General features: G+C 34.2%; 3 protein-coding genes and 1 pseudogene across 5 annotated transcripts in view; 3 read left to right on the top strand and 1 right to left on the bottom strand.

Annotated features, from left to right (window-relative positions):
* The window catches only part of Gnpda2 (glucosamine-6-phosphate deaminase 2), a 23,838-nt gene extending 20,470 nt beyond the window's left edge, over nt 1-3,368 (top strand). Inside the window, exon 7 of the mRNA XM_027941420.3 lies at nt 2,602-3,368. Within this exon, the coding sequence (XP_027797221.1) occupies nt 2,602-2,663 (62 nt within the window). The 3' untranslated portion in view covers nt 2,664-3,368. The remainder of the gene's footprint in view (nt 1-2,601) is intronic.
* A 2,138-nt stretch (nt 3,369-5,506) lies between these two features.
* Nucleotides 5,507-24,441, bottom strand: Guf1 (GTP binding elongation factor GUF1). 3 transcript variants are annotated; one of them, XM_071614257.1, is made up of 17 exons: nt 24,376-24,441; nt 22,376-22,487; nt 22,074-22,222; nt 21,721-21,801; nt 20,201-20,278; nt 19,379-19,462; nt 17,792-17,856; nt 17,131-17,334; nt 15,680-15,819; nt 14,410-14,533; nt 13,925-14,057; nt 12,305-12,448; nt 11,201-11,334; nt 9,204-9,305; nt 8,330-8,449; nt 6,568-6,604; nt 5,507-5,768 (listed from the first exon to the last, which is right to left on the bottom strand). In XM_071614257.1, the coding sequence occupies exons 2-17, from the start codon at nt 22,473-22,475 to the stop codon at nt 5,631-5,633; spliced, it is 1,833 nt and encodes a 610-aa protein (XP_071470358.1). In that variant the 5' UTR covers nt 22,476-22,487; nt 24,376-24,441; the 3' UTR covers nt 5,507-5,630. The 3 variants fall into 3 exon arrangements, with proteins under 3 accessions (XP_071470358.1, XP_027796064.2, XP_027796071.2); XM_027940263.3 differs by lacking the exon at nt 24,376-24,441 and adding an exon at nt 24,038-24,367; XM_027940270.2 differs by lacking the exons at nt 21,721-21,801; nt 22,074-22,222; nt 22,376-22,487; nt 24,376-24,441 and having other exon boundaries at nt 19,379-19,458.
* Nucleotides 24,442-24,496: 55 nt separating this feature from the next.
* On the top strand, nt 24,497-46,509 carry Yipf7 (Yip1 domain family member 7). The gene is made up of 3 exons (XM_027935895.2): nt 24,497-24,857; nt 40,074-40,190; nt 46,323-46,509. The coding sequence occupies exons 1-3, from the start codon at nt 24,847-24,849 to the stop codon at nt 46,507-46,509; spliced, it is 315 nt and encodes a 104-aa protein (XP_027791696.2). The 5' UTR covers nt 24,497-24,846.
* Nucleotides 46,510-54,862: 8,353 nt separating this feature from the next.
* Nucleotides 54,863-104,822, top strand: LOC114094499 (EKC/KEOPS complex subunit TPRKB-like; annotated as a pseudogene).
* The last annotated feature ends 15,361 nt before the right edge of the window (nt 104,823-120,183 follow it).

Raw genomic sequence — 120,183 nt, 5'->3', positions numbered from 1 at the left:
CCACTCTGTTATACTACCTCCCAGAAGAGGAATAAACTGTGAATATAGTATCATCTAAATCAAAGATATATTTGTGTGCTTTTCCCCACACTATAATCATTGCTTCCAGGAAAAATATAAGCATAAGTTAGATAATTTAAACTAGAGGAGAAGGAGGTATTTATGTATGTTTAGTTCTTTTAGTGTTATATAAATTCCAAGTTCTTCTGAAACATGTTAAAGTGTAAACTGTTCATGAGAGGATATTTGCATTACCTGAAGAGTACCTTGTATTTTCTACTTTGGAGCTGTATATATTTCTAAAGAGGTTTCAGAATATCAGTGTATGTCAAAAAAGTAGAATTTAGATCTTATTCTGGGCCATATATAAGCCTTACTTTGCAGTTAAGTATTTTGATTTAGAGTAGAGTTAATTAAATACTCAAGAGTGTGCACATATTTCAAATGTAGTTTTATGTATTTGGCATATTCTCACTGAGTTACTATTATATCCCATCAGAAAACTGGAGGATACTATTCTGGGTGTTGTTGCCTATAGTTCTTCAAATTCCATTTACAATACTACCTTTTCTTCTGTCTTCACTAAAAAATGTTAACAGAGTTCTAATTATTTAGTAAAGGTTCTAATTATTTAGTTCCTGAAAAAGATCTAGGTTAACTAAATTCCAAACAGTAACAATTATTACTAAATGGAAGCTTATTTCATATGTACCTTTTGAAAGATACAGGTTAATCACAAGAAAAGTTTAATACTTGGGCATTTTATTCATATAAAGCTTTTTGGTATTGCTTTTTAATTAGAACTTATTTATCTTTGAGTTAGTGTATTTTATAACATTATTTATGGTGATGAATTTTTTTTTTCTGTTGTGTCCCTTTTAGGGGCCACCCCTATAGCCTGACAGAGGTAAAAGTTACTTTGTAAATAAATTGATATTTAGATACTATGACATATAACATTATGACATACAAAATGTCATTTAAATACAAATTATTAATAATTTTGTATCAAGAATTTACTTATTTCTGTTTATGACTTAAGTGCCAGTTATTATTTCTTTTTATGGAATTTCTTAATGTAGAAATTTGTCAGTTTTTACCTTATTTCATAGTAAATTATTAAAGATTAGCTAGAAAGCAATTAATAGAATTTTCAAATTAATTTCTAGTTTGAAAACAGCCTTATGTATAAAAGCTATTTTCAGTGTGTAGTTAAAAAAAAATAAAAAACTTTATAAAGTATTTGGGTTTTTAATGTTTATCTTGATGTTTTAAAGCCACAACTTAAATGTATTCTACCCATCATCAAAGTTGTTAGCAAATATAGAAAATTATTCTGTACAGGATGATCCTCTACGAAATGATTCATCTTCTAAATTACATAACTGAAATTATTCTTCCCTGTCTTACTGAAATTGGACCTTTGAAGTGCTGAATCAGCCTTTAAGTAGGCTGTTGAGAAGTTAACTTTCTTTTACTTTCAGTAGCAGTAGAAAATGGGATATTTCCTCCTTTCAGAATCTCCTTTGAAGACTTCTCCTAGGTTTTTTTTTTTTTTCCCCTACAGGAACTCCTCTCAGGGTTCTTTGCTTATACCCTAGAAGTGGGTCTCCCTCACACTTTGTATTTTAGGGTGCTTTGTTCAGCCTCCCTGACAAGAACATTTCCTTACTTACCCTATCTCCCCAAACTAAAAATCCCATTTTCTTTGGAAACCAAGTTCCAAGTGCTTTTCCCCAGCCTCTGTGTTTACAGTGACCTGGAAAATTTAAATGATTTCTAAAGTATAAAATAATCAGTTAACTGATTCTGTCAAAAGACAATCTTCTTAGAACTATTTCTTTTCAAAGAAATATAGTACTTATGCCTTTAGACATTAATAACTAAAAGATGCTACTTCTCAAGAAGCTTTAATATGTAAGAACCATTCGCAAGCATATTACAAAATGAAATTTAAACTCTGCTTAAATTTAGAATCTAAATTTCTACAGTAACTTAGCGTTTAATATAGGCATCTTCTGAACTGGTTTAGGAAACCTTTCTCAATATGTAATGGTTAATATGTAATCAACCCTTTTCATAAACACAAATATTTATGGAGTAGAAAACAATTTGCCAGTTGTATGCATATGGTAATATGTTGAAGGACTAAAGCTATCCTACTGTAATAGTTCTCAGCTCCTCTCTGGAGTCTAGTAAAAGAACTACCAGAAGATCAAAGTCAATAAAAGCTTTTAAATGTAATTAGAATGTATTAATAAACAAATTGTATTCAAATTTGGTATCCTGACATAGAAATGCTCTGAAGAACTGCTCCTACTTCTGGCTACTTTCAAAGTACCTGTATACATTCTAAATCTACATCGTTTCATCGATAATTATAAATTGATATTTGCTAGGTAGTTTAACATTTTGAAACATTTTTTAGTTTTTCAATAAACTTGATTTTTGTATCAGATGGGAACAAAAATACTTATATCTTATAAATCTTTTGCTTGCTAAAGTAAATGAGAGTTCAAAATTAACTAAAACGCTTGCTAAAGTAAATGAGAGTTCAAAATTAACTAAAACAAAACTAGAATTGTGCTTTTTTTCTTTAAGGTTTAATGCATGTGCACAATAAACTTGTGGACCCACTACACAGTATGAAAGAAGGAAATTGAAGGAGATTGAAGCAAAATTCTGCTTGAAAGAAAACTTTTTTATTAGATGAATTATCAGCTATGCAATATGATAAAATTGGAAATTTTGAAGATTGTAATTTTTAAAATCTAATATGTTATACATTCCATATTTAAAATGCCTCTTTTACACTAGGATTTAGGAAATGTAGTCTTTTAAAATTGGTTGGCTATTTTATTATACAGTACAGTAGCTACATAGCCACCTATAAAACAGCATAGAAATGAAATATCTGCCTGTTTAATTTTAGAATGATTAAGTTTTTAAAAAAAGATTGTGAACATCAGGTACCATTTGGGACATGATTAGTGAAATGGATTTTTATTTAATTACAAGAAGACACTCCAAGTCTTTCATCAACAACTGTCATGGAAAACCTTTACTTTTGGAATGCTCTTTTTCTGTGCATTACACACATGCTTTTCTGCATGTGGTTGCCTTAGTCATTTTCCTGCGGTAGCGCCTGTGGACATTAATAAAAGTCCTGCTATATATTGTTGGCAAAGAACACTTGAAGAGATGACAGTGCCTAAATGTTTAGTTTACAACCTTTTGGAAAGTGGTTAAATGCATGCTTTTGCTTACCTTCTTATACAGCACTTTTTTTACAGATATGCTTATTTTTATTTAATGACTTGGGTTCATGCCCTTAATAATAGTATCTTGAAAATTATGAGCTTTATACCTAGGTACACACTTAAGGAAATTCTTTTGAAGAATATTTTCTGATTATTGTTAAACTTCACAAATGATTAGCTTTATTCCTTATTAAAAATGTCTAAAATTATAATGTGAAATATATATAAAAGGAATTGCTGTAAACTATTTTAGAGTGACATAACTTTGCATAAGTGCAAATTAAATATATTTTCTATTTTTACTTCAAATAAAACTTATAATAAATAATTTATCTAAATTTTATTTCCAGAAGTGAAATAAATACTTGCATTTGGGAGATTCCAGCAACTAACAGTATCTGTGAGCCTACATTTCCTTTTGGTTTGTTACCATCATACAATTACAGATAGACAATACCTTTACCTGTAGTTTCTCAGTATTCCATTGGAAGTTAAAGACAAAACGCTCCCTGTCCTGTTGATGTTTCACATTTTATAAGCCCATGTTATAGAAGCCTTATTTATGTCTGCTTGTCTCTGCGATTGAAATGTACTTACACTCCTTAAAATATTTAGCAAATAAACTAAAAATGAAATAAAAATAAAACTGTTAGTGTAAAATAATGCTGCCTTATTTTAATTATAGATCATGTTTTTAATAGCTTTATATATATTTAACTATCCAGTAAATCAGTAGTGTCTTATACTAATAGTTCTAGTAGTTACTTTGAACTACCCTAACTACTTTAGGTCATATGATGCCATAATGAAAAGGCCAACATTGTCTGTTTTTGTGTACCATTCACAGGTATTTCTGTGCTTTAAAGGTCTAAAAGAATTATTTTTTCATTACAGCCACAGTTAGGAGGCTAATTTAAGTATGTGTCCTCTAACTGTTCAGCAAATTGCTCTCTGGCCACAGTAATTCCCTAACTCAGAAGGTGTGATTCTCTTAAGTAAAGAATTTAAAGCCTTTTGAATACATTTCACAAGAAAAAGTTAAGTAGTCTTTGAAGAAACCATTGTCTGAATCCCAGCTATGTCAAAAACTGACTGTGAGCAATAAGTGTCAACTTCTTCCTCTCCTTTACAAACTGAATAAAAGAGAACTCAGTACAGTGGCTGACACACAACAAACTTAATAAGTGGTGCCATTTTAATACTCATTGTAGAAATCTTACTTATGTTAGGTCACTTTCCAAAATTTTTTTGAAGAGTGACTGACTACAGAATAAAATTTGACCATATAAAACAAGCACAAATATTAAATGGTAGATACATAGTGCATATTATGTGCCAGGTGCAACTTATGACTCCTTTGCAACAATGAAAGAATAGAACATTTTGTTCTGAAACCATATTAATTGTTTCTTCATTTCATATATTCTGCCATTTTAATTTAAGTCCCACTATCTTAATTTATAATTATCTCATAATGTAACAATATAAAATTCATCATTGATAGTCTTAATCTGAAAAGACATTTTCCTCATTCAAGTAGAAGACAAAAACCAATGGCTACATCATTTGCTATGATACATTCTGCATGCTGTCAGTGATTATTAATGAATGAATGTGGAACTAAAGAGCTTTGAATTAATATAGCTGTTTATTGGCTCTGTGATCTCAGGAATGAAAATTAAATAATTGTTAAGCTGTAATTCATAACAGCTGCTAATACCAAACACTTATCATACTGCATGAATTCTGAATGTCAGAAATAAGAGACTGCCTCTGCTTTAATTTTAATTTAGATGTACATTATGACATGTTGGTTTGTAATGAGATGGTTTGTAAACTGTATGAACATCAAAAGATAAAGCAGATGCCAAGACACTGTTATTTGACTTTACTTTGTTTAATAAGTGATTCATATGTAGTAATTCATACATATCAGATAAACTGATCCATCTAACGTTTTGACACTTAAGGTGGATTTTGGAAATTCTTTCACTTAAGCTACATGGAATATTAAATATGGGACCTTGCAGTGAGAGAGAAAAACATGCATGAAAACATAACAGTTAAAATTCACTATGCTTTACTACATTGTGCACTCTTCTGAGTATTTAAAATATATTATCTCATTTAACCTGTACAGCCTGTGGAGGTATGCTCCACTTATGACCTCACCTTTACTAAATGACCTAACCTTTACTATGACCTAACTTTTACTAAACAAACTTGAAAACCCTGAAACTAATAAGGAAACTTATTTATTTTCATTTTATTATTGTAAGTTACTATAAAGAAAAAAACACACAGGTTTTAACTTGTTGAAGTTCTTTACACAGTTTATAATTTACTGAAGTTCCTTATGTTTTCCATGAGTTATTTATTAGTTTGTGTTTTTAGAACTTTTATAAAAGCATCTTTAGGAACCTCAATGTTGCCAATTTTCCTCATCCGTTTTTTTCCTTCTGCTTGTCTCTTCAAAAGTTTCATCTTTCGGGTAATATCACCACCATACTGAAAAATATTTTGAAAAATTGTAAGTCCAAAAAACTTCACAAAATAATAATCCTATAGTTACACAGAGACCACAATAGAATCATAACATTCTTATGAAATTACTGTCCATGAGGTAGACATACGCAAAGTTACCTCTCTAATCTTGCTGGCAGACACTCATTAAACTATCTTTTCAAACAATGATAAAAGGTTTAGTTATTTTGGATGGATATGAAGATTCCCCACAGAAACAGTACTACAGTTATTTATAGCATGTTAGAGTTATCAGTCTCATTACCAATTCAACTCAAGGCTTGTAATTTTAAATGATATATAGTCCAATATAGAAAGTCTTACTCACATAGACAAAAATGTGCCAAAAACTATACTGAGCATTTAGAAAGAATCATTTAGTTCTCATAATAATTGAGTTAATAACTGAGATACAGAAAACTTTGGCAAAACAAGAGAGGTGGATCTCAATTCTCAATCTTACCACTGTAAAAGCCGTGGTCTTCAGAATCTTTCATCATATATTAGACCATAAAAATGTTATCAAATGTACCCTTAGTGTGTGTATGTGTGTGTATACATATATATGGAAAGTCTTATGAATAAGATGAAAAAATGTTTATGAATGTAATCAAACTAATTACTATGATCAATCTAAAATTTACCTCTTTAAAAAGGAAAGCTGAAGATTAAAATAAAGGACATTTATAAAAACCAACATGAAAACCAATATATTTTTACCCCTTTTGACTTAAAACCCACAAAATAGAAATACTACAAAATAGAATATACACTAGATACGTACACATTTTGCCAAAACATTTTTCCTATAGGGTTTCACACTGTAAAAGAGGAAATTATGTTTAAGTACACATTTCCACTATACTTTTAAAAAGTACTTTTAAACAATTTCTCCTTAATAAAATATTTTAATGATAATGCTATTAAGTATATAAAACTACTGTAAGCAAATAAATAGTAGCTCAAGTGCCTTGTATTTTCATACAGTTAGCATAAAACAGCAAATAAATTCAACATGATTATCAACCAGTATTTTATTAAGAAAAGAAGGCCAAGCTGTGGTAGTTAGGCTTGATTACTCAAACTTCATCTTAATGTAAGAGTTATATTATTTATGGCTCAACCTAGTAATACTGCTACTACTTAAAACAAAGTGGATTATTATTAGTATTGAATGTGGGTGGAACAGTTAGGAAGATAAACTAGGAAGACATTACAAGATTTAGGCTTTTATGCTGGGGTTGTGGCTCAGTGGTACAGAGCTTTTATAAAACCTATCCTAATTTGAATATATCTATATCATAGATTAATAATCTATTACTGTAGTGTGTGAGAAATTTCCAGGTCACTCTAATTTTTAAAAATAGTCTTCCTGCAAAGAATTTTTTTATTTAGTTTTCATATAGTATCAGAATACCCACAATGATTGAAAAAAGGTATTAAAATCTCTATATAACTATGAAAAAAAACCCCAAAACTCCCTTTTACAGATATTCATTAAGATACAGACCTCTATTTTTCAAGAATAAAAAAAAAAAACTGATTATGCAAATTACTACAGATCACATTAAACATTCAAATATTTAGGATAGGTAAATAATTACATATTTTTCTGTTTCAGAGACAAAGCATACACTGTTGGCAAAACCATACGTGTTGGCAGAACCTTAACACAATCATTGAATGATCATTTACTATTTTCCTGATGTTCTGTGGTTATCAACTATATTCTGCCTAGTCTGTTTTCATGAAACAAAAATAACTGAAGCAAAACAGTTTTACAAAATGAAATTCATTCCAAGAATAGACATAAAATTTATCTCAAATCTATATAAAGATGTTGGCTTTGGTTAAGCTAGAATTAAATAGCAATTTACAACTTTTCGTAACTACAGAGGTATTTCTGATTCCCCAGAAGTAATTAGGATCAATAAAAAAAGGAAGTGTACTCTGAGACTTCCTGCAGTTAGGAATATTTCCTATCAGCTGATTCAGTTCTGACTTATTACTATCTTGTGGAAAACACTAGTTTGCTACAGAAATGAAGGCATTTCTCATCTATTATAACCCACATATGAGGTTCCTAACCTACAGTCCAAAGCCTAATATGATATTCACATTCCTTTCTGATTTAGAACCTCCCTACTTCTGGGGAAGTGGTATTACATGCTTCAGGTAAAAGATACTTATTTTATCTTTTAGTTTCAGTTTTCTATTACTTATAAACTACCTGAATTGGTTGAGTCTATCTAGATAAAACCTTAAGGAAATTCCTCTCCAAGGAAATACAATATAGTCATTCAATGGAAATAAATGGAAATTTTTTCAAACTCATATCCGTAAAAAACATTCCTGATGGAGTTATGTAAGTAATTCAAAGAAAAAGTCACCACTTAAACCACTGGAACTGAGTCAGCTATCATACTGTTTCTACAAGTAGGAATAAAACTTAGGCCAATAGTAAGTTAAAATTTCCAATATTCTTCAGTTTTCTAGGTATATCAATTCTAAAACCAGCCTGGAAACAGAAATGAATTTCAACTCACGTTTCTCTTGCAACAATTTTACTTCCAATAGCAGCTTGAATTGCTATCTCAAACAATTGCCTGGGAAGAGTATCCTTTAGACGTTCACATATGGTTTTGCCAACAGTGTGTGCTTTGTCTCTGAAACAGAAAAATATATAACTATTTACATATCCTAAATAAGAATGTTTAATGTATCTATAGGCATTTGTATAATTAATTTAACAGTGATTTTTTTTAGAGGAGGTTCAAGTGGAACTTATTTATCATAAACATCTCTCTCTGAATCATGAATAACTTTTTAAATAACATTAATGTTAGAAAATTTAGAAACACATTAGAAAATAAAAAAACATCCTTGATGCCCCTTCTCTCTTCCACAGAAAACCAGTTAACATTTTTAAGATATATCCTTTTGATATTTATTGTAGTTAGATCATAGTGTACGTTTTACCATCCTCATTTTCTGTCACTAAATACTAATTTACAATATAATTTAATGAGTTGAAATATGGTTATGGGTTTGCCATAATTTAACCAGTGTGCCAGTTCATAATTTCATTATTATAATTTTATGAATGCTAAAACCTTTTTGTTTTCTTAAAACCACCATTATAAAGTTTAAAAAACATTTACTTTCACATGGTAAAGGCTTTCTTTCCATGACACTATTTTATTGGCTATAATTCTATACTGCCTTTATATTTTTAGTAATCTGGAAAGAAGTATGAGAAACAATAGAGGGATATAACCAGTAGACTGAAAACTATTTTAATTATCATTAAAAATTTTTTAAATGTAGCTGTTGGAATAAAAATGAGTGATTAATAACTAAAGAAAAATGCATCAAAAGTGATTATTTTCACATTTCATGATTAGTTTCTACTCAACTTACTTGTGTACGATAGTTACTAGCTCCTCTACAATATTTCCATTCAGTAGAATATCCATTTTTACAAGTTCTGCAGTCTGATAGCCTGCATCTTCATAATCAAAGCTAACAAGAAAAAAAAGTCCAAATGACATATATCCCAGGAGATTAATTTTTCTTATTTCTTTCATTACTCACTCCCCTATAACAAAATCTAGCTTGCCATCAAAATATTACAAATATTACATATACAGTGAGTTTAAATGTCCACAATAAGGAATAAACTTTATGAAATAAGGGATGAAAAACAACAGGTGTATGTCCAGAAGGTGAAGGAAAAGAAAATGGTTAAACTAGATTAGAACAATAGATCACAAAAGACAAGTCATTTCCTCCCCAATGTTCCCAGCAGCTGGTGGGCTCTGTTCAGTACCATATATTAATGGGTCATTCTCAAGATATATTAGTTGAGTTTCTGTTTAGTTTTCTATTACCAATGACAATCCTGTTTAAATAAGTGCTGTTGCATTGACAAACAGCCATTAGTACATGAAACTTTTGGATTTCCTATATGATTACAGGAAACACATCTGGAACTCCAAAAAGATACTGTGCTTGGGGTTGAAGTTTGAGAGAAAATAGCTGTTTGGTTTGGCATTACATCCTCATTATGACCATGCTGTAGTAGATTTTTGACACTCAACATGAAACTAATTTTTCCTGATCTCAATCCATGGGAGGTCGATGGCTTTATAGAACGCTACGAACTATAAAGAATTTCTGTTAAGTGTGGAAATGACATTCATCTTGAACATGAGAATCACCTTAATGTTAGAAGTTTGAGTATTTTAGTTTTATGTAGCTCAAAATTTGAAATGTATTTTAAGTTTCCAAGCTAAAAGATTTTTTAATACAGAAAGTATTACCCAAAGGCAAACTACAGTTGATAGACTTTTGTTTAAAATGTTTAAAAACAAATATATCTACTAATAATCCTTTTAACTGTAGTAATTTTTGAACCTGCCACTTTAATTCATTTTATTTTAAATTTTATTACCACTTACATGCTCAAAGTCTTGTCTAAAAGACATACAAGAAAAATAAAATGGATGACAAATCAGAAAAACTAAGTTGTCTATATAATCAAACATAAGACTTCTTTAGTAAAAAGAGTTACTCTATATGCTGACCCTCTTCACCTGAAAAAAATAAGTTAAATTTCCAGGTTATTACAGAAGTTGAAACACTGGAATTTTTCTTTCAGTGTTAATTTTAATATTCATGTCTTGTGTGTTTTTTATAGATCTGAATGTTTATTTTCCCACTGTTTCTCTATTGTGTTTCATATTTCCTTTAAATTCTACTACACACTACCCTGTAATGTAAGACCTTAAGGATACTGACATAATACAGACTTAATTGCCCCAACAAAAAAAGAATGCCAGAATACTAGATATCCAGTTCCTTATTTATTATTTAATATTAACTTTCAACTCTTACTTTGTCTGGGCTGTGTTCCTATACATACAGTTTTTTATGATGTAAAACACTTATTCTTAGGAAAACCAAGTTATTTATTCATAAACACAGGTGAACCCCTAGCATTTTAAATAGAATGAATATGTACTTCTGTTTTTCATGTGTAAATAGATGTGCCTGGGACCACGGAACATACAAATACATTTCAAAGTATAGCTGAAGTCACAGTAGCTTTTTAACATGTACAATTCTTTAAAAAGACAGAAGGAATATAATTCTTTTCATAAAGAAGGTGCTAAGTTGTTTTTTTTTTCTATTAAAAGTAGAGTTACAATTTGATCAAAAGAATTTTTTTGTCATAAGCAAATTATAAGTATTCTCTACCACCACCTCAGTGTTAGAACTACAAGATTCCAAGCCTTTCCAACCTTAGACTTCTATTTTCAACTATATTCGAGCGTTGAAATTACTAAGTGGGTGGCATATTCTTGTCAGTATTTCAAAAAGTTAACAAACATTTGAGATTGCCATATATTTTTTACCTAGCATATCCAGAAGACAGGGATTTCAAGGAGTCATAAAAATCTACCACAATTTCATTCAAAGGGAAAAGATACTTAAGCATAACTCTACTTTGATCAATAAACATCATATTTTGCTGAACTGCTCTTCGAGCCTAAAAAAAAAAAGAAAAAAATGTATTTAAGTAAAACCTAGACAAATACTGGTCTTAAACTGGTGCATACAGATATCAACTACCAAGTTACAAATCCTAATAATAAAGAATGGAAAAAATGAAGAAATAATTCTCTAATGGCCTAGTAAAAATTTAGAAGCATTATTTTTTAATACAAGAACTTTTTTGTATTTCAATTACATTATGCTTGCTAGCAAAGCTTTTAATCCTTTGTGTTTATCTAACAGTTTTATCTTTTTTAAATTACACATTTTTATTACATTGAGCAATAAATCACATGTAACTACAAAAGGCAAAGTCCTAATTTCTTTTCTTTTTTTTTTACAAATTGGGTCCAGAGGAATTAAGCAACAGATCGTAATTACAATGTAGTTTGTGGTACAGAAATAAAATTCAGGTCTTCTAGTCACCATTTGACACACTTTACACTATGTGTCAATATTCCAAATACTTTGTGTCAATATTCCAAATATGTAGATTTGATGAATTTCATTATACCCCATTTGTGGAGTAGGTATTATTACAATAAAAAAGGCAAGAATTATAAAGCAAAATGGGGAATACTTCTAATCTAGGGTCCCTGAAGTTTTATAATTATCTTTCAAATGATATTCAAATCCTCTTTCAAATGATATTGAAGTCCTTAAAGGGCTAAAAGGAATCATACTTTTAGCCAGTTCAGAATGCATATTAAATTTATTTCCTTTGGGCTAAAAATATCAATAAGTTACCAGATGATCAAAAACACTGATTGTTTTTCTTACTTGAAAATAGAATTTAAAAGCATATGCATCTTTATACTTGTATAGATACAGACAGAGCTATATATATGAAAATCTCATTAAACTCAATTTTCTCAACAGAAATAAATCTTTCAAAGCCTAGGTTGGGAACTACTGTTTCAGAGGATTAAATTCTACTTTTGTATTAAATAGTTTTTCATTTCTACCTGACAAAGCATCATTATTTTTCCAGTGTATTCATCTGGTGTGATAATGGTACCCAAAACAATTGGCTCCAAATATTCTGTTACTTTTGGCTTATCAGGGAATTGTGCAGGGTTGATGATTGTGATTTCTTTTTGTCTGTATTCCTAAAATTTAGAAAAATCAACAAGAAAAAAATACTAATGTAATAATTACCACATTTCTTTTAAAAGCAAACCTTTTACCTTATAGCATACTCTAGAATTTATTTTATTAAACTTTTTGCCACTAATAAGAACATATAAGAATTCCTAAAGCTTAGAATATTATCTTAACATGCTTTTTCTTTAACTAATATCCACAATATATGAAAGCACCATATACTATAAGACAGCCACATCAATGTTTATAGTAGCTCAATTCACAACAGGCAAGCTATGGAACTAACCTAGGTGCCCTTCAACAGATGAATGGGTAAAGAAAATGTAGTATATATACACAATGCAGTATTACCCAGCCATGAAGAAGAATGAAATTATGGCATTGGCTGGTAAATGGATGGAACCAGAGTATATCATGCTAAATTAAATAAGTCAGACCCAAAAAGTCAAAGGTTGAATGTTTTTGCTGATATGAGGAAGCTAGTCCAAAATAAGGTGGTTAAAAGGAGTTAGGGGGAAAAAGGAAGAAAGTGGGAGAATTCTATCAAAATAGAAGAAAGATCAGTAGACTAGATGAAGGGGATTGAGTGGGAGGGAGGGACAACAAAATGAGAGAAGTACAGTGGAATGAATCTGACCCAACTTTCATATGTCCATATATAAATATAAGCACAGTGAATTCTCACTATCAAGTACATCCACAAGACATAACAAAAAAAGAAAACAAAAAACACTGTGTGTAAATATCAGAAAGATCAGTAAAGGGAAGGGAACAATGGGAGGGTGGAGGGGAAGAAATGGGGAAATACTGGAGGAATTAGGCTGAATTACATTTCATGCTTTAATTGTGTCAAAACGAATCCTAATGTTATATATAACTAAAGAGAATTAAGAAGAACAAAATTCAAAACCCCTTCAGTAATAATCATTTAACATTACTAAAACAATTGTTAATAAATATTTCAATTATTGACTTACTACACTTTACATTTCATGGGCTATTAAAAAGTATATGTGTCAATTTGACCCTTTTAAGGTATTAGTTTACTAAGTTAATTTTGTTGGAAAATATAGATTCCAAAGTTAATGGTTACTTAAAATTAATAAATTGCTGTTTGGATGGAAAATAACATTGTCTCCATCATTAACTTGAAATTTAAAGTTTCCATGCCCACAAGAATGAATGCTTTACTTTTTAATAAAATAAATTACGTATGACCAAAATTATATTTTTCATCTTTGTCCTATATTTAGAACAGTATTTTCATTATTTATTCTAATTTTTACTATCAGTAATAGACTAGCTTTGATAATATAGAGGTCAAATTAAGAAAAAAATGCATAAATTATTACACTAATCAATCAATAGTTTATTAATAGCTACTCAGCTACTTCTTACTAAGAATTTCCTCTTACATTCTTCATACACAATTTAGTTTTCCCTTTTATGCTGATGTGAAACAATATGAAACATTATAGTACCTTTATTAATTTTGCTGATGAAAGAACAGCTTTATATGGAACAGTAGGTGTTGTCAAAATAACAGCAGCATTATATTCTTGCTCTAGTCGTTGGTTGAAAACTTCCATATGCAAAAGTCCAAGAAATCCCAACCTTGAGGACAAAAAAGCCATACTTTGAATTGTTTATATCCTGGGGGCTCTATTAGCTTTGATGAACATGTTACTTCAGGGGAGAAGTGGACCAAGAGTCATTCAAACAACTCACATCATAATTAAATGCTAATATAATTTATTAAATAAGATTCAAATCCTCCATTGCAAATCTAAAATTATCATAAAACTTATTCATAAAACATGAATCCACAGTGTAAAATAGGCTGACATAAGGTTTAACTTTACTATATTAATATAAACTTATCTTTAGAAATATTTCAAGAGCAATACACCATCTAAACTACGCTTTCCTTTCAAAAATGCAACTCTACTACATGAATGAATCTTACCTCCAGCCAGCACCCAGAGCAAGGCTGCTATCCCGATGCACTGTCACACTGGAGTCATTTAAAGTCAATTTTTCTATAGCACTCTTCAAGTTATTATATTCAGATTGGTCTACTGGGTACATTCCTGGTGACACAAGAAGTTTTAATTATCACAAGATAAGCTGCCTATAAACCAAACAATATGTGGTATTCTCCAGTCCAAAAGTAACCAATTAGCTTTTACATTACTTTAGTGTATTCTATTGACTAAAATACTGGTTTACTCAAAATTTATCAATATTAAGTTAAACTGGTTGCAAAATTCATTAGCTTTAAGGAATACAAAAATGGATTCACATTCCAGTGTTTTTATGCTTTTACAGAAGTATGAGGGAAGAAAAACAAGAAGGAACCATGGAAATTTAGGCCTACAGGAAAAAAAATTGAACATTTACTATATAGTTACATCTCTATTACTAGAGAAGAAATAAGAGTGGAAATGAAAACTACAAAGAACTTTTAATTCTATATGGTCCATTCTCTATTAAATCCAAAGACAATTTTTTTTTTTAGGAATTTACTAACAAATACTATGGGAGTGTACTGATTCATCAAATTCTCTTTTGTCTCACAACTATGAATACCACACCTTGCAAGTTGCCAATATCCAAATGGCTGGCTGCTTAAATGTGGGGATAACCGAAGTTCGTAATTCCCAATGAGACAGTCTATAGGGAGAAAACCAATTGGTACTCTGTGTAGAATAACTTGATGATCTTTGATCTGGTCTTTTCTAAAATATCTTAATATACCACATAATAGTAAACGGTTCTGAAGTTATATTCTTAAAGTCACACTGTATTCTGTGTCACGTTTACACTGGTACAACATTAAAGAAAACCCAGTTAAGTAAGAGGAGAATATTCAGTAAATATACTGATAATCAGAAACAAAAACATCCTAATTAGAAAAACATTTCAGATATAAAAATGAACTCCCTAGAGAAATGAAAATAATATCCTATAAACCAGCTTTTTTCATATGCATTTATTTTCTTAAGGAGTCCTAAATGAACTCCCAGAAAAACTTCATCTCATATATGAAATTACCAACTTATGTGTCAATAGCATGCACACATAAAAAATGAAACGACAAGAATATCCTGACATTAACAGTCATTTAGAATAACCAGAATCTGTCTTTATCCTCTGTGATTTTTCTTTCACTAAAGGGTCAGACTTTTAGTTGAAAAAATTTTGGCCCTTGACCTTTGAATTTGTGAGCTCCTCACCTGCAAATACCATTGGTTTCGCTGATTTAAACCCAGGCAAGGGCTCCACTGGATGATTATGTAAATACAATGTATCTCCTATTTGCGCTTCAGTGACATCTTTCATCCCAGCAATCAGATAGCCCACCTGTCCTGCATATCTAAATAAAATTATTATATGCAAATATACTGCTTTAACATCTCAATTGCATACTACAGTTGTACAGCTTTCCCAAGAAACTATCACATACTTTCCAAACAAAACTTGATCAAACCACAAATAAGTGCTACATATCAATTTTAAACCTCTGGGGCTTATCCGCAAAAGACCAAAAAACCAAAAACACCATGTCTCAGCCATTACCACAAAAACCCCTGCAGAAGCCTAAAACTTCTTCATAAGTCTGCACAACTTTTACAAATTAAACAACAGCTTCTAAATTATAAACACAGTATAACTGGTTTCACTGTACACAAGCATGATATACTAATCATCTATTTTATTAATAAAAATGTTACAAATGTTCTTCAATAAACAAAAAAGTAAATTTTAAGCAGAAAAATGTGAGCTTTCAACAAATCTGACAACTATCTGATATTTGTGTTGTAGGAAAAGAGCACATTCTAAGATGTCAGAGTTTTACCTTAGTTTAGAAAAGAAATCCCTATGTAAACTAATTTATATGTAGAATGAAGTATGAGAACCTTAAGTGAAGATGCAATAATATTCATATTTGGCACAATAGAAGCTGATTTTAGATTTAAGTAAAATTAAAATACACAGAATTTCTGACTCAAGGTAATTAGTAATATACTGCTTTTCTAAGCATACAATATTGAACCTTCAAATGTGGTCTATGCAAACATCTGGCACAATACCCTAACTTTTTACAGATGAAGAAACAGTACCCAAGAAACCTCAAACTATGTACATAAAGTCATGTCCCATATCTAACACAGAGCAGGCACTCTAGTTGTAACTCAGGTCTGTTTTTCTAAAGCACACTACCTTTCTAATCCCACTCCCCAAGGATTTTAGTTAATCAAGGTTTTATTGTGAATTTCACACTAAAGAAAAGAATGCAAAGTTCTATACTATCTTTATATTAGAAAATCTAGTTGTAATGAACTTAAATGTCCAAAAAAATTTTCTCAACATGGATATGGGTGAAAAAAACTAACTCTTTAATTATTCCACTGAACATATCAATATAGGACCCAATCTACTATATCATTAAATCAGTTGTGACTAGTCAAGAATAAACATATATTGATTATACTTTATATCCATAAATGTTCCTACCATTCTTCATACATGAGACCCTTCTGCAGCATTCACTGTATAGTTGCATTAAATAATCAGGTACTTTTTTAAGATACAAAGTGGAGATCATTGTAAGCTCACCAAGGTGAGAAAGGGGCAGAAATATAAATATATACAAACATTTTAGCTACTATTACAGATTACTTACAATTTATGAGTTGACTTCTCATTAGGATTCAAAACTCCAACTTCATTAACTTCATATGTCTTTTGATTATGTGCAGACACAATTTTATTTCCTTTGGAAACCACACCATCAAATAATGCTACATTGGCTATCACACCCCTATACTGGTCGAAGGTGGAGTCAAATACCAAAGCTCGCAGGGGATTTTTGCGATGCACTTTAGGGCTATTAAATACAAGTAAAAATATATATACCAAATTAAAATCTTAATAAAAACACCTATTTTCAACTTGGGTATTATGTTTAATGTACTCTTGTTCTTGAGAAAGGGTTGATACCTAACAGCCAAAATAAAAGAATCTTTCTGTAAAATATGTATGTCAGATTGAATTCAACTTTGAATAAATTGCAATATTTATTTGTTAATATATTTGTTCATTATAAAGCAAAAAAGAATTGTCAATGAAATTATTTCATGGTTGTTAAGAAGAGATCCCTACCACCCCTGTTCTCTTCCTTTTACTCTACTGTATATGCTTAAGTATATTACTAAAAACAAAGGTTTATTCTCATTCGCTACAAGTGTATTTGCATATCTACGATTTTAAAAAAAAATCAAACTGATGGTCTTTGAACTATTACATATTAAGTGAACAGTATAAAAACAGCAAAAAATACTTACGGGGGTATTCTTTCAATAACTGCTTGAAGAACACTTTCAACATTTGTTCCAAGTTTAGCAGAAATCTAAAAATATACAGGAAAAAAAGAAAAAGCATTTAAAATTAAGGATATATTTTTCTATTCTGATGACTTAAGCTTTATATTCAGAAGAAATTCTAATAATTATCAATTAGTTTCAATATAGCAAAAGGAAAATCACATTTGTATGCTGACAAATACCTTTTTTCATTACAGTTAGGAGGTTCCATGGTTCCAAGATTGAATTATAAGAGCATTTTTAGCATGCTGTTGAGAAAGTAATGGACTAAGAATTGAAAAAGTCCAAGAGTAACAATCATGATAGGCACGGTAGCTAGGAAGGCTGAGGCAGAAGGATCATGAGTCCAAAGCCAACCTCAGCAAAAGGAAGGCACTTAACAACTTAGTCAGACACTGTCTCTAAATTAAATACAAAATTGCACAGGGGATGTGGCTCAGTAGTGGATTGCTCCTGAATTTAATCCCCAATACTCAAGAAAAACAGAGTAACAATCATGTGTCTGCATGGAATGTAGGACTTTCACTAATACCTATTTTCTTGAAATTCAGCTTTCATATCTGAAATAAGAAATGATTATTCATATTCAGCCTAAATCTCAAGAATGATCAATATATGTGGATGGCATGCAACTATAAAGCCCATTACTCTTTTATTGTTCTCACACTGAAAAAACAATGTAAGACTTAAACACTATGAGTTCTTTGTCATCATCAGTGTAAGAACTTTCTCTGAAATATTGAAACCCATTTCCTGAACACTACCTCTTCCCCTTCAAACTCATTCTACTGACATTTCATTGCAGTTATTAGTGAAATGCATTGCATTATGACTTTTTGTATGCCATTTTACCCCTTTGGAAATACTGTCTTTGCAGAGAAGTTAGCACTACTGATATTTTGGGCAAGAAATTCTTTATTTTGGAGGCTATCCTATGCATTTAGGATACATGCCAGTTGTACCCCACCCCCAAAATAAATGATATAAGTAAAATGTTGCTACTTTATTCCGTTGTATGCATTTGTCTATTGTGTATAGGATAAAAATAATATCACTAGAAATTTGCTCTTTCAAAAACCAAGTAAGAGGAAAATATTATATTGCTGCAATGACATACTTTTCTACCATGCAGCATAGCTATGGTTGTGGCTACTTAATAAGCAAACTATCCTTTGAAAGGTAAGTAAAAATTCAAAAATATGAAATTAGTTGGAACCTGGTCTGCAAAGACAGTATTTCCAAAGAGGTAAAATGGCATACAAGAAGTCATACTGGAATGCGTTTCAAAAGGCCTGTTTTTGTCCTGATACACTGGCTAACTACAACCTATGATCTAAGGAACATGATAAAAATCTTTGAGCCTTGGTTCCTTTAAACACAGAAATGAGTCTGTGTGTCCTAATAATATAAAATGGGTTCCTTGTGAGAATCAAATGAAATAACAAAGACATTGTACAATGTCAGATGCTCAAATACCATAAAATTCACGTAAGCCATTTACCTGAGATTTTTAAAAGTAAAATCCATCTTCAAAAAATGATATTTTACCTTAATACATTCATCACTTGGAATATCAAATACTTTTTCAATTTGTTTTTCAACCATATCAGGATCAGCATTCTTCAGATCTATCTTAAAAATAAAATCCACCACATTAGCATAATAAAAACAAAATATATATTAACAGTACTTAGAGATAGCTAAAGGCTTACTGCTATAACCTAACTAACCTCTCTGTTTTTATTTGAAAAAATTTAAATAATTTACATGTAGATAATATAATTTTAACAAGTATGACTACAAAATATACAAGTCAGGCAGCACAACATGCAAAGAAATAGTTCAGTGCAGAAGAGTTCAGTAATCACATCAATTAGCACCATGTGAATGGATTTTCAAAGTTAAATATAAAGTGTGATAAAAAGCTGTCTTATCTATAGGCAGACTTACTTCTATTAAACTCTAATATCAAGGAATATAATGCAATGAAATATGAAACTGTGATTTATACAGAGAGCTCAGTTTATCACTGAACTGTTTCATGGGCTATACTGTTTTCTCATAATCATAAGCCTCTTTGCTTTTCCTATGTGCAGTCTGTATATTTTTGTCTGCTTGCATACCATTTCTACAGAAATGGCCTTCTCACACTACATGCAATTTAGAGGAACTCCATTCTCAGCTTTGTGCAAAGGCCTAGGAGTTTGACTTGTAATTCTATCCCATGCAACTCAAAGAGGTCAATCCCACCAATACATGGAATAAGTGGCTAGATAGCCCTCATATAAAATCCTGCACCTGACATTTAAACAGTAAATAAACTTTTCAAAAGTAAAATAATAAATAGCTTTGTTGTCTTATTATAATTACCTTGTTTATAACTGGAATTACTGTTAACTGTGCTTCAAAGGCAAGAAAGAAATTTGCTACAGTTTGGGCTTGAATACCCTGGAAATATAAAGACATGAGAGTCTGAGATGACGATTCTACCATCACAAAATTTATATTCAAAACCATATGGTATTCAAACCATCATCCTCATCAAAACAGATTTTCCATCACCCAAATAATAAACAAAATGCCAAATATCTGCCTGCTATAGTTTGGGCCCTGAATTCCCCAAAAGCCCATGTATTAAAGGTATTATCTCTAGGGTTGCATTATTAGGAGGTGGGGCCTACAGGAGACCGTTAGGTCATTGGCACATGCCCTTTAAGATAACTGTAGGATAGTAACCCCTTCCTCCTCTTTTTGCTTCCAGGCTGACAAGGTGGGTAGTTTTGCTTTGCAACATACCATTACCATGATATGCTGCACTGTCAGTGGCTCAAAGTAATGGGTCAATCAGTGACGGACAGGAGACTCCAAAACAGCCAAAATAAACCTCTATATAAGCTAATTATCTCAGGCATTTCAATATAATGACAAGTAGCTGACCAATACTGCCCTTCCTACTTTGCTCTCTAGCTTATGTGTTTGGGGTTAAAATAAAGATCACTCATGGTAAGGGAATAGTTTAAACAAAATAGACATTCTACAAAGATTAACACAGGGAGCCTCAAGCAGAGATTTTTACACAGCAAATTTGATAACCCACACTTCCATACACCTGGCTCATTCCCTGTGATAATTTCTTTCAGTTCAAGAAACATTAATTGGAGGTCCTTCATGTGCCAAGAATTGTGCCAGGTATTAGAGACACAAAGATGAAAAATGGATCCTCAAGGACTTCAAAACCTACTACAGAATACAATCATGTGATGCAGTTCATAAAGCCTAGTACTATGTAAGTAAGGTGGAGATTTACTGTTCTTGGCAGAATCAAGACACACAATACAACAATAATAAAACCTGAATTTTTAATTCAGACTTTGTGAAAAACTGAGATACATGAAAGGCTTAAACTTTAGTATATTTCTTATATAGGTATTTCACGAATTTTATACCACAAAAAAAAAAAAAATTGGCAACATTCTAAACTATTGCCTTAACCCTAAGACATTCTAACACTTTCTAAATTATTGCCTTAAAAATCACCTAAAAACTAAAGATTTTTAAACTCTACTAAAAACTGATATGGACTGCTAAAGTTGGTGGAGGAGGTTTTCATAGGATGCACTGATAATAGGACAACCTTCATGCTGCAACAAAAAATACAATCTTTTGAATACTTCAATCAGCTTTAAAAACTTAACAAATTATTCAATCCCACAGAATGCCTTCCTTAATGTAATAAAACCTCAAGTTAACAGCATCAAAGCATATGATTTTGAAAAACACAATCTATTTCTTTATTCAAACAGAAAAATTCTGTTTCCATAATACATTTTAAGGAAAACATCTTGAAACAACCAAATAGACATATCATTATATAAAATGAAAAATCCTACCTCATTTGCATCAACGACCAGTAAAACACCCTGGCAAGCAGAAAGTGACCTGGATACTTCATAACTAAAATCAACATGGCCCTAAAAAACAAAAATATTCATACCTTTAAATGTTAGCTACAGTTATTCCAGGAAGGGGCATTATGGCAAATCTACTGACACTGATAAAAAGTTGTTAAACATAGGTTTACTTTTTTTTCTTTATTTAATTGTACTTTTGAAAGAGGTTACACTAAAACAAAAACATTGAGGAAAAAAAGATATTTAAAATTCAGTTCAAAAAAATTAAAACAATGTTTGTGTTATTAATAAAAGGTTTTTCATAATACATGCAAAGTTATTAATATACTTACTGGTGTATCAATGAGATTTAAAAGGTACTGCTTTCCTTGAAAACTGTAAAAGAGAGATGCTGTCTGTGCTTTAACAGTGATTCCTCTTTCTCGTTCCACTTGCAATTTATCAAGAACTTGCTTATTATTCTTTGTTTTATCAATTGTTCCTACAAACAGAAACATTTAATTGGTATTTCTCTGGACTTTAAAAAAGAAAATACTATACACAAAATTAAAAATAAAATTTAACATGGTAAAAGTGGATTGATTCCCAATAACTCACTGCAGTCGATTAAGCATATGATATAAAATGAAAATACCTGTTAGTTCTAGAAGCCTGTCAGCTAGTGTACTTTTGCCATGATCCACATGTGCAATGATACTAAAATTTCTAATATCTTCAACAAGAAATTTAGACATGTCAGGTTTTTCCTAGAATGGGGAAAGAAATCACATGTAGGAGTATGAAATTTTCCTTATATGAAACAAATATACTAATTCAAAACATTTTCTTGCTCTTCAATTTTATTTCTAGTATTTATAGTGTTTACATATAATTATTCTGACTACAGATATATGACTGAGCTCATAACACAACATATCACAAGAAGACTCATCAAACACAACATTTTCATAGTCAAAGATGATCAATCAGGTAAATAAAAATCCCTTAATGCTTCCACCACTTCTGGGGCCAATGAGGAACTGAATTTATTTCCATGATTGCAGAATACAAGACATCTGGAACTTCTCAACAGTCTTGAGTATGCAGATTATCTAGCAGAAGTTCTTAAGGCAAAGGAGCTCAGAAAAGCTGAAAGAAAGAATTCTCTGCTCCTAGCACACATGAAATCATAAATCAGGTTTATTTAAAAATCTGTGTTCCTAATAAAGCCTGCAACATTTTAATTTAGATATTTTGTTACTTTGAAAATTTCCTGAAGAAATTTTTTTTTTTTTTAAATTGTGAGAACAAAAACCAGGGCTTATCATTACATTTTTAAATGTTTAAAAATTAAACTCCTGCTTTCTAATACACACATTTTGAACTTTTTACTTCAGCACATCAGAAACTGCTAAAAACTGGCATTCAAGTAAAATATTCATTTTGTGCACTCTATTTTTCCAGTCAATATTTCATAATCAATAAACAGCACGAAATTATAAAATTCACCTTTATGTTTTTGTATTTATAACTGCCGCAATCCAAAGGAGACAAAAGTACAATTATACTTAATTGCGTAAAAATATAAAACTAAATCTGATATTTCCACAGTAGATGTTTCCCTCATTTGAGTCAAAGGTACTGCACTATTTTTAAGAACTTTTAATTGTAATATATATATACACACACACACACACCCCACAGGGATTTTAGAATAGGCCAAAGTTGACTAATCACACAGACCTTACTTTCTACTAACTCATAACTTGCATTCAATATTTCACTTTTCTGCCTAATCTTTTCACAGCTATCATATAGTGCAGTTACTACAGTTACTGAAATCCCACGTTCTCCAACCACAATAGTCAAAACTGCAGGTTGTTTGGCTGAAATAAAATGGAATAATAAAAAGAAGCTAAGACATAGCCAATACTTCTCTTCGTCTTGCATTTCAGCTCTTTGTACTGCATCACACAACCCCCGCAAATAGCCACTGGACCTTTAATTGGTATTATCACTGAACAAATGAAGAAGCAGAGCCAAATGTCTCAAATGCAAAAAAAAAAAAAAAAAAAAAAAATTAGCAGGTTCCTTGGGAGGATTTTAGAATTAAACTGAGAAAGTTAAATGACTGGCTCAAGGTCACACTGGCAGCAGTGGAAAGGCGTGCAGCCTGCAGGCGCTCCACGCTCTCCGCCTCCCTTGCAGGAATCGGAATATGGGCTCACAGCCAGTTCCAGGAATCCCAGTACGTTTCCAAGATCGCATGTGGGGGCTGGGGGGGAGGGGCACTCTCCAACATTTTAAAAGGTCTCACCGGAGACTTAGAGGCCGTCACCTTGAGCTCTGCGGAGCTGTAGAGCCTGTCTGTGGTCCAGGAATTCGTAGCAGCCCTAACAGTCGGGGCTGACGGGTCCCTGGACAGCCCGGGTCGCGCGGCCCCAGTGGCCCGCGGTTTAAGCACCAGTCCCCGCCACCAGCCCCGGCCGGCTAGGGCCCACATGCCCTAGGAGGAGGCCTCAAGAGAGGGCCCTGGGAGGAGACGGCGCCATAGCTAGAGGCTTCGTTTATTCCAAATCGCCGCCTCTAGAGCGGGTGGCCAGGCCAGGACCCCGGCTGCCGACACACAAGGAACCACTGCACTACCCTACACACCAAGTGCCCATCGCTCCTGCGGGTGCGCGGACACAGCACCTCTAGTCCACGCCCGCACGCCCCGCGACGTCCTGACGTCAGTGCGTCTCTGCGCTGAGAAGGGAAGAGGTCACGTGAGTGAAAGCCAATCCTCTTTTTGAGTACTGGGGCGCCAGGGCACTGTAGTAGACGTTGCCTTGCGGTGTGCAGTAAGCCCAGTGCCGGTTGTCTCTCTTCTTCCCCACGACGGCCCCCGGCCCCCGGCCCCCGTGGAGTCTGACCTTTTAGGTCCCCGAGCCACCTCGGGAATTCCAGATGGACGATCACTCTAGAGCTCGCTGGTGGGGAGTGGTGGAGCTGCTGAGGCACCAGGAGCCCGAGTCCCGAGCCTGATGTGCGGGTCTCTTCAGCCCTCCCTAGGTGTCGTTGAGGACCCCAGGTTTAGGTCGTGGAACCTAAAGATGCTAATTTGGGGAACTTGCTTCCTACCTAATGGCAGAATGGTAATGGGAATTTTAAAATCTGGAAGTCGAACTGTATTTCCTGAGTAGTCATTTATTGCACTAATATTCTGAGAGGAAACAGGCTGATTGCAATGGTGAATCTAGGAAAGTTTTGGCAAGCAGTGAAAGTGGAGAAAGATCCCACTGTCTCCATTATCTTCAAGTTGCCGCTTCATCAGTTGTTTACCTTACATGGAGCACAGGGCTTTGGAGAAGGCAGAATGGGGGACAAAGAGCTGATGAGACCTGCAGGGTATCATGACTGTCTCCCAGTATTTCTCTTGGGTTTTTCTGTAAGTATCCAGAGTTTGGTGCAAATAAGAAAGATAACAGGTGTGTTCACCATTGTGATTCACCATTCACTTGGAAACTCACCATTGTTATTGAAATCTTCAATATTGTTTACGAAACTTTCCCCCCCTTAATTTGGGGGAAATTAAGGCTTTTAGGATCAAAATGTTCTTACAGCCTGTTTGCTCACGAAACTATTGAGTTAAAAGTGGTTCTTGGGCTGGAGTTGTGGCTCAGTGGCAGAGCGCTTGCCTTGCACATGTGAGGCACTGGGTTAAATTCTCAGCACCATGTAAAAACAAATAAGCAAAATAAAGATATTGTGTCCATCCTTTACTTAAAAAAAAAGAGAGAGTGGTTCTGGACACAGGACTAATTCTGTTGATAGAAATAACTATCTTGAAATGCATTGAGCATAATACTTTGTCAATGTTGCCCTGACTTTAATGATTTGAATATTATCCTGTCAAAAAGGAAGCTTAACACCAGTTAATGTGATAAGCACAGGTTTTAAATAGTAACATACTACTGCAATAGGAAACACAGTCCAGAGTGAACAAAATGCACTCTGGACAGAGATGACTGTACATTTTAAAGGAATCTGAGGTACAACTGGACTTGAGCAGAGTCAATGGAGTGGAAAGTAATAAAAGAGTGTGAGGGAGGTCCATGGAAAACCCATCTGGGTTTGTTAACTGGTGGTAATATTTTAAAATTCTAACCTAATGCTTGCCACTTGCCCCGTTTTAATCAAAAGGATCATACCCTGAGTTGAATCTCATTTTTTCTTCCTCTGTATGATCCAAGTGTCTTTTTTTCTGCGGGGGTTGGGGGGTAGTACTACTGGAACTTGACCTATGAGATACATTCCCAGTCCTATTTTGTATTTTGTTTATAGAGACAAGGTCTCACTGAATTGCTTAAAGCCTCTCTTTTGCTGAGGCTGACTTTTAACTCCTGATCCTCCTGCCTGGGCCTCCTAAATCGGAGTGCCTGGCTGATTCAGTGTCTTTAATTCCACATCTGTTTCTCACCTACATTTACTTGGTATTTCCATAAGTATTAGTCTCACACTTTTAGCACTGCAGTATCTTACAAAGCTAACATGTCCAGCCTACAACTGAAAAATAGATTCATTAGAAAAATACTGAGCACCACCATGTCAAATAATGTACTGGTTGAGGAAACTCAGAGAAATTTAGCAAATTGTTTGAAAATGTATAATGGGTGCTGTGGTTTTGATATGGTTTAATGTGTCCTCGAAAGATTCATATTCCAGAAGCTTTGTTTGTAATATAACAGTATTGAAATGGTGGGATCTTTAATAAGAGTTGATTAGACCATGGGGCATCACCTTCAGAATGGATTAATGTAGTTATCCCAAGAATGGATTAGTTGCCATGAGTACAGTTTATTGTAAAAGAGCAAATCTGTTTCCTGCTTACTCACACATGACCTTTCTTGAATGCACTCCTGCAGTGTGATGTTAGCCACAAAGGTCTGACTAAAAGCCCTTGTCAGCACTTCCTCTTATACCTCAAGAACTGTGAGTTAAGTAAACCTCTTTTACTTAGAAAGTACTCAGCCTTAGGTAATTCATTATTGCAACACAAAATGGACTGATACAATAGGTAAATGGGAAAATCTACATTTGAATCCAGATTGTTAGAAATCAAGGCTCATCTCTCTGAAATATTTTTAGCAGCGCACGTTTATTTTTCTGAGAATCTTCTGTGCATTGAAAGATAAGTAGTTGCCCATCCCCAGGAAAATAACTGGAGCCTAATCGTGTAGAGGGATTGACAAGAGCATCATCACATTTTCTCTATTCCTAGCCCTATTTTAGAGGGCTTACAGAGCCCTCTAGTGTAGGCATCTTATTATTTCCGTTGCACAGATAGCTAAGAAAAATGTGGCCCAGGCATTTTAAATAACTGGATAATCACACAGTGATAAAGCAGGACTATGAACCCAAGCAGTTTGGCTCTAGAACCTACATCCTAGACCATTCCATTAGTTTCCATTCTGTTGAGCAAGGAAACAAATGGGTACAATCATAAGACATTGACTAAGAGTTGACAGAGAATCATGGTCAAAATTGAGGCCTGTGATATTTTGAGGCAAGGATTTCTGAAGAACTCATTTAATTTTTCTTTTTTTTAATACTGTGGGTTGAACTAAAGGGCTCTCAACCACTGTGCCATATTTCCAGCCCTATCTTTTGTATTTAATTTAGAGACAGGATTTCACTGAGTTGTTTAGTGCCTCGCTTTTGGTGAGGCTTTGAATTCATGATCCCCCTGCCTTAGCCTCCCAAGCCTCTGGAATTATAGGCATGTGCCATCATGCTGGCTTCATTTAATTTTAAAAATCATAAATCATGGCCCATTTCACCCAAAGAACCGATGTATATTAGGGAGAGATTCCATTCTTATATAATCAATGCAAAACTTTTTTTTATTTATGTTTTTATACAATAATGATGTTTTTGCTGGGACTGTCATAACAAAATACCACAAACTGAGTGGCTCAAATAACAAGTATATTTTCTCATGGTTCCAGAGGCTGGAAATACAAGGTGAAGGTGTCTGCACAGTTGGTGTCTTCTGAAACCTCTTTTCTTGGCTTGTAGCTCTCCACTTTTATGCTGTGTCCTCACATGGTCTTCCCTCTATATGTTTCTGTGCCCTAACTTCCTCTTCTCATGAGGACACCAGTCATATTTGATTAGGGCCAATGTCAATGCCCACATTTTAACTTAATTACCTCTTCAAAGACCGCCATCGTCAAACAGTCATATTCTGAGGTACTACAGGCTCAGGCTTCAACATATGCACCTTAGCACTGGAAACACAATTTAGCCCATAACAAAGGGAATGATAAATTAAAACATATAAATGACAATTTTATGACTACTAATTTCTGTTTCAAGATTATTGGTATTGTGGAGCATCTCTAGCTCTAGCAATACCATTGAGTTTTTACAATAACATCACTATAGTTGTTAAAAGCATGTAACAATCTCAAGGCATATTCGTGCAGTGTTAAAGGATCGCTGGTGCTTCTATTACACACATAAAATGGTGCCATCATGTGTCTACAGTGTAAATTACAACTTAGAATTCATTTTTTTTAAAGCTGGTTTTTAAATTTTCTATTGTTTTCTTTTAGGTTTTTCTTTTTTTTAATTTTGAAAATATATTGGGATTTTTCCAACTGTTTTATATCACAAATAGAAAGTATTTGGTGAAGAGGAGGAGAAAATAACTTGAATTTTATATGGAAAACAGAGTCATTCTATGAAGAACCTTAGAATTACAACATCATCCTGTGCAGAAGCCATTTGGGGAAGCTTTCTTTGACATTGTATAAAATTTATTTAATAAGAAAATGAAGTGATGAAAAAGAGAAAAAAAGGATTTTCTATTTTAATAATCTAGGTGAGACACAGCAAAGTTCTGGATAAATCAATGACTTAAAAAATGAGAAGTGGAAATTAATAGACATTTTGAAGACAAATAACAAGGTTAATTTGATATGGAAAGAGGGAGGAGTCCAGGAAAACTGAATTTTTCTTTTAGCATTGATAGATTGGATAATAGCATTGCTATTTAACAGAATGTAAAATTTAAATATTCACATTAATATCCAGTAAGGGGAAAAGTGCAGGGCTACAGTTTGGGAAGCCATCTGTAAAAAGATAACAAAAACTGTGATGTTGGGTGACTTTTTGAAGTCAGAGCATAGAAAATTAAATTTTTGATAGGAGAGAAAGTCAACATACTCCATAGTATCCTTTTGTGAAATGGAAGATTATATGGGTATACATTTACATTTTTCAAAATTTTCCTCTAAGCATCTATACTTGGGTTCTCCAGAGAAATATAATCAACAGCCACTTTATTATTCAAGCCATTTTATACACCATTGCTAGAGTAAAGTTCCTAAAGCAGAAGCGTAAATGTATTATATTTCTTGATTACACTGGGTTCTCATACATTCAGGACTCATTTATATAAGATATAGATACACACACATATATATATCCATATAGACAGATATTGAAAATGAAAATTTTAAGTAAGTGGCTCACACAGTATTAGAGCCAGCAAATACAAGGTTTATAGCCCAGGCTGATAGGCTGAAAATTCAGATAAGAGTTGATGTTGTATCTTAAATCCAAAATCTGCAGGGAAATTCAGGCAGGATGTCTATTTTGTGATGCTGAGGCAGAATTCCTTCTTAATCTCTTTCACAGGACTTATAGTAGTCAAGGAGAAGAAACCAGGCTGCACCTCCAATAATTTGCTTACAGATATTTTCAGCTGAATACCCAAGTTCAATGCACTCAATAGAACACAATTCAGCTAAATTTTCTGCCACTTAATAGCACTGATTTGATGATCTTTTCTCCAGTTTCTAATAACATGCTCCTCACTTTGGCCTGACATCACCAGAAGCATCTTTACATTTTTGCAACAATTCTCTTCCTGACAATGTGTATTATCTAAGATGACAGAAACTTTCTCTACACCTCTCCTCTTTCTGAACCCTCCCGCAACAGACTCCTTTGACATCTAATTTTCTACCAACAATCTCTAGGAAAAGCTAAACATTTTCTTTTCTGTAACTCAAAACTCTTACAGTCTCTCCGTGTTACCTAATTCTAAAGAAACTTCCACATTTTCAGATATTTGTTATTTCCTTCCTGTTACCAAAATCCATATTAGTTTTCTGGGTTTGTCATAACAAAATGAAGGTTTAACTAACATAAATTTATTGACTCACGAGTTCTGGAGGCTGGAAGTCTGTAATCAAGGTTTCAGCAATGTTAGTTCTTTCTGAGAATGGGCAGGGAGAGTTTGTTCCATTCCTCTCCACTATCTGTTGGTGATTTGCTGGAAATCTTTGGCATTCCTTGGCTTGTAGCTGCATCACTCCAATCTCTGCCTTCATCGCATGGTATGTTTCCAGTGTCAGTCACCACCATCTTTTCCTCTCTGCATGGCTGTGTCCAAAATTTCTCTTTTCATAATAACATCAATAATATTGGGTTAGGACTAATCATAATGGCCTCATTTTAACTTGGTTACCTCTGTAAAAGTCCTATATACACATAAGTCACATTCTGGAGTACTGGGGATTATGATTTTATCATTTCATTTGGGAGAGACATAACTCATTGCATAAAATTAATGAAGAGCTGACCTCCAGCCCAGCTAATGTCAACAACCTTCTCTATAAATCTTGATAGTGGTTAATAACCTGAATGGACCTCATCTTTCTGAAATTGAAAAATGAATCAAACCAAGAATTTGCATTGAAATCTATAGTGATTTGTGAACTTATCTTAAAATTAATCTTAGTCCAAAGAATTTTTAATAGGAACCACTTTTAAAGTATTTAGGTTCAAGTGAAAATATTACAAGCCCACAAATATCAATAAAAACTTGTGGTACATCTTTTTCAGATAACCACAGAAATATATCTTGCCCAACATGCTCTCTGCATAACCTGACCACACACCCACCATATTAGTTTTCTGTTGTTATGGAACTAACTGCCATGGATATAGTACCTAATAGACTACAAATTAGTAGGGAAAAGTCCAGCATGGCTCAGCTGGATTCTCTGCATAGTATTCCATAAGGCTGAATTCCAGGATATGGACCTTTTTAAATCTACTTCCAGGTTCATTTGGGTTGCTGGCTGCTATAGTTTGAATATGATTTTTTGTCCTCCAAGGGTCCATTGTGGTTAAAGGCTTGTTCCCTGTGGTGGTGCTATTGGGAGGAGGTACAACCTTTGGTAGGTACAGCCTCATGGACCTCCAGGTCTTCAGGAGGTTGTCCTTGAAAGGGATAGGGACTCGGAATCATATCTCTTTCTTTTTTTCCTCGCTTGAGATATAATGACCTGCTTGCTCCTGTACACACTCCCACCATTGTTATCTACTGTGATGTGATGTACCATCGCCATAAGATGAGCTGATGCAGGTGTCATGCACTTGAAACTCCCAACCCATGAACTAAGTAAACATTTTCTCTTTACTAAGTTTATTGCCTTGGGTATTTTGTTGTAGTGGGGAAAAAAAAAAAACCTAACTAAAACCCTGGCAGAATTCCATTCCATTGGAAACAGTGATTCCCATTTCCTTGTTGGCTATCTGTTGGGAGGAGCTCTCATGTCCTAAAGGCTATCCATATTCCTTGATACATAGTCCTCTCCATCTTCAAGCCAACTATGGAACATCAAATGTCCTTTGTGCTTTGTATCTCTGACTTCTTCCTCTGTCTCTAACCAGAGAAAACTCTGCTTTAAAAAAACTTGCATATTAGGTTAAAGTCAATTGACTAGTGATGTTAATTTTATCCTCTTTGCTAAGATGATACACATTAATTGTAAGTGACCAGGTCTTCAGATGATTCCCATCATCAGCCTGTGAGCTACCATGGATTTTTCCAAGCTTGGGCAAGTTAAATAACTTACCCACATTCATACATATAGCTTATAGCAAAATGGCATTTAAACACTGTCTTGCAAATTTCAAAATTAATTCATTGAACAGTTATTTAAACTTCTAATTTGAGTTTTAAAGGATGAGTCTCATGTTCAGTCTGAACATGAAATGGGGGATGGTATTCCACATGGAAGTTCCTATGTAAGCAAATGCATAACATGTGCAGGGCACGGCAGACTCTTCTAGATTACAAGAAGTTTTGCAAGAAATGAAGTTGGAAAACGAATTAGGAGATGGCCATGTGAATAGGAGCTTGGATTTCATGTTGCTAGTAACCGTACCCACTGCAAGGTTAAAGAGATTTTAAGCAGGAAGCAGCAGAGTAAATTTATGTTTCATGTAGATCATTTTAAAAGCTGCCTGGTGACAAGAAATAAACTAGTTCCAAGATATAACAATGACAGCCAACACAGGGACAGTGATAGTGCAGCTAAAGAACTGAATTTAATTAGAAGGTAAAATTAAACTGCCTTTAAAAGGATATGGAGTGTCAAAGAGGCAGTTACCAAACATACAAAGGCATAGGAAAATAAAAAAGAGGCTCTCCTAGTTCACGTGTTAAATGTAACAACTAGCCTCTGATTTCTATTCATGACAGCCATCAGCTATTGTCTAAAAAAGTAAGTAGTACTAGAAGATAAGAGGCAGAATTGTGTTTTGTTTTCTACTTTTGAGACTCCTGTGGCAGTTAGGTGAAGATTAATTCAACCACTTTCTAGCTTCATGAGATATTATTCTAAAACCAAAATCTAGAATACATCATGCTAAGAGAAATAAGCCTTATTTAGAAAGTCAATAGTCATATATTTTCTCTTATATGTGTAAGCTAGAGATAAAACAGAAAAAGGAGAGATCTCATGAAAATAGAAGGGAGACCAGTAAAGTAGAGGGTGGAGATTAGGGAAAGGGAGAAGAGGAGAGAAAGAACAGGTACAAGGAATGAAATAGTACAAATCATTCTGTGTGGAGGTAAGAATACATCATTCTGAAGTTACTGTAATATTAAATTGCAATTCATCAGTAAAAATATTTTAAAAGACCAAAGGTGATTATTCACATATTCTTCAGTGACTCTTATGATTCTTAAATTTAGCAATAATTGAAAGTTCTTTCTTTTGATGTTTGGGGTGTGCAAAACCTATTTGATGCTCCAGTTTAATGAAATGCTTTCCATTCACCATATTACACACTGGTGACTAAGCTATTCTTTTCATGAATCAGATAACTTACATAAACCCACAACAATGCCAGACAATGGATGTGCTTTTTGGATGGTCATATATTTGGAAACAAATGTCTTCACTAATAAACCTCTCAAAGCTCTATTTTCTTCAGGAAGCTATGTCAGGGAACATGTATATTTCACTAAAGATTAGTACTTCATTGGAACTTTTGATGAATTTTTGCTAATATTTAATTTTATATGGATTTTAATACATGTTTGATTCTGGCCAAATCCTTAGCTAGAATGGCCCCCAAAGTGGCAAGAATGGAATTCCCATAAAGAGAGTACCCCCAAACTATTCCCAGATAGGGGCCAGTCGAGATTCCAAAGAAAGAAACACTATACTCCAGGATGATCACTTCAAAGCATTTATTAGAAAACTTATTGCAGAGTGCAGCATATCCTTGGTTGGACATTGAGAAGGGATGCTCTGACTAGGTGTTCCCAAGGAGAGGTATTTTTGTTTGGAGTTTATAAGAGGGATTAAGGATTTGGCTCAGGACTGGAGCTATTTTGCTATGTTTTGGACAATAACCTAACTGGCCTTTATCAATGCCTGGGAATGTTCAGGGATTGGGTTTAAGCCTGATGGAGAAAGCATGTAGCTGGCTGGTGACAGAGTGATCAACACACTCTATGTTTCTCAGTAAGGACAAGAGCAAAAGCAAGGGGACCTTGGGGAACACTGCAATGTGTGATTTTTATCCGATAATCCCTTGGCTCTGCCTAACTATATTTTAGTGTATTCCTATATTTATGTACTTAAAAATAAATGCTGTAAAGAGAATGGGAGAGGGGAGGGAGGATGGAAGGGAAAAGGAGGAGGGAGAGAAGGAGGAATCATGAACTGAAATCAATTTCCATGTATATATGATTTTCTTGGGATGAACCCAACTACTATGTATGACCATAAACTTAAAAAAAATGTATGTTGTAACCAATTGAAATGTTGTGTTTTTAGTTTTTTTTTTTTTTTTTTTTTTTTTTTCAAATTCTGGGAGAAAGTATCAGTTCTCACAGCCAATGAAAACAAGCTTTTCTGAGATGAGGATTTAGATCTACTACTGGTACTAAGGAATAAGTCATTCTGATCCAAACCACATGGCTCTTAGACAATGTCAGCAATGTTCTCCAAAGGAAACACAGTGCTGGCAGGAAATGATAAGGCAAGTTGGATGTTGAGTAGTAACAAATATCCATTACTAGGATAAAAGGACTCATAAGTAGTCTTGGAGAATACATTTTTAAGTTCTCAAATGCCAAGGAATATGAATCTTTATTTCTTGAGGGAATTACTTTTCTTGTGGCTTCATTTGTCTTATTAAAAAATTACTTTAAGGGCTGGGAGCGTAACTCAGTGATATAGTGCTTGCCTAGCAAGTGTGAGGTACTGTGTTCACTCCCCAGCACTGAAATAAACAAAAACAAACAAAAAAGTTCCCCTAAATCTCTTTAGCATATACTTCTTACAGGTTTTACTTTTTCGCTTCTCTGACATGTTTTGCTTTTTATGTGAATCATTATTTATATAATGCTGTTTAATTTTTCTTCTTCTATTTCCTCTAATTTATATTATTAGTTTTAGACTTATTCAACACCTCACATTAGTATTAATTTACGTGAAAGTGAGCTACCCCTGGGAGCATCATTTCCCTTAGGCTTATGTTTTCCTTGTCAGTTGTAAAACTTACTTATTTTTTATCCCATGAAGGGAATTGTCACATCTGAATAAATAATATCAGAAATAAACATTTATAAATTGTACTAAGAATGTGAGGAAAATAAATGTCAAAAAAAACCCTGGAGGCTTTATGCAAAAGAAATACTGTAGCTTGCCTTCCATTTCACCATGTAATACAATGTTTTTGCAGAAATGTTGGCAGCACATGAACAGCTTTGCTTCACAAGTAAGTCTCCCATCAAAAGCTTCTGCCAGGGCCTGGATTGTGGTAAAGAGCTTGCCTATCATGTGTGAGGCATTGGTTTTGATCCCCGGAACCACATAAAAATAAACAAATAAAATAAAGGAAGATATTATGTTCGCCTACAACTAAAAAATATATGTGTTAAAAAAAAAAAAAAAAGCTTCCACCAGGGTCACAAGAATATAACACTTTTTCCCAGATGCAGTTGTGTTCACCTGTAATTCCAGAGTTGGTGTTCACCTGTAATCCCAGCAACTCTGAAGCCTGAGCATTATGGTTTCAATGTATGGTATTCCCAAAAAAGCTCATGTGTGAGACAATGCAAGAAAGCTGAGAGGTTAAATGATTGGGTTGTGACAGCTCCAAACTAATCAGTGCATAAATCCCTTGTTAGGGATTAACTGGGTTGTAACTATAGGCAGGTAGGGTGTGGCTAATAGAGGTAGGTCAACAGGAGCATTTCTTTGGCTACGTATTTTTCCCTGAAGAGTGGAGTTCGCTCTCTCTGCTTCCTGATGCCATGTCCTGACCAGTTTTACTCCACCACGATCTTCCACCATGATGTTCTGCTTCATCTTGGCCCAGAGCAATGGAGCCAGCTGTCTATGGACTGAGACCTCTGAAACTGAACTCCAAATAAACTTTTCCTCCTATAATTGTCCTGGTCATGTTGTTTTGGTCCCAGCGGGAGAGGGGAGGGGAAGCTGAATAAAACTCTAAGGGAAGATGATCACAGATACTGGGCCAGCTTTGACAACTTAACAAGATCTTGTCACAAAATAAAATAGGATAAGACTGCGGATGTAAATCAGAGGTAGAATGCTTCTGGTAAAATACTTCTGCTTTGATTCCCAACTCCATGTCCTTACAGTAGGGTTGATAGCTGCTCTTCTATTTAGCAAAAGATGAATCTCTGTCATCTCAGGAATTTTCTTCCTTTCATATGAATGGGCTGTTGTTGGCCATGATGGAAAAATCATTTTTCTACTACAAATGCATCATTCTTATCAAGAATTTTCCCCTAGATGCTGATAACAGATTGACCCTTAATCATTAGTTTTTCAGATTTTGGTGTATTTGTCTCTTTCTAAACCCTCGTAGGTTATTTTTCTGGAAATTGTGAGAAAACATTCTAGCTTTGTAGATTTTAAAGCAGATTTTTTTAATTAAATAAAATTAAATTATATTTAAAATTTTTGTTTCTCTGAAAATTTTTGTTTCTCTATACACTTCTTTCCAGGGAGTGAAAATATAAAGACTACAAAGCAGAGAGTTTTCCTTGAAAGAGCACCCTTATATCAAGACACTTGAAATTAAAGCTGTAAGCTAAGTAGTTGTGTTTCTCATACTTAAAGGAAATAGAGCTGTTGTTTTATCAAATAGAATATGAAATAGAGTCAATCTGTTATTAAAATCTAGAAGAAAATTATTGATAAGAATGATGCATTTGCAGTAGGAAAAATGTTTTTTCCATCATGGCCAACAACAGCCCATGCATACTAACAATAATATTGAAATATGTACTCTATCTTACTGTTTTCCTCAATCTACCATAACCACTTTCACTCACTGATAAGAATAAAATTAAAATCGGACTTGAAATACCTTGAAAAAATTGTAATAATGATAAAACCCCAAAGATTATGAAGTAACAATATTGTAATATTGAAACAAAAAGATATAACAGAGCATTGAGAAAGATTTTTTTGCCCTTAATTGCTAAAGAAAATATAGCCAAGCCATTTGTTCATCTTTACTGAGTGGTACCTAGTGGATTTAGTCAATATCATAAATAATATCTAGGTAATAAAGGGCTTTCTTAACCTTTTATATTTCTAGAGAGAGGAGAGAAAAGGAAAATGTGTTTCTGAGTAGAACTTGGTGATCTTTATACAGGTGAGAATTTTGATATTCATATTCAGTCTTTTTGGTCATCCAGAAATCCAAAATAATTGCTTAAATAAATAAAATAATCAATTGATGACACCATGAATATATATAAATTTCATCTAAACTCTGTCTTTCATCAAATGTTTTAGTCAACTTTTTTGCTACTATTACCAAAAGACCTAATAAGAACAATTCTAGAGGAGGAATAATTTATTTGGGGGCTCACAGTTTGAGAGGTCTTAGTCCATAGATGGCCAACTCCACTCCTTGAAGCTAGAGGCAAGAGCATCATGATGGAAATGTGTGGCAGAGGAACAGGGGACATGGCACCAGGAAGCAAAGACAGACACTCTGCTGACCAGATATGAAACATATGCTTCAAACCCATGTCCCCATTGACCCACTTCATCGAGACACACCCTACTTGCTTTCAGTTACACTTAGTTAATCCTTATCAGGGGATTGACACATTGATCAGGTTAATGCTCTCATAACCCATCATTTCATCTCTAAACTTTCTTGCATCATCTCACAGATGAGCTTTTGGGGGACACCTAAATCATAACACCTGTAACAATCTGATGATCCATTCTACAAGGTTATTATAAAATTATTTGGTGTAGTAAAGTGTTGAACTCAGCCTGCTAATTGACTCTTTTACCCACTAGCTGATGGCCTTGTGCAAGTTATTTAATCTCTATTTCTCTTTCTGTAAATGAGATGACAATACCTCTGAAGAGTATTACAAAAACTATAATGACCAAAATCTAAAGTTTATACAACAATGCCTAAGTGGTCATAGTTATTAGTTATAGATATGGTATAATCAATATTAAAATATATATCTTTAAGTACCAGTCTGTTTAGTTTGTAACCAAGCATCAAGAATAGAGTCTGGTGCTCAGTGGTAGGTTAAGGTGTGTGACCCACTGTTACTTGACTGGTGACCTAGAAAAAAGCAGCTCTGTTTAAAGAAATTCAAATTCTAAATGCTTTTAAACAATGTAGAAAAAAAATTACTCTGACATTCTGTCTTGGTTTCTGCTGAGAATTCCTAAATGTCAAATTATCTGCCCTTGAACAAAAAATTTCAGTTACTGGAATTTGGATACATGAGAAGTCCCAAGTTTAAAAAAGGAGAATTAGCATAAAAGACCACCGGAGTACTTGACCTCCACCTATGAGGTTGGTATCAAGTACAAAAAAAAAAAAAAAAAATAGATCCAGATAGAATTGAGAGGATTAGCCAGGTTATCTGAGTCAGAACCAGAAACCTCTTTTGTTAGTGACTCGGTGATATAGAGAGCTAGTTCAGGCAGCTACCTGCTATAGGGAAGAGTTGAAAAGCTTCCAATGCTTAGAGATGTCTTGAAAATGGGATAGAACATGCCTCACATGGAAAACACTGAATCATATTAGTATATTTTTCTTGACCTCTGATGAAGAGTAAGAATCAGGAAAAAAAAAATTAGCCCATAGTAGTCCTTCTGAATGTTATTCACATAAATTGAACATTTTAGGTATAGATAAAATTGAAGTCCTCCCCCATTTTTATTTTGGTTTTTGCTGCATATTATTAGGAACTTTTATCTAGATTGAATATCACAGACTTAGAAGAAGCATTGAGTCTGTTGGTTTCCACGGCTTGCCTCAAAGAAACAACTTCACCCCACACTAGGAAACTGAATCTACTTTTCCACATTATCAAATTTATGTCTGTATGCTGTTTATGGTGTTTGTAAACCCTAAAAAGTGTTATATGATACTGGATATTGGCAGGATTTTTTTTTTTTTTTTGGCTGTAGCATCTGTTGAGAGTGTCAGAGTACAAATTTAGAAACTTTATATATAGCCAGTTCGTCATCTTTTCACCAACTGATTTGCTTTAAATTTATCAAGTAAAGTTACATTTGTTGGAGGATCTTTCCACATAAAATACAGACACCAGATACAAAATAGAGGTATGTGCCTGATATTACTGATCCTTTTAAAAGACTTGGCATTTAAATAAAATATGAAGCTGGGTTATGTAAGATCTCCAATACCACTAGTTAGTACATTACATAAAGATTTGCATGCTGTAAAAACTCAGTATTTTCTCAAATGAAATTACTTTCCATGCTTCATAACAACATGTTTTTATGACTGATATGGTTATAACACAAGAAATTTTAAGTTATTTATATTGTAAGTAGTTAAAAGATTTATTTCTAAGTCCTGATTTTAGTTCATATAATTCATACCTATACTTTTATACACATTCTTAATGAAAATTCTTGATTTATTAAATCAATGTATAAATTGCTGCATCTAATTTTAGAAAAACTTTCTGTATTTTTACTGAACTAAAAAATTTGATATATTTAACAATTGCTACTTGAATTTGTTTTTTTATTAATGAAGCTCTTAAAGTCAATGCTGCTTATGCAATTTCATTTTAAATTTATTATAGGTAGTATTCCATAAATGATTATAATTATATGAATAACTGCTTTTGACTTATAAATTTACTTATTTAAAACAAGAAGTTTATTAAATAAAAATAAAGATTAATATGTTGAGTTGAAGAATCATATCTGTTCAACTAAAAAAGTCTCTAGTCTCTAATTTTTATTTAGAGTTACTATTACTTTCTAACAGCTTCTTTTTCCACCACCTCTTTCTCCTCTTCATTTTTTCTTTTACCTGGTAATTCTGTCCTTGAGATCTAAGTCAAAGTCATGCATTCCTCTTCACTCCAAGAAGTGAGTAGAAACAATGTAGAGAGAATGTAGGAAAAAAAAAATCCATTCCATTACTAGTATTGTGCCTTCCTCCGACTCAGTGAGAAGCCCACGTACAACATCTAAGAATTAGGAAATAGGTTTGTAGAGTTTTGTTTTTACTCTGGAGAAAAGAGAGGCTGCTGGCAAACTGTAAGTCTCTAGGAAAATCAAACTCAGTCTCAATATTATTTTCAGCTATTTACTTTCTGACTTTGGTGTGTGTGTGTGTGTGTATTTTAAGTGAAAAACTGACACTGCTTAAGAGAACACTTTTCAGATGTGTACCGAGTTTTAAGCTTTTTCTCTTAAACTACTAAAAATAGGATATTTGGGGAAGAATGTTAGTTCTTTTAGGCCAACAAAAGTCAATTTAGTCAAAAGTCACAACCTGAAGATATTAAAACTCCAGAAAAAGTAGTTCAAAGTAACACATTTTGTAAATGACTTTCTAGCATTTAGTTCCATAATTCTTTTCACAATACTTAATTTCCTCTTCCAAAGAATACCTTTTGATAGGAATTTGGCCATAATTATATCATCATGTAAGTGTCTCAAAAACTTATGAATTCATGAACTTAAAAAACTCCTCTTATTTTTTAGGATGTCAAACCTGGGACAATTTGACACTGACTTTTACCAATCTAATTATACCATTGATAATCAGGAGCAAAGTTTTAATGATTCTAATGCCTATGGAAATCTTTATGGATCAAGAGAGTAAGTATTTTATATTAAGTCAGTATACACCCATTTTGAGAATTGTTCATATGATAACAAGGGATTTCAAGTAGAAGAATTTCTTTGGGAGAAGACAAGCTTCTCCTTACCATATCTCAGTAAAGTACCCACATTGAAATAATAGGAAAGGGCAGAGAAATTAATCCAATTTTCTGTGAATGCCCCTTTTCACTTGGAATCCATGCCAAGTTAATATCTTCTCTCTCTATTTTTTTCAACTAGCACTTAAGAGGGCACCTGAATGCAAGCACTAGGCAAGTGCTTATTCCTTTTACCTGATCTTTTTCAAGACACTGCTTGCAAAATAGATTTCATCTAATTTAATAAAATTTTAAGTGTTTTACTTTGTGTCTGAAATTAAGACTATTACAAACCAAAGATAAGGGTTTACAATGGAATCCATCGTCTTCCCTCACAAAATTTGAGATTTTATTTTTGGGAGTTGGGTAATTAAATATGCATTTGTAATATACAGATAGTAGAAAAAATGCTATGATGGAATCATCATGAATATATTTCACAATGTATTCATTATTTGAGATAAAATTTGAACTTGAACTGAAAATAAAACAATTATTAAGAATTAAGTATTTGCCTTTACTCATGACAAAGTAATGTATATACAGTGAGGAGCATCTGGTTCAAGTTCTGCCTTTACCATTGGTTGTTCTCATGACATTGGGAAGACTTCTCTGTCTTCATCTGAGACATAAGGACATTACTCATAACAACTTCATGGAATTGTAATAAAAATGATTATGATGATATGTAGGAAAGTGTACATTTAAAAACACAATTTAATTGTTATATAAGTATAGTTTTAAAAAGTAATTAATAAGCCTTAAGTCACTTAAACTTACTGTTTATTTGGTCATATTATTCTTTTCCAATGATGTTTTATGGGTCTGTTAGTGAACTAGGCACTTCAACTTTCATAATAACTAAATTTACCAGGCAAAACTTTCTCTCTTAGGAACAATTATAAGCTTTATAAATTAATTCACTGTATCTTCAAATAACCTTATAAGATAGGTACTACTACTATTCTCATTTTACATATGAGAAACTGGACACACAGAGAAATTAAGAAACTTTCTCAAGGTTACTAATAAGAAATGGGGTTAGGAATGTAAATCCGGTGTTGTTTGATGAGGCCCACAATGATGGTTAACATATGATTTGTTGTATAATGAAGATATATTAGCATAAAATGGTGCTGTTAATAATAATGGTGAGATAGTACTAATAAACTGGACCACTATAGGCAAACTAGGATGTGTGGTGTCCATGCCCGTCCAGAAAATCTAGGCTAAATAACCTCACAACCAAGATTCTTAAAGGCTTTTTAAAACAAACAATAAAAATTACCTTGAAATCTCCAAATGGAAAGACGAAAAGACAGAATAAATATAAGAGGCACTGGGAAGCTCTTCTGTTCAACTCTGCTTGGGGAAATTTGGTCACTGTTTTCATTGACTGATCCATCCTACCCACATAGGCAAATGGATACTACTTTCACAAGCTTCTTCCTAGCCACACTTGCTGAACCATGCTCTAAAGATAGGGAAATGTATTGGGATTTATTTACAACTGTAAAAGTGAAGTATCTGGAATTTTATCTCATTCAGATCCCTGTTCTATGTTGTCTGGCATTAGTCAGGTGACCTTTTATGTCTTACACTTTGGAAAGTAAAGTAACATCATAAATGTACTTGCAGCAAAGAGAGTAGTATTAACTACCATCTACATTTTCAGACTGAAAAAATTAAGTACAACAAAAGACAAAAATTTTATCCTTAAGCAAGAACTTATGGATCACAGCTTTCTCCATCCACCCCATCTGACCCAATTTTCTTTCCCCATTTGATTTTTCATATCAACATTTCCCAGAAGTCAAGATGATAAAGAGATGGAAATTAATGTAACCAAATGAGGGCAGCTCACGATTTTGTTGATTAGGGTAATGGCCTAGCCTGTTTCAGATGCTGTTATGGTTTGAATGTAAGGTATTCTCACCAAAGTTTCTGTGTTAATGCAGAAATGTTCAGAAGTGAAATGATTAGACTACTCTCAGTGACCTAGTCAGTCCATCCTAGTGGACTGGGTGATAACTGCAGGCAGGTCAAGTATGGAGGTTGGTCACTGGGGGTATGCCCTGGAAGGGTTCATCTTCCCTGCTGTCCCATTCTTTCTGTCTGCTTCTAGCAACCATGAAGTAAGTGGCATTCCTCCACTGCCTCACTTGGGTCCAGAGCATGGAGTAGGCACACCATGGATTAAACCCCTGAAACCAGTTGAACATCACAATGGAAGTAGAAACTTTTAATTTGGGAAAAACAAAACCTCTAATAAAGTATGTAGCTAATGATTATGTGAAAAGGCACAGAAAAGTGACACTACACAACAAACATATTTCTAAACACAAAAATTATAACTGAGCTTTCTTATGATGATTTTTAAAATATTTGCATTAGAGGATACATTTTAAGTCATATTGAGTCCAAAACAGGTAAAAATATTTCCTGATTGTGACCACCTAAATACGTTAGTGTAAAGTAAAGATAAGATTTTCAAAGCTAATTGAAGTTTTATGTGAGTATGAGTGGTGAAAGGGGGGATATTGAAAAAATGGTGATTGTTTTATAGCTCAGAGACAGAATTCCTGGTATGGGTATAGTGGAGATTCTTCTGATAGGAAAACACAGGATGGGTAGGATATTGTGGAAATTATTTCAGGTGTTCCAGGGAAACCAAAATGTGTAAAAGCTGAAGGTAACTAGGGTATAAGGGCCACAAACTCAGCTCTCTGCTAATGTCAGTTTCATTGAGGAAGGGACCCCAATCACAGATGCACACTATTCCTGGGTGCAAGGAAGTTATTTAAACTGCATCCAAAAGTCTCAGGAAGCAAAGAGCTTGTAAATGTTTAACTAATGCTTATTACTCACTTTTGGTTTTTTTTTAAACTTTTATTTATTTATTTATTTGTTTGTTTGTGATTTGTTATAATATGTTCATACATATACACGATAAAACAGTATAATTTGACCAGTTTCATTCCCCAGTACCTCCCCTTTCCCTCCACTCTCTCCCCTGATCCCCTTCTTCTATTCTATATTTTTAATTTATTCTAATTAGTTATACTTCACTCATTTCTCATGTATTCAACACTATTCTAAGTCCTCTACTTATTTTTGCTAATTTAGTTCACAACAATGCTATGACTTCTGTTCTATATTCATCTTACAGATGAAAAAAACTGAGGCATAGAATGTGAAGTGGTTTCCTGAGATTATAAAATGGCAATTCAGTCACAAGGAGTTTCAACTCCATAGGTTGGGTTTGCTAAGCCACACATCTTGGTTCAGGAAAAATCCTATGATTGGAAGATGGTTAAAGGCAGAGATGTTAACTCCACAGCCTTAGAAGTAAAATAATGGAAATATGACCAAGAATATTGCTGATTGTTCTAAAGGAGCTTTATAGTCACCTTCTAGTTGTTTCAAGTGGCATTTACAGAAAGAGGAGATGTTTACTAACAAAGATAATGTTTAAATCCTTCAATCCATAGTCCACTTCTTTTGGTCTAATTCAGTAGGAATTTATTTCATCTAGAATAATTTGATGACTTAGAAGTCATCACAGTTTCACTATCTGCCTTTTTATAGTGCTAATAAAAATGCTGTATAATTGAAAACAAAATGATTTTTGGTACACTCTACAAAATCATCACTGCTATGTGGGGTACAGATATGATGTACCTTTAAGGTCTTAAGTATTGAGTGTAGTAATCTGACATTATTTCTAATAGGTTAATCATTCAGTGTTATAGGTAATAACACTGAATGATGTTATAGGTAATACAAAATTTCCAGTCCTATTCTCTCTGTTTTTTTTTTTTTTTTTTTTTTTGTGTGTGTGTGTGTGAAAAGATATAGAAAGCTTAACATATATCACTAAGAATATAAAAGAACTTGCTGGTGTAGCCATTTTGAATTGGCACAACCTAGTAAAATGGATAATACCAGAAAACATGGGACTAAGTAGATTCATAGTATGTGGTTAAAATCATAATTCCTCATAACACTTTCAGGAAAAATGCCTGAAAGACAATTGAGTTATTTATAGAGTGTTTGGGGGTAAAACTATGAACTGTTGATGTGATTCTTTTGGTATCACTTCAGTTTTGTTCATTAAGACGTAATAGTAAATATTATAGTCAATGTTTACGATGTTGAAGTTATAAAACAAAAAAGAATTTTAATTTTTACAGTCATGGAATGTGAACGTGATAATTTTTCTAAATAAATCATTTTGACTTTTCCTCAAAATGGAAAAATTTTAAAATGCTCACTATCTTAAATATGTGGTGGAGAAATTTTAATATTATGCCCCATTATAATAAGGATGAGAGAGACCAAGCTGCTGTTGGAGAAGTTTTACTGGATGAGGGAGCAAAGCAGGATAGAGGAAAGAGGAGGGGACAGGATTTGGCTGGTGATGGGCATATATGTATTTTCTAATGTGTAAAAATGTGTTTTTCCCTTTTGTGGGAGACACTGGGTTAAAATAGCTACCCATGTTGAGTCCCTCCATTCACAGAGCTTGTTCTACAGGTAGTAACTGTGGAAGTTATACTTCCTCTAACCTAGTTGGCAATGCCTGAGCATGATTCATGGTGAAGCCAGGCAAGTATGTCAATGAAAATCTTATTTAGATACATCATTGGGTCATTTTTCTTTGCCCTTTGTATTTTTCTAGAAAGGCATACATTAAAAAAGATACACTAGGGCAATTTTACTCATCAGTTTGTCATTTGTTTTACTGGTACTTTTGATAGTTTACCTACTCTATTAGAAAGAGGGGTGGGGGGATTACTAAATGAAAACTATAGTAATCAGCCTATACTGTGGGAAGTTCAAAAGGTTCCTTACCCTTAATGAGCTACAGTTGAGTTCGTGAATTATTAAATGTGTGTCTCTCCATCTCTATGGCTTTATTTGCTAAAATAGTTATTTTATTGATCAAGTTTATACACATAAAAGATTTAAGTGTGTTATTCTTATACTTTATATTAAGATTAATGTCAGAAGGAAATATTCAAAAGCCATTCTGTAAATATTTTAGCATGAGCAGATCACAGTGGGTCACAAAGTTCAAATTTTTGGACCTTATCTTTAGCATAGGCAAAAGACCTTAGGTAAAAAAACTTAAACGTGTTAATGGGAAATATTTTATACTTCATCCCCTGGTAAAAGCTATACACCTATACAAAATTCACCAATAACTTTACCACTCTTTCTTTTCCTTTCTTCCTTTCTCTAGTTCTAGTAAGACATTATTTACAAAGGTCAATATTTTCCCACTTCCTCACAAACTGTAAAAATAAATAAATAAATAAAACAAAACCATGTTCAGAAAGGAATTGAAATATGATGTCCTGGAAAAACTAAATTACTCATTTCAAAAAAGAAACTAAAGCAAGCTGTAGGATACATTCATTGATTAGTAATATTTTTCTGGGAATGGCCAGAACTGGACAGCGCATTCCATTATGGATAGTAGGTAGTTCATGTATTTATTATTCCTTTGAATTTGACTATACTACTAAAATTGTGGTTCTCACTTGTTATTTCTACAGATTTGTAAGGGCTTCACAATTGGTGATTGCATCCTCTTGTGAGCAAAGCACCATCTAGAAAGCTTCCATGAAGTGCATTCAGCACCTGCAAAGCTTTGGCATGATACTGAGAGAGTCATTTTGTATCCATAAGCCTCTATTTCCTTTCCTATGAGATGGGATTACAAATACAGTTTTAACCATACAAAGTTTTAATTCAGAAAATATAAGGGGCAGTGCCCAGCACATTGTACATGCTCAATTAAAATTGGTAGGTATAGCTCATTCTTCTACAAGTCTTTTTAAGGCCAGTTAATTATTTTGTGGGATTTTAAAAATTACAGTTAAATTTGAAGTAGGCTACTTTACTTATAAGTAAATATTCATAAAAGCTAAGTGAATTCATAAAAGGAAAATTTATATGTCCCCTCTTGATTTGTCATGATATCCTTTCATTACATGTATAAATATCAGTATTTTCCCTTTTTTAGACAGCAAGCCAGTAAGCAGCCTCAGCCTGACCCTCTTGTTCCTCCAGAGATGCTCATGCCGTCAGGTTATGCAGGACAATTTTTTCAGCCAGGATCCAACTTGGATTATTATTCACAATCTCCTTACATTGACAGTTTTGATGAAGAGCCTCCTTTGCTAGAAGATAAGTTAAGGAAGTGTTATTAATGTGTGCACAGCTCGAAGAATAATAGCAATAATCAGCACTTAATGTGTGCTGTCAGCATGCTGCGTACAGTGTTTATGTATAATTGTTTCAGCATAACAAGAGCCTGCCAAACCAACACATGGAAATCATTGAAAATCTGTTGCATGTTTGTGTAGAGAAATTTGGTAGTAGATATGCGCTATTATTATGATATGGCTGTAGTTATTAATGTTTATTCACTCTTTCTTAAATTTTGACTCTCTCAGCAAAGACAGCTTTTGACAAAAGTACTAATACCAAAGCAACCACCCTTCCTGCCCCAATTAATGAAGCACTTTATATTTTATTTTCTGCTATTTGCCTGGGAGCAAAGGGAATAGTTTTTAAATTAATATTTGTTGTTGACAAGCCTGCTTCTCTCCCCTGACTTACATGAACCCTCTCATCTCAGCTTGGTATGACTAGGCAGAGAAAAAAATGTGATTCTAGAAAATGATGCTGCTTTTGAAAAGGAAACCCTGAACACTTGAAACTGAGGTCCCTGGGGTGGGGGGGGTTCAGAGGTGTATCAATCCATTGATTTTTGTTTTCAATACGTTCAGCCATGCTAAAATGTCAGTATAATACTAGAAACATGTGTATTAAAAAGTGAAAACTCAAATGGATTTAAATTTGAGACCTAAGAAGGTATATTTACTGATTAGCTACTCCAAGTCCTTTGCATGTACTAATTCTTTATATGAGCCATCTTCTTTTTCTGCCTAAAAACTGGAAAACAAAATGAATGATTTAAACCATTCAAAAAGATACCAGAAATTGTATAATACATCCATTGGTTCTTTAGAAGCCACTTAAGTTTCGGGGTCAGTTATGTTTTTACCGGTTCATTGTATTTTGTCTCTGCAATTAATAAACACCTAGTTTAATGAGAGTGACCTATAGTGTTTAAGTTATTATTAACTGAAACCTTTACGTTGACTCCACCAACATCTTTGCTTTTAAAAAAACTATCAGTTGTCTAATTGTATCCAGTATATTTGGAAACATGAATGAAAATATAAAAATCACTCCAAATTGAAACTCCAAGACATGATTACCATTTACAATTTGGTGTATTTCTGTCAGTCTGTGTGCTGGTTTCCTATGAATGGTGTATATATTTTATATGTAGGTATATACACACTTAAAAATGAAATATTATTTTCATTGTATGTATATGAATTTGAGTATTTAAAGGTGAAAGTTGTATCATTCCATGGGTATGAAGTTTTATATTCTTTTCATTTATATTTTATCATGAGTATTTCCATAATGAATTCTTAAAAGTCATTAAATATTATTTGAAAACATGATTTATAATGGTTTCCTAATATTCTGGCATAAAAGTACAATGTTTTATACCTTAAAAGTTGTTCCTTATAAAAAGTAATGCTTTGGTGAGCATCGTGCTGAAAATCCTTTGACCTGTACAAAGTCTTATCCTTGGAGTGTATTCATAACTTGAAATGACTAGGTCAACCAAGTCTCAGAAATGAATTTTCCATTAGACCAGTGCAGGAGAATTTGTGATATATCTCTTTTGATTTGATAGGAAGAAAGGAAAAAGGAAGACTTTGCATTTCTTAATTCCTAAAAATTTTTGACATTTTAAAAACAAGTTTATTGACCATTTTTACTTCTTCCTATTTTATTTTTATTTTAGTCATATTTACTAGAAATTTTTTAATTTTTAATATATATAGTTTAATTTATATAGTAAAGGTATAACTTTCTGGAATATGTATTTCAAACATTTCTTCTTAACTTGTGTTTGCCATCTGATTTGGTCATGGATCATTGGGAAACAGAAATTTTAATGTTTATATTTTAAAATCAAGAATACTTTTGTTGGAAACTTTCCTTTCCAATTGCTGTGTTGCTTAAACTCTATTTCTCTAGTTCCAGAAAATGTTCATACTCACTTATAGATTTTCAAATTTAGGATTATCCTTTTGCTTAGTATTTAGATTTTTGATTTGACAATTGTTTTAGTGTAACACGTGAAGGATTTTACATTAGTTTTCTCTTTAATGATTAACCAATTCTCTCCCACAAAATTTATTGAAAATATTTTTTCAGTTATCTGAAATGTTTCTATTGTTAGACTTCACTTCATTCTCCACTAATGTCTTTTTAACTTTGAATAGAAAATATGTTATATTCCCCTTCCCATACATTTATGAATGAATTTTACATTTTTCCTCTTTGTTATCATCCCTACCATATACATACTAGAGAAAGGAGCACATGACATAATTCTATTTTTTGAATTTATGAACTATCTAGAGTTTTTGGTCCAGAATGTTCTTCAAACTGGATAGCTGTGAAAGTTGCAAGTTTCATCTGTCCAAAGACATGAAATATCCCTAAGCAGGCTTTCTAGGATGAGGTGATAAATGACATGTGTTAGTTTTTACTGAGCACATACCAAAATATCCTATAAAATTATGAAGCTATAATAATGAACATTCCATGCATAAAAGCATGTTAATTTGAAAATGTGTTCATTTACTCCTCCAGTGTTTACTTACTTCTCAAGGTAATCTAAGACACTCATTTGGTTTATGTAAGAATGATGACTTTTGCTTTTTGATAATGGACAGTCAATATGTTAACAAAGGCATTTTCAAGAATAATAGTCAATTTAAGACTGTCAGACTAAAAAAATACTGATATTGGTATTTGTAGTACAGCCTGATATTTGTATATAAAGGGTAATGCTACAATTTGCATAGAAAATATTTTATTTTTATAACATGTTATATACTTTACTACCACTAGATGACAGCAAAACAACAAACTTTGCATTCAAATTTCACAGTGGTTTTTATCTTTTATCTTTTATTTTGTATACAAAGGGGTTATATTAGGGTTTCTACAATTAACACATACTTATCTAATTCCCATACCTTGTAAAAAAATTGTGAACTAAATTTTTATGGATATAATTCAGTAAACAACATAAAATATTTTTCTTACAAAACTATTTAGTAGATTCTGCATTCATTCACTATTTCAGAATCAATATTGAAATATGTGTAGAATTTAATTATGCCATCAAGTAAATGGTAGAAATCAGTAATGATATTGCATAAATCATTTTCCCTCTCAGTTTCTTCAGAAATAACTATGCTTTTCAAGGAAAAAGGCATTTGGGATCAAAGGCTACTTTATTATGGCAAATATTGAAAATGCAATTAGCATGAATGTCAAAACTAAAAATAAAATTTGAAAATTACATAAGACTCAGATGAAGTTAAATGACATCATTTCTCAATTTTTAAAGTCTTCTGCTATTTTAAAAATTACATTAGAATTCTAACCTTATTTTAATGTTGGTGGATTTTTATATTTTTCCAAAGTGTCTATTTATTAAGAAATATATAAATGCATTGGAAAATAAAGGAAAAAACTTGGAAGTTGAAATATAAATGAGTTGCTCACTATTAATTTAACTAGTCAAATATTTTTTTTTTTTTTTTGGATGGCAAAGCATCTAACAGTGCATGAAACAAGAAGAAGAGTGTCTTTCCTACCCCAGTTCAGATCAGTATCTAGCTGATTCTGTTAATATTACTGCATTGTTAAAACATGCCCCTCATCATAGAAACATTCACAGTCCCTCTTGTATGCTGTGTACTTAATGTCAGGTTTGCAAGATATTTAGGTGCTACTTGCCACTATTAAAAAAAAAAAACAAAAACAAAACTGAGGGCTGGGGGTGTAGCTCAGTGGTAAGTCATGACTCTAAACCAAAACCAGAAACAGCTGAGCTATACTCAGTATCTAACCAAGATTGCCAAATCCCAGTAAGGAAAGTTGGATGCCACGTACTAATGAATTTAGAAAGATAGTCCTTTACAACTATATATATATATATATATATATATATATATATATATACACACACACACACATATATGTATGTATGTGTGTATATATATATATATATATATATATATATATATATATATATATATTCATTCATCCAAAAACATTCATCCAAAAACACCTATACAGTTAAATGCATGTGCTCTTCAGATTGTTGAATATGCAAAACTGATTTTCTTTCTTTGGATAATCTGCTTAATCTCTCAAAACCTTATCCATCTGATGCATAAAATGGGACTAAAACAGCAGTGCTAACATGTTAATAAGACTAATGCATGTAAATCTTGGAAAGGATCAAACACTTAATAAATGGTAGTTTGTTGCAGGTGAAATGCACATACTTACCCTCGATTCTTTCTAGGATATATCTCACCCTTATTGAAATTTTAAAATGATGAAAGGAAGCGAAAGTTTGATTGCTGTATCCTAAACAGCCAAGCCACATAATTTTCTTTGAATGTTGTTTTTCTCCCCAAGATATATCCTAGTTTATAAGAATAGTGAGAAAAGAAACTGATATAGTATCAAAATTTATTTCTATATTCAGTAGATTTCAAATGAATAGATTTTTTTCCAAAAATTATATAGAAGGAGAGGAATATAGTAGTCAAAATGCCTTGGAAAATAGACTATGGAGAAAAGAATTAGAAATTTCTAAATGAATCTGGACTCATGGACATTGACCCCACTGATTTTGAATATTTTATTCTAACACTATCACTCACAAAGGGGAAATATTAACTTGTTTTAAGAAGTTAATCTTTAACTATATTGACCTTACCTCAGAGTGCATTGATGTTATAGAAATAAAAACATCCTGATTATTTTTCTTCCTGGAAAGACCTCTACCCTTTTTTCCTTTGTTAAGTTTCATCCATGTGGCATTAAATTTTTTCTCATTAGCCAGAGTGGAATAAAAATCCCAGACCTAGATTGAGTCTCTATGAAGTTCTGCTATTTGAAAAATGATGCCATGGTTGATAACACAAAATTTCAGGAGTGTTAGCAATTGTATACGGGGAAAGGAAATATTTACAGATGCAATAGATTTTTGGTCTGTTAGCTAGAGTTTTAATTTTTACTATATAAGTCTATTTCCCAATTTTAACTGTATTTTAATCTTGTCTTTATTGCATAAATAAGGAAAATGTTTCCTAGATGGAAGTTTTTTTCTCTAACATATTCCTTTAGCTCATATACTTGGGCAACAAAAACTCTTTTCATTTTGTTTTTAAAGATTATTATATATAACTTTAAAATATGAAGATACAACAATAAGATTAAAAGGCTGAGTAAGCTAATCAAATGTGTTAATTTTAGTTAAATAATGTAACTTGTTTTACCCTCTATATTTACATATATAAATGTATATGTATGTGTGTGTATGTATGTGTGTGTATGTATGTATATGTGTGTGTATGTATGTGTGTATATGTATATATATATATATATATATATATATATATATATATATATATATATATATATTCTTTTCTTTTCTTTTTGCAGAACTTGGAATCAATTTTGATCATATATGGCAAAAAACCTTGACGGTGTTAAACCCAATGAAGCCAGCAGATGGCAGCATTATGAATGAAACTGATCTCACAGGACCCATCCTTTTTTGTATAGCCCTGGGAGCCACCCTGCTTCTGGTACTGTGCAACCATAAACACCAGATTTTAATGCTTGTCCTTGCCAGTATGTATTCTGAAAAAGATCTTTGTTAATTAAAAAAAGAAAGAAAGTATGTTGCTTTATGTAGTGAAAATTGTTTAATTTTTGACTTTTTAAAGTGAGAGAGATATTCAATTAATCAACCATAGTGACAAAAAGAAGCTGTTGTAGTGTATGAAAACAGACAAAAATATAAACTTAAAATTTAGAAAAATAAAACCACCAAATCAAATTTTCTTGTTACTAAGAAAAGACTGTCAATCAGGAATCATTTGAAGGAAAACATGGATTTGAGAAATAAAAGTCCTAAAGTTTAGTTCTTGTTTCCTATTAGATTTGTATTGTCCCACTGGACAAATCATTTCCCTTTGGTCATTATTTTCTTTGCTGTAGTATATCCTAAGAATATTTCTAACATCCTGTGAGATGTGAGATAGGTCTCCTTGTTTTTGATTAGGCTACTATGAATAAATTAAGGTGCAATGATAAGGTATGATTTGTTCAATCAACCTAACTCTTTTCACTATAATTTTAGTTTTCTAACTTCTATGAAAGCATTTTCTCCCTGGCTTTACCATGTGTCTTGTGCATATTCTTTATATTTGGAAGTAATGATATTAAAGGTTATTGAAAAGGTTAAGAAAACCTAAGTTTGGAAGGTCCAGCTCATGTTTATAAAAGTGTTTCATTAATAAAAGGAAGAAGAAAATAGAGATGAGAAAAAAGCTATCATTTTATATCAAGGAGGGAATGACAATACATTAAAAATATAAGATGATTAAGCCTGTCTGAAAATTACAGTTTCATTAAAGCACAAACTGGCAGGGAAAATATTATAGGAAATTAAAGCTTCTAGGAAGAGCCCTTAAAATAGAGATTCATTCTTCTTACTACTATCCACTTCCTATAAAAAACTAATTTTCCCTAAATGTAGCTACAATTCTCAAAAATATCCTAGGATGTATTTGTAACTAAACAAATTTTAACTTTCCATATATTAATTTTATAATACCAATCAAAATACTGATAGCAATCTGGTCTCTATATGGTATTATTGCCAATAACCATCACATCATGTTTATCCATTACAATAGTATAGTGATAATAATACAATGATATAGTGCTGAGAACACAAAAGTATGGTGATGATAATACAACAGGATAGTGATAACATCTTATTTTTTTTCTTTTTGCTACAGCTAATACAAATACTCTGTATCAATCATACATTAACAACTAGAGTTTTCAGTTTGTCTTCAGTCTTTGTCACAGTAATTTGATAATCTTGGAATAAGCTGCTAATCATGGCAATGCCAATTAATCAAATAGTCAGAAACAATCAATTTAATATATTAACTCATCTTTCTTTTCCAATCCATTTGTGATATAACAGCTGTTTCTTTTTCTGTAGAAAATATTACTTTTATCATCCCTTAAAGGACAGCATTAATCTTATTAAGATATCTCTTGATGTATAATGTTGATTTGAGTTATTTAAATATCCTCTCTTATGTTTTAAATACAATAACAATATAGTCAAAAGAAACCTTAATGGGAATTGAGAAAATTCAGTCTGCCCTTAACTGCTTGAACTTTTGTTTCATATTTCTATGCCTTCATTTCTTTATTTTCTTCAAGACAAAAGGAATTTGAGTGACTCTTAAGTTGCCCTTTGGTTCTGAAATTATGGAAATACATATATATTTCATATATATGTTTGTATATTTATATATATATGTATATATAATATATATATTTCATATATATGTTTGTATATATATATATAAATGTATAATATACATGTATATTTCATATACATGTATATGAAATAATGTTTGAATCTTTTAATGAAACTTTACCATTTGGAATTTTCTATTAGATGTACTTTACAATTGATTCTGATATATACAGAGCAAAAAAGACATTCCAAAATCTCCCGCTGGATATTAATTGAAGTAAGATTTAACTCAGAATCCATTTGATGCTAGGTTAACTGTGCCCTAGATATCTATAATTAAGGGATCATTTTATGGGCTGGTATAACTATTGTACAGTAAAAGCGAAGCTAACTTGGTATCAATACCTGAATCTCTTCACTATCTCTGAGATGTAAGATTCATAATAACATACTCATCATTTTTATGATTTCTGCTGACATAAGGCACAATTCTTTTAGTGGGATTTCTTCAGGTTGAAGGAAGCAAACGACAGGAAATAACTTCAAGCTCTGAACATAAATTTAGCTTTATTTGTTCTTTCTCCTTTCTGTTAATTAGCTTTCCATTAATGTGACTGAATACCTGATCTATTCATCTTATAAGGAGAAAAGGATTATTTTGCCTCACTGTTTCCAAGGTGCCAGTCCATGATCATTTGGCCTTCTTGTCTTTGAGCCTGTGGCAAGACAAAACATCATGGAGGATGAGTTTTGATGGAAAAGGCTGCTCACTTCATGGCACTTCATGGCAGCCAGGAAACAAAAGAGATAGACAGGAAAGGACCAGGGTCCCAATATTCCCTTCTAGGACACAACCATGTTCATCCTTCCATGCTCATCCATGGTGCCATATGTTGCTCCTCAAGCCTTTAACACCTGGGCTTTATCTGTATCCCTAACACCAAGAAAATGAGTAGTTTAAAATTACTTGTCCATTTATCCTTCCTGATGGAACTATGAGTGTGGTCTAGAAATGCAACATGCATGGGCAATATAAAAATAGTATAATAATTAGAAGAACATTAAATATTTTGAATCATGATGTTGTAATGAGGGTAAGTTTACAGGCAGGGTTGATCAGGAAGTATTTTGAAGTTAGAAAATAGTATCTGGGCTTTCTATTTTGAATATAAACCTGTGTTGGAATTTGAAACAGAATTTTAAAATGGCAGTATTACTAATATGCTTTGTAGAGATCTACAAGACTAAGTTGGAATTTTTATCACTTTATTTCATTATTCACATACTCAAAAAATATGGGGAGAAAATATAGTCTGTTTTATGAACTCTTCTCCTTATAGACAACCTATGGTAAATGTGTCTGTATATTACACTGCCATATATATATGCCTAGCAGTTTTTAATCTTTCTGTTGTCTGTTTTTCTTGTCTTTCTCCAAGTATACTCATGATATTTGTTTTCAGAATCAGAATTTATACTACAGGCAGTATTTTTTCTGGAATTCCCAGTCTCCTGATGATGGTACTACAAAGATACAGAACAGCTTAAACTGACTCTCTGATCCTCTCTGCTCTGTTGTCATTCTGGTTTTCTCTCCATGTTGGTTGAGCATTTATCCTTTTTTCTTTTCTTTGTTTCAGGCAGGAAAAGTTCAATTTGGTTACGTGTATGGCATGAGTGCCATTGGCTGCCTTGGGATTCATGCCTTACTGAACTTGATGAGCTCTGCAGGGGTGTCATATGGCTGTGTGGCCAGTGTGCTAGGTTACTGCCTGCTCCCCATGGTCATCCTGTCCAGCTGTGCCATCTTCTTTTCATTACAGTAAGTGTCTGTGTGCACTGATGGACCCCACATGCATAATCATCATTAAGGCTTGCCAGACCAGTGCAAAAGTTAAGCTCTTTCTGATCATTTTGGCAATGGAATTGGGGAAACCATGTCTATTAAAAGCTACACATGGATTCAGAAAATTAGATTGGTTTTGGCTCAGGTGCTATTCCTATTTCCATGATTTAAAAAATAAATTAAGCCAAGCGATTTTTAAAGCTGGCACTTTCTAAGTTGCCACATTCTTCAGTGTGAACTATTGTCATGGGTAATATAACAACTACAGAAAATTCACTTATTTGATTTTGGAAGAGTAAATGCCTGCTGAACATTGACAAATTGCTTCAGCTCCCAGGCACTCTGCCTTCTAGGCTGGAAGCAACTGTTCTTTCTCAGCTGGTCTCCTTGCAGTGCAGAATTCCCAGGAACCCTGATGAGGATATTAATTCTGGAGAACTTTATAGCATATATACTCATTCAATACATTTTTAAAGTTTTCTTCCTTCACTTACACAGTTGATATTTGCAATTCAAAACTATGAATAAGGATACCATAGATACAAGCTTCTGTAGGGCACTTTCCAGCGTATCTGCCTATCACTACCACTTTGGTGAGAGAAAGCAAGTGATATCATGATTCTTGTCACCTGCCATGTTCCAAACCCACTTGGAAATAAATATTTGCCTTTAGTGTTCATTCATTCTTTTATATCCAAAGGAGAGACAAGTCTTAGGTTATTAATGACATTGGATAGGACATTAAGAATTTGCCAGTGCAAGCATGAACAACTTACAAAAGCTTTTAATATTTTTGTGTTCATAGTTATAATTATTTTCATAATAAACAGTTGTTGTCATAACATTGTTGAGAATGCCTTAGCAGTACTCTTTTTGTTTAACATGGTCTCATTCTTAAAGTAATGTTCATTTAAAGCAATATTAATTTAGAGCAAACCCCTAGTTTATCATTGATCACTCAACATTTAAAAAAGAAGAAAATAACAGGAGATGGATACCTTGAATGCATTAATATAATGTGATTTATGTTTATTGAGTCTTATCCATGGAAAAAAAGTCCACATTTTGCATATTGTGTTCTTTAGCAAGTTGTTCCATTTACTGGGTTGCTTAGTACATAGGCTGGACATGATAGTACAGAGTTTGGGTTCTACTGCTACTTTGTCAGACACTTTGTAAAAGAATAGTATTTTGACCACCATTTAAAAATTCAAAGTTTTTAACATTATTTTCAGCAAAGTAGAGACTTAGGGCATTTTTGGGAGCTGCTTTAGACAGGAGCTACCTATACACTGTTAAGTCCTGAGTAAAGAGGTACTAAACTGGTATTGTACCCATTGCAATGCAATTGGACCTTACCTCTGCTAGGATAAGAGAGGTGTAGCTCCAGGAGTGGGCATCACCTGATGGGGTTGGATTACACCCACTAGTTTGTTGTAACCCTACCCCTTGTCTCACTTGAATGGCTTCTGCCAAATAAAACCTGGGTTCGGGGCATGCTCTTTCTATTTCTTGCCTGCCTTGCCCTCCTTGTGGAAGCTGTGGCTGAGCAGATGTCACTGAACCCAAAAAGGTACTTTCTGTGTCTATGTCTTTATTTAGTCAGCCAAAATTCACTTGGAGTGACCCTGATTGATTTAGTCGCATGTCCCCTCAGGACATTTTAAATGGTTCAGAGTATTAGGGGGAAAATAAAGAACTAAAACTCTTGAATTTGGTAAATCACCCAAAGTTTGCACTTTTTATTTTCATTCTGAAAGTATAAAGGATGATGTGTCTGAGAAATGTCTGAGAAAATCAACTTATTAAAAGGAAAGACTTATTTTGGCTCATGGTTTCAGTCAAAGGTTGCTTGGGTCCTTTGCTTTTGGGTTATGGAAAGTCAGAACACCATGGTAAGGAGCACATGGTAGAACAAAGCTGCTTACCTCATCACAGCTGAGAAGCAGAAAGAGAGAGAGAAAGGGGCTCCCAATATCCCCATTAAAGCCACGGCCCCAGTGACCTGATTTCCCCCACTAGGCCTCACCTTCTAAAGGTTCCAAGGCCTCCCAATAGTAACACAGGCTGGTGACCAAACCTTTAGTATTGAGCCTGGTGGGGACAGTTGGGATCCAAACCCTAACAGATGGTTTAAAAATATTTTAAATTATATTAAATGGGAATAACTATCTGACCTCTAAGACCATTAAAATTGCCTTTTTAGGCATATTACTATATCATTAAAATTAATTATATATAATTTTAAATCTTCCATCATGGAAACATACACATTATATCACTCCAGCAATTATTTCTAATTGGTTTTAATTAAACCAATTAATATAGTATTTGGTGCCATTAATATTTTTGTTTTATTAATAATCTAAAGTATTATAAGCTGCACTGTGCAATTTCTTATCTGTTTTACTTTTGTTCAATTATTAAAAGTTAGTATTTCTGTCATTCTCACAAATAATAAACAAATAAAATTCTAAACTTGAAAATATTCAAGTTTAGAATCAAATCAGGATCAAATGATGTTGTGTAGTTTGATGGTGGAAAGAACGATGCACTAGGAGTTAAAAGATCTTTGCCTAGCACCCACTTTGCCAGGTAACTATTGTCAAGTTACTTAATTGCTTTAAAGCTAGACACTAAATCCTGAGATTGTTCCTATCTCTTATGTCTTATTTTCCTAAATAATTATTTCTGTATTTTTGTACTATTATTATTTTGAGGAGGCGAGGGGACCCAGGGATGCTTTGCCACTGATCTGCATCTCCAGATCTTTTGAATTTTTATTTTGAGGCAGGGTTTTACTAAGTTGCATAGGGCCTCACTAAGTTGCTAAGACTGGCCTCAAACTTGTGATCCTCCTGCCTCACAATCCATTCTATTTTACACATGAGGAAAGAAATTTACTTTCTACCACTTCTACTTCCCTTTTTATTCTCCAGCTGGCTACACTAAACTATTTTATTTGTCCATTTGTTCTTAAAGTACAGATTGACTCCACAGTTACTTTTTGAAAATACCAATTTTACGAATTCTTTCCAGTATGGATGGATTAAAAAATTCTAAAAAGTCCTCATGTTAACCTATAAACTATGTACTTGGTGAGGCACTGGGAGGTCCCACAGATATGTGCTTTCCTATTCCATGGGTTCTCTATTTGAGCTGTGTCAGGGTTTTATATCTCTGACAAAAACCTGGGAGGTAGACCTGGGAGGAGTAGGTTACCCTGCTAGATTTGATCTCTATTTTATCTCTATTTACCTTTCCTCTCTGATCCAGTCATCTCACTTCTAATGTAAGGCAATTGTGTCCTTTGTCTTTGTTCCAGAGGCACCTTTGGAACCTTGTCAGCCCTGATCGTCATTGGCTGGTGTAGTCTCTCAGCCTCTAAGATCTTCATTTCGGCCTTGGACATGGAAGGACAGCAGCTTCTCATTGCCTATCCTTGTGCCTTACTTTATGGACTTTTCGCCCTCCTCACAGTCTTCTGAAGAATGTACGAGATGGCTTTGCAAGTCTCTTTTTTTTTTTTTTTTGCTGTTCGGGTTATTCTGGAAGTGTATTAGCATTCCAGTTGGGTGATATGATTTCTGTTTTATTACTGTTGAGAGAATAATAAGCAGAGAGGCAAAACAGCACTTAAGGGTGGTTCTTTAATGGCCTTTTTGGTTTGAATGATGTTTTGCTTTCCAATTTGGTGCATTAAAACATTGTAAAATATTTTAAAATTTAAAAAAAGATATAATTGCTGAATTGATGGACACTAGTTTTCTAAATTCTGAGAAATTATAAGTAAATAAAATCATGCTTACTGTTTAGAAGAAATCTATAGTAAAGTCTTCTGAGAAGTGTTCATGATTGCTCAAGCTGTGCATATGTGGCTGAATATTGTGCAGTTTGGCACCTTGGGAGAGTTCAGAGGTAGGTTATTCAGGGTTTTATTTAGCAGAGTGAAAAAACCTTCGATCTTTTAGTTCACTTACTTCAACAACTGTTCCTTGGTTCTGCTTAGATAATGTGTCAACTTTCTACTTTTTTAGTCCCTCGCTTCCATCTTACTTGGTTTAGATGCTATGGTCTTTGATTTAATTTCTCCCTTGCCTGGATCCTCAGTAAGCTTGCTGTTTTTCTCCCTAAATACATGAACGTTACTAGAGGCAATCCCATTTCTTTCATGATAGTTATATTATCATATCTGAAATGGCTCCTCAGTACTCTCCTTGAAATTACTACATTTTCATAGTAAATTTGCTTTCATGCTAAGATGACTAAATCACATCAGTTCTTTACTGCTTACATCTTCAACAATTATTCCTCATTTTTCACTGTGGGTTGTTTATCTTTTTGTTTAAAAAGAAAAGAAAAGATAAGAAACAGAAGGAAAGTGTTTCATCTTCCCACCACCCTCTGTATCTACCTACATGCATTGTGACCCTCTGTCACTATCTTCTGCTCTTCACAATCAGCCCCTCCACTTGTATAACCAGTGTTTTCTCTTGACCTATCATTCATATCAGCACATAAAAAATGTTTCAATATCTCCTTTCTTAAAATTTAAATTTCCAATGTAGCTCATTTCTCTATTCCTTTTTGTCACAAAAATCCTTGAAAGATTTATCTGTTGTCTCTGCCTCTATTTTATCACCTGCTATTCTCACTTCCTCCAAGTCAAGAGTTCATCACCTTATCCATCAAGAACATACTTTATATACAGAGTTATGAAAAATTGTGCTGTATATGGGTAATAATGAATGTAATGCATTCCACTATTGTCATGTATTTAAAAAATAAATTAATTTGGGGCTGGGGATGTGGCTCAAGTGGTAGTGCGCTTACCTGGCATGCACCGGGCACTGGGTTCGATCCTCAGCACCACATAAAATAAAATAAAGATGTTGTGTCCACCGAAAACTAAAAAATAAATATAAAAAAATTCTCTCTCTCTCTCTCTCTCCAAAAATTAATTAATTAATTTATTAATTTTAAAAAATCACCTTTGTCAAATCAGGTCAGAAGAGATTTCTCTAAATTCAATGGTCAATTCTCAGTCTCATTTAATTTCAGCTCTTGGGGTCTCTATTGGATCCCTCTTCACCAGTCTCTCCCAGTGTCGGTGCTGAGGCCTTTACTTCTTCAGTTGACTTCTGAAGTGCCATGTTCTCTGTTGATTTTTTTTCTGTTACCTTACTGTTGGCTCCTTTTCAGTCTCCTTGACATTCCTTTCTCCTATTTTTAACCTCAAATCTCTTCTCTAATATTCATTTGTTATCTGAGTTCATTTAATTGCATAGCTTTAAAAATCTAATGACTCCAAAATTTCCATCTCCATCCAACACTCTCTTCTAAACTCTTGAATACATATCCAATTTATACTTAATACTTCCATTTGAGTTTTAATATAATAAGCTAAAAAATGTGAGATCTGGAATCAAACCCTTGATTTCTAACTATTCAACCTGTTCTCCTCAAATTTCCTCATCTTTTTCTTTGAGAACCAGAAATCTACCAGTGGCTCCATCTACAAGCTAGTAGTCAGTCTTTGTTACTCTGATTTTCATGTCAACATCTAGTCTATCAAGTATTTTGACTCTTTAATCAAATACTTCTCAAGCATAAAATATGTTGCATGAGCTCCTTCATGGTCTCTTCTGTTGGCTAAGGAAAGAAATCTCCTAACTAATTTCCTGCTTCCAGGCTTTCTCACCAGGAAGTTTTTTCTACATTTCAGTATGTGTGCTCCTATGAAAATGTAAATTTAATTATGTCATCCCAAGTCCAAGATCCTTTTACAGCTTTAATTTATATTTACAATAAAACTCAACCTGCTTTGTATAGCTCTACTTGTATTCAAAGAGTGGTCCCCAGAACAATAGCATGAGCATTCCCTGGAAGGTTGGTAGAAATTCAGAATCCCAGGCCCAGTCCCAGGCCTCATGAATTAGAGTCTGCATTTTTACAGGACCTCACATGATGTATATGCACATGAATGTTTCCTTAGCTAGCATTTGAACAACACTTGTGTTGCCTGCATGCTGTGACCAGGATTATCTTCTTAAAATTCCCTCCTTCCATTCTTTCCCCTTCTCACCAGTTTTATTGTTTCTCAAATGACAAAATGTATCCACCTTAGTATACAGTCTACCTGCAACATCCTTCATCCAGATCTTTCACATTGTTCAGGTCTCTGTTCATATTATCACCTCCCCATGGAGGCCTTCACTGCTTGTTCATTTTGCAACAGTTCATCCACCTACCTTAGCTTAATCTCTCCTATTACCTTATATCTTAGGGTAATTATTTATTACTGAAATTACATTATCCAAACTTACTTTATTTTCTTCTTTCTTTATCTTCCTCTGTCCCTCTGGAAGATAAACAATCTGAAGCCAAAAACTCCATGTCTATACAAAATTTATGACAAAGAACAGGAGATTAATCTTTGTTTAGAGTGTGAATGAATGAGCAAATTAATAAATGAATAAGACTGTGATTGGATATTAGTCATTATGGTGAACAAGACACCTGAAACTCTGGTCCTTTGAGAATGGGGAAAAACAGATAACAAAACAATAGAGAAACAAGGTAATTACAAAAGTGTGAAAAGCAGCTAAGGTATGAATATGTGAAAAAGAGGTCAGAATTGCAGTGCATGTTAGATTTCTATAGGTTAACAAACCATTATTGGATCAGTTAATTAAAAATTATGGCATCTGGAACTGGGGTTGTAACTCAGTGGTAGGTCACTTGCCTTGCATGCATGAGGCACTGGGTTCAAATATCAGCACCACATAAATATAAATAAATAAAGATATTGTGTCCACCTATAACTAAAAAAATATTTTTAAAAAATTATAGCATCTATATAAAAAGTCATGAGAAGAAAATACTAAGTATTGCTGGGGCTGGGGCTCAGTGGTAAAGTGCCTGCCTTGCATGTGTGAGGCACTGGGTTTGATCCTCAACACTACATAAAAATAAATAAAGATATTGTGTCCATCTATAACTAAAACAAAGTTTTTTAAAAAAGAAAATACTAAGTATTTCCATAAAAATAACAAAAATAAAAGTAACAAAATAACAATTCCTCATGACAGAATTGTTAAATACCTAAGAATTTATATTAATATGTATATTAATATTAATAAACAGAAATATAGATGGTCTATATGATAATTATAAAAAGTTAGAGGTATATTTTAAGTAAACTTGACTATAGAGACATATATGTTATATCCCTGAATGATAAAACTGGAATTCATAAAGAATCCCCCCCCATATAAATGTGTCTATTTAATATAATTAAAACCAAAGAAGTATTTTGTTAGTAGTTAACAAGTTAATTCTAAGGTTAATCTGGAAACAAAGCAAATATGTAACTGTGAAAAATTAGAAACTATCTAAAAACATATTCCAATTGAAAGTGAGTTAGCTAAACTATTCTTCATCTCTGGGATTGACTGCTAGGTGACTATGAGACTATTTTGGAAGAAATCTTGCATCAGGAGATGCAGGTACTAAGTTTTCACAGTTTGGCTATTTTCTGAAGACCTACTATGGGTTTGTCTAAATGCTTTACATGTATTAGCTCACAATTTTATGCAGTGCGTTATCATTTCCTCCATTTAACAAGTAGGGCTACTAAGTTACAGAGAAGCTAATCATTATTCAGTGAATGCCTAGAATTTGATCAGCAAAGCTTGATTCCAGAGCCCATAACACTGCTTGCTACCACCTAGGAATGTGTCTACTGTTTAATCTACTCAAATTTATTCCTTCTTCTTGACCTTGGCTAATGCTATACAGGGTCAAAAGGCTTTAACTTCTGGGGGAAAATAAAACAATAATAAAATAGAAGAAAAATGTAGATTGTCATACAGAATTAAAATGGTACCTGAATGACTCCTGGACCTACTGCTGAACTCTAGTTTAAATAAATGAGGCAGATTCAGATCTAGTTAGCATGTGGATAGAAAAATTTCACAAAATGTAGTTCTTTCCCACCATTCCAAAATAGATGAGCATTATATAGATTTGTGTAGATTGGAGGTATTTCTCTTATTAATTTTAAAAACAAATTATGAAATTTATTTGTGGTGAGAAGAGTGGGTTTTATAGGACAAATGATAAAGTGAATGGAAACTCATGGAGTACATTACATAAATAGAAATATCTTTTTGTTTTAATAGACCCCAGCAAAGATAGTCTCTCTTTTCCTCAAATGCTTTCAATTTCTTTTATCTGAGAATGTAACATTTTTTCACTTTTCTGTCTTTACTGGTTGGATAAAAGTTACACATTATGTGTGAAGGATAAATGGCACATTTGGAGTCAAGAGATGGCCTTTATTTCTACGGGAATGATTGGGGACATGTGCTGAAAATAAAAGTCCTGAATTACTCAGACTCAAGCGCCCCAGTTCACAACAGTTTAACTAGGGCAATGGCCTTTGTAACATTTGATGACAGATGCTTTTCTAACCTGCTCTGCCTCCAAGTGAGGAATGCCAACTGTAAAGCCACACACTGATAACATCCTGCTCCTCTTTTGTTTAAAGCACTAGGGGGTTCTACTTTGTTTTTGTGCCACAATCATAGGTTTATATCTTTCTAATACTGCTTTCATCCCTGAATGGAAGTCTGAAATTATTTTTTCAAAGTTTCAAAACCAACTAGGCTTTCACAGGAATCTCCATGATGGTAACCATATATTTAAAAACAGAGAAAGATTGAGGGCGGGGCACGGGGGGAATTGATTGATTTTGATTTTGTTTTGTGAAGGTAGAATTCATGGACTTTTTACTGTTGATGAGCCAGGCAACCTGGTTGAAATTTTATGAAAAAAAACTTTGACAAAGATGGAAGGAAGGAAGAAAGGATCCAAGGAAGGAAGGAAGAAAGGGAGCCAATCCATCCTAGGTTCTAATCTGGCTCTGCATATGAAATATAAATAACTTGGTGACTTTGAGACTATTACATAGCTTTCTGAATCTCATTTTCTTCACATGGAAAATGGAGTGAATGATGTAGAGTTTGCAAGGTCCTTAGGAGATTAAATAAGATGCTGCACATAAATTACCTTGCCTACTGCCCTAACATATAGTAATTACTCAGTAAATGGAAACTTGCCACAGCTGTAATAGATCCTCTGGGATGAGATTTCAGGAGAAGAGTTTTGCTGTTCCATAATATCATGAATAAAATTATGGGTAAAAGGTGATGACTAATTGATACACATATTTAATGGAAAACAAAACAATTATTTTGGCATGGTGGCGCAACTAATGGGTAGGATAAGGTCAAGGTTGGCTAAACTTTTTTTAAGCATTACTAGAAATAATAATGCAATTTTATAAATTTGGAAAAAAAGTCCTTTGCCAAAGTTTCATTATTTGGCTCCCAAGCTTCTGACTATCTTTCCTATGCTGAAAGCATTTCATATATCCTAAACCTCTTTCTGGTCACTAGCAGCCCATGAATTAGGATCAGCCAATTGATTCTTTTGTTCAGCACCTGGAATCCAGATAAAGGGGTACATGGGCAAAAGGGTGGTTAGAAATATTTGTGGAAGCAGAAGGCCAAATTTTATCTGTGGTAGTAGCTATGCACGTATCGTGAAGTTTATATCTCACAAACAATTTATATCTGGCAAGATCTGCACTTTTTTTTTTTTTTTGGTCTCTTATGAATTATGTCCTTTTTCCAAACATATTATATCCCCTCACATTAAAGTTGATCCTATGATCTATCCCTTATTATTCTTATAAATCACATTTATTTTTTTATTGATTAGAGTCAACTTCTGTGGTTTGCTTATAAGAGCTCCTATGCTATAGGTAAACATAAACATTTAGTAATCTTGGTATCAGCAAGTCTTTGGATTTCACATTAAGTTATCATAATAGAGAGAGTTAAAATAAGTATCATGCTTCACATTGTCTGAAAAAATGTTCCATGGTATATGATGTAGCACTCACATGTAGAACATTTATCACCTAAACTGTCACTGCAGAGGTATTTTTATTACAGAAAACCACACATACACAAAAACAGACAAAATAGCACTTGAAACTGCCTGTAATTTAGGGAGATTTTTTTTGGGGGGGGGTAATGAAAGTATAATTCTGGAGATAGATTAAGAACCTGGGTTTTACCTGTCCCTGCAACAAATCTAAGATAATTTGAAAACGGTATTTAACTGTCTATACCAAAAGAGAAGCCATGGTAGAAAAAAAGTAGTGTGTAAGGAAGAGCATCTCAAATATTTCACAGAAGTTGAATACAGGGAAGATTAAGAGTGGCAAAGAATACCATTCAAAGCCAGAATACTTGGAGGGTCCTTCCATTGACCAGGTCGCACTGAAATCACAGAAAGCCAGGTGTGGTGCCTCACATCTTTAATCCCAGGAACTCAGGAAGGTGAAGGAGAAAAATCACAATTTTGAGGCCAGTGTCAATAACTTAATGAGACCCTGTCTCAAAAGAAAAACCAAAGGGCTTAGGACGTAGCTCAATGGTGAAGTGCTCCTGGGTCCAATACTCAGTACCACAAATAAATAACTAAATAAATAAATAAACAACAACAATAACAAAAAGTAAAGGCATTCACATCTGTCTTGCCTTTCAAAATGTGCAAGCTGAGGGATTCACCCTTATTTAATAAAAAAGTGTGTACCTTATAGATAAAAAGCCATTTCAAACTTTCCTTGGAGGAGTCATTTACTAAACAGGGACTAAAGAAGGCAGTATAATAAGTACAAGTAAGGTTGCTCTTGTGTCAAAAGTGTATTAAATAAAATTTTGTAGAATTCTTTCAGATTTCTGGGGTCTGCTTAGAATGTGATTATTTGTAGAGACACCATAATCCTATATAGTATTTCCATATTCAATATTCTTTTGCCCAGGGAGTTTGCTGGAACAAATTCCAAAAACATATACAATAAGAAAGGGTATTTTATTCTCAGTGCTATTTTGTAAACAATAATTACAAAAGTATTTATTTCATATCTATTTGTATATGACCCTAGGCTGGTCTCTCTGCAACAAATCATAGTCTGGTGCAAAGCTTTTCATACCTACAATCTATACCTATTTATCTGCCCTAGGGTCATGGCTGCTATTAGAAAACATTGCTTAATTAAAACAATAAATCAGAAATGTAAATAACTACTCCCTGATGAATGATACACATTAATACCAACTTGATCTCATTAGAAATCCACTTCCAGCAAGATTTCCCAAGTTAAATTCCCTTTAGCATAAACTCTTTTCAATAAACCTCCCGTTATTTATAAACATAGATAAAATAGACCATTTAGGTAGCCATTAGTATTTGCTTAAACATTGTATTTTCACAGATTATTATTTTAAAATAATGATAAATTCTATTTACTAATCCTTCTTTTCAATCATAGCTTGAACTCATCTTGAAAAAAATATTTCTCGTAACTGGGAGTAGAATGAAATCATCCAGAATATTTAAAAATGCTTATCAGAAACATCCTGAATCCTGCACACAACTGCATAGCACATCAGAACTAGCATTCATTTGGTTGTGAAATTTTCCTAAGTGAATTAGTCAGTTTTTTGTTGCTCAAATCAAAATATTTGAGTTTTAGTCAGCTTTTCCATCACCGTGACCAAAAGACCTGAGAAGAACAATTTAGAAGAAGAAAAGTTTATTTTAGCTCATGGTTTCAGAGGTTTAGTCCATAGTCAGCTGACTTAGATGAGGCAGAACATCATGGCAAAATAAGTGGTAGAAAGAAGCAGCTCAGGACCAGCCAACAAGGAAGCAGACTGCCCTGCTCATGAGGGACAAAACTTACATACCCTCAGTGACCTACCTCCTCTAACTACCTTACCTGCCTACTGTAACCACCTATTTAAACTGTATCGGTGGATTGATCCACAATTAAGTTACAGCACTCATAATCTAACCATTTCACCTCTGAACATTATTTTATTGTCTCACACATGAACTTTTGGAGATACCACATATCCAAAACTTAACAACTTGATAAGAACAATTTAAGGAGGAAAAGTTTATTTTGTGCCCATGGTTTTAGAGGTTCAGTCCATGGTGGGCTGACTTCATTACTCTGGGCTCAAGGTGAGACAGAAAGAATGTCATGGTGTAAAGTATGGTAGAAGACAGAAGCTCAGCTCATGGCAGCCAGGAAGCAGAAAGCAAGTGAATAAGGAGCCAGGGACAATATATAATCCCAAAGGGCACATCCCCAGTAATTTTCCTCTAGCCATCCCCTACCTGTCTACAGTTACCATCCAGTAATCCAAAGTATTAATCCCTCAAATGGACTAAGCCATTTATTAGGTTATAGCTTTCATAATCTGATTACTCACTTCTGAATATTCCTACACTGAATATCATATAGCCAACACATGAACTTTTCAGGGGATACCTCATAGCTAAACCATAATGCTAAGTGGCCCAGTGCTGTAGATACCAGCCTCCACCTCAACTCTTGGTATGGCTGTATTTCCATTTCACATTCTGAGTTGTGAGAGTTAGGACTTCAATATATGAATTTGGGGGCAATGGAAGTATGCAATCTAGCCCATCATATTGTTCATGTCTGGAAAATGATGTATATTAGACATTCAGTGAAAGAAGACTGATGTCAAATTTAATGCTTATTAATGTCAAAATTAATACATAAGCATTAAAATATCACCTGTTTATCCAAGTCATTTCCAGTCTCTTCCTCAATCTGATAAGAAATTTTTTATCTTCAAATCCCTATGACCAATTGCCGCAGTCTGGCTGGGCACAAAATAATCGAGCCACCACAAAAGCCTTGTAGATTCAAACAGTAACTCTTTATTCCCGAACTCTCACTGGCACTCTACACGCACGTTCTGGGAAAACACACTCCCTCCACCGGGCTCTGCGTACCAATACTCTCAGAACCCCGTGAGAACTAAATGGAAACTCCAAAGGAGTGGGCGCCTGAGGCAGCAGGATACGCCCTAATCCTGGAGCAGCCCTATTCCAGCAGGATCCACCCTAAACCCGGAGCCACCCTAATCCCTGAGCAGGGTCACCTTTCAACCCCAAAATGCCATGCGTCATTCCTACTTGGCTATGGCTCTCAGCAACCAATCTCCTCTTGACTCTGATGGTCACTGCCACCAATTCCTTCCCTCTATATACATAAGTGTACATACTCCCTTCTTGAACCTTGAATGCTTGTGACTGATTTGACCAATAGTATAGTGGAAATGACGCTGTGCCCATTCTGAACCTAAACTTTAAGAGAGCTAACTATTTTGGTTTCATGGCTTTTGAAGCTTTGAGCCATTATACAGGAAGTTCAAGCTACTCTGCTGGAATTAGATGCTACAGAAAGGAGAACTGAGATCTATAAATAGTGAAGGAGACAAAGATATCTTTTAAAAATGATTCTTCTTGGTGCATTATAATTATACATAATAGCAGGATTCATTGTGACATGAGGTTACATGCACATAATATAATTTGGTCAATTTCACTTTCTATTACCTATCTTTTTCCTCTCCTTCCTCTATTCTACTGGTCTCCCTCCTAATTTCATGAGATCCCCCTCTTTTATTCGTTTGTTCTCTCTAGTTTTCACAAATGAGAAAAAACATAATGATCCCTGAGTTGCTGAGTCGGGCCTATTTTGCTTAACATATGCTCTCAAGTTTCACCCATTTTCTGGCAAATGATAGAATTTTATTCTTTTTTATGGTGAATAAAATTCATGTGTGTGTGTGTGTGTGTGTGTGTGTGTGTGTATCATATTTTCCCTAGTTATCTGTTGATGGATACCTAGGCTGGTTCCATTACTTGACTATTATGAATTGTGCTGTAGTAAACATGGGTGTGCATAATTTGGTTTTGGATACATACTGAGGTGTGGTATAGCTGGGTTATATGGTGGCTCCATTTCTAAAACTAAGCTGCCTCAAACAAATAGCATCTACCTAGAGAGCATGTGGATGAAAACTCTGACTAGAAGAGCTTTATCTCTTGACCCGTCTCCATCAACACCATAACTACTTCTGTTCTCATTAGGGATCACTGAATCCCCTGCCTCCTCCGTTTTACCATCTTGGAGATAGAGTAACATAACTTTAGGGAATAACTTTGCACTAGCTCAGAATATACAATAGGCAGGAAAGGCTGTCTTGTCATCTGTCCTTACCCAAGAGGTTAGCTAACTCTGTCCAAAGGGAATTCTAAGCTTCTAAACAATTTAATAAAATTAACATATATTTTAGGAGAGAGTTTTGCTTTTAACATAAAACCAATTTCACATAATTTGAAATCTATTCACTGAAGCAAGCATCCACAAAAATGGTTCTCAAATATTCTTGAACCTGAAATGCCTGAAAAGGTGTCAACATTTCTAGCATGATTTTAATGAGAAAAAAAATAAAAGCAGACTTCTATATATGGCCAGTCATTAATCACTGTAATGATAGCTAGGAAATAAATTAGCTGATATCATCACTCCTTTGCCTTCAGAAGCAAAGTAATCATAAAGGGACCATGAAAATTTGGTTACATCTGAACACAAATTTTTAAAGAGTGATGATAATAAAAAATGTTTAAAATAAAAGTTTCTTGTTATTGTTAAAAATGGAGGATTCTGAGAAGTTTAGGTTTGCAGGCTGCACTTCTCAACTCTTCATGTCACATCTGGTGTTTGCCTCAGATCATGACATTTTACCCTTGTTCTTGCCACTCTGTTCCAGGGTACCCCTGTGAATCCACTGAGAACACGGGACCCTTATTGTATCCTGTTATTTCCTCATGTATGAACCATCTCAAGGGACTGCCTATCCATGTAAGTGTGTCCTGTACCTCATCCTCAAGTTCTTTGGTGACTGGAGCAGCTTTTGATTGCCCTCCATTTGGCATCTGGATGCTGCTGTTTTTAAAAAATTGTTCCATCTTAAAAGAAAACTCTCACTAGGATTCTTTGTTCCTCAGTTTCTTCCTTTTCTTTCACTACTCTTCTTCCATCCTGGGACATCTCCCCAGGACAGATATCATGATGTCTGTACTGTCCACAGCAGAGTTGTGGTAGGGCAGAGGAATAGGTTGTCATGAGACCACAGAAGATATCTGGAGATGGAATGTGGGGCCTAAGGTTTGTTGAAAAACGCTTTCAAGGAAGGTCAAGTGGCAAGTGAATGGGCAAGTAGCACCTCAGTTTCCTCCAGTGCTCTGCTAGAAATTAATAATTTCATTCCTCACATTGGTGATCTGGTGGTGGCCTGTTGGATAAAAACTTATCGTCTCCACAGTGCTCTGCTCTGTAGCAGTTACCATTGGGAACAGAGTTTTCTACCTTATATAAAAGGTGACAGAAGCAGTGACATTATTAGCTTGGTTTGATTTGTCCCATTGTATGACTAGTATTCCAAGGAACTTGGTGTGTACCTTAGAAAGCAACTTTCTACATATCTTAGTGTCCATGAGAAAAAGCTGATGTCCTTCAAGACAATGTTTTTCTGGACATTCTGCCCTGACAAGCTCCTATCTCAAGAACCTCGTGTTTTTCCTCCCAGGATGACACAGTGTCTCAGACTCTCAACTTCCTACGCCCTTTGCCTTCAGCCAACTTGCTTTGTGAAGTGGCATATAACCTCCGATGCATACAGATTCCTGGTTTTCTTATTTCTTACTGGGTCTGATGGGAAACTGCTGGAAAGTGAGAGAATTACATTATTATACAGAAGAGTTTGGCTTCAAATTAATTAACTCAAAATAACAAATAGATTCTCTAAGCAATTAAGTTTTTATAAAACTGAAACATTAATTATAGACCTTATAAGCAAGCAAACAACAAACAAAAATCATGGTGAAAAAAGGCTCGTATACAATTATTCAGAATGGCTACTAACATTTTGGTGTTCTTCTTTCCACTTATTTCTATGTATACAACAGCAAGAATGTGCATGTTCTGGGCTGGGACTATGGTTCAGTGGTAGAGTGCTTGGATTCAGTCCTCAGCACCACATAAAAATAAATAAATAAATAGTGTCCATCTACAACTAAAAAAAAATATTTAAGGGCTGGGGTTGTGGCTTAGCGGTACAGCACTCTCCTTGCACGTGTGAGGCCCTGGATCCTCAGCACCACATAAAAATAAATAAGTAAAATAAAAGTATTGTGGCCAATTACAACTAAAAAATAAATATTTTAAAAAATTAGTTTAAAAAAGAATAAAAAGAAAGCGCATGTTCATTTATGAAATGCCCCTTAATATTGTAAAATGCACTTTGTATCACAGAATTTATTTTCCACATCTAATTTATATTTTTCTCCTTTTTCAGACAAGTTCAATTTATTTTTAACTTTCCCGTACTGGTGGATATCTAGATTGTTGTGGACCATCAACTGTAACTCTTTATTTAGAATTAAGAAACTAAAGAAAATAACAGTATAAGGTTCTTGATGTACTTTGACCATCTATGAGAAGAGATAAAGATAAATTCCAGTATAAATAACTGTTTTTTCCTGTACTTGACACACTGATTAGCTTATATAAAAGTTATACTAACAGCATTTACAAGTGACCAAAAATGTTTTTTTTAAGTGACCAAAAATGGTGTGTTTGATCTGATTACTAATAGGATTAAACTTTTAATTTTATAAGTTTCTTAGCATCTATTATTTTGTAAATTACTTGTTCACATTTTCAAAGTCATCTGAACTTTCAATTCTGCGTCGTCCCAACTCTATTTGGCAAATATATTCCCTCTTCCCCATGCCTGTACTCTGTCTTATGTGTTGTGCTTGTTAATGTATTGACACAACTTAGAATCTTTCCCCTGTTTGTATGATATATATGATATATTGAAATAAAAGCTAGAACCCTGGGGATTGTATTTACCAAAATTCCACCAACAAATTTCCAGGTGAGATACTAATAAGTCTTTCATGCAAGATGTGGCAAGCTGAAAAGAAGCAGAGATCAGACTCTCCTGAGTAGTGGTGGTCAATCTTTGTGGCTTTGGCAGAAGGCAAATGTGAGGTTTTTCTATCTTTTGGGTATTCTACTTGTCATTAAATTGCCCCCCTGCACCAGACTTATGGCACAGCTGGTGAACTGTAGTTTTCTGGAAGAAACGTTAGTCAGGCTCCCTGGGATCAGTCATGCTCCTATGCGTATCAGTGCCCTTCTTATCTGGCCCAGGAGGACCTCAGCACTTCCCAGGCAGCTTCTAAGGAGCTATTCTCAGCTTTGAGTCAGTACCTTTCCATTCCTACTTCTTTCGTCAGTCCCTCCTTCTAGTTCCCAGATTCATAAACAGGCCAGAGCCATTTGTGTGGAACTCATAGGCAGAGGCATGATTCTTGCCATCTGCATTGCATCCATCTGACACGTTCCCAGTGCCAAGTTCAAAAGGAGAAATGGAACTCTGAGGAGACAGCTCTTGTCCCTTGTTCATGTTATTATAGTCAGTGAAGAAAGCCCTGACTGCTATTTCCAGTTTGGCTTGTTCTAATTGACCATCTAGATATGGGATTGCTTGACCAACTCCCCTGGGTTGTAAGGTCTTGTGTTAGGTCCCTTAAGGAGATGGTGGTCAGCAAATGTGGTGACTCAGGTTCTGTAACAAGGAGTCTGGGCTTAACATTGTTGGCCATCAGGATTTATTGAGAGTTTCATACAGAGACTTTGTTAGAATTTGTTAAGAATAACAAACAAAATTTTCCTTAAGCAATTTTAAGAAACTCATCACACTTAAGACGTTCCTGAAACATTGTGCTGAAAAAACCTATGAGTTTTTGGAGGTTCCTTGGTGACCCTGTGAATTTAAAAAGCAGGGCTAGGGGAATATGGAATATGAGAGACAAGATATGACTAAAGCCTAGAGCTGACGACCTTGCCTTCACATTCTTTGGTAACCAAATAAATTAAATTTAACAAATTAAAATAGCAATGCTATACTGTTTTCATTTCTAAAATTAGCAAAAGTAAAAGTGAATGTTAATACTTAGGAGGGTATGGTGAGGTGGGCACTCAGTTGCAATAATGTAAATCACCATAAACTCTCTGGAAATCAATTTAACAATACGTGTCAAGAGCCTTAAAATGTGCATCCCTTTTGACCCAGTAATTCCACTCCTGTGAATCATAAATGCAGACAGTAATTATCATCACCAACTGGAAAACAAAATGTCAACAGTTTATGTTGCTGTGCAGGATAAATGAAATAATGCTTGAAAATATATATAGCATTGCCAGGACATAAATGAGTTCAACAAATGTTAGGAAACATTCTTCTTTTACATCTTGTGTAAAAATGCTAATGTATTAAATAAGCAAGAGAGCAAACCACAGTATGTGTTCACTGCTCACTATTTGCCAGGCTCTGCTAATCGCTGGACATATAATAGTGAATGCTGAGGGCTTGGTGATTGTCCTTGTGATATTTGGTCTAGTACTGAAACCAGACTTTAAGGAAATAAATAAATCTTCTAAAATACACACACACTCATCACACCTAATATGAGTGTGTAATCATAACATGCACTCACACAATGAAGGAGATGGTCATGATATTGTGAGAGAAATAAAGGAGAGATCAAATTTAGAGAGGCTGGGCAGTACCAGTACTTACAAATCAAGCAAGATATTTTTAAAGCAGTTTCCTGATAATTACTGAACTGTGTCCTTCCAGACTTGTATGATGAAGCCCTAACACTCAATGTAACTATATTTGGAGACAGGACCTTTAACAAGATCATTAAGGGTAAATGAGGTCAAAAGGGTTGATAGGATCCCATTCCAATATGACTGGTAGCCTCATAAGAAGAGGGAAAAATAAAAATGTGTCATATTTCTCTCTGCAGGTTCACAAAGGGTAATGAGCGAACATATGAAATAGCAAACAGGAGCAGTCTAAAACTGACCTCACCAGAAACCAATCTTGCTGGTCTTGATCTTGGAGATCCTGCCTCCAGAACTCTGAGAAAATGAATTTCTATTGTTGAAACCCTTCAATGTGTACAATTTTATGACAGTCTTAGCAGACAAATACAGACTTGAAGGATGGGTGGAGATGCGTATGTGCAAAAGAGCATTTTAGGGGAGAGGGAACAACACACAGAAAGTCCCAGAGGCTGACAAGAGCTTGGTGTGCTTGGACAACTGGTTCTGATGAACCTGAATTCAAGCTGTTAGGTATATGATGTGACTGAGATAAGGAGAAGAATCCAATGTTCTAATGCTAACCACATCTGAGGCTCTAGTAACCACAAAGTTCAAACTTTGCATGTTACAGATGTCAAAAACACAGAGATGCAAGGATAGTATTGGAGATTAATAGGCAAACCTCACCCTAGCTGATGTCAGGCACATTTAAGAACACAGGTCTCTACCCCAGGTACATGTATGACTGCACGTATATCGCAGCTCTACGTCATATACTACCAGAGAAATTAAAAGCTGTGTTCATTTGTGTACAATGATCCAAAATGCATTCATGTATAACTAATTAGAGCAAATAAAAACTTAAAAAAAATTTTAAAAACAACCCAGGTCTCCATTATCCCTTACAAATGCCTTAAAACAACCTCATTAAACCCCAAATTCTAGTCTCAAAATTGGGCTATGGTACTGACAATGGCTTCACAGTGTCTGAATAATTCTAAGGAAAACACAAACTGCAAGCTACCAGCATTAACTGTCATTTCTCTTGTTCATTGTACTTGCTGTTGTATTCTTAGAAGTACTGACCAAGCACTGTTTAAAATTCAAGTTCTGCAGGTCCTGATCAGTTATATATTATGTATTTCACATTGCACTGTAACCTTCAATAGTTTTCACTTTCATAATTGTAGTAATGATAATAAAAATGTGTATTTATTGAGAATTTATGTCCAATAGGTGGCTAAGTGTTTTATAAAATATTTCACTTATGAGGTGAATGTTTTTATTACCAATAGATGAAGAAATTAAAGGAATATGTAGATAATTTGCCCAAGTTTGCCCAGCTTAAAAAAACATGAAGTTGTTTGCTGGTAAATGTTTAACAACCTGTAAAAGCAGAAGGGAGCTCTGATAATATATACTGAATATTGTGTCACATCAAAATTCATACACTGGAGTTCTAGCCCTTAGTATGGTGGCATTAGGACATGAACCCTTGGAAAATGATTAGGTAACGAGGGCAGAGTCTCCATTAATGGGAATAGTGCCTTATAAAAGAAAATAGAGAGCTCCCTTGCCCCATCTATTGATACGGAAGGAGGCTCTCACAGGACACAAATCTGCTGGGCCCTTGATTTTGGTCTTCCCAGCCTTCAGAACTGTGAGAAATGACTTCCTGTTGTTTATAAGCCACCCATTCTATGGTGCTTTATTACAGCATCCTGAACGGACTAAGACCTCTGATCTGTAGCATTTGAATATTTCTGTGAGGTTAATATAACTGCCGTGGTTGATTTCAAACTGCAAAGTGTTGTCACTGAAGAGAAACTTAGGGACAGATGCGTCATGTAGCACTCCATTCCATTGTATTGAAGTATTGTGACCATCAGTTCTCCCAAGTCTTGGCTTCAGAGTATTGAAGTATTGTGACCATCAGTTCTCCCAAGTCTTGGTGACAATGATCAATCATACCATTATACAAATGTGACTCTAGAGTTCATACATTTAAGAACTGTGCTATATTTTCTCTCTTTGCCACTAAGCATGAAAACTGGCACAGTTGGCACAACCTGTCAGGGGTATCCTCCCATATTCATCCTTCCCATAGGAAAGTCCACTTTCCAAATTCTCATCTCTTGTACATTCACAAAAGATGCTAGTATCTGTGAGTGTGCCTGGGTTGGGATTACACTGGTTCCTATTACATGCAGTTAGCCTTTGGGCCAAGACTTCAGACTACTAAATGTTGGGGCTTGCGAATATTTACATCTAGTATTAAACCTTTCTTAAAATGTCACAAAATATTAGCCTGAGCTCTGCTGTGAGGTCATAAAAATAGACTCTTTCATGCTTGGAGTACAGCGACATTCAGTGTTCCTTCCAAGTGGGTGGTGACAATAAGAGTGGCTAGAGGCAGATCTTGTGCCCTCAAACAGCTGGAAGCCATCAGTTAAAGCCTTGATGCTGGAGACCTGTGGTTGTATGAATATATACAACCAGGAAAGGGACCGTTTTCATTAGAGACTCCCTAGACTGTCTGGGGAGGAATCCTTGAAAGGTCAGTCTGAAGTCCATCATACTTCTGATAAACTTTAGGGCCTTTGTTATTTGGAACAAATAATGGTGCTATGATTTAATAGTTGTCTTAGTCTTGACTAGGAACTAATGTTTATATTTGGCTAAGTTTATATTTGACTAAGATCCTTGAAGGCAGATCCTTTTTTTTCTTCTTCTTCTTACCACAACTATTTTAGTACATTGTATCTGGATTGTATTGGCAAAGTCTCCTTCCTTAACCAAATTTTAGTGAGGCTGTCTGATCTACCTTTTTGGAGAGGCACCAACCTTTCCCCAGTTTTAGCAAGAATCTTCCTAATTCAGTTGACCAAACTTCCACCCTCCATATTTAAATACACATGATATCTTATCAAATTTCTCACGCTCCTCCAACCTCTAGATGACATCTGATTGCTGTTTTGCCTTCAGCAAGAATCCAGTCTGCTGCATGACCTAACATTGAACCCACATTCAGGAATGCTTATCTTGCTCATTGTGCAACAGGGAAGTCCTAACACAGAACATTATGTTTTGGGACAAAGTGCTGTCAGAACACTGGCAGGTGCAATTTCCTAGCTCCTTTGACAAGAAGTTATCCCCCTGTTGGTGCGGGGTCAGGCTATGTGGTAGTTTCTGGACTCTTGGTGTCTTGACTTATGTATGTATCACCTCTGGCCTACCCTGTTATATGTAAATTTGCACATACTCACTATAAAAGCTTCCAAGTTCTCATCTCTTTTACAGTCACAAAAGATGCTAGTAGCTGTGAGAGTGCTTGGGTTGGGATTACACTGGTTCCTACTGCATGCACTCAGCCTTTGGGTCAAGGCTTCAGAGTATTGAATGTATGCAATAAAGCAGATGCTATTCTCTGAAACAGTCTCTGAAGGGGTTTCTCTGCACCCTCAAGCTCCCTACAGTGGATGTTAGAGGGAAAAGCCTCTCAGCACAAATCTAGACAGTTTAGCTAATTCCTTCTTACCCTGTTTTCTTTCAAAAATTTTCTATCCACTGCCCCTCCCCACCTTGATTCTTGGCTATAAATCCCTTCCTGTTCTTGCATTAGGAATTGAGGCCAGTTCTTTGCTGAGTTTTCTTATCCCACATTGCACTAATACCTGAGTAAAATCTGCTTTTGCTACTTTAACTATTGTCCAGCTCTATTTTTTTCTTTAACAGAGTTAAATAATTATTTATTGAGTAGAATTGAATAACATCGTGATTCACAGCAATAAAAAACACTGTAAATAAACATTATTCTGTTCTATTCCATTCCATTCCATTCCATTCCATTCCATTCCATTCCATTCCATTCCATTCCATACCATTCCATTCTTCTCTGTTCTGTGTGTGTGGTACTAGGGATCAAATCTAGGGCCTCTTCCATGCTAGGCACATGCTCTACCACTGAGCAACACTCCAGCCTATAAGCATTACTTTAAATTTCCTAAAATTCCAAGATGTCTTCCTTCCTCTAAAAATGATCTGCAAATAATGTTATTCCCCAGCTTTTTAGGCTGTGTTGATACTTTCTGAATCACATATGCTGTTTAGTGTCTTGTGAATAACACACTCATGCAGAAGCTCTGCCTATATCCCTGAGTTTGCAAATTGAATGTTGGTGGAATATTCTGAAGCTTGAATGAGAACTGAAGTGTCTTCATTGATCAGTACACCTTTTAGAGAGTGCATTTCCTGTGTCCTGCTGACCCTGTTGGCAAGATCTCTGTGTGAATTATGAAGAGTACTTACACAAAAAGCTGCTTCTTTAATTGGTGAACTTCATTTCAATGGTGCCAAGGTCTCTTTTTGGCTGTAACAAATGTTGGATTTGACTCAGTCAAATTTAATATTTCACTGGGAATGATGCAAAATGATGCCTCTCCCAATTTGGGGTCAATATCAATGATGCCTCTATCAAGAAGATTCTCCTATCTTCAGGAAGCTATTGATACTATATTGTGCTGTTAAGTATCCTTTCAATAGTCTACTTCATAAAAGTATTCATAAAAGTTTTAGTCTTAGATGAAACAGAGATAGCAGTGAATCCTAATCTCAGCATATATGTGAAACTAATAGCTACAAATTTTAAAATGTCTCTGCTCAGTGCTTTATTCTGTTTTAAGATGGACTGTGAGACTCTGAGCATACAAATATTAGGGAATAGGCCAATTGATATTAAACTCTTCAATGTGTCCCAAAGCTTTTATTTAAAGCATAGATTCTGCTCAAATTCCATAAAGGAGATAATTTTCAGTTTTATCATGTTCTATAGTCTAGCTTACTTGTTAATGGAATCTTGTTTTCTTGATAAAACCATGATTTTATTATCTTGAAGACATTTAGGGGGTATTGTGGGGATTTAAAATACTCCTTATAGATGATAACAAGTGCAAAGTGGAGATCAATGCATACATTTTATAAAGAATTTCTCATAATTTTAAGGAGATTGCATTTGCATGAATTAGCAGTTGAACCTGACAAAAACATGTTTACTTTCAGAGGAAGAAGGTGGGGATCAACTTACCCCATATATGTCAACAGTCAACCTCAATAACAAATGATTTTTAAATCAAACAAAACTACACCAAGCATTCAGTCTGGAATGCTTTAGAAACATAAATGATAAATGTTCCTAAAGTGGTACTTACAAGGAAGACACTGAAATACTTATCTGCTTTTTATGAAGAGAATGCCCTGGGTTATGCAGGATTAATTTTCTGTTTCCTTGCTTTAGTCAAGTAAACACTTCCTTAAAATGAGCACTTTTAACTGTCTTCTGGTTTAATTCATAGATGTGAACTCAATGTCTTAGAATACTAAGGAAACAGAGAATGTGCATATATGTATATGTTTATATTCATATTTATACAGGCTTCATCTTTTCCAAAGTCATATGCTGAGGAATTGACAAAATCATTATAAAGTATCAGGACGTGAAAACTGCATAATGTGGTATGAATGGCCATAGACAATTTGTGTATATAAAACATAAAAATATATTAAATAATATATTTTAAAACTGCTTAATAAAATATGTATATGCTGTAAAAATTTTGGAATGTCAGCAACTAGAGGGCCACTGATATAGTAGAAACAAATTACTTAGTGTTTATGTTATTTGAAAAACTTTTTTGAAATATGGTTGTTATTTTAAAATAATGATATTGTTCATTGAAAATATAAATATGCAAATCTTATATCTTAATTTCAAAATGTGTATGTTGCTGATTCCAGAGGAAATAGAACAGGAGAGAATAAGAAGACACTGAGCCCAGGTACATATGCTATAAATTACACAGTCTAATGTGTTTGAGGGCTTAAAAGAAAGAAATGGCTCCTCCCCATAAAAGACACACAATCTGGGTAGAGCATTTTCCTAGCACGTGTGAGGCACAGGGTTCAATTTTCAGCACTGTATATAAATAAATAAAAATCCATTGACAACTAAAAAGTATTTTTGAAACAAAGACATACAATCTACATATCATATTCTTGCAAATAAATATAAAATTATGTATCTATTTACATGAAATATACAGTATATAATGACCTTCCTGTTGTTATTCCTATGTAAAAATGACCATCCAGGCCAAGTAAACATGATGATCTTCCTAAAGTGATACTTCCAAGGGTAATATGTTAGCTTATTCATTGATGTTGATGAATTGCATAGAATTCTGGAGATGTTGTAGTTAGGATCTTTTAGTTGAAACATAGACTCACTCTAGGTGTCTTAATAATGAAAAATTTATGGCAAGGAAACACTTAGGGCAATTAGAGAGGCCAATATCAAATAGGAGTCCAAGAATGGAAACCATTGTGCAGCTGGCCAGCATACAAATGGAGCTTGATCCAAGGCAGCACTGACAGTCTCCACAGCAGAAGTTCATGAATTGTCAGGAGCTTGACAGTGGTACTCTGTTCTTTATGTTGTTGACTTCCATGCTCTTTTCACTTATCTTCTGACTGCTTCCTCTAAACTTTAGCATTCTATGGCCTTTGTGACCTCAACTCTATACTGCCCTCGGCTCCACCTAAATATCACATAAGTCTTCTTCTATTTCTCCCATAAACTCTAAATTTCAGGATTAATTGCTTAAAATTTATTCTTCATTTGACAGAATGTTCGAGATATATAAACTTATAAGACCAAATAATATTTCTAGTCTGGTTGGTCAGATCTTTCTCATCAAACTAATTCAATGAACATCAACTGGCCTATGAATTGGTTGCTTTTTAGGCCAGATGCTCCCAGTTCATATAACTAGGGCAAAACTCATTCATTTTGTCTTCCCCTTATAGGAATTTGAAGATATGATAAATGTTACGATTGACCAATGACTAACTGAATGACCTATAATCAATAAATTCATTAAAGGATTGAATGGCCTACTAAACTTCTAGAATTTAAGCCAGTAGATTTAATATATGCTTTAACATTCTACAATATTTCCAAATAGTCTCCAAATGGATGGATATAACCTCCCACTACCAGATATAATAGAGCTTATTTTCCTACCCTCCTACAAATTTTAATAAGATTCAATACAGAGCTAACTATAAAGAAGATTACCTTATTTTTATATTTTCTAATACTATATTAATTTGTATTTATTTGATTATTAAATTAAATACACTTCTATGCCAGGTTTTTGAAACATATGAGTGAATTTTTCTCAGGTGCTTGGTTTGTCTTTTCTATTAGGGTGCTTATTTTTCTCATTGATCTTTAAATATCCTAAAATATTGGAGTCAAGCTGGCTTTTGGATTTTGTCAGTTTGTCATTTGCTTTTTAATTTTGGTCAGTGTTTTTTGACATACTTTAGTTTTAAATTTTTATTTGTCTAGTTCATCCCTCTCTTTTTCCTAATTTTGCTTTTGCTAAGAAAAACAAAGTTCTCTTCCTTTTTAAAATTATGAGAGCAAAGTACTTTGAACTGTGGCTTATAGACTACCTCTAGCAGAATCACTTAAATTTGCTTATTGAAACTCTAGAATCCCAGTGCTCTAGTCCAGACTTATTGTAATAATTGCAAATGAGACTGAAATAACATATATTTTTAAATCAAGAAAAAGAGTTGATCCGTTTGTATGTTACAATTTGACACAGTTGATGTATTTTCTAGTACTCCTTAAGGACTGCAGATTGCTTTAAAATAATTGTAAGAGGATATTACGTTTTATAAAAGTGCTTCAAAATAAATGCATATAAAATAAATGTGAAAGTGATCTTCCAATACTTTTTGGGGAATATGAAGATTATTATTAACTAGTTTGCTTTGAATATTCAGGATATGTTCTATCACACTGAAATTTTTACTTTATCTTACAAATTTGGATTATTTAATCATATAAACAGTCATAGTATACTTATATAGCTATTATTTAACAGAGACACCTAATAAAAAAAAAAGCCTGAACCATGAGTTCTTTGCACAATTTAAAAATACCTCCAGCAATTTTACAGATTATACATCAAGCAATGTTCTAAAACTAATTATCAGGATATTTAGATATACTTTATTGTATAAATCTCTTGATGTAGGTTTCTTTACATTATTTAAAAATTCCAAAGGAAATACTGCAAATTATTCATTATAACATGCTCTGAACATAGTACTAAGGCTGTTCATATTTTATTTTCTGACATGCCCAGTTCTTTGTATATTGTTATAAGGCACACGTTACTTTTAAAATTCTAGTCTTGTGCAGTTTAATCTTGTTCATAAAATTTTCAAAAGACATTGAATGTCCTCAGAAGTGGCAGCTTTACCTTAATGCAAACGTTTATGTTAATATTGAATGACAGTTTATCTTATATCATAGCTTCCCATATATTACTGAACCTGACTTTGAAGATGAGCAGGCTGTCCAGTTCCATTGTTTGACCAGAAAGTAACTTACAGTCATTAGGTACAGAGCAATGGATTATTTCTTTACATTTAAATGTAGAATTTTGTTAATGCATTTAGTACTATTTTAATTGGATTCTGTGGTACTGAATTCCAATGATGTATTAACATAATAAAATACTTTCTCCTAAAATTGTATCTTGATCCTAACCTCTAGATATGTTAGAATACATGGTATTTTGGTTTTGTGGCCTTTCTGACAATTTACAGATTGCGGAATTTATATAAAAGATAAACAGGATTATTGCTTTGTACTCAATATCTATTTACATGACTCATTCCTTGGACTCTTCTGTGTTAGTGCTTGCCCACTAAGTAAAATCTCATCCAGCTCCATGAGCTTTAGGTTCAGCTGTATGCCAGTGACTCCTAAATATTCCAGGTAATTCAGGCCTGAGTAGTAAGTGTTATATTCCCCTTGAATCTAGCAAAGGACCCCAGTGTGACCCCTCTCTGGGAGCATTGCTGAAGAGGCAAAAGATTTCCAAGGGGGTTTCTAGATGGAAGCAACATTGGAGCTCCTTGGAATTTTTTTGCCTTTTGTGGGAACAACTAACTGGGAATAAAGCCAACATGGGGACAAGCACTGCTAAGAGGTGGGTAAAGATGGATTTTTAATTAATTCACTTGAGCATGTGAGTCCAAACAAGCTTACTCCTGGCCTTTTAAGTAACCTTTTTATTCATATAGGCCAAAATTTACCTTTACTTACTTAAGCCACTTTTGATTGGGTTTCAATTCCTTGCAAATAAACCAGTGACATGGAAAATGCTTAAGTAACAATATAAAAATCCACATACATTAAGAATTTTTAGTATTATCTCAGATATTAAATGTGCAAATAGAAAAAAATTTAAATGAAAACCGAATGTAATTTTCTTTGTCATGTAGAATAATCATTTTATTTAGTGACTTTTTTTGATCTTCAGATTTTCTATAATAAGCAACTGTATTTATAATAGTAAAGAGTTCTGAATCTAATTTTATTGAATAACTAAAATTTTATTTTATGAATTTTGTGTCTTCTTAATATACTTTGTGCTTGAACATGACTTTGCTTGAGAACTCAATCCATTGGATTTATTTTTACCAGATGCATAATTCTGAATTCATTTCAAATGACAAACATAAAACTGTCTAGTAGCTTTTATCCCATACTCACAAAGATATATATTTTCTATTCTAATTGTGAATTTTTAAAAAACAATCTGTACCTCTAAAAACCTAAATTTCCTTTTCCTGTAGTTGCCTATAGGTTTTTTATTTTTCCTTTTTTTTATTGCTTGTTTTGGGATATTCTTGTGCATATACCTTTTGATTTCCATTTGCCTTTTAGAATGTAACAGCATGAATATACTGTTACTTTAAGTGCATTGGAAGCAATAACTTGTGGATATCAAAATGAATAGTTGTGATGGAAGTGGACAGTAATTGCTACTTTAAGTGCTACTCCTACTATCTATGTAAAAAAAAATCAAGTTTTTAAGCCTTTGTGTTTTGAAAAAGATTGGAGAAGCCACAATCATGATGTGTATTGGTTCCTATTTTAGCTGCCACCTACAATTTATCCACTCTTACCTTAAAATATAATCCAATATTGCATAAACTTTCAATAGATAGAAATAGAAATCTAAATAGATAGAAACTGTATTATTCATTTTAAGTGGTGTTTTTACACTATGTAATATTGGAAATTTCCATACATGAGTGGTTAATACATAAAAGAATATGGAGCATTAATAAGCATGAGGCATTTAGATGTTATAATGCTATATAACAACTTATTGTAGTACTGGGAGAAGAATTGTATTTAGCTTAGAAGTTACTTCTAAGCAATAAAGTACCAGAATTTACTCTTCCTATCAACCAAAGCTCTTCAGTTAGGTAAGGAAAGAAACTATCTCTGAGTATTCTCAGGTAGCTGTTTATTAGTATTTGGAATAATTGCACTTGGAAAAGAATTGTACCCATGAAAATTTTGCAAACTACAAATCTATATTAGAGTTATAGAAAAACAGTTGCAAAAGTTTCTGCATTAAAGTTAGCTTGGATCAGTTCCCTGAGATCTGTATAGAAACTCTTTTGCTCTTATAAAAAGAAGTAATTAGCCTGACATGAACCAATTTTGGAATAGAACAAGGTTAGTGGGTGGTTTAAGAAAAAAAAGGGGTAAAAATAGCACTAGCAGATCTGGACCAGACCTAGGACAGAAAGATCCCCTTGAGGATTCCTAGCCAAATCTCACTGTATCTTAGAAAGTGAAGTGGCTGATCATTTATACTAGAACCATAACTAGTCTTAATTATTCTTATATTACTTGTTTTTATTGTCTTAAGACCACATGGTTCATTTCATTGCATATGTTCAATCTTCTCTCTCTTTTCCCAATTAATAAAGCTTCAGGGATTGTTAAACTAACCAGGAAGAATTTAAACGCATTCAAATTTCATAGAAAAATATATTTAAGATCCTAGTAATGTCTGGCATAGTACTCAAGGAGAAAGGTGATTTAGACATACATTTTCTCTCACCTGCAGGCAACAAAGTAGTATAATGCAATAAGTTAAGTTTTTTAAAAGGACATTATGAAGCCTAATTAAAAAACAGGTAGTCAGTGTACACAGATAAATCAGGCCAGATTGAAGAAAACAGACCAAACTGGTTTGGGTCCAAAGATTGGAAACCCAAATGTTTCCAAATGATTGAATTTTTAAAATTAATTTATTTGTTCTAATTTGTTATACATGACAGAATAATGCATTTGAATTCATAGTTAATGTTCCCAAAGCCTGGCCTATACTGCCCATCCTAAGGAATTGTTAATGAAGCAACTCTGAGCAGACTGGGATCTGCTAATTAATTCACCCTGGGCTCCCTTCCTGCCCTGATCACTCTTCCCTGGCCCCTCCAGCCCACCTGTTTCCCACCTTTTGGCGGTCCCACAGAGCATCTCATGGACCTAGTCATTTACATAGGAAGGGGAGAGATAAGGGGAAGAGATCAGGAGAACAAAGAAAGCCTAGAACATATAAAAAGGCAGAACACCCTCACTTCTTGGGATAGCAGGATACCAGCTATGGCCCCTTCTCCCTCCTGAGAGAAGTTTATGGTACCCCTTTTTAAATAAACCCTGCTATATATGCTTGCTCCAGTGTGCTTCTCTAATGCTATACTTCAACATGTGAGGAAGCAGAACTCATCACCAGTAACTGGTGGTATTGATTATATTTCTTATACATTGGAAGCCTGGACTCAGACTGATATAGATGGTTTGTAATGATTTTGTTATATAGTCACCTAAAGTTTGAGATTTATGATTAATAAATTTTTCTAAACTTCCTTGAGGTGTCTATGTGTGTTGTTTTTGTAGTTATATATTTTTAAGCTGTGTTTCAAATATCTTAGCCCACTTTATTATAATGCCTACATCTTTTTAAACAAAAATGTATGTGTATATTTTTAAATTCTATTTTTTCTCTCTCTTTAAGTAAATCTATTGGTTGGACTTTTTTTTTTTTTTAAAGAGAGGTACAATTGCAAAAGAAAGATTAGGAACTGAACCAACAAACCAATTGCTGAATCATTATAAGTGTTCCCCTACTTTGAATATCACTGTGACTTTAAAAATTTCAAAATATACTCTTGAAATCATATGATGTCTTTTCAAAAGTAAGTAGAACTCACTCCTTGCAGCAGTCATGGCAGAGAGAAATAAGATAGAAACTGGGTCAAAATCTATAATCTGGGTACTTTTGTAATGTTAGTGAGCCAGAAATGTCAAAAATTATTACATACTTCTGAGTTTGCCCAAAGCAACAAATCTCTGAATCCCAGTTTGTATTTTGCCAGGCTCTGTGTTCTCAGTTTCTTTACTCTCTTCTTGTAGCTAGTGCATAGGGGATATGACCTTAGCTGTTTTAGAATTTCACAGCTTTCTGTGGATCTCTTTACAGATAAAGTAATTTTCTCTGGGTAACTTTGTGGAAGATGAAATTCTCTATGGTAGCTAAACATCAGGTTTTACCAGAGTGATGGCCATTGCTTTTATTTCCAACCATTTTTTTCCTAATACCTTAGGTTCTATTTTATGAAATATTGTGATTTAATTACTTTGATAATGTAAAGAATAGCGTTACCCTAGATTAGATAGAGAGAAGTGATGGGAGGGGCCGGGAGGGGTTGGGGAGATAGGAAGGATAGTAGAATGAAACAGACATTATTATTACTGTGTGTATATATGTGACTGCATGATCAATGTGATTCTGCAACCTATATACTCAGAAAAATGAGATATTATATCCCATCTGATTCAAATGTATGATATGTCAAGCTCATTGTACTGTCATGTGTAACTAATTAAAACAAACAAACAAAAAAGAATCTCTTTTCGTTAGTTTTTGGTCTCTGATTCTTGTAATGCTTTAGCAGTACATTGAGCTTAATTAAATATACATAATTTTTTTTCTCTTGTACACTATCTCTTGTACACTATCTGTGTCTCCAGTAGGAAAGATTTATGCTAAGTGATACTGTAGAAAAGTGTCTGAATCCATTTTTCCCTCTTTTCTAACTATTTGCAAATTTACAGACAAAAATCAGTTCATGTATCCTTATAATTTTTCATCTTTCTGTTTAGATTTTCTCTCTTTTTAAGTCTAAATCCTCTTAACACTAACTCCATTGCTTCATTTATCTTTGCAGGGTAGCCAAAAACTGAGTGTTTTATTTCTTTATGTAAGTGGATTGAGAAGTTTTCAGTGACTGTAGGCTAATTTTATTAACAGCACTGTCTAAATAATGATAATTCCTCCATTGCCTCTTCTGTGGATGTCATGTCTGTGCATAAAGGGAGAAAGTAACTGCATTTATTTCAAAAAGAGTAAGGCTATTTTGAATATTTTATTGCAGCATTCTTCTTTCAGAGTTTTATATGTTTACTTTATTCTAGAATTACTTAAATTTGTATTTTGCAAAACCTAAAGATCTTGTCAAAGAATTTCTGAACTAGAGTATTAAAATGAAATTACTCAATGTGTATTACATTTATTTCCCTTTAATTGAGAGAAAATTCAGACTAGGACTGAATGAAAAAAAATTTCTATTGGTAGGGACTGGAAATTTTTTCTAATAGCATCTTTTTAATTATCTTTATTGTAAAAGAAGTGGATCTGAATACAGCTTTGATTGGTAAGAATTTAAGGGAAAAGGGATGGGGCAAGAGACCAGGGGAGGGATGGAGACTTAAGGAGAGTCCAAGAGGGTGCTGGATGGGATACTTCCTAGGCCAGATCAAGAATAGTGGTCCCATAGATAGGAATGGTGGCCACAAAAAATGCAGAAATCTGTAACCCGAGGGAAGAACCAGTGAGGGATAATATTCTGCTAAAAGTTGCTCCAGTCAAGTGCTGAGGAACTAGAGGGGGCTGACTCCAAATAGCAAGCATTGGAGTGCCACACACGGAAGTGCTCTTGATCATGTTATTGAATTTTGTAGTTGCTGCTGTGCTTTAATACTTCATCCAGTCTTTCTCAGGAATAATATCAACATCCCATTGGAGTTATCTAAAATCCAAGTTTGGGATATACACTTCAGGCATTTCAGTTGTCTTATCTTGTTTATCAATATATCCCTATTGTAAGCTTAGTGCATTGGATAGAATAAATATTTAAAAACACTTGTTAAATAAATGAATGAGAGACACTTTGGACATATTTATGGGTGGGAGAAGGAAGAAAATCTACTAATTATATATTGGGATTATAATGTGAAATGCAGAAATCTCCAAGCTGAGCAGACAGGTAAGGGGCCATCCCAGGAGTAGTTTACCTTGGGCTCTTTCTTCTTTCACCACACAAGTGCTTTCTCCCAGTCCAGGATGGCACAGTGTTATTCATCTTCAAACCTGGACCATCCCTGCATGACTTTCTGGCTTACACCACTCTCCCCTACTGTCCTTTTAATTAAAACTTGCAAAATACCATTACTTAAAAGCTCTACAAACTAATTTATACTACCATACAGTGAGTTTAATATACTATTTTGCCTAGATGTATGAAAAATTAGGTTCTAGTAAAATGATCAATCTCAGCAGACAAATTTGAGGACTCTGAGGAAAATACATGAACAGGAAGTATATTCCAGAATCCTTAAATTATGTTAATTTAAAAATTTTAAATGACATGGAATATCTTCTAGTTATTTATTGCTTCTATAGTATGGCTTCTTAGTGTTTACAATATAGAAGTAGGCATAAAAAGTCAACTTCCTTTTATTCAGAAATACTTGTATCATTTGGAGAACACTGTTAAAGACCTAGCTATCTCTCTTTGTCTTCCTGTTTATTTAATATGTCCATATAATTTATTTATATAGGTTAAGGAAATGATAAGTTGTACATGTATTTCTATGTCATAAATCTATATAGAAGCATTGTACAATGGGTGTTCTTTGAACCTCTGGTTGTTTCATGGGTGGGTTAGCATTTAAAGAAGAAAAATAAATGGAATTAATTTGTTAGCATACATATTACAAGTTGGAATTCTAAGATTGATTATGATTTTCACAGAAATCTCATTATGTTCTTAATAGAAATTAATGTTCTCAGGTTTATGCATGTACTGAAGGATTGTGTTGGTCACTTAACAAGCTTACATTAAATTAACAGGGTGTTATACATAATAAAATTGTTTTCAAGAGCTATACATATTAATGTTCATAATTATTAAGTTTGCAAGCCTCAGTGTTTCTGTTGTATTGAAATAAATCAGTGGGTCAAAAATGACTTGTTGATGGGCAAAAGAAGTGATAAAAATAGGAACAATAAAACTACAATTTAGAACAATATAATAATTCTAAGTCCATCAGTTAAGTGTATTACTGTTTTGCAAAGCAACTTGGTCAATGTCTTTATTGTTGTAAGGAGTGCCCTTGAGCAAGGAGAATGGGAGGACTCAGAGGGACCATTTGGAAAGTATGGTATTGGAGATTGAGATCTGCAGGTGCTTCAGTTTCTAGTGATATAAAGATGTGGTGAAGTGAAGAGAAGGGTCCCTGTACATGAGGAACATGATGACATCATTGAGAATAATGACAGAATTCGGATGAAGCACAGTATTCTGAGTCAAGATATGAATTTCAATTGCTTCGAATAGTTCTTCAAGAACAATGTTAAATAATATTGAAAGTTAAGTAAATACATTTTCTTTCCTCACTTTGATAGACGTGCCCCCAGAGACATCTTTAAACATGCTGTGAGGCCTTCACTTGAAATACACCTTTCAAAATCTTTTAAGAAAATATCTCATTTCTACTTTTTAAAAAGTCAGATGTAGATATTGAGTTATCATCTATGACTTTTAGCATCTAGTTGTAAGATCACATTTTTTTCTCTTTTGAAATTTTCATATTCATTAATATTCAAATATATTCATTCAACACCAGTTCCTATCTTCCTAGTTTTATCTTCTTCATTCCCTCAAAATCATTGTGTCAAGGATTTTCCTTTTTATTCTAATTTACAAATTCAATTTTTCCTCTTGGATATTTTATTTTACTTCTTTAGTTTATTCTCTGATGAGATATAAGTAGATTCTACATTATATATAGGCTTTTTGAGTAATGTCAATTTTCATTAAAAATATTGCCTTACAAATTATACTAAGTGATAGTTAGACAGGAGAAAGAAGTCATGGTGTTCTATTGCACAGTGGATTAACCACAGATAACAATAATGTATTTCTAACTTTGAAAAAAACTAGAAAGGATTTTGAATGCTCATCATAAAGAAATAAGTTTTTGGGAAAATAGGTTTATTCTGATCTGAATGTTACACAACAAATAGATACTGAAAACATTATACAGTACCCTAAAAATACATACAATTTTTTTTATCTGTTAAAATATTTTTAAAATTTTACATTACATTTTGAAATATTATCTTATTTATTTTTTTGCAAAAGGAAAATGATGCATAGTAGCCATCTTTTAAATGTAAAAAAGATAGTTAATAAAAATATTTTGAGGATACAGCACTATCTCTTATATAATATGAAGGCACGTAGGCATGGACATTCACACACACACACACGCACACACACACACACACACACAGTTTTCCTTGGGGCTAGGGTTGTAGCTCAGTGGTAGAGTATATGCTTAGCATGCATGTATTCAATCAATCTTTAATAAAAAAAATTAAAAAGTTTTCCTCTTGTTATATCACGTAAACCTATTGTTAAATATAGCCTTACATGTAAAGTTTTTGAATTATTTTTTTGAAGTTTTTGATTAATCATGCTTTCCTCATTAGTTTAAAGGAAGGCCTATTATAATATAAGAACATAGAAAAAGTATCCATGGGCAGGAGTCTTCATCTTGCTTGTTCCCAGTAATCAAAGCTGGGTAAAAGTACCAAATTTTGTTCTAACTAAAGGAAAAATCATAATTTAAAATTATACAATCTTATGCTAACTTATAAATTACACTTTTATCTTTATTCCCTCTTATTCATTTATGAAAGTTTCAAAGGCTCTATTTTTTCTCATTAGTAGAATGTTAGTGACAGCCCACAGAGATTCAATGTTCAATATTCTTCTTATAGTCATTTTCTAAATATTTAGACATTAAGATCTTCTATTCTTTTTTGCCTTAGTATTATTTTAAGATATTTAAAATTTTTTTTATTGACACATTAATTTTTCATGTTTATGTGGTACAATGTAATGTTCTGTAACACGTATACATTGTGTAATGATCAAATAATAGTAATTGATCCAAAGATCAAATAATAGTAATATATATTTATCATCATAAATGTTTCTTTTCAAAATTGTAAACACATTCAAAGCCCTCTCTTCTAGCTATTTGAAATATATACAGCATTGATGTTTGGTATAGTCATCCTACTTCTAAAAAATGAGTACCAGAACTTAATCTTCCTATCAACCTGGGTGTCCAGCAGTGGACGAATGGATAAAGAAAATTATTTATATATATATATATATATATATATATATATATATATATATATATATATAAAATGAAATATAATTCAGCCATAAAAATGAAATCCTGTCATTCAAGACACATATGAGCCTAGAGGACATATTAAGTGGAAGTAAGCCAGTTACAGAAAGAGAAATATTGCATGATCTCACCCATATGAGGAATAAGTTAATCTTCAGAAGTTGCAAGTGGAGTAGTGGTCACCAGAGGCTTAGAAAAACAGAGAGAGGGGAGTTGGAAAGAGATTGGTTAACAGATGAAATATTACAGTAAGACATTTTTCTTAACATTTTTAAGTGGTTGCATTTTGGTTTTTATATCTTTATATGCAGATTAATTGTACTGTCATCAGAATGTAATTTTTCCTTCCACTTTGGGGATTTACTTGACATTTTCTTTGTAGCCTAATGCAGGGTCATGTTTGAAAAATTTTATAAGCATATTTAAAAGTATATTCTTTATGCAGCATAAACTTTTCTCTTTTTAGAGCCATTCAAATAATCTATTATTCAGACTTCTATGATCTCTTGGGTTATTCTGCTTAGTTGTTTTTAACAAAGATTGAAAAATGCTTCTCAAATCATTCTATCAGTAGCCTGTTTTTCTGTTTCTCCTTTTATTTCCAGCAGATTTTATTCAAATGTTTCAACTGCAGAGTAATTTTACCTATTTTAAATACTAGATTTTCCTTGCTTTTGCATACAAATAGATGTATTTTTACCATATAACCATTAAAAATCCCAGGAGAAACACTGAGCCTCACTTATCTTTCCTTCTCCATTGGCATCTTATTCAGAAAATAGACAAGAGAAGTTTAAATGCTTGGGAGATGGCAGTTCAGGAAGTTAGTTCTGTGAAATGGAAAACACTGCCCCCTAGAGGTAGGCTGAGGAAGAGCCCTGGCACTAAGCCTATTTGCTGGTACTACAGGTAATACCAGTCTTCAGGGTACAAACATCTTCATCTATCTCTCTTGTTTGCAATCTCCTTTTAAAATAGTGTATACAAAAAGTTTTATTTCATGAAAATAAGTATTCTTTGTAGATTTGTAGTTAACCTTACTGTACATAAATTTATAACAAAACTTTCCAGTCTTCAAAGAGTAAGAAACTTTGGCCTCTGAAATAGCCTATTTGAGGAAATGTAACATCCGGATCTATTATTTGTGCAGTCTGTTTTTACCTATGGTATAAATTGTTCATTTGGAAATTATTTAAAACCATGCATACATTTCTATCATAATCATTATTTAATATTCACTGACTCTATGCCAGGATCTGTTTAAAAATTTCAATATCCTGAGCATATTAAACAGAGGAAACAGCAGCACTCAGCTAAATTTTAACTGCTACTCCCCTTTCCTTGGAAACTTACCAAGGCTTTGGGAAGTGTCATAATTAGTCTTCAGCAATATATCTGTACAGTTTAACTAAAACCTATGTATTTTACTTATTTATGAGGTATAACCAATGATCTAGGTTCTCCTTGGTCTTAATGCTAAAATTTTAAAAACAAGATCAATATAATATTTACTAAATATTTTGGACATAAAATCTGGCAAAAGCATTCTCATACATCTTTTCCATGCTATGGGCAACACTAACATGTCAGTAACAGGTACTTGGTGGTATAACAAACACATTTACACATAACAAGCACTCTGGAGGTGGGAAGGTCATATTTGTGCAGTATCTTCTTCATGATGCTGTTAGTGTTCTGGATCCTTTTGTCTTCCTGGTGTGCCTGCTTAATAGGAGGTTTTTTTTTTTTTATCATGTTTTCATATAATCAGAAAAAGGCTGAAGCATCACAGCATGCTACTTGCTTTGCAAACAAAGAGGGAAATAAACAAAGTAGGAAGGACTGGTACCCAGAAAAGGGCAAAGCTTTCCTGAAAAGCCTCAGATTATATCTCATGCCTGAATTGTGAAGCATGTGCAAATCTAGCTATACTTTTCAGGAGGGTTCCTGTGTACATTCCCAAATAAAACAATACCAAGTTTTCTTAAGATGAAGAAAGAGAGATTTGGTAATTGTTAGCAGTTTTTCACAAGGACCTTTCTTCTCATATGAGATAGAGCACTGCTGAACATTAGGCACATGTTTTTATCTATGCCCTGTTAGAAACAGGCAAAGCTGCTGTGAGCCCACAGAATACCTTCAGGAGAATCCAGCAAAGATGGGTATCCTGAGTGAATGCAGCCGTATATTAGGACACATAACTTGGGAAATGGAGCTTGCTTAGATTTCAGCTCCCACTTATCTCTTTTACAAGACATCTTTCTGCAGAAATCAAACTGCACAGCTGTATGTTGAAACCCTAGGGACAAGACAGAAGTAAAAAGAAGGAGATCAATTGTGATTGCTTTTGGCCTCATTGACATAGATCCAGTTTGTTCTCACTGCTCTGCCCTGTTCTCTTAGAAGATTTGGTAAGCATGCCCAACAATTAAAAATGTTAGCAGTGACTGTGAAACACATGTAAGAGGTATTTAGAGTTCTAAATGAAATTTTCTTGTGCCTAATAAATTTTTAATAGCTGATGAAAAGAAGGGAGGGTATGTAAGCAAAACCTGAAGTTATCAAAAAGGTTGTCAATGAGTAGGCTATTAAACAGACATAAGAAACACTTCCTATACAAGTATGCAAAAGACACATCCAGAGAAGACAGCATCCTTCTGTTCAACTAGAAGTATGTTCCATAGTCAACACTGCTGAACAGGCAAATACTGAGGCCATCATCATCCATCCTCCTCTGTCCTTCTGTCAGATCTGGGTCACTTTTTCTCTCAGTGTAGAATAATTTAACAATCCAAAAGGAGGAACACATGATATCTCTCAGATATGATTGTATTTACTCCATCTCCCTCTGTTTGATCTTGATAAAGACTCTGTCACTATCATTCTAAATGTGATGGTGTTCACAGAACATAAGATATGATCTGTCTTTAAATGGAATGCTTGCCAATCATCCTTAACCACTTTCTCTTCAGGTACTTTGTCTTTTCGGCAGGGTTATCAAGAATGAGCTCAGCTCTTTCTTTGCAGGTGTCAGATCTTATATTACCTCATTACTCCTTACCCTGCCCTGCATTCAGCTATGCACATTTTGCTCTCTAATTTTTAAAAGAGAAATTCAACAAACAAAATGTATTCTGAGTAAGGAAATACCCTTCATGATGATGGAACTTTATTATCAAAAAATCACAGAAGGGACTTTAAAAAGTCATCTGGCTCAGTTCTTATCCAGCATTGCTCATTTGTCAAATGGTCTGATAGTTAATGTTCTTGTTAATATTTTTAGTTCATCCAAATCCTTATTGACAATCATTTTATGTTAATCATTCTTTTGGATGATGTTTTCCATATGTCCTTTCACTCATTTATTAGTCATTCATTAGTCAAGAGCATATTCAGCATTTATTTATTTACTTGCTTATTTTTGCAGTGCTGGGGATCAAAACCAGGGCCTTATGCATACTTATAAATACTCCACCACTGAACTATACCCAGAGCCTCCTCAACATTTATTTTGTCCTATGCTATTTTCAAGGTACTGGCATATGATCAAGGAATAACAAGTCACTTTGATGACTGTGGGAAAATTCCAGAAAGTTTGGTATCTTTTACTATGGCTGATTATGGAGCAGTTTACAGGAATAGGAATGGCAACATAAAAGAAGTCTGAACAAAAAATGGAGCTTAACTGTTTGTATACTTAGTTCTAACTTCAGGTTAGGTTTTAAGTTTTATGAACCATTGAGGTGGGAATGAGCCAAAGCTTTGTGAAGTATATGGATAGCAAATTAGGATATGTAGGGGCCATTCCTTTCATTTATGAAACTATACTCATAAACTTGATCCATGGTTGTACCATGGCAGTTCCACACTCTCCTTATCAGCCATCCATATGTGTCTGCTTCCAAAGGGGTTAAATATGCTATTCTGGCATATTAATTGTGTAAGTCAAAAACACTTGGACTAAGGAGGTACAAAAGAATTACTTTGACCTTTGTGCTGCTTCTTAAAAGCAGAATATAAAAATTGTGATGTGAAAAACTTTTTCCCTATGCTTGAAGAAAAGGCAACAGCTTTACCTTCAAGGACAGGAAGTTGAAACTGAGTTAATACTATAGAGATTTTATCATATTTAGTTTTAAAGCCTCCCCACATTTGCTTCATCTGACCATTTCTTGATGCAATCCAGTGCTGCATAACTCAGACATATGGAGAATTTGGTTTAAGACCACTGTAACAAAGCCCATATCATGATAAATGAAGCTACCAAAATATTTTTGTTTCCCAGAATATAAATGCTACATTTACTTCTTATGCTTTAGAAAAGCAGTATGGAGTTTCCTCAGAAAACTTGGAATGGAACCACTATTTGACTCAGCTATCCCACACCTCAGTTTATACTCAAAGGACTAAAAATCAGCATACTATAGGGATACAGACACATCAATGTTTATAGAAGCTCAATTCACAATAGCCAAACTATGGAACCAACCTAGATGCCTTTCAACAGATGAATGGAAAGAAAATGTGGTATATATACACAATGGAATATTACTCAGCCTTAAAGAAGAATGAAATTATGTCATTTGCAGGTAAATGGGTGGAGCTGGAGAATATCTTGCTAAGTGAAATAAGCCAATCCTAAAAAAAACCACAAAGGCCAAATGTTTTCTCTGATATATGGATGCTAATTCACAATAAGGCAGTGGGGGTGGTGTAGGGAAGAATAAAGAAAACTTTGGATTAGACAGAGGGGAGTGAAGAAAGGGGAAAGGCATGGGGGTAGGAAGGATAATAGAATGAATCAGACATTATTACCCTATGTACATATATGATTATATGACCGGTGTCTTTCTACAACATGTACAACCAGAAGGAGTGATACTTCATTTATGCATGATGTGTCAAGATGCATTCTATTGTCACATATAACTAATTAGAACAAATTAAATTTTTTTTGAAATAGCTAAAATAAAAAACCCTGCTACATTTATACTCTACTGTAGTCTATTGATGATGCAATAGCTTTATGTTTTTAAAACAGTGTATACACTATAATTAAAATAATTCATTGTTAAAAATGCTAATACTCAATGGAGCCTTCATAAGTCACACTTTTTCCTGCTGCAGGATCTCCTGTCAGTATTGGTGGCTGCTCACTGATCAGGGTGGTGTTTGCTGGAGGTTGAGGTGACTCTTGAAATTTCTATATAAGAAGACAACAATGAAGTTTACCACATGGCTTGACCCTTCTTTACACACACACACACACACACACACACACACACACACACACACACGATATTTCTCCAGCAAGCAATCTGTTAGATAACATTTTACCCAGAGTGGAACTTCTTTCAAAATTAGAGTTAACCTTCTCAAACCCCACCATTGCTTCATGACCTAAGTTTATGTTATATTCTAAATATTGTATTATCTTCTCAACAATGTTCACGATATCTTTCTCAGGAATAGTTGTCATCTCAAGAAACCACTTTCTTTGATCATCCATAAATTGCAGAAATTTACTGTCATCTTTAGGCATCACTTCTATTCCTAGTTCTTTTGCTGTTTCTACCACATCTGCAGTTACTTTCTCCACTGAAGTCTTGAATTTCCAAAATCATCTATGAAGGATTGAATCAACGTCTTCCAAACTCCTGTTAACATTGATATTTTTTGCCTCCTTTTGTTAATCACAAATATCCTTAATGACACCTGAAATGGTGAATCTTTTCCAGAAGGCTGTCAATTTCCTTCACCCCAATCCACCAGAGAAATCATTATTTTTGCAGATAAAGCCTTACAAAATATATTTTTTAAATAATAAAACTTGAATGTCAAAATTACTCCATGACCTATGGGCTGCAGACTGTATTTTCTGTTAGCAAGTATGAAAACATTCATCTTTTTCTATATCTCCATCATAGCTCTTGGATGACCAGATACATGGACAACACGCAGCAAGAGTTTGAAAGGAATTTTTATTTTTCCAAGTAGTATGTCTCAAGAGTAGGCTTAAAATACTCAACAGACCATGTGCTGTGGTCCAGGCTTTATTCCATTTAAAGGACAGAGACAGTGGATTTAGTATAATTATAAAGGGCCCTAGGACTTTCAGAATGGTAAACAAGCATTGTTTTCAACTTAAATTTGTCCACTGTATTAGCCCCTAATGAAAGAGTCAGCCTGTTGTTTGAGGCTTTGAAGCCAGGCACTGACTTCTTCTCTCTAGCTGTGAAAGTCCTAGATGGCATCTTGGTCCAATGGGAGGACGTTTTGATGACATTGAAACCTGTAATTACGTGCTGCCATCTTCATTGACTACTCCATCATTTGCGGCAGCTTCTTCATCAGCACTTGCTGCTTCACTTTGGGCTTTTCTTTTATAAAGAGAACTCTTTCTTTAAACCTCATGAACCAACCTCTTCTGGTTTCAAACCTTCCCTCTGCAAAGCTTACCTTTCTCAGTCTCCATAGAATTGGAGAGAGTTAGGGCCTTGCTAGTTAGTCTTTGGTTTAAGGAATGTTGTCTATGGTTTGATCTTCTATCCAGACCATTAAACTTTCTCTAATCAGCAGTGAAGCTATTTAACATCCTTAACATTCCTGTGTTCCCTGGAATAACACTTTTCATTTCCTTCAATAATTTTTCTATTGCATTCACAACTTGGCTACTATTTGGCACAAGAGGCCTCGCTTTGTGCCTCTCTCAGCTTTCAATATGCCTCCCTCGCTAAGTTTTGTCACTCCCAGCTTTAGGCTTCAAGTGAGAGACATGTGACTCTTCCTTTCACATGAGTACGATAGGGTTATGAATTGGCCTGATTTTGATATTGTCTTAGGGTATTGAGAAAACTGAGGAGAGGGAGCAATAGAGGAATAGCTGATCAGCAGAGCAGTCAGAACACACACTATTTTCATTGATTAAATTTCCCATCTCAGAATAATAACATCAAAGACAATCACAGCAGGCAATAGTATTTAAAGAGGTAAGTAGTGTACAAATTACCCAAATCAACCAGAGATTGAACGTGAGTAAATGCTGTGGAGAAAATAATGCAATATTATTTGCTTTCTGCAGGATTGCTACAGACTTTCAGTTTTAAAGTATGTCACATTTGGGGAGCTCAGTGAAATGAAGTGTAATAAAATGAAGTATGGTCATATGTGGGTTACATACATGTGCCACATACCGATGCTTTGGTCAGTGATGGACAGCAGATAAGATGTGGCCAGAAGCTTCATACATCTCAGATTTCAACATCTCTTGACTGCATTATTTGGTCTTGTGCTTAAATTAATCTTGTTTTGTCCATGGTGATTCCTAAGTATATAAAATGCACTGCTAATATTGCTGGTAAGAGGTCATGTTGGTGATTGACCTGAAAATGAAATTAGAAATGATTAAGGAATACGAAGATATATTTCCTCACTGGGAAATCAGTGAGGGTTATTGTTGGACATTCAAGCATGCTGCATTTCACCATAGCTTTGCTCTTGAAGAGCAGTAACAAAGTGACAGAAGCAATTGTGTTTGCTTTGTTGAAGGCAATAAAACTTCACAAAAACTCAAAGACAGCGTGCTTTAAATACTTCTAGTGACCTGGATTGAAGATCAGATATACAGCATATATCAATCAGCACCACAGACAAAACAAATGGGATATTCATGATGTTGAAATAAAGGCTAGACTTAACTGTGGTGTTGAATTACTACTAGCTCTGGGTTGTTTAAACCTCCCAGAAATCTCTATTCATCACCTAATGTGAAGGTACATGGTGAGTCTGCAAGTGCTGATGTAAAGACTGCTGAAGACATTTTGGAAATTCTAAATAAGCTAATGGTGGAGGGGAATTACTGGCCAGAGGATATCTTGACTATAGATGAAAATTCACTATTGCGGGAACAGATGCCTAAAAGAACTTTCATATAAGGAGGCCAAGTCAAAGTCCTGTTTCAAAGCCTCTTTTTTAATCGCTTTAAGCATTTTATTTATTGGTTCATATTAGTTATATGGAACATTAGGATTCATTTTGACATAAATGCATGGGATATAATTTGTTGAAATTCAGTCCCCAGTACTTCTCCTTACCCTTCCTTTTCTCCTTCCCCCTGTTCATTTCTTCTCTACTGGTCTTTCTGCTGTTTATTTACAGTTTTTAAAAAATTTGTGCCTTGTGGATATACATAATGGTGAGATTCACAGTAGTATATTCATATATGTAAATAGGAAAGTTAGGGCAGATTCATTCCACTGTTTTTCTCTTATCCTATCCCTTCTCCCTCTCCCTTAATCCTCGTCTTCTCCACTGATCTTTCTTTGTTTTGATAGAATTCCTCCCCGCTTACCCTCAATCCACCCCCCACCCCACTTTATTTTGGACTGTCTTCCACATATCAGAGAAAACATTTAACTTTGAATTTCTGGGTCTGGCTTATTTCACTCAGCATGATGGTCTCCAGTTCCAGGCATTTACCTGCAAATGTCATAATTTTATTCTTTTTTATGACTGAGTAAATCATTTAAAAAAGATAGATAAGTTGTAAAAACAGGCAATGTGAAATGGATCAAAGTAAACAATGAGCAAACAACTTCAGTAATAGTGAAGGAAGTAAAAAAGATGATGAAGTTAGGAGGGTACCATTTATTTTTAAGGACAGAAATCAGCATAAGCATTAGTTAAGTGTAGGGTAAGCACAGTTAGGGAGATAAATGTATACTTTTCTGAAAGCTTAAGAGCCAAGTAAAAAATATGGGTATAACCAATCTTTTGGATAATTAAAAAAACAAACTGAGATTTTGCAATTTTCTTGGTATATGGGATTTTGTTGTTACAAAAATGGCAAGATGTGTGTGTGTGTGGGGGGGGGGAGGTACTGGGATCAAAGCCAGAGTCTCACACTTGCCAGGACAGTACTCTACTACTGAACTATAACCCCCATCTGCAAGTTGTATTCTTCAAAAGAGTAGTCACTTTCAAATATTTAGGACATACTTCTCTGTCATGCTACACTCCTCCTTCAGAAGTATTTACAAGCTGTGCTTCCTAAGATGAGTAAGGTATCAACTACTATTGCATTTGCTTTCTAAGTTCAGAAAGCCTGCACTACTGTTTCTTTCATTGGCTCAAATCTTTCATCTTTTTCTCTGCTGAACTGTTTTGGTTTTCGAGTGAAACATAACATTGAAATTGTTTATGGAGTTAATTAATTATTAATTGCAAAATTATTGTTTTCTATCGGAATATGACAGTTAATTGTGACTACACCATACTCATGGCAGCCATAAAGAAAATGGCAATCATTAACTCTGAAATTACCAGCATTGCATGGTTATCTAGATGATCTAGGTATGTTGTTCAAATATTTTATTTTTAACATCAAACTGAAACTAATTTTTAAAAATTGGGTTAGATAATGGGAGAGCTTCCAGAAGTAGGTCTACTAACATCTAGATATTGATGAAATCCAGCTGGAAAACCATTGAACCAAAAGAGATAATAGTTGATCAAGTTTACTTTTAGCCCCTCACCTTGTAATTTGGCAACCAAGTAACTGTTCCACAGTTATAATCATGTTTAAACTTTGTTTTGCAACCATCCATGGGCAATTGAATTTCAGTTAAGGCTCAATTTTTTTATCTTCTAAATTAAGGCCACAGTGTCTTGCTCTATAGATGTTTCTATTAAAAATAGAATATATATATATGTTGTTTTTTTCATAAGATTTTTAGGTTGTGGAATAGTTAATTTTCTTTTTAAACTAACCTCACTTTCTATAACAGTATATTTTGTGTTCTGTGTTTTGCCACCTCCACAAATTACTATGTAATTTTGGGCACACCATTAAACCTCTCTCTACCCTAGATTTATTTTGTATAATATGGGTATAATTACAAATGCACTTAATATGATTTTTAGGAGAATTCAATGAGTTACTCTTTGAAGCTGTTAGAATAATGCCTTAGCACGTAAACATTCAATAGGTGCAGCTTCCTAAAATGGTAGCTATTTTGCAAGGACCATTCTCAGGAGATGAAATAACTTTACCCTTTCCCATAGACACCCTTGTTTTATGTTTTTCTACCCAACTTTTCCATAATTACATCTAATAAATTATCCAATTCAGCAGAAATTGGCTATAATTTATAAAACATGGAGGGATACAGAAATTATTTGAAAATAATCTAAAAATTTTAAAATAAATTATAGAATATTGAAAGCTTGTTTTTACAATAAATAAAAATACTTTTATATCATGTTGAACAAACTATACCTAAGGAACAATATGCAGTATGAAAAAAAAATTATTTATTTTGGGTACCTGGAACTGAGCTCAGGAGCACTCAACCACTGAGCTACATCCATAGCCCTATTTCGTATTTTATTTAGAGAGTCTCACTGAGTTGCTTAACCCCTCACTTTTGCTGAGGCTGGCTTTGAACTTGTGATCATCCTGCCTCAGTCTCTCAAGCTGCTGTGATTATAGGCATATTCCACCATACCTGGTATGAAAAATTTAAAATTTTCAGACATTCATTATTACTTATAGCTGTAAGTAAGATAAAAAGTTTGGAGATATTCTTCAAAATTTTACTTATACTTTCATCTCCTTAGGCTAAATTTACAAGTTTAATTTTTTTTTTCTTTTTTTTCAGGGAATGGTAATGGAGGAATAGAAAATTAAGGGTCTTTCATAGGACACGAAGAATTGAGAAAATGAACCACCATAGTTCTATAAAATGACAACATAAGGACTTTATTAACAATAGGAATAACAGCTAGTGTATTTTACTTTTATAGTGAACACAGTATAAGAACTCCTAATCTCATGAAATCCTCACATAATCCTATAATGTAAATACATACTAAAAATGTACATATTTTGCAAATGAAGCCAGTGAAACTCAATGAAGTTGAATAACTTGCTCAGGAGCAGGATACTACAGCCTAGATCAATATGCATTTTCTTACTGCATTTCCAGAACATTTTCCACAGGATTTTGCGTTTCTTATTACTTTCTTATATTCCTTAGGTTGTGTTGACTTTTTAGCCCTGAAAGAATCCAGGACTATTTTCTTTAGAGCAGCACCTACATCACTTCCTAAGTGCTTTCTTGGACAATGCCCAAGAGTCTACTTTCCTAGAGTTTCTACAGTTTAAGATCCCTTTCATGCCCCTACAACCAACCAGTAGAGATCTTTCTGCAAGATTGTCTTATTAGTTTGATTCATTACAACCAAAAGAATAAAGTTACCCCCGACCTTGAAAGATTCATCATCACTGCTATATTTTAGACCTGGAATGTTCCTCAAGGGTTCATGTGTTAAAAGTTTGGTCTCTAGCCCAAGGCCGCTACTGGGAGGTACTCTTAAGAGGTGGAGCCTACTGGGGGTTTAATGTCATTAGGAGCATGTCCTCAGCAAAGATTTCAGGATCTTGGTCTCAATTTGTGACATAAGGTAAAAAGCTTTGTTCGGTCATGTGCTCCCCACTATGATGTTCTAAGTCCAAAAGCACTGGGACCAACTGATCTTGGACTGAAATCTCTAAAACTATCACCCAAACTATCTCTTATCTTAGATATTTGTTACAGTAATGGAAATCTGATTAATAGTCACTTCACAACAATCTAAGTTTTAGGATTTATACTCTTATTCGTCTTTGTTTTGTTTTGTTTTACAATTATTAATATGGTGCTTATGTGTGCCAAGAATGATCTAAAAATTTACAAATGTTATTTTTATTTTTTAGTCCTCATAAGCTAATACTCTTATTAGCCCCATTTTAAAGGACACAACACTTTAGAGGAGATGCACTTGCCTGCGAGTGCCAAGTTAGTAAATGACAGAGCTTTGCAAATTAACAATTATATACAGTAGAATCACAGCAACACTAATAAAGGCTTTGTGTAATTCCACAGCTTATGCTAAAATTTAAACAGTAACAAATGGAACACTTCACACTAACAGTTTATCAGCTCTAACAATGAAATCAAGAAATGACCTTGGTTAATTCAGGATCCAAAAGTCCATATAGGAGATTAAAAGATGATATAAATGTAGCTCGATGAAAGAAAAGGAGCTGGATCCATAACATCATCCAAGGCACTTGGAACAGATTTGAATATGTGTATATGCCAGATGACTAAATTATAAGTGGAAATTTCATTGCCTTGATGAATTATGAAACATAACATTGAAATAACTAATTTCTTTGCTATTAATCCTTTTATTATCTTAATACTCAGTTAAAATAACCTCTCAGGTGTCATTAGGAAGAATCTGTTTCTATTGGATATAACTAAATTATACTGAAAGTCATCTTGAAAGGGAAGATAAGTACCCTTCTATTCTTGCCTACAATATATCATATCTAAATAAGAAGATAATTAATTTATGTTTCTTTGATAAGGTGCTCCTTCTTTTTCAAACTAACAATAAGTATGAAACTGGTTTGCCAAGGGGGAGATCTTCCCAGAAGAACAAAGACTCCCACCCACCTCCTGCCAAAAAAACAACAACAAAAAATCTGATGTAATTTCAGCAACTCAGAGATAACTTTTTGGGTCATCCTTCTGTTATTTAAAGATGTAATATGCTTGAGACTTGAGAAAAAAGATCATGTAAGGTACCATTGATGGTACATTGATAAAACTTACAATGACAGTTGACCCCATTTCAGATACTTATGACAGCAAGCAAACCAGTTCACCTCTACAAACTAGGAAAAAATGAAGATGAGAACTCTGTCTACTGAAATTATTTTCAAGCATTCCCCAAATAACAATACTTCCAGAGGCTTTGAAAAAATTTGATATCTCAGCAGATCATACTTCAATTTTAATTTTTTACATTGAAGAGGAAGAAAAACAAATAAATCAAAAATACCTAATATCTCAAGTACAAGGTCACCAAATGTCTCTGAAAAATCTTCCTGAAATAACAAATATTTCAGAAGTCAAAAAAATATATAAACTGTCTTCACAAGAGGAAGAGTTTGGGACATTATTAGATGGTATCATTAATATAATGTCAACAAAAGATGTTGTATAAAATGTCAGAAATGTTAACAGAAGTTTTCAGCATTAAAGAAAACATGGATTTTTCTTTCCTGATTATAAAATTAATATATGTTCATTACAGAATTTTTTTTTTCATGAGACTGGGGATTGAACCCAGAGACTTTGTGCATGCTAGGCAAGTGTTCCACCACTGAGTGATACTTTCAGCCCTATAAAAAACTTTTTAATCACAGAATGAGAATAAAAAAGCCTAAAACTCCTAATTCTCCCTTTTTTGTTGTTATTTTAGAAAGATAACCACTGTTACTGTTTTTGTTGTTGTCTTCTAGTCTTCTATTTCTATTCAAACATTTAATTTTTATATAGTTGAAATAAAAATTGCCAACACTCGCTGGAAAAAATACAATACTCTGAAACTATCTCAAAGTATTTTTATTTTAAATGAAGTTCAATAATCTAACAATCTGAGCATTCATCTTGTGCCAGTCCTTTTTAAAGAGCCTTTTGTTATCACCCCATTTAACCTCTGTAATGGTTAGATATTCCAGTTACTCCCATTTTACAATTAAAGGAACAAAGGAAAGTTAAGTAAGCATCTCAAGGTCATACAGCTGTTAAGTAGAGTAGAAATATCATCCATGATAAAATCAGTTGCCAGAATACAATGATTACAAAGGATTTAGCATCCAGAAGTGTTACCCATGTTCCTATTTTAATTTTTTCAAAAATTTCTGGTGGACTAGTGACAATTATCTGTATTTAAAAATTTCAAACACTCAGAGAAAAGAAATAGATCTAGCCTATAAAGAAAATGTAATTAATAAACAACACAATGCTACCTGAACTTGAATGTCTATAGAAGTCATTTTAAGGCTGTTGCTTTGTGACTTGTGATTATTATCCAGCCCAAGGATAAGGTCTTCTGTTGGTTCTGTGAGCCTGACAATAGACTAAGCTTTTGAGCAACAATTCCTCATTAGCAAATTCATTTTTTTAAAACTCTTAATGGAGATATTAAAATTCTGATGGTGTATCTATATCCAGTTTTCAGTGTGTTTGAAATATTCTCTTTGCTTACTTTCAGTTCAGTATTTTAGCTTTCTTCTAGTGACATATATAATAACTAAAAATTAAAGGGCAAACTTAATAGGAAGTATTTATACAGTCTTCTTATATGTCAGACACAGTCTTAAGCACTTCATCTATTTTTAACTCATTTAAACCCATATTATATTAATATTGTTAAACAAGTACTATCATTATCATCACTATTGTAGAGCTAAAGATGCCATGGCACTGAGGATAAGTATCTTCATGGTCACTTGGCAGGGTTAATGGTAGAACCATTTGGTAGGATCACAGCTAAATAGCCTGGACATAAAAACCAAGTTCATAACCACTATGCCCTACAGTCATAAAACGATACAATTATAATGAAACATCATCAGGGCCACAGAATTATGTCAACTCTTAGGAGATTTATTTCACAATATTAACTCTTTCATTAAGCATTACTGAGTGCCAGTTTCCCTAGACTCCGAAATCTGGGATGTATGTAAATGGTTCATTACAGTATGATGGGCTATGTGTCAGTGTAGAGTATATATAGAAAGGGTTGCAGGAGAAAAAATGTGACTATGTTTGGCCAAGAAAACTTTGTTGGGGGGTGGGGACAGAGAAGACAAGAGGGATATATAAGGAAGATGGGTTAATCTCCAAAAAAGGGTCAACAAAGTTAATTTTAAAAACCTGAATTCCAAGGCAAAATTGGTGATTTAATGCTTCAAGAACATGGATCATTTTATCAAGACCCTTGCAGGACACACAGAAGTGATTATTAAGACCATTTAACATAGAAACTATTTTCAGAGAAGTGGGGAAAGTTAAAGGAACCAAGAGAGATAAGAAGCATTAGGGAGTCCAGTTGCTAGTAGTTGTTACCATTTTTTATCTAAAGGGACAAAGTTGTTGACCTGGCATCTGAAAAATCTCTATTGGTGCAAGAGGATTTGCCCAGGAGGAGCAGTGACTAGGTAGGGGAACACAGTTACTGCCCAAATATGAAACAGAATAAGAAATTGGCAAAATGAAGCCTTTTCTAGAACTTTCTATGAAATCACTATAATTGGCAACATAAACATGGAAGTTGTAAAGATGTTGTGTAAAGCTAGAAACACAAAATTCACATCACTTTTAGTAATTTCTTTAGTTATGCCTACTGCTGTGAACATTCTAACTAATGTTAACTTATTCCCATGTACAGACCCATCTTCCACTATTTTTAAAAAAAATTTTATTTATATATGACAGCAGAATGCATTACAATTCTTATTACACATAGAGCACAATTTTTCATATCTCTGGTTGTATACAAAGTATATTCACACCAATTCGTGTCTTCATACATGTACTTTGGATAATAATGACCATCACATTCCACCATCATTTCTAACCCCATACCCTCTGCCTTCCCCTCCAACCCCTCTGCCCTATGTAGAGCTCCTCTATTCCTCTCATGCTCCCTTTCCCTATCCCACTATGAATCAGCCTCCTTATATCAGAGAAAACATTTGGCATTTGGTTTTTGGGATTGGCTAACTTCACTTAGCATTATCTTCTCTAACTCCATCCATTTACCTGCAAATGCCATGATTTTATTCTCTTTTATTATTGAGTAATATTCCATTGTGTGTATATTTCCACATTTTTTTTATCCATTCATCTATGGAAGGGCATCTAGGTTGGTTCCAGTTTAGCTATCAGGAATTGTGCTGCTATAAGCTTTGATGTGGTTGTGTCCCTGTGGTATGCTGTTTTTAAATCCTTTGGGTATAGACTGAGGAGTGAGATATCTGGGTCAAATGGTGGTTCCATTCCCAATTTTCCAAGAAATCTTCATACTGCTTTCTATATTGGCTGCACCAATTTGCAGTCCCACCAGCAATGTATGAGTGTACATTTTTTCCACATCCTCACCAACACTTCTTGCTGTTTTGATTTTCATTTCTCTAATTGCTAGTGATGATGAACATTTTTTTCATATATTTGTTGATTGATTGTATATCAATCAACAAATATATGAAAAATATATTCTGAAAAATGTCTGTTCAGGTCCTTGGCCCATTTATGGATTGGGTTATTTGATTTTTGTTGTTTAACTTTTTGAGTTCTTTATATACTCTAGAGATTAGTGCTCTATCTGATGTGTGAGGGGTAAAGATTTGCTCCCAAGATTTAGGCTCTCTATTCACCTCACAGATTGTTTCTTTTGCTGAGAAGAAACTGTTTAGTTTGATTTCATCCTATTTATTGATTCTTGATTTTAATTCTTGCACTACAGGAGTCTTATTAAGGAAGTTGGGGCCTAATTCCATGTGATGGAGATTAGGGCCTACTTTTTCTTCTGTTAGACGCAGTGTCTCTGGTTTTATTCCTAAGTCCTTGATCCATTTTGAGTTGAGTTTTGTGCATGATGAGAGATAGGGGTTTAATTTCATTTTGTTGCATATAGATTTCCAGTTTTCCCAGCACCATTTGTCAAAGAGGCTATCTTTTCTCCAATGCATGTTCTTGGCTCTTTTGTCTAATATACGATAATTGTAGTTTTATGGGTTAGTCTCTGTGTCCTCTATTCTGTACCATTGGTCTATCAGTCTGTTTTGGTGCCAATACCATGCTGTTGTCCTTACTGTTGCTCTGTAGTATAGTTTAAGGTCTGATATAGTGATACCAATTGCTTCACTATTGCTGCTAAGGAATGCTGTAGCTATTCTGAGTCTCTTATTTTTCCAGATGATTTCATGATTGCTTTTTCTATTTCTATGAGGAATGTCATTGGAATTTTGATCAGAATTTCATTAGATCTGTATAGTGCTTTTGGAAGTATGGTCACTTTGATGATATTAATTCTGCCTATCCATGAGCAAGGTAGATCTTTCCATCCTCTAAGGTCTTTTTGATTTCTTTCTTTAGGGTTCTGTATTCATAATATAGATCTTTCACCTCTTTCTTTAAGTTGATTCCCAAGTTTGTTTTTTTTTTTTTTTGGTTTTTTGTTTGTTTGTTTGTTTTTTAAGGCTATTGAGAATGGGATAGTTTTCCTCATTTCCCTTTCTGAGTATTTGTCACTGATATACAGAAATGTCTTTGATTTATAGGTGTTGATTTTGTATCCTGCTACTCTGCTGAATTAATTTACTAGTTCTAAGAGTTTTCTGGTGGAACTTTTAGGGTCTTCCAGGTATAGAATCATATCATCAGCAAATAGTGCCAATTTGAGTTCTTCTTTTCCTATGTGTATCCCTTTAATTTCTTCCATCTGTCTAATTGCTCTGGCCAGTGTTCAAGAACTATGTTAAATAGAAATGGTGAGGGGCTGGGAATGTGTCTCAAGCGGTAGTGTGCTCACCTGGCATGTGTGGGGCACTGGGTTCGATCCTCAGCACCACATAAAAATAAAGATGTGGTGTCCACCAAAAACTAAAAAATAAATATTAAAAAATTCTCTCTAAATTCTCTCTCTCTCTCTCTTAAAAAAATAGAAGTGGTGAAAGAGGGCATCCCAGTCTTGTTCCAGTTTTTAGAGGGAATGCCTTTAATTTTTCTCCATTTAGAATGATGTTGGCCTCGGGCTTAGCATAGATAGACTTTATGATTTTGAGATATGTTCCTGTTATCCCTAGTTTTTCCAGTCTTTTGAACATAAGGGGGTGCTGTATTTTGTCAAATGCTTTTTCTGCATTTATTGAGATTATCATATGATTGTTACCTTTAAGTCTATTGACATGATGAATTACATTTATTAATTTCTGTGTGTTGAGCCAAACTTGCATCCCTGGGATGAATCCCACTTGATTATGGTGCACGATCTTTTTGATATGTTTTTGTACTTGATTTGTCAAAATTTTATTGAGAATTTTTGCATCCATGTTCATTAGAGATATTGGTCTGAAGTTTTCTTTTTTTGATGTGTTTTTGCCTGGTTTTGGGATCAGGGTGATAGAATGAGTTTGGAAGTGCTCCCTCTAACATTTCATCAACTTCACTGTCCATGGGTTCTGTTATTATAGTATCCTGGTTTGTTTGGGGCACTTTCCTCCCTTGTTTTTTCATGTTCTCTATGTGTCTTCCTTTATTGCAGTGTGGGATCTGATACATTACAGTTTCTTCCCTATATTTTTATAGTATCCATGCAGATTATCTGTTCCTCACTTCGATGTTGAGGGCTTCCAGACCCTGCTAGTGTCCCTTAATGTATGCTACTGCATCTAAAGTTGGTGGTGGCAATAGCAGAGGTAACTCAAGATAATAGTTAAGGTGCCCCAAGATGGAAGCAATATCTTACAGAGATGGGGTTGAAAGAGTGGGCCTCACTCTCCCTTTGGGATGCCTGCTCTGAGATGCAGATGCTTCTAGGCCCTGTCAGTTGTCAGAAAGTTAGGGACTATTTCGTGGGGAAGTCATTGCTATGGCAATGACTGCAGTGTCCTAAGATGGAAGTGGGTTAGGCTTAGGCTCCCAGGTGTTTGTGTGTGTGTGTGGGGGGCAAACTCAGACCTACCCTGAACCTGGGTCCTGTGCAAGTTGGTGTGGACAGATCTGGACCAGGCCTGGACTCTGCAGTAGTCTGCTGGTCGGAAGAGGTGTTCCTGTGCCAGAGGCTGGGCTCCAGCAGGTGCCTGCTGGTGGAGGGGTGGACCCAGGCCCACTGTGAGCCTGGGTGCCCACATAGGCTGGTGTGAGTAGATATGGGCCACCGGGCTTGACCTCCTGCAGTAGTCTGTTGGTAGGAAGGGGTGGTCCTGCACCAGAGGCTAGGCTAGTGGAGGGGTGGAAACGGGCCTACTGTGAGCCTGGGTCCTGCACGGGCAGGTGTGGGTGGTCTGGGCTGGGTCTGAGCTCTTGGGGTAGTCTGCTAGTTGGAAGCGGCAGTCCTGGGCCAGAGTCTAGGCTCTGGTGGGTGTCTTCCAGTGGAGGGGTGAACCTGCACCTACTGTGAGCCTGGGTCCTGCATGAGCTGGTGTGGGCAGCCTGGGCTGGGTCTCTTCATTGCTTTTTGTTCCAGAAGTTTTTTTTTTTTTTTTTTGTCTTTAAAGCTAAGGTAACAATTTTCCACCTCTGAAACACTTTGTGTCTAGTTCCTCCTCTTCTTCATCACGGCTACTGTTTTAGTTCAATCTTTAATGAACCAAGGTTCCTGCTGACCTTGACCATGAAATCCAGGCCCCTAAAATGACTGCTGTCTTCCCAGAGCCTGACTAGCTTCCCTGAACACAACACAGAATATATGCGGATAGTGGCACCAGGAATTTCACAGAGAAATATCCTATCCTGATGATGTTTTCCTATTTGCATGTAATTTATAGTAATTTTAAGTGTGTAAAATTTGCATTTAATTATGGGTCTTTTCTTTTTTGGCTTCTTTTAGGGAGACCCATTAATTAAGGTGAGGATTTTTAATCAATCCAGTTTTGCTGAATAAGGGAAATTGACTTCGATCTTTTTGTATAAATTAGACATCGAAAGAAATTCATTAATCAGCATTATCGCTCTCCTTGGTGGAATTGAGTTTCAAGTGTTTAGTACTGTGTTCCTTACTAAACTTTGTTTTATATGACTCTCAGTAAAGGTTCAAATTGGCAAAATTTCTTATTTATTAATTTTTTCTTTGGTTATAATGGGAAAATGGAGCCAATTATCAAAATTGTCTCAGGTGGTAAAAAAGAAGGCAAGTGGTTCAAAAGTAGCAATTATAACTCTTTGTTTTTCTCTTCCCATGATACTCCAAAAAATACCATTTGGAATATATTAATGGGAAGGAAAGTGGGAAATGAATGGGAAATACTGAATTGTAACTTCTAAGCTCAATTCTTAGTACTTACACATAACCTTTCCTTTTAACTAGTCAAATAATAAAAAAGAAATCAATCAAGTCCTTTGCTGTTATGGTCACTAATAATGCAAAGTGTTTGCTACCTAAGACTTAGTCCACTGTATTTAAAACAATAATGAATGAACTCATTGTTTATCTCCTTCAGAACATCAGTATTACAAATACTATGTGTATGTACGTATAGATGTATATATACACACAAAACATACAGACTTACATGTATATACACACATATGGTACAAAATATTTACATATGCTTTTTATACATTATCTATTACATATATATGGTCCTAATTTAAGTGGCTTGACTTTTTGGATTGAGAATAAGGCAAAAGTCATAGACAGTCAGTAGAAATCATGCATTAAATTTTGAATCTTTTCCTGAGCTAACAGGCAGTATGATCATCTGTCCCGTTCTGGGTATACCATGAACCACACCCCTAGTCAGCCAAGTAATCAGGAAAGCAAGCAACTGAACTGGGTTGCTAAGCCTAGATGCTCTGAAGGTTAGGTGTATTAAATGCATTTTAACTTATAATATTTTCATTTTATTAGTTTATCAAGATATAACTCCAACATAAGCTGAGGGATATCTACCATTACATATACAGCATAAAATACATATTGACATATAGTAGTACATATATATATATATATATATATAAATACATGTGCTGCTTTTTTCAGTTCACAATAGGACACATGTTAATAGAGCCATCTGCGCTATAGACCACCTAGAGCATAAACGTAGAAAACTCTTGAGCTCTACATCAAATATTCCATCAACAAGAATATGAATAGGTAATCTCTACCCTATCATCTTTCAAGTATTTTTATTAAAAAACAGAGAAATTTGACATGAGTATTATCAATACATTTTTATAAAATTAAAACATTTTTAACAGAATAGCTAATACCACTAAATGTGTAATGAAATCATTTTATGAGCTATGATTATTGTGGGAATTAAGAAATAGAAAATCCATACTAGTTAAAACAGTATAAAAGGAATAAATCTGAAGCAGGTGAAAGTTTACCAATAATTAAAAGATAGAAGAAATAAGCAGGAAGAGGGTAACAGCTTAGGCTGTGTTTTTAAATTTAAGACCAGTAAAAAAAAAAAAGGATAAATATAATTAACTCATGTATCGAGCACTGTCTGCCAAGCATTCTTCCTTTATTTCAAATTTGATACAGCATACCAATGAAATAATGTCACTACACACTGTGTCAATATGGCATGAGCTATTGATTACAATATAGTGTGATTGTGAATATATTTTTGATATTGCCAAATATGTCAGATTTTAATTTCTTTGTCAATGAGAAAAATTATGAACATAGCCTACATTATTTGGAGAAGTTTTAATAAAATAATACATGTAAATTACTTTGAACAGTGATCCAATTTCTCACAACTAATAAATGGTGTAGTTAACAGGATGAATCCATCTGAATCTAAACCTTATTCTCTGAGTGAGAGAGGACCATAGAAAGGTAGCAAGATCCACATGGTCTAAGGCAATGTTTCTCACAGTGGTCCAACCTACCTGTTATGGTTTGGAACTTTATTGACCCATGAAAAATTCATGTGTTAGACAACACAGGAATGTTCCAAGATTAAATTATGAGGGCTGTAACCTCTTCAGTGGATTGATCCATTTGATGGATTCATAATTTGAATAGACTGTTGGGTGGTAAGCAACTATAGGCAGGTGGGGCATGGCTAGAGGAAGTAGGTCACCAGGGGAATGTCCTTGTGTTAAGTAGTAGCTAGCAAAGAGCAGTAAAATGCATGGTAATGCCATAAAGTGTTCTTTAAAGAGTCCTTCTTTAAACTATTTTAAGAAATCAAATGGTAGTAAGTTAATTTGTAAAAAAAAAAAAATAGAAACAAGGGAGTTAGATGGAAATCATGTCAAGAGAAAAGGATTAATGGGATTAACTCTTGTCAGAGTCCACTGAGGTTGATGTGAAGCTAGAATTAGAGCTGTGTCTCCAATTGTCTGGGAAGGAAGATTCCTTTAGCTGTGCAGGCACACTAAGGTAACTTCGACCAGCTGTTGACCCCAGTGCCCACTTTAACATGGGATTGACTTGTAGATGAAACCTCCCTAAATAAGGTGGCCACCATGCCAGTTCCTTAGAGGACCAACTAAGGTCAAAAACTCCACTGGCCAACGTGAAGGAGTTGTTGAACATCTGATGGGCAAAGAGTACAGAAGGTGGTACCAGTTCTCCTGGTAAACATGGAGACAGTGGTGTCTTGTCATTCTCTGCTTGGAGATGGCTCACTCTCTCTCGAAAAATGCTCTCTACTTAAGCCTCACTTTGATTTTACTTTTCTTTCACCTATAATAAAGTTCTCTTGCATGACTTTTGGTGTCTGATCTTAAATTTTCTTTTATCTGAACACAAGAACTTAAGTTTGGGGAAGTTTTAATAAAATAATATATGTAAATTACTTTGAACACAAATTCCTTTCCAGCTCCATGCTTTCCTGTGACACTTGGACTATATCTGACCTGAGCTTCTTGTGCTTTCTAGCCACCATGAGGTAAGCAGTCCTCTACCATGTCCATCCACTATGATGTTCCCCTGTCATCTAGGGCTCTGAGCAATAGAGTTGGCTGAACATATACTGAACCTCTGAAACTGTGAGCCCCAACTAAATACTGCCTCCTCTAAGTTGTTCTTGTTAGATATTTTGGCCTCAGTAAAAAGAAAACACACACACACACACACACACCAACAACTAACACATCACCTCTATTGTAATTATTTTAATAAGTTTTTAAAATTATTATTCCACTGCTCAAAATGGTAAGCCCAACCCATGAGTTTGGGTTTTTTTGAGTTTTTTCTCCAGAATAAGAAAGGGGGAAAAAAAAAAAAAACTCCTTTTTAAAGTGAACAATGAAAATACATATGAGGAAACTGAAAATCTGCCAATAAATTCAAAAGGTAAAATGCTCATACTCATTAAGCTTAGCAGAGTAACAAGGAAAAAGCCTTCAGCAGAGAAGGTAGTCTGCTTAATGGTGAAACCCAGACTCTAATTTCAATGGAGGCCTATATTGAAGTATAGGTTATTTGAAACAGGTTCTATTTGAAAGTCATTTTATGTATCACTAGAGTCCTCTTGCCATTTCCACTATGCCAAAGCCCTCAAAACTAAGCAGGTATGTGTTTTCAGTTTAGGCAATAAATTTTTCTCTAAACAAATTGGACAAATTAGTTCAAAAGAGCAATGGAGGAAAGTGCATGAGTATGAAGACAAAGAACAAGTGAGAAATAAGCTTGCCTCTTTGCTGGTTGAATATTGCAATCCTGGCATGAAGCACACTCACAGGAACAGGGGCACAGTGTCTCTACTCAGAGGACCCTTCTATTTTTATTAGTGTAGAAGAGAATCCTTTGTCCAGAGGTGATGTTTTCTGCTATTCCATGTACTCAGGGAGGATGGCCTTTTCTAAGTTCAACAGTGAGCCATGTAAATGAGTAGTTGTATGTTGGAGTGAGAGAACAAAGATTCCACATGCAGGTATCTAAGGACTCTATCAGCTTATTCTCAACTGCACCAAAGCAAGGCATGCCTTCAATAAACTCAAAGCATTGCCCACTCAGACCTCCATTACCAAGAGCAATGGTGTTTAGAAGCCTACCCTGAGCCGTCCGTGGGCTGTGTGTGAATTGTGTTGCACATACTAGCCTCTTGAGGGGATAGGCCTGGCACTGTGAACTCCCTGTCAAGGGATTGACTGCAAGATGCAGGTGAGCCTCTTACTGTAGCTCTGCCTAAGATCCCACACAGCACCTGAGATGGGTGTGACTCATCAACATGTCAATCAATCTGCTGACCAGGAGTCATCACAAAGCAAGACTCCCTTGAAACCTTATCCGCCCATGGCCATAAAATAAAGGGATTCCAGGCTCATGCTATCTTTTCCAGCACTCTTTCCAGTGTGGAAACTGACCCTTAAGGTCGCAGAGCTGTCCCCGCCTCAATCTGAAAAACTTATGTCTGCACTGTGTGATTTTTCACAGCTTTCTCAGCTTAATGTTGCAGCCACATCTTTTAAACCCAGTTCATCTTGTCTGCACAGATCATAGGCGAGAGAAGCCATTCTACTTCTGTATTTAATAAGCTATAAATAGGAGTAAACAAGGCCAAATCCTATCTACCCCTTATTTTTGCATAGTCTGGAAGCTAAAAGTGCTTTTAATATCTTTTAATGACTTAAAAAATTAAAAGATGAATGATATCTTATTCATGTATGAACTATATGAAATCATATAAATAAAATTTTATTAGAACATGGCCACACTCATTCATTTACATACTATTTATGACTGTCTTTGCACTACAACAGAATTCAGTATTTGCATATGACAACATTATCTAAAATATTTATTATCTTATTCTTGACAGAAAAAAAAATATATCCCTGCCACAAAATATTTGTTTAAAAAATTTCCCCTTTCCTTAAGCATTGGAAGGAATGGATTAAAAATCACCATGTTACTAAATATGAGACTATCTTTATTCTCTTTTTTTCTTTTCTACTTGTTTTCTTTTAGGCTGATGGATACCCAGCATTTTAATTTTCATGTTAACTATTGCCTTTATTTTTGATAAAAGACTGGAAGTTGAAAAATATAAGCAAGGTGGATGCCCATCCTCTGTTGTTCGAGGGTACTCATACCAAGTAGAGATTTAGAAAATGTCAGGCCAAATTTGGGCCTGGCATGAGGAAGTAACAAGGTAAAGTTAGAACTTTCACTCCAATTTTCAGGACCCAACTTTTCATGGTTGTAGTTATTTATAAACAGCTCTAGAGAATCAGTGTTTAAGAACTGGTTCTTGTCCTTTTATATAAATATTTGCTGTCCCAAACCTATGTGATTATGTTTTATTCATATAGCTTCTCCTGAAACAGGCTTAAACAGAACCATACTAATCATTATCCTTTTACACATTCCTATATAATGGCCTCATTATAGCTCTTTTCCTTCACCCGTATGCCTATAGGTCCAGGAAAGCAACCATCCGTTCCCGAAATGAGACAAGAGCTGAATCTGGATAGAGGGAAATGTTATAGAAACACACGGAGATTGTACGTGGTTCTCCGAAGGACAGCAGTAACTCCTTAATATTCAGATCCTTACATGCTATTTGATGGCCCTGAAAAAAAAAAAAAACACCACAGAGGACTGACATTCCAAAGCTAAGCAGAATTTCTATAGTTTTATCATGCTTTCATTTTATGCCCTAGAAGTACAATAAATGATGTGAATTTTCATTTGAAAAATTAAATTTTCAGAGTATTTTGACATAAGTACATGAAGGAGACAGAGGCACATACAACATGGAAGGTGAAATCCAAAGAAACAGACTGAGGAACAAATGGGGTTGTCTATGATCTCGCCCTTCAGAATTCATCAACCAATGGCTTCTAGGGTGTTCAGAAACAGGATAGCTTCGGTAGGCTTTGGGGTTGAAAGCAGAGGATCTGTGAATGCAAGGTTTGATTAGGGGTCCGGTTGTGCTTATGGCATAAACCTAAAGCTAAATAAAAATTATCATTTGAATAGCACATCTGTGCCCACTAACAGCAATTGTCCGTGATGCTGTTCTTTAAAAGTACAGTAATCTTAATCTTATTCAGGACAAAGCACATAATGAAGACACTTGAGGAAAAGCTACTTGAATGATTGGCATTTGCCTACTGGACACTATTAGAAAAACTGTCTGTTTATTTACCTTCAAAAACACGAAGACCAGGAGGCTCAGGCAGGAGCATCACAAGTTTAAAGCCAGCCTCAGCAAATTAGCGAGGTCCTAAGCAACTTAGTGAGACCTCATTTCAAAATTAAAAAATGAAAAGGGTTGGAGATGTGACTCAGTGATTAAGTGCCTCTGGGTTTAATTCCTGGTACAAAAACCAAAACAAAATAAAGCAAAATACAAAATACACAAAGACACAACTTTCTAAGACAAATGGGTGCTTGTAATGCATGGATATTTATTACTAAACTCCAATAAAAATGATATAAATACTATGCAATGAATTCATGAAAAGATAATGTTGTATCAAATTGAAGTTATTATAATTATAACCATCTACAATTAGGAAGACATCCACTATGTTTTAGTCATGTACTGGCTCTGGATATTAACATCAACACAACATTGTGTTATGCAGCAATTATGATAATGGACATTTAATTTATTATTAGATGGATTCACAATGGTAATGAAGAATCTTCATGAACGATTAACAAAGCATATTAACTCTTGTAGCATATCAAGTTCTATTTTTAACTTGCAGCAGTATGAAGACATTTAGACTTCATGGACTAAAAAAGTACATTATTTTCGATCATGCTGTAAAATGGATGACACAAAAATGCAATTTATTATTCATGATATGTACTAAAATTATACTAAAGAAATGTTCTAATACGTACATTAGTCTGCTTTACCTACTATAACAAAATACCATTAAACATATCTTCTCATAGTTCTGAAGGCTGGAAGTGTCAAGGTGCTAGAAGAGTTGTTTTCTGGTGAATTCTCTCTTTCTGGCTTTCAGACGGCCACTTTCTTGCTGTGGCTTCATATAGTTTTTCCTGTTTGTGCTCACTGAGAGAACAAAATCTCTGGTCTCTTGCTTTTCTTACAAGGACACCAGCTCTGTCAGATCAAGGCCCAACTCATATGACCTCATTTAACCTTACTGATCTCTTCACAGGTTCTATATCCAAACCAGTCATCCTGGGGTTGGGCTCTCCAATATATGAAATTTGAGGGGAAATAATTCTGTCAATAATAGTATGTAGCATTATATTTTATATTTATATGTATAAATACATTTACATATATAATATATAAATAGAACACATATTCCATTTTTTTTACTCATTAAAAATATTACAGAAATACACAGTATAAGCTTAGGTGTCTCCAGTTTTTACCTGATTAATAAACAAGGAAAGATCAAGCAAAATATGTTGATTCTTTCATTCCATAAGTGAGTCTTTTTTGGAGTACTGTGGAAATAATGTTAACAACCTAAAATGATGCCTTTGTTAATAGGACACCTATAGCACAAGAGTTAAAATCAAGAATCAACAAATGGGACATATTCAAACTAAAAAGTTTTTTCTCAGCAAGAGAAACAATAAGTGAGGTAAATAGGGAGCCTACATCCTGGGAACAAATTTTTACCCCTCACACTTCAAATAGAGCTCTAATCTCCAGAGTATACAAAGAACTCAAAAAATTAAACAACAAGAAAATAAATAACCCAATCAAAAAATGGGCCAAGGATCTGAACAGACACTTCTCAGAGGAGGATATACAATCAATCATCAATTACATGAAAAAAATGCTCACCATCTCTAGCAATCAGAGAAATGAAAATTAAAACCATTCTAAAATACCATTTCACTCCAGTATGAATGTCAGCCATTATGAAGTCAAACAATAACAAGTGCTGATGAGGATGTGGGGAAAAAGGTACTTTTGTACATTGCTGGTGGGACTGCAAATTGGTTCAGCCAATTTGGAAAGCAGTATGGAGATTTCTTGGAAAGCTGGGAATGGAACCACCATTTGACCCAGCTATTCCCCTTCTCGGACTATACCCAAAAGACCTAAAAAGAGCATACTATAGGGACACAGCTACATCAATGTTCATAGCAGCACAATTCACAATAGCTAGACTGTGGAACCAACCTAATGCCCTTCAATAGATGAATAGATTAAAAAATGTGGCATTTATACACAATGGAATATTACTCAATATTACAAAATCATGGCATTTGCAGGGAAATGGATGGCATTAGAGCAGATTATGCTAAGTGAAGTTAGCCAACCCCTAAAAAAACAAATGCCGAATGTCTTCTTTGATATAAGGAGGGGGGGTGACTCAAAACAGAGTAGGGAGGAAGAGCATGAGAAGAAGATTACCACTAAATAGGGACGAGAAGTGGGAGGGAATGGGAGGGAGAAGGGAAATTGCACGGAAGATGGAAGGAGACCCTCATTGTTATAAAAATTACATATATGATGGTGTGAGGGGGAAGAAAAGAGAGAAATGTGTCACAGTAGATTGGGTAGAGAGAGGTGATGGGAGGGGAGGGAAGGGGAGGGGGATAGGAAGGACAGCAGAATACAACAGACACTAGTATTGCTGTATGTATAAACGTGGCTGTATAACCAATGTGATCCTGCAATCTGTACACGTGGAAAAATAAGAATTCATACCCCATTTGAATCAAATGTATGATATGTCAAGATCATTGTATTGTCCTGAGCAACTAATAAAAAAAAAAAAAAGACTTGAGCCTACATGCACAACTGTAATGCTCCTGGACTCGGGATTCTAATCCATATCTGGCAACCTTTATGAAAAACAGCGACATGTATTTACACATCACATCTAATAAAACATATTATGAAAATAGGAAAATAAAATAAAATAAAATGATATCT

This window comes from Marmota flaviventris, chromosome 7, assembly GCF_047511675.1.
Source record: "Marmota flaviventris isolate mMarFla1 chromosome 7, mMarFla1.hap1, whole genome shotgun sequence".
Taxonomy (NCBI): Eukaryota; Metazoa; Chordata; class Mammalia; order Rodentia; family Sciuridae; genus Marmota; species Marmota flaviventris.
This window is presented reverse-complemented; position numbering and strand designations above follow the sequence as displayed.

Bases quoted from the DNA above. Each gene is read 5' to 3' on its own strand.
- Guf1 (XM_027940263.3), bottom strand. From the start codon at position 24,223: ATGTGGGCCCTAGCCGGCCGGGGCTGGTGGCGGGGACTGGTGCTTAAA. The intron at 14,058-14,409 runs GTAAGATTCATT...TTTGTCCTCAAG, and splicing joins GCTCTGGGTGCTGGCTGGAG to GTTGGGATTTCTTGGACTTT. The intron at 5,769-6,567 runs GTACGTATCTAG...AATATTTTTCAG, and splicing joins AAAATGTTTTGGCAAAATGT to TATGGTGGTGATATTACCCG.
- Yipf7 (XM_027935895.2), top strand. The intron at 40,191-46,322 runs GTAAGTATTTTA...TCCCTTTTTTAG, and splicing joins AATCTTTATGGATCAAGAGA to ACAGCAAGCCAGTAAGCAGC.